The 136,851-nt window shown below is 62.0% G+C and overlaps 3 protein-coding genes across 4 annotated transcripts in view; 2 read left to right on the forward strand and 1 right to left on the reverse strand.

Moving 5' to 3' along the window:
- The first annotated feature begins 210 nt into the window (after positions 1 to 210).
- Positions 211 to 90,174, forward strand: ZC3H3 (zinc finger CCCH-type containing 3). Of its 2 annotated transcripts, none has more exons than XM_028093507.2 (12): positions 211 to 298; positions 1,707 to 3,006; positions 4,124 to 4,320; positions 37,157 to 37,310; positions 62,741 to 62,928; positions 68,350 to 68,392; positions 68,489 to 68,650; positions 68,758 to 68,827; positions 70,990 to 71,121; positions 87,002 to 87,180; positions 87,807 to 88,180; positions 89,774 to 90,174. In XM_028093507.2, the coding sequence occupies exons 1-12, from the start codon at positions 211 to 213 to the stop codon at positions 89,803 to 89,805; spliced, it is 2,919 nt and encodes a 972-aa protein (XP_027949308.2). In that variant the 3' UTR covers positions 89,806 to 90,174. The 2 variants fall into 2 exon arrangements, with proteins under 2 accessions (XP_027949308.2, XP_027949309.2); XM_028093508.2 differs by lacking the exon at positions 89,774 to 90,174 and adding an exon at positions 88,570 to 88,860.
- Positions 90,175 to 96,836: 6,662 nt separating this feature from the next.
- Positions 96,837 to 97,895, forward strand: MAFA (MAF bZIP transcription factor A). Its single transcript, XM_028093526.2, has one exon. It carries the CDS (start codon positions 96,837 to 96,839, stop codon positions 97,893 to 97,895), a length of 1,059 nt encoding a protein of 352 aa, XP_027949327.2.
- A 34,842-nt stretch (positions 97,896 to 132,737) lies between these two features.
- RHPN1 (rhophilin Rho GTPase binding protein 1) overlaps positions 132,738 to 136,851 on the reverse strand; it is a 9,499-nt gene continuing 5,385 nt past the window's right edge. The window contains exons 6-15 of the mRNA XM_088023071.1: positions 136,289 to 136,413; positions 136,012 to 136,178; positions 135,676 to 135,869; positions 135,147 to 135,303; positions 134,954 to 135,064; positions 134,470 to 134,664; positions 133,920 to 133,996; positions 133,608 to 133,754; positions 133,332 to 133,493; positions 132,738 to 133,006 (exon numbers count right to left, since the gene is read on the reverse strand). Of these exons, the coding sequence (XP_087879197.1) occupies positions 132,857 to 133,006; positions 133,332 to 133,493; positions 133,608 to 133,754; positions 133,920 to 133,996; positions 134,470 to 134,664; positions 134,954 to 135,064; positions 135,147 to 135,303; positions 135,676 to 135,869; positions 136,012 to 136,178; positions 136,289 to 136,413 (1,485 nt within the window). The 3' untranslated portion in view covers positions 132,738 to 132,856. The remainder of the gene's footprint in view (positions 133,007 to 133,331; positions 133,494 to 133,607; positions 133,755 to 133,919; positions 133,997 to 134,469; positions 134,665 to 134,953; positions 135,065 to 135,146; positions 135,304 to 135,675; positions 135,870 to 136,011; positions 136,179 to 136,288; positions 136,414 to 136,851) is intronic.

Raw genomic sequence — 136,851 nt, forward strand, 5'->3', positions numbered from 1 at the left:
GTTGCCAGGACGACGGCGCGTCCCTCGCGGCCCAGCCAACGCCCGGGCCTGGCTGCAGTGCGCAGTCTCGGCACTTCCGCGGGCCCCGCCCCGCCCCGCCCCCGGCCCAGCCCGGCCCGACTCCGCCCCGACTCCACCCGGCTCCCCCCCCCGCCCCGCTCCGCCCCGCCCCGCCCCGCCCCGCCCGAGGGAGGAAACAGTCGCGCGGGGATGACGTCGCGGGGGCCTGGCCGGGCGTCGCGGACTCCGGAGATGGAGGAAAAGGAGCAATTACGGCGACAGATACGTCTCCTGCAGGGTGGGTCGGGTCGGGCCCCGGGCGCGCGTCCCTCTCTTTACCCTCCCCTCACGGCGGGCCCTGCCCGCCTCCCCGAAGGGGGTCGCTCTGCGCCTGCGGTCTCGACGGCCAGGCCGGGTCGGGTGGGGCGGGGGTTGGGTCGGGGAGGCGGTGGGGGACCTGGAGGGGCGTCCGGGCCGGCCGGGGTCAGCCCCTTGCCCGAGTTTCGCCAGACGGGTAGTGCCGGTCCCTCGGGCGCTGCGGCGGGTGGCGGCGGGGCCGTCGCTTAGTAACCGACGGGGGGCGTCCCCCCGTGGGCGGGCACTTCCTCGGCGCCCTCTCGCCCCCGGTGCCAGACAGTGGGGCGGAGGGCTTGTCCGCGGCGCGGCGCGGCGGAACCCCGCGAGGTCTCGTTTGGCTGCCTCCCGCCCTTCGCCCACATTCCCCTTGGTACTCCAGGCCCCGACTCCCCAGGCCTAGTTTCCCAACTTTTCCATTTTTAGACCCGACTTGAGGTTTCCGTACTTAAAGATTTTCCCGTTTAAAGTTACTCCCTTAAAGAGAAGACTTAAGGCCTTGGAGAGCGTGTGTGGGGGCGAGTGCAGGCCGGCGGTCAGCCTGTGCGGAGGCTTCCTGGGCTCCCCGTGCACTGCGGTGTCAGGACGCGGCTCTCTTTGGGCCTGGGGACGGGACCTGTGATGGGGGAGTGTGTAACTGAGGGGCTGGCTGCTGGTTTGTGGGTTGGGTTCTGGCCCCTGGGTTGTCCCCGCTGAGGCCTGTACCCCTCCTGCAGCAGGACGACTCTGCAGGGGCTTCCTTGGAAAGCCTGTGGTGGTGGTGGGTGTGTCAGCCCACTGTTGGGGCGCCAGCCAGGCCTCTTCTCCCCCTGCAGGAGGACAGTGTGACATTCTTGTCAACCGTGGATGCTCACGGGTGTCCGTCGTCTTACGCTCATTGTCCTGTGTGCCAGGCTGGGAGATCATCAAGGTGTACGCCTGCCCCCGTTCCAGCTGTGGGCGAGCCAGAGGGCCTCTGCGGCTGACTGGCTGCCTTGCTGAGGCATTACAGCATGGGACCTTGCTGGGCTCTTCCTGCCGAGTGACACATTCCCTCAAAGGATTGTGGAAGCGGTATAATAATATTCCTGGTAGATTAGGGACATCCTGCCACGGGTGCATTTTTAGGACAAACAACCAGAAATAGGACTGAAGTATAACTGGTGGGAAGAGGCTCATGGAAAAGATGGGCTGAGGGAACATCCATGGTTCTCCGGCTCTAGGGGCTGCCTGTCCTGCACTGCGGGCTGGCAGGGGCTCAGGAGTGAGATGGGGTCTGTGGGGCATCTCGTCAGCTGATGCACTTCCAGGGGACCGTTGTTGATTTTACGCTCACCCTCTGGCTAACTGAGCCTGTGATTCTGCCTTCTCAGGTCTGATCGATGACTACAAAAACCTCCATGGCAATGGCTCTGCCCCCGGCACCTCAGCTGCTTCCCGGTGGCAACCACCTGCTTACAACAGCAGCAGGGCCTTCGGTGCCTGCTACCCTCGCCCAAGCCGGAGGGGCTTCTCCCCGAACCACGGGCCTGCATGGCGCAAGAAATACTCCCTTGTGAATCGGCCCCCGGGACCCTCAGACCCACCCGGTGACTGTGCTGTGCAGCCGCCCCTCAGGACTGGGGGCAGCCAGGGTCCTGACCCCCAGCAGTATGTCCTGGAGAGGCAGGTACAGCTTAGTTCAGATCAGAACATGGTCATCAAAATCAAACCACCATCAAAACCGGGTTCGGCTAGTGCTGCAGGGGTCCCTTGGGGCTCCTTGGAAGCATTTGAGGACCCCCCCTGGAGCGACCACAGGCCTCAGGAGGGTGAGGGCGAGCCCCCAGGTGGACAGCGGCAACCCCCAAAGCCAGGAAGAGTCAAGGGGAGCTGCGGTGCAGAGGACCCCCTTCTGGTCTGCCAGAAGGAGCCTGGCAAGCCTCGGGTAGTGAAGTCCGTGAGCAGCATGAGTGACAGCCCCTCAGAGCCCCGGCGGACTGTCAGTGAGAGTGCAGTTGCTGTCAAGGCACGCTTCCCAGCCTCCACCCTGCCCCAGCGCAGTGGCATGGCTGTGGGCCGGAAGGTGGGCTCACACTCTGTGGCCACCTGTGTCGCACATCTCCTTGGAGATGGGAGAGTGAGTGCTGCCCACACAGACCAGCCAGCTTCCGCTGCTGTGGTGGCCGGCCCAGCTAGACCAGCTTCTGGACCCAGGCAGGCCCGAGAGTCCTCACTGCTTGTGTCCTGTCGAACCAACAAGTTCCGGAAAAACAACTACAAGTGGGTGGCCGCTTCAGCGAAGAGCCCCCGGGCCACTCGGAGGGCCCTCAGTCCCAGAGCAGCCTCAGAGAATGTGGGCAAGGCCCCCTTCGGCATAGCAGAACAAGTGGAGAAGCCACAGCTCAGAGCGGATCCGGATGCCAAGCCCAGGAGGTCGGCTCTGTCCTCCACGGCTGGGGCCTCCCCCAGCAAGTACAAGTGGAAAGCATCCAGCCCCTCGGCCTCCTCGGCCTCCTCCTTCCCTTGGCAGTCAGAAGCTGGTAGCAAGGACCATGCCTCCCAGCTCTCTCCAGTCCCATCTCGGTCCCCCTCGGGGGACAGACTAGCAGTGGAACCCAGCAGTGGGACCCCATTCTCGGCTTACAAAGTGAAGAGCCGCACCAAGATCATCCGGAGGCGGGGAAGTGCTAGGTAGGTGCCCCTGCCAGCACCCCAGGGTTCTGTCTGGGCAGGCACAGGGGCAGGCCGAGGCCTCTAAGCTCCCTGCTTGGTATGCAGAGCCCGTGGGAGGGCCCACCTGCAGGAGTGTGGGAGGAGAAGCAGCATCACCTGCTGCCGGGTCAGGCCTGCGTGTGTGTGGTGGCATTCGTGTGCCCAGTACCAGTGAGGCTGGGCTTACTGCTCTCCTTTATAGCTGAGTAATGGGGGCTTGGCCGGTGAGGACAGGTGGAGGCAGGTGCCGACAAGCCACCCCTCTCTCCTGTTGGTGAGAGACCAGAGGCTGCCGGGGCAGCTTTGGTTCGGGGTCTGCGGGGTTTGTGGATGATTGCTTTATTCCCGGGCCAGACATTGGGTGAGCAAACCGAGGGGGCAGCAGGGAGGAAGTCTGCCCCCTTGGCGGCCAAGTGACCAGGTGAGTCACTATCTCACTGAGTAGATGTCACTTCCCTGGCCCTCCACCCTCAAGGACGGTGAGGGGGCTAAAAAATGGCATTGAGGCTCAGCACTTGGTCTGGGGTCAGGGACTTAGTCACAGCAGCTGTTAACTGCAAGGGCAGAGAGTCGTTCTCACGCTGAGTCTCGCTCTGGAGGTCCTTCCTGCTCCCTGACCTTGGTTTTTGGCCAGGTTATCTGGGCTCCCCCGCCTTTTCTGTACAGTGGTCCTCTGTGTCAGCTACTGTGGAAAGGGGAGCCGTGAGAAGTAGTCTCTCCTGCTGAGATGGCTGGGGAGGTGGGGGGCAGCCCCTCCTCTGCTGTGGCTCCTTAGGGCCCCCCCCCCCCCGCCAGCCCCACTGGAGAGTTCATTTGGCCTGGGGAGCCGGAGGAGACCTGGTGCAGATGCACCGGGTGGGGGTCAAGGGGTGGGGCCGCCCTCCCTCTGACCCGCCTCCAGGCTCTGCAGGGGAGGGGGAGGGTGGCAGCTCTCAGACAGCCGCCACTGATGAGGTGCAAAGGCTGGGACCCGCTGGAGCTGACTGCCTCCTGGGGTGGATTCCATGGCGCCAGGATCTGGGTGGGCAAGGGTGGAAGGGGACAGCCGCCCCACGGGGGGAGCCCATCAGGAGCTGCCTGCTTTTTGTCTCTGCAGCCTTCCTGGGGACAAGAAGAGCAGCCCCCCACCTGCTGCCACTGCTAAGAGCCAGTTCAGCCTGCGGCGGAGGCAGGCCGTCCGGGGAAAGAGCAGCCCCATTCTGAAGAAGATGCCCAACAAGGGCCTGATGCAGGTCACCAGGCACCGACTGTGCTGCCTGCCTCCAGGCCGGGCCCACCTCCCCACCAAGGAAGGTATGACCAGGAGGAGGGGTTCTGGAAAGCTTGCTGAGCCAGGTCTGTGAGCCTTACCTCTCCCTCAGTCTGCACTGGCTCTGCTCGCCTGTTAGGAACCACCTTCAGCATCCACCTTGCTCTGTCAGTGCTCCAGCCCGAAAACACTCTGGCTGGTGGGCAGTGGGTGGCTTGGGCTGGAGGGCAGAGGAGAAGGGCGGGGCCACTGTACCCGGCACCCGGGTGGGGGAGATGCTGCTGGGCAGGTGTGTGGTGGCCTTTTTAGTGCGTCTCTCCTGTAGACCTAGTCACATCCGTCTTGGTGGAAGGAGCCAGAAAGTGGACGAGAGGGTGGGAGCCACGCAGGCCTGCAGGGAGTGGAGGGGTGGTTTATGCTGCCCGGGGCTCCCCTCCCCTAGGCGTCTGCCGCCTGTCCTGGGCCGACAGGCCGGCAAGGCTGTGGGCCTGTTCCCCTCTCCCTGTGGGCTGCTGCCTCTTCCTCCGGAACCCTGAGCTGGCCTGGGAGGGGTCCGCGTGGCGCACTTCCTGGGTCGTGGGTGTTTAGTGAAGGGTGAAGGGTAGTGGGGGTGTTGTGCGCCGTGGTCCCCTTGAGGAGGACGCCCCTCCCCGTCCCAGTGCGGTGATGGCAGCACACTGAGGGAGCTGGCACACGCTGGTGGTCAGGGGTGGGGGGTCTCTGGCCGTGGGGGGTAGGGAAGGGGGAGGGCGTCACCTGTGACGCTGTGTCCTGGTGGGTCCGGGCTCCTCCGGGCGGACCAGGTCCCATGATAGCCCTGTTTTCTCCCCTTTGAGCATCTGGTGGATGCGTGGCAATGGCTCTCCAGGTTGATGCACACGGAGTCTGGAGGTGATGGGGTTTGGGCCCTGGGCAGTCGGACTTGGGACTTGTGCCCTAATGGCTATGTTGTGCCGGGCGTTTGGGGAGCCCACAGAGGGGCGGGCAGGGCTTTGTCCAGGAGGAGGTGGTGCGTGGCAGAGCCGAGCGCCTGCGTGGGAGCTGGTGGTGGGAGAGCGGGGCATAGGGGCCATGAGAAGGTGTGAGGAAGTGAGGCTGGAGGGTGCTGGCCGCCCACCTGACCTCTGGTGAGTGTGGACCGGGACACAGGTGGACAGGGCAAAGGGCGCCCCACAGTGTTCCCTGGTGGCCACGGCGAGGGGGCTGGATTGAGGCTTGGGCTACAGCTGCGGGACTGACCGGGAGCGGACCGAAGGCTGTGGATGGACCGATGGCCGGCCGTCCCAGGCCTGACGGGGGAGGACACGGGAGGACGGGTTGCGAACGCCCCTTGCTTTGGGAGGCTGGCAGGGGGTGGCTGAGTCCCCAGGGAGGTTGGGGCAGCCTGGAGAGAGGTCAGGAAGTGGTGCCCGGGGGCCTCCGGGCCTTTGCAGGGATTCATGGCTTGGTTCAGCTCATGTGTCACAGTGTTGTCTTGGCCGGTAGAGAGGTCCGGGTGAGTGGAGGAGAAGGTGCTGACGGAGATCTGTCCCCACAGAAGAGCCATCGCACGTGGACGGCCACTTGTGGGCAGTGACGGCGCTCAGGCCTGGCTGCGGCAGGGGTGTGTGTCCACGGGCCCCTTCGCATCCTGCTCCAGGTGCTGGGGATCCAGAAGGCACGAGGCTCTCCTGAGACCTGCAGCCTAGCCCACGGCAGTCTGAGGCTGCTTGCCCTGGGACCAGAGTGCTCTGGAGTGCCGGATTCCTGGGCCGCCGCTGGGCGCCGGGCCTCCTCGCTGGGCCTGGAAGCAAGTGCTTGTAGAGCAAGTGCCGAGCTAGGCATTGCGCGGGACAGGGTGACAGCAGATGGGGCCCTGCCAGGGGCTCCTTATCCTAATGCTGGGGTGGCACTGAGGGGTTGGTGGGGTGTCCCAGGTGGGCACACTTTGACCTCTTCGGTCCATGCTGTTGGTGTTCCGCCCTCCAGAATTTGAGCAGAGCTGGCCTGGACTGGGGCCTGGCCAGGCCTGTCCTGCCCCTGCTCTCGGGGAACCTGTTTTGGGGGCAGACAGGCCTGAGCCAGACCATGGCTGTCCCCTTTAGCAGACACCCCTAAGGAGAGGGCGCCACTGGGTTGAGGAGCTTCTCCTGTCTTATGTGCTGAGGGCCTGCAGCTGAGGACCCCTCTCCAGATGGGGCCAGAGGTGGACAACACCCAGGACCCTCCAGACACGGCTGAGCTTTCGCAGCTGCTCTTAGCAGAAGGGCCCTGGCGTGGCCGGGGCTGGAGCGGGGGCTGCCCAAGGCCCGGCTTCCTGCGGGGGCTGCTGGCTGGCTGAGGGGCCACTGCACAGAGCAGGGCCCTGGCCACATGGGGGCTGGCCTCCTCCCATAGTGACGCGGGCCAGGTGTTCTAGGACACTCGCCGCCAGTGGACAGCAGCCTGGAGGGCTGAGGGGCCAGCGGGGACGCTGGGTCTGCAGATTGAAGGGGGCGTGAAGGTGCTGTGCCTCTGCCCTGGAGCGGGGCCGGCAGGCTCTGGCCCACTTGCTTGTGCACTGGGCTCCTTGGGCCCGGGACGGCTGGCTCTCGCTAGGCCTAGAGCAGTACCGGGGACAGGCCGGGGTGTGGGGGCTGCCTCCTGCTGGTAGGGTGGGCGCAGTGCGGGCGCCGGTGCTGAGGGGCCTGACGCGGTCCCCACCTTCATACTTCTCTCTACCAGGAGGTGAGCGGGTCAGTTTGTGGTTATAAACGGATGTGATAACTTGGCACAGACTGCCCTGGGAGGGCTGTGAAAGGTGGGGAGTGTCTTGTTGGGGGAAGGGCTTACAGAAGGCTACCACTCCCTCATCCACTAGCCATCCCGCCATCCCTCCGTCCGTCCGTCCGTCCCTCCGTCCACCCTCCGTCCGCCGTTCATCCTACACCCGTCCGCCTGTTTATCCGCGTACCCATTCCCTCGTCTGTTCTCCCCTTGTCTGTCCGTCCGTCCCCCATCCATCCTCCATTCGTTTGTTCTCTGTCCACCATTTGTCCCCCATCCACCCCCCGCCCCATCCGTCCAACAAGCAGGCGTGGAGTAGCTCCGGCCCAGGGAAGTGTGCTGGTCCCCGTGGGTACTGTGCATGCTGGAGCCACATTGCAGTCGTCAAGACAGCTACCTGGGTACTTGTAAATAAGCTGAAAAGATACTCTCGGGTGGTAAACGTGCCCAGAGGAAAAGGAAGTGGGGTCACAGAGAGCTGTGGGGCCGGCGGGCAGCTGTCGTCTCTGAGGACGTGACCTCCAAACCGAGACCTGCATGAGGACAAGGAGGCGTGAACGCTGCGCCTCTCTGCAGTTGAAGGGCACAGGTGGGATGAGCTCTGCCGTGTTGCAGGAGCAGAGAGAGGTCCTGTGTGGCAGGCATGGGGGGTACTGAGGCCAGAGGGAAGGCAGGACCCACATGATGGGAGGGTCCAGTAGGCCCCAGTAAGGGGAAGGGGGTGGTTCTGGATGCAGGAGAGGAGGGACCTGGGAGCTGCATGAATGTGCTCAGGGACGTGCCGTGGCTGTGTCAGGGGCCCAGGAGTGTCCAGCAGGCCTGGAGGGGGCAGTGATCCAGGAAGAGCCTTCGGAAAGGTCTTGAATGCCGGGCCAAGGAGTGGGGTCCTCATTCTTAGAAGTGGGCAAGGAGCTCGTGGAAGATGCTTGTGTGCAGGCCTGAAACACTGGGCAGGCGGCTCCTGAGACTGGCAGAGGCGGCTTTGGTGGGGGCAGGAGTGAGGACAAGCATTTCCCTGGGCTGAGGACTACTAAGGAGTCCGAGGGTGGCTACCCCATGCACCTCCTTCTGCAAGGTCCACAGGCTTCCTTCTCCTTCCGTCTCCCTCCTTCTCCCTCCTTCCCTGCTCCACCTTCCCGTCCCCAGGCCCCAGGCTAGAGCTTCCCAGGCAGGCCCCAGCCAGCTGTCGGCTGCCTCCCACACAAGTTTTCATCTGATGCTCTGGACATTTGGGGTGCAGACCCTGGGCTCCGGGGCTCCGGGCCGGCTGGCAGTGCCTCCCTGCAGGTGGACAGGCTGCTTCGAAGCTTCTCTTCCCCGTTTCCCTCGACAGATCATTGGCCCAGGTCCAGACTTTCGTGGAAGCTGTGCAGGGCAGGGACCTGACCCGCTGTGGGCTCCTGCCCGGTGGAGGGAGGGAGGGCGAGGGGCAGGTCCCTTCCCCAGCCCCGCCGCGCCGCTAGTGGCCAGCAGAGGGCGCACTCGCCCCTCTTATCCCTCAGCCCACCTCTTTCTGGTAATTGATTGCCTAATTTCCTCTTTATGTGAAAGAAAGCAGATATCAAGTAATTTGCAGCAATAACCTGCTAATGCTAGGCCAGTATCGAAACTCCCCTGTTCATTTCAAGTGGCAGATAAAACACTAATACATAATTATCCTTGCAAATTGGATTGTTTTAAATAACCAAAAGGCTGTGGCCAGGAGAGAGCGGGCCCCATCTCCCTGGAGTTCCTGTTCCTGTGGAATTGCCGCGCTCAATCAATTTCCCTGGCATTAGAAATTCCATCACAATCAACATTAAGCTTTATTCATTGTGATGGCTAAGAGCCGGGCCATTTCTCCTCTTTTTCTTAACTGGCAAAATTAATCAGGGAAAAGATTTTAAACATTTACCCGCGTGAAAGAGGTCAGCTCTGCCGCTATATTGCTCAGCAGATAAGGGGGCTAATAAAAAGAAAATTGAATTACTAATGATCACCAGGAACAGAGTATATAAAACCTGGCAATCGCCGGTTCAGGAAAAGGGAGAATCAATTTTCTTGGGACAAGGTGCGCTCATTTTTTATTTTGGCGCATATTATCAGCAATTTAATTTGAGAGCGCATAAACAGGAGGAAACAGTTAGGGAATAATGAGCCCGGAGGTGTAAAGTGCCGCAGGATATATGCTGTACACAATTTATTTGGCACAACAGATAATCGCTTTAATTGAATTCAGAACTGCATTGTTCAGCAGCAGCGTGCGGTGGTGCCTTGCGCCTGGGGACTGCGTGTTATGAAGATCTGGCCTGACTCCTCCTCCTGCTTCCCCTCCTCTGCCTCTCCTCCCCAGCTCCCCTGCCCTCAGACCCTCCCGCCCCGTTCACCTAGAGTCCTGCTTTGGCTGGGGGGTGGTGGTGGGGCAGGCAGCCCCTTGGGGACACCGTGTGACCTCCCCCCACCCCTGTGCTCCCCGCCTCTGCCTCGGGCCTTCTTCCCTTCGTTTTTCTCCCGGTGGTGAGTCTGTTGGCAGCTGGGGGGAATCAAGAGATGATACCCGAGAAAGGGCCCCGGGGAGCTTCGTTTGCTGAGGACTGGTGGGGTCTACCACATTTTGGCTGCACAGAGACCCTGCTTGATCTGTCTCAGGGCAGACAGACACTGGAGAAAGCAGAGAGAAGCAGCCTTTTATAGACCTCAAAAATGGTTTCCGATTTACCAGCCATGTAATCGTGGTGATTAGTGATCCCAGCTTGTGGTGTTTACGGTGCACACGGCTCCCGTTGGCTCCACTGCAGGGCCTGGCTGTCCCGGGCCCACTCGGCTTGTCTCCGTCCACACTGGGCCCAGTGCCAGGACTCGGGCCACCCTGAGGTGGCAGGCTTCTTGTATGCAGCAGAGTGAGTACTTCCTGGTACATGGGCACCCGTACCCTAGGCTAGGGGGCTTCATAGCAGCCACAGGTCATGGGATTCCTACCTACCACTTGGAAATGGTGGCCTTGGTGTGCTGAGAAGCCATGGTTGGGTGGGCAGGTGTTACCTCCCAGAAGTCGCTTGGGTAGGCGGGCCCTTTTGGCTCACCTGCCTGGGACGGTGATAGCCTGCCCTCCTCCCCCTCCCCTGCCTCATCTTGAGCCTGGGGCCTGGCCCAGGGTGCCCGAGATGGCACAGATGAGCAGCTAGTGTGGTGGGTGAAGGTATGGGTCTGGGAGGTGGCTCAGGGCTGCAGGGGCAGGACCGTGGGAAGAGCCCAGTTTTCACAGTGGCCTAGGGAAGACCTGAGGGTTGCTAAGGCTTTCACTCGAGCCAGGCCTTGCACTGCCACTTCGCCTCTGGGTGAGAGCTTGGCACCCATCGCTCAGGCCGCCATATCGGCCATGTGGTCTGGAGAAGCTGCCATCCCCTCTGTGCAGATGAGAAGTGGAGTATCCACTCACCCTAGGTCACTGGCAGAAAAGGCAGCTGTGGTCTTGGTCCCTTGTCTGGGTCTCACCAGGTCTTCACCATGCAGCCCCCAGTGACAGTCCCCTGGTGGTGAAGCACCTCTGGCTGGGATCGCCCAGTGTTGGGGGGGGCCACCCTGCCACTCCAGCCAGAAGCGGGACACCTAAGGGGGACCCGGGTGCCTCCGTCGGTTAAGCGTCTGACTCTTGATTTCGGCTCAGGTCACGATCTCGGGGTCGTGGGATCCAGCCCCGCACTGGGCTCCACACTCGGCGTGGAGTCTGCTTCTCCCTCTCCTTCCGCTCCTCCCCTCAGTGCCCGTGTACACGCTCTTTCTCGTCTTTAAAATAAATAAATAAAATCTTCTTAAAAAATATTTATTTATTAGAGAGACAGAGAGCATGAGCAGGGGTGAGGGGCAGCGGGAGAGGGAGAAGCAGGCTTCCCGCCCAGCAGGGAGCCCGATGCGGGGCTCGATCCCAGGACCCCGGGATCATGACCTGAGCCGAAGGCAGACGCCTGACGACCGAGCCCCCCAGGCGCCCCTCAATAAAATCTTTACCACAAAGAAGTGGGAGACCCATTCCCTGTGTGCCAGGTTTCTCCAAGGAAGTACTCAGGGAGTTTCTCCTCACGTGAGCTCCCCTTGGACCCCCCCGCCCCTCCCCCAGTACCCGGGCCCCTCACCAGGCCCCTTGGGTAGCTGTTGTACCTCCCTCCTAGCCCCAAGGCAGGGCCACACAGTGCTTGTTCAACAGTGGATCTCTCTGTCTCCCCAGTCCCAGGGTGCAGAGTCTGTGGGCTCTCTTGCTCCTTGCCTACCCCGCTCCTGGCTCCTTAGGCAAGTGCTCCTGGCCCGCTGTTCTGGGGCTTGAAGGGCCCACGTTGGGTTGTCCCCTTGTTCCTGGAGAGGTCAGAGCAGGCTGTCTCAGACTCCTGGGCATCAAAGCCTGTCTGGATGTGCTCAGTTTGTGCAGGAACATTTGTGGGGTTCTTGCTGAGCACGCACCAGCGCGGGGGCTCAGGCTGCACCCACTGCTATCTTTCTCCTCTAGCTGCCTCTCGAGCAGCTGCCAGGGGGCCTTTAATGCACTTGTCACTTGGCTCCCTTCTCTGAGGGGTCCAGGTGCATGGAACAGCCCAGCTCTCCCCGCCTGCTGGGCCCCGCCCCCCCCCAACCAGGCCCGTCCCTCTGGCCAGGGTACCCAGTGACAGGCAGGGGGTGAGCCAGGCCGCAGCACTGCAGCGTCCTTGAGAGGGAGCCCGAGAGCCCACTGCTTGCTGCTCGGTAGGCCCGTGTGAGGCCTGTGCTGGCCTCAGGCTGTGGGCAGGTCAGTGGGCAGAGGGGGCAGAGTGGGGCCTAAGGCCGTGCCCTGGGCCTCCGCAGGAAGGATGCATGTTCTCACCCCTGGTGCTCATGGGGCGCTTTGTGATGGCCGGGAGCGGAGGGGTTGCCGGCTTTGAGTGGCTGCACCTCCAGCCTGCACTGTAGCCAGGCTGCTGGGTGGCCCCTCTGCACTGGTGGCCTCCCTGGGAGGCTGACCGTCGTGGAGTGCAGGCTGTTGGGTAATGCTCAGACTCTAGTGCGTGGTGCCCGGGGAGCCCAGCAGCCTGGGGGTGGGGACGTCACTGTCTGCCCAGGGCCACACCCGGGGCGCGACACGATGCTGGCCTCGGGACCTTCTTGTGGTGCTGGCTATCTGGTCTCCACCGGGTTCGCCCAAGGCCACCGATGGTAGCCTCGTTGGGGAGTGGGACACTTGCAGGGGACACCAGAGATGCCCCTCTCAGGCCCCATGTTGTGGGCAGGGGTGTGGGACAGTTCTGGCCGCAGCCCCAGGAGGGCCCTGACTCCCACCGCCAAGCTGAGGGCACGATGGAGGCGGGCTTCCTGTGCCGTCACGGCAGGGGAGGATGCCAGGGAGGGCCGGGGCTGGGTGACTTCCATGAGGCGCATCCCTCCAGTGCCCCGGGTGCTGGGAAGCCAGCGTGCGTGCTGGGATCTTGCTGAGGGGCCCTCACTCGCTTCCAGTTTCCACATCTGTGACGGGGCTGAGGGCCATTTCCGGGGCCATGGTGCTGACCGCAGGAGCCGGGTGGTCAGGGGCTTGGGGCGGGGCTTGGTGGAAGCCAGCCAGGTTGGCTGCCGGAGGTTCCCGCCGCGGAGGGCTCAGCCTTCCGTGGTCGCTCGCTGGTGTGCGCTTGGGTTGTTCGGTTTCACCAGGGCCCACGCGTCAAGAGCAGTTAAATCCGGAGTGCTGCTTTCATAAGGGGAAGAGAAAGTGTAAAAGGCAGCCACAGCGATCCTTGGGCCTTGCATAAATTATCAGGCACATTGGAGGCCTCGATTTTTGTTTGTCGGGGCTGTGGTAATGAATTACTCCACGAGAACCGGCGAGGGAGGGCACGTGTGTGCATGGCGTTCACGTGGCCCCTGGCCAGGTTTGGAGTCTCTAGGGAAGTTGTGACCACCACCGAGCTGGGGACTCCCCAGTGGTACCCTGAAGTGAGGCCTGCCTGGCTAGAATGGGGGGGTGATGGCCTCAGGATGACTTGTGTCCCTGGGGAACGGGAGCATCCCTCCGTGGGCCTGGGTCTCCCCAGACTGGGGACACTTGGGCTGCTCCTTGTGTCTGATGATCGGGATGCGCTGAGGAGGGTGCACCCCAAGTCCAGTTTGAGGACCCCTCTCGGCCTGGTGGGCTTGCGGGTGCCTGCCCGTCAGTGGGCACTGGGGTGCGGGATGAAGCCTCAGCCCTCCCTGTCGGCCCCGGCGCTCCCCTTCCGCCGCCCTTCGGGTGGTCTGTCCGACCAGCTTTCCTGGGTCTAACCCCTCCCGCACTGCGTGTCCGCTCGCACGCTGGGCCGGGGTCCTAGCGGCAAGGATGTGCTGGTGCCCTTCGGCGTCCCCTGCCTGGTGCTGGGCCCACGTGGCAAGGGCAGGGGAGGCTTGTGCGAGAACTAACGGCTCAGCCGGTGCCTCCTGCCCCTGCCCATGGGGCCCACTGTCTTCCTGCTACTCGCGCCTCTCTCTGTGCCATTTCTGCCACCAGTAAGCGAGTGTCACTGCACATCAGCGAGCCCTAAACACTGCTAGGCATGTGGCCCGGCAGGGCCCAACGGCCTGGGGGTGAAAAGGGGTGACAGCAGCCCAGATGTGACTCTTTGTGGCAGAGAGGAGACAGAGAGGGACCGGCCCGCCGGCAGGGAGCCAGAAAGGGGGCACCTGCCTGGCCAGGGGGTGGAGAGGAACCTGGGGGCGCCCTGAGGGGCACTCTGAGCAGAGAGCGCGGTGCACGCCCAGGGCGGGCGGCAGAGCATGGCTGCGGCTTTCCTTCGCCTGGACTGGCCTAGAATGAAGGGACGTGAGGATGCCCACAGGTGGCGGGAGGGGCGGCGGCTGGCTGCCACTGCTGCCTCTCCCAGCCCCCGGGACGGCTGGCCGCGAGGCCCTTAGTCCCTTTGGCTTTGTCAGCTGAGCGTTAGGAACGTCTTCCTGCTCCACTTCTGCCATCTGCTACCAGGCTCCTTCTGCCTGGATGGCCGTGCCCAGCGCAGACCAGAGCCGTCCTGGGCGCTGGGCTCACAGGGAGGCTGCCGCGGGAGGGGAAGGAGCCAAGTTCGGTTTGCTGAGTGACCGCTGTCCGAACTGAGCCCAGGGTGACCCAACTCCCAGAGGCAGAAAGTGAGGCTGGGGAGACACTGGGCTTTCCCCTCTGAGGGCAGCAGTCTGCACCTGACTGTGGGCCTCGGCCCCCTTCTGTGGCCTGCAGGCCCCACCTCCAGGATGTGCCAGCACTCTGGGCTCCATGCCAGCTGCAGAACAAGTGCTGGGTGTCCCCACAAAGCAGGGCCAGGGCTGGAGGAAGCTCACCGTCCGGTTGGGGATGGCGGGCACAGGGGCTGCTGTGTGACCGGTGAAGCCCAGCCAGGTGAGGAGGTGGGCCGGGACAGGGTGTGGAGGCACAGCCTGCCTCCTGTCCCCGCGCCCAGCCCTGCTCTTGTCCACAGGCCCTGCCCTGGGTCCTTGGTAAGAATCTGGTGCAGGCTGATGGCCAGGCTGTGCTGGGATCCCGTGCAGTGTCCAGGAGCAAAGTGGACACGCTCCTTGGGGGTGCAGACAGATGAGGGCACAGAGGTGGGTGGGTGGGTGTGTGGCCCTGAGGGGCCTGTGCGTCTGGTGCATCCGGTTCATTGCCAGTGGGCTCTCAGGCCCCTGTTGTCCGGGGCTCCCTGGGGCCGGAGGCGGACTCTTGCCTCAAGGAGCGAGGGGTTATACCCAGCCCTGGGAGGGCTGCGGGTTGTGGACCCTGCCTGCTGTCTGTTGCTCCCTGTGGCATTTAAGGGCAGGAACCCAGGCACTGGGCTGGGGGGCGTGTGACCCATCTGTCCCCCTGGCACTTCCCAGCCCAGACGTTTTAGGTAACAGAGGAGGAGCAAGAGTGTGACTTTGGAACTCCCCAGGGGCACTGCTGGAGGAGCACCGTCCCCTCGGGGCCGCTGAGATGCAAAGCAGCTTCAGGCTCTGGCTCAGGGACGGTGTCCCGGGGAGTGGCGCTGGGAGCTGCCTGGGAGGAAGTGCTCCTGAGGCCTGAGCGTCAGGTAGAATTCTTTCCCGCTGAGGACAGCTGGGTGCAGGAGGAGGGCACGTGGAGGGACGCGGTGTCCCCAGGCTGGGCCTTCTGGTCCAGGCCTCTGGAGAGGGACAGGAACTGAGTTTGGTGGGGGACAGCAGTCCTGGGGTCTGTCCCCTTCTGGGGGCTCTGCAACCGGAGGGTTGTGTCTTTGGAGCCTGGCCCCGTGGGAGGAGCAGGGCGAGGCAGCTGTGGCTCCCCAGGGACCTGCACGGAGAGCCCCGTCCGCTGCCTGCCTCAGCCTGGCCCTGTTGCCCACCTAGCAGTGACACGCTGGACTCCACTTGGGAGACTCCGAGAGCCAGCAGTGTGGCCCTGAGTCAGGACTGAGCCGCTCTTCGCGGTTCCTCTGCGGGGCATGGGGCTCTGAGGGGCCGAGGTGGGCATTTTGCAAAGGAGGCCTGGAACCGTGTCTCTCCTTTGGGGTTCTCTGTAGCCTGGGTCCTCACTCCTTGTGCTTTTAAAGGGGAAAGGTGCCATGTCGGGGGGTGGGAGTTCATTGTCTGGATCTGGCCCACGCCGTGCTGTCCCCTTGGCTTGTGAAGGATGGGGGAGTGGCCAGAGGCTGCAGAGTCCCCCCACCCCTCTGGCCTGGGCACTAGCGCTGGCTAGCGTGTATGTCCTTGGGGCCTTTGGGCAGGGTCCCGAGGGGCAGCAAGTGGGGAGCAGAGGCTGGGGGCGGGGGCTGCTGTGCTGGGTCAGAGCCGCCCCCACAGACTGCAGCAGGCCTGCGTGCAAACAGAGGGTCCACAGGTGCTTGGATGAGTGGCCCTAGGTCTCTTCTGAAAAGTAGGCAATTGGATGGTTATAAATTTGTCCTAAGCATAGCTGTATCCCGCAAGTTAATGATTCCTGTTTTCCTCCAAATTTTTTTCTAATTTTTCTTTGACCCATGGGTTTTTTAGAAGGGCATTTGGCCTCATTTCCAAACCTATGAGGGCTTTGAAGGTGTTTGTGGTTACTGCTTTCTAGCTTCCCCCGCCTTGCGTGCGGTGTGTGATTTCGGTCCTTCTCAGTGTGCTGAGACTTGTGTTCCAGCTTGTGGTCAGTTCTGATCAAGCTCTGGCATGCTCTTGGAGAGTTCAGAGTTCCCGCTGCTGGGGTTGGGGCTCTGGAAGGCACGTGGCACTCGCCCTGTGGCTCCCATCTGCTGCACACCCACTGACTGGGGCAGCAGGGGGAGGTCTTGCCCCCACCCGGGTCACCGGGACAGGCGTGTTAGGGTCTTGCACCGTGCTTGTGGGCTCCCTCCTTTCTCTAGCTGTCAGTTCTGCTTCCAGTATTTTGAGGCCACTTTACGGAGGGCAAACCAGTTTAGAATTGTTATATCTCCCTGGTGGATGGAATCTTTTAAGGTTATGAAATGTTCTTTTTTATTTCCGGTAATGCTTTTCACCTTAAAGACTGTTTCCTCTGATGCAGGTGTAGCCGCATTGGTCTTGTTTCAGCAGGTCCTGTAAGGGGTGCGTGCGCACACGCCCTCGCCGTGCGGACACGCGATTGTTGTTTGTAGCCTACGCAATCACGTGTGTACTTTCAGCTCTTCCATGATGTTTAGATATTTTTTGTATGCAGCAAATAGTTTTAATTGCAGTCTGAAATTGTCTTTCTAAAGAAAGATTTAGCCTGTTCACGCTTACTGTAATTACTAATGTATTTTGGTTTAAATCCACAGACTTCCTACGGGCTTTTTCTTTGTTCCACTCTTCTGTGCTTTTCTCTCTCTCTTCTTTTTAAGTAGGCTCCACCCCCACCCCCCCACCCCACCCCTGTGTGGAGCCCAACGTGGGGCTTGAACTCAGACCCTGAGATGGAGGCGGGAGCTGAGATCAAGAGCCACCCAGGGGCTCCTCTGTTCTTTCTTCTTTTAGATTCTTTTATTCCATTTTTTCCTCAATATACTTACTATACATTCTTTTATTCTTTTTTTCACTCTGGAGGTCACACTGTGCATTTTTTATTTACTGTTACAGATACCAAGAGATTGTGTGATCGCTTCCCGGGTGGCGTAGGCTGCTTGAGCGCGTGGACTCCGCCCCCCTCCCATGGTCTGTGCTGTAGACCTATCACGATCTTAACTCTCTCGGTACTTTACACTTCACGGGACGGTGTATACACAGTCAGCGTTTACCCAGAGTTAGCTGTGTATTTTTTCTGCCTTTTGTCTTCATTCCTTCTTCTGATCGAAGAACACCTCTTAACGTTTTCTTTAACGTTACGGGTCTGCTGAGGACCTTTTCTCTCCATAGATGTTTGTCTGAACAGTCTGGTTTTGCTTTCATCTCTGAAAGGTTTTCATCGTGTAAGGCCTTTGGTGTGGCAGGCCTTCCCTCGCAGGCTGGGCGGCCCGCTCTTCGGCTCGGGCTGGGACGGGCCCTCCTCCCTGGTTTTCGGCAGCGGGCTGTAGTGTGCTTAGCACGCTCATTGTTATTCTGCTTGGGGTTTGTGATATTTCTTGAATCTGTGGCCTGATGGTTTTCATCAATTTGGGAAAATTCTCAACCATCATACCTTCAGTACTGCTTTTGCTCCATTCTTTCTTGCTTTTTGGGGTCACAGCAACAATTCTATTAAACCTCTTCACCATATTCTGTGTGTTTCCTATGCTCTTGTGTGTGTGTGCTTTTAAAGGTTTCATTTATTTATTTGACAGAGAGACACAGCGAGAGAGGGAACACAAGCAGGGGGAGTGGGAGAGGGAGAAGCAGGCCTCCCGTGGAGCAGGGAGCCCGATGCGGGGGCTCGATCCCAGGACCCTGGGGTCATGACCTGAGCCAAAGGCAGACGCTTGATGACTGAGCCACTCAGGCGCCCCTCTTTTTTTTTTTTTTTTTTTTTTAAGATTTTATTTATTGGAGAGAGAGAGAGACAGTGAGAGAGCATGAGGAAGAGGGAGAAGCAGACTCTGAGGAGCTGGGATCGTGACCTGAGCTGAAGGCAGGTCCTTAACCGACTGAGCCACTGCTCTGCTCTTTTCCGTATCTGCCATAATGTTTTTCTCTCCATGCTTAAATCTGGACAGTTTTTTCTAAATCATTTTCTAGGCTGCTAATTGTCCATTCAACTTTGTGTAATCTGCTATTAAATCCATCTGTCGAGGATTGTTTAGTTTCAGTTATTTGTAAATTCTAAAATTTTCGTTTGTCTTTTTAAATAGTATCTAGGTCTCTGCCAAAATTTGCAGTCTTGTCTTTAAGCCTTTGAATACACTAATCGTATTTAAAGTCCTTTTTTTTTTTTTTAAAGTAAACTCTACACCCAATGTGGGGCTTAAATGCATGGCCCCAAGATCAAGAGCCACACACTTCACCAACTGAGGCAGCCAGGTGCCCCAGTCTGGTTATTTGTATTGAGTGGTAGAATTGTGTGTGGAGTTATGGAGATATTCAAGGATGGATGGTTTATTTTCCCCCAGACAGGATGTGGGGCCCTGCAGGGAGGTGGACCTACAGAGTTAAGGGCTGTGTGTGTCCCAGGAGGGAGAAAGCCTGGGCAGGCTGCGTGCTGGTGGGCTGTGTCCTGCCTGGGGCAGGCTTGTGGGTCCCTCAGGAGGGCTGCTGGCCCCAGCTCTCCCCAGTGCTTACTCTGCCACCAGGCAGAGCAGGGTCAGTGCAGGGGGTGGGGTGTGGGTAGGGCATCTGGTGGCCCACTTTCCCATCTGCAGGATGGGTGCACTGGGGTGCCCTTCCCATGCCCAGTGTGTGATTGCTTGGGAGGAAGGATGGTTCTCATCATCCTGGTGACCTGTGCATTGGGAACAGCAGTGGTTCACTCAGCTGTGGCCTCTGAGAAGTCTCTGGAGGTAGTGTTGACAGGGCAGCCTGTGGGTCTCCTGGACGGTGGCCTTGTTCCTGTAGGCTTCTCCTGGCCCCGGCTCCAGGCCCTGAGGGAGACCTCCAGGAGCCATGCCCAGTAAGGGGTTGCAGCTTGTGCGGCAGAGTGGGCAGGCCTGGCATAAGGTGGAGGCAGTGGAGGCTGGGTGAGTAGCCTGGGGCCGCACACTGCCCAGGGTGGGCATTGAGTGGCCAAGTGGGGTTGAATGACAGCTGGGGTGGGGGTGCTTATGCAGGCAGGCCCCTTGGGGACAATCTAGGAGCATCTTGGACCTCTTAAGAGCAGCCATGGGGCAGTGGGCCCTGGCACCCAGGACCTGCCTAAGGGACTAGGGCAGGGCCTCTGGCTCTCACCCAGGACCTGAGTGGAGCTGACTGCATCCGGGGACACTCCTCTTGGCCTGGGAGGGTGGGGCCCAACCAAGCATAGGGAGGGCTCTGTTGGAAAGAGAGGGCTTCTCCCCTGGGGGCATGGGGGCTAGGGTGGGTCTTAGGCTTTCTGAGCAGCTTGCCCAGCTTGCCCATGCTCTCCTAGCCGTGGTGGGCCTTAGCTGCTGGCACCGCGGTGGGGGGGGGGGGGGGGACACAGGGCCCTTCACCTCTGTGCACCTGAGGCCCCGCTCCTCCTTGTGGGGTTGCTCTGGGACACAAATGTGGGAAAGGCTGTTTGCCACAAGCTGGTGGGGTGGGCGGGCAGGTGGTGGTGCTCTCCCTGGAGACCCCAGGGCTCTGTCCCTGCGGTCAGCCCCGCTGCCCGTGTCCTCACAGGACCATGTTTGACACAGATGAAGCCCCCTCTAGATGGGCACCAAGGAGAGGTCCCCCTTACCCTCCAGGGCCTGAGCTGAAACCCTTTGCTTCTTCCTGCTCGGCTCCAGCGGGTGGCTCTGCCAAGGGAGGGGTACCGCGGTTGTCATGGAAAGGGCGGGGTCACGTGTCCCCTACAGAGGGCCGTGCCTCTCCGGCTGTCAGAGCTTCTAGACGGATGGTGTGACCTGGAAGCGGTGCCTGTGTCCGTGGGTCCCCTGCTCTTTGTGGCCCTCCTGCTTTCTCATCCCTATTCTTGGGTCCTTGGGAGGTGGTAGCAGCTTGCCACAGGACCCGTTGACAGTGACCTGTTTACCGGAAGGGCCCTTGCTCCTGGCTGCCTGCCAGCACCTTTTGCGGGGGGTGGTGGCTGGCAGAGCGTCTTGCAGGTGGAGCCCAGGCTGGAAGGAGTTGGGCTGTGAGGGGCCCAAGGTAGTGCCGCAGCTGGGCCTTCTCTGGAGCCTCCTGGGATCACGCGTGTGGCCTGGGGCTCTCCGTGCTCACACAGGTAGCTTTTCAATGACAAGATTTGGTGTGAGTGCATAGAACGGTTGGAATTTGCGAAGGAAATCTGTAGCCGCACACACCGACCATAAGTCCTGCAGTCTCTTGTCAGTAAGTGTCCAGTTATTTGTTGGTTTGCCTGAGTGTCTCCCAGGCCTGGCAGGAAGGAGTCCTGGCCTTGGATAAGCCCCAGGGCCCTGCGCCCTTCTAGCGTCTCGGGCCCAGGGGTCCACAGGGGTCTGCATGATGCCAAGGTTTTGTCCCTGGCACACTTGTCCCCTCCCAGCTCTTTCAAGTTTTGGGGTGTGGTAGGGACCTAAGAGCTGTGTGGCCCCTTCTGCCTGCCCTGCCCGTCTGTGGACCACCCAGTGTCCTGGGTGCCTCCTTCCAGAACTCCCCCCACACCCCCCAGTGCTGCTGGGCTCCCCTCTGGGCCTGGCCGCTGTGGGCCCACCCCCACGGTCCCAGCACTCACTGGCCTGTTTGTTGTCATTCTGCGGGGCTCTGCGCTTTCTAAATTAATTCTGGAGCTGTTGTGCTTCCTTTTCGCTGTGTCTTCTGAGCTGCATGGATCCGTGATGGGTTCTGGCAGCTCCTCTCCTAATTGCCCTTTCCGCATCAGCGGCGGAGCGGGGAAGTGGCGGGGTGCGTGCGGGGGCTCGGCAGGGCGCGGCAGCCTGGGGGAGCGCACTGTCAGTGATGCCGGGTGCGTCTGCGGCCCCCTCTCTGTGGCCGGGCCACAGCAGGGTGGCTGTGGGACGGGCTGTGGCCGTGGGACAGCAGAGGGCCCGCCTGAGCTGGGCAGGGGCGCCGGGCCCTCTCCCCGGCCCTGTGAGCTCTGAAAGCTGGACATAAACCAGCGTGCGGATGGGGCCCTGGGGGAGGTGTGAGCCTTTTGGGCCGAGACCTCTTGTAGAGTGAAGGGTGGCCCGCTTCAGAGGTGCCTCCAGAGCAGTGCGCAGGGAAGCTGCATCAAGGTTCCTGCGTGCCTGCCAGCGCTGGGCCTGGTGGGCAGCGGTGGGAGATGCCAGGGTGACCGGGTGACCAGATTCCTGGTCCCTTGGCGAGCTCTTCTCCCCAGTGCCTGCTGTGGCGTCCCGCCCCTGCCCCTGCCTGGCTCTGGGGAGCAGCGGCCTGGTCCTGGGTCACCTCTGGGCAGAGCATAAGCCCAAGGGAAGAGAGCCCCCTTCCCCACTGCCAGGCCTGCCCCCCATAGGGACTAGGGTTCCTGCCTTGGGTGCCATCTGCCTGCACCGCTGTGGCTCTTGTCCCTAGAGACGCAGGAGCGGTGAACGAGAAGGGCTGGGCTGGGCAGCCGCCAAGTGACAGGCTCTCGCCAAGTTCACAGGGCGGTGAGTTTGCAGTGAGTCAAAGGAAGTGGGACTTTAGTCAGAGAGAGGCACCTGTGGGCTCCCCTGAGGCGCCGTGTGCAGCGTATTTAAGGGGGATGGCGTGTGCGTGAGCGCTGGAGACAGCTGCAGAGATTGGGGCTCTGCTGAGACCAAGCTCATTCAGTTTTCTTTCAGGTTTCCACGTTTTACTGATGTCCCTCTGCCCTCCCCAGCCCCACGGGAAGGCTGGCTGGGGAGCAGTGGGCAGGGTACATGGCTGCGCCTGAAGGCATGTCCCCTTTGGGCTGACCCCTTCCACAGGTCCCCCCAACTGGGACCTGAGGCCACCGCTCAGAACTGCAGGGCTTGTGCACACGGTGAGTGTGGTGTGTGCCGCCCACCTGCCGCCCCCCCCCCTCGGGCCCAAGAGCTGGGCCGGCCCCTCCTCTCAGGTCAGCTGTTTTCCGCTGAAGCTGAGAGCCTGCTCCCACCTCGCGGGCCCTGTGTCTGCGTGGAGGCGGCCCCGCGCGTGCGTGGGGGGCAGCATGGTGATAAACCTGGTGGCTGGGCAGCTGCTTCTTGTCTCGGGGCCGGGGGCGGGGGCAGCGCTGGGTCCTCGGGTATCGGGGAAATTAGATTGCACGATAGGAGGGTGAGGGCAGGGTGTCTGAGTGAGGGGCCGTGTGAACTGCACCCCCAGGGGTCCCCACCCGCATGAGACAAAAGACACCCCAGATTCAACTGGGCAGGGGCCTGGCAGTGGTGTTTGCTCCGGACCTGTTGCCTCCCCATTTCCCCATCGCAGGGGGTGCCGTGTTGGCCAGCAGGGCCTGGCATGTCTGGGGAAACGGGGCTTACCTCACGGTATCTACTGAAGATGGAAAGACAGGCCTGGGGCTTTGGAAAACCCCAAGTCCCCAGCCCCAGGCCCCACTTCAGAATCTGGGCAAGAATGAGTCGGGAGCTTGCTGTGTGTCTGTGTGTCGCTCAGGTTGGGGGGGTCGGGGGGAGCTGGGACAGGCCCTGGGCCCTAGCACCTCACCGTGTGTCTGGGGATGGCCCTGCCGAAGCCCGGGGCAGGTCAGAAGGTTGCTCCTGTTGCCGCTGAGTCTGTGCCCTCGGAGCAGTCTGCCATGTTGCAGGGGGGCCGGCTGGACTGCTGGCTGCCGCCGTGCTGGGGCTTCCTCTGGCCCCCGGGACCTGCTCCGCCCTGGCTGGCGTGCTGGCACCGAGCGAGGCTGCCTGTGCCCTGTGCCCTCCTTTAGCGGTCTGTCCTGCTTCCTTCTCTCGCTTCTGTGGACGTATTGCTCACGGCTGCCTTGTCGGCAAACCCAGCCTGCGGGTGTGTGCGCCACATTGAGAGTGCAGGAGCCCGGTCCCCGTGGAGGCCGTATGGATGCTTAGGGGGAGTGGCAGCCGTCGGGGGGCCCGGCTTGGGGGCGGCACGCGGTGGGGCATCCATCAGCCTGTTCCTGCAGCTGCCTGTGAGGCTGCGGTCTGAGAGCAGCCCCTGTGCACCAACGGGCCTCGGCCACCGCCTGCCCTGCCCACCCAGGCTGCCCAGCAGGCCTTGTGCCCACGGCCCCTCCGCCCACCTCCACCCGCCCTCCCTCCTCGCCTTCCTCCCCTGCTCCCCACTCCTTCCCACCCACAGAGGGCTGAGGCCTGTGCCTTTAGGAGGAGCCTCCTGCAGCTGCCCCCCGCCCTTACATTGGCTCCCGCCAGGCCTCTGCTGGGGAGCCGCCACTGAGGTGGGCCCTGTGGCTGGCTGCGGGCCTTCCGCCCTGTGCTGTGGCTGGAGGGCCCCGGGGAGACAGGTGGGCCATCCTTGAGCATGACAGGGTGCCACCCACCAGGCTGGTACCACCAGTGCTAGTCCGGCTACGGCCAGCCTGGCAGCCTGGGTTTTGTGAGGGGGGCACGTGGTTTTCTGTGAGCGGCTGCTGTTTGTTCTAGAGGGGTTATTTCCAGGGTCCCTGGCAGGTGTCTCTCTTTAGCTGTGACTCAGAGGAAGTAGTGGGGAGGGACCCTGTGAGAAGGCCCGGCTGTGGTGAGCAGGACGCTGTGCCCTTGCAAGAGGCCTTGGGCTACCCTGGGAGCTGGGACCGCAGGCCACCTGGGAGCTTCCCAGCTCCCGTGGAATCTGGCCAGGCCTTGCCCAGGTGAAGTCAGGCTGGAAGAAGGGCCCCTGGGCCTAGGTGGGTGGCCCTCACAAAGCTGCAGTTCCCTGGGACGGCTGGAGCCCAGTGCCTGTCATATACCCGTGTACGGCTCCCCCTGCGGGCTGGGGGCTGCTGTGTCTGCTAGGGCGGCTTCCCCTCTGTGTGCTCCCACCCCCGTGGGAGAGGGCAGGGGCTCAGGGAGGAGGCAGGCTCCGTGTGTGACCTTCCTATCCCGTGGACAGTGTGGCTCCAGTGGCTTCGCAGTTAGAATCGCTGTCCGCAGTCACGGGTAGGACAGGGTGTGCTCTGCGCCTCACCTGCCCCCTGCACCCAGGACAGGGCACTGGCCCTTTCCCTATCAGTTGTGGCTCAGAACGTGGGGTCGTCTGTCTGTCTTCGTCGATCTATCACGGGAGTGGTGGGCACTTCCCAGCACTTTCCTGCCCACCCGGAAGTCCGCCAGCAGCCGCTACCAGGGTGGGCTAGGTGGGCCTCCCTTCCGTGGGCCAGGCTCTGTCCCCTTGGCTGGACTGGCCCGGCTCGAGTGGCCCCGGTGTTGCTGGTGAGAGTGGACATGGTCCCTCACCTCTCTCTGGGGGACTTGGGACCCCCCCCCCACACTGGTCTCCAGAGCCTCTGGTCTCCTGGGGTTTCAGCCTCGCTGAGAAGGAAGTGAATGACCTTGTACCTTCCAGGCTGTCTACCCTGACCTTCCTGGCCCTGGGTGGGCCAGGCCCCCAAGTAGAAGGGGGTGCGGAGCTGACAGAGGACTGGCCGTTTTGTGAGGGCAGAGAGCACACACTAGTTGGCCCAGTGTGGGGTTAGGTGTTTGCTGACACCTGGTCCCGCCTTGGCAGTTAGGGCTGAGGCTTCGGGCCACCGCACGGGGCACGTGAGCCCTCGCCATGGCATAGGCAGGAGGCCTTGGGGTAGCCTCGGCCTGCCTCAGGGCCTCTCCTGCTGGGCTGGCTTCAAGTCCCGTCCCCCGGCAGGTGTAGGGAGCCAGGCTGAGCATGGTCCTTGGGAAGGAGGTGCTGGGGTCAGCTCTGTGTTTACCTGCATGGGGGCCCGGTGGGCAGCCCCCAGCTCTGCGCTTGGTCCCACCTGGGTCACAGGGAGGACAGGCTGCCGGCACTGGGTCCTGCCAGGCAAGGAGACCTGCAGTGGGCAGGAGGGAGAGCAGTTGGCATCAGGCAGGAGGGACTGCGGGGTCGTTTGAGCCCTGTGTCAGGCACCGAGTGGGGCTGTCTCTAGAGGAGTTCCGGTACTTCCTGCGGTGCTGGCCCCAGAGCCCCTGTAACTCTTGGGTTGTTGGTGGGGACCTTGTGCAGGCTGGGCCCTGGAAGGGACCCCATGGGTGCTCAGGGCCGGGCTCATGGGTGCTGCCGCTGCCTCTTCTGATGTGTGCCCTGGGGGTCCCTTCCCTCCTGGCAGGGGCTGAGGGGAGGCTCACCGGCCATGGGAGGGGTGGGCCCGCTGTGCTCCCTGCCGTTTTCCCAGGGCATAGTGGGTCTTGCCAAAAATCTGTCGAATGAATGAATGAGCAAGTTCCTGCCAGAACTTCCTGAGGACAGGATGGTGTTGGCGCTTCCTGGGGATGGCCTTTCGTCAGAGGCTGGCCTGCGTGAGGCACGGGGAGCCGGGGTCCGCACCTCTGGAGAGCTCTCCCTGCGCTGAGTCTGCTCCTTCTCAGGCCTCTTCCCTGTCTTCAGTGGCTTTTAAACCTTTGTATTTTCACTGTTTTCTTCTGGAATCTTTTTCTGGTCCCGGCTCCATGATCCCAAGTGAGTGGTACATGGACCTCAGGCCACTGTAAAAGCAGGGGCCGTGGAGTGGGCCGGCCTGGCTCAGTCTCTGGCTGGGGACAGCTGACCCTGAGGACCATGGCCTGAAGCGAATCCGGAGTCAGCTGGGGGCTGGTCTTAGTGCTCCAGGGGCCCCGTGGCGCTGGACCCAGAGGGCTGCACATGGGCAATAGCAGCAGGCTGGCCTCGGAAGGGTTGAGGGGTCCCCAGGGTCGCCGAGGTCAGGGCTGGGCTCTGAGCGCAGGAGGGCACAGGCCTGTCCTGTGACCCGGGGCCACGGGGAGGAGGGGTGCGGGGTGGGTCCCCTGGTCATGAGCTCTGCCTCCGTGAGGCTGGAGCCGAGCCTCAGGACCCAGCATGCAGCATGGCCGGTTCCGGAGCTCTGTGCTTGCCCCCGCGTGTGCAGCCTGGAGGCGCAGGTGCTCCCACATACCCACGTACTCCCACATGCTGCCCTGGGGTGCTGCGGTCCCTCCAGGGCCTGCTGAGCCAGAGGAGGTTCTGCCCTTGGTGCAGGAGGTGGGTTCCATGTGCCGGAGCCTGGGTGCTGCAGACAGGTTAAGGGTTACCCAGTCCCAGGACGTCCTGGCCTAGCTGCTCTGACCAAGGTCAGCCGGGGCGCCTCGGGGAGCGAGCCGCCTGGGTCTGCTGGGGGAGGGCGTCACGGTGGACACCGCTCCCCAGCATGCTTCCCCAGCCGTGTTCCTTCTCTGGGAAGGGGGTTCCCGGGGTGGCTGAGGCGTCTTGGTGCTGCAGAGCCAGCGCCCTCACTTGGAGTGCCTGGCCTGGACGTTTTCTCCCTGCCTGGATTCCCCTAGCTGCCTGCCACGCGGCCACCTTGACCTTCCCGGTGTGGGGGAGGGGTGCTTCCTGGCCTCCCAGGGATGGGCAGGGCTTCCCTGCCCCCTGAGCCCCATGCTGGGGGGGTGGGTGGTGAGAAGTGCTCACTTTCCACCCTCCTCTGTAGCACCCTGGTTAAAAGGGGAGGGACGACCCACCCTATAATCTATAGCGACTGTCATGGAGCAAACTACTCCCATTTCATACAGACGGGTCAGGTGTCGGCACGATCGATGGCTCGCACACAGTAATTATAGGAACTAGCGGCTTGTGTTGCTTGAGTGAGTTTAAGAAGAGTAGGGTCTCAATCTTTCCTCTAATAGGGCCCTGACAGTCCGTGGTGGCGTTGGCGCCGCGTCTCGGGCTGACAGTGTCGTCATTAAACACCAGGTAGCGTGGGACAACAGCGAACACGGCCCGCTGGGGGACAGGCAGCTGACAGCGGTGGTTTGTCATCAGTGAGCTGCCCACGCTGCTCAGGCCGTGGTGCCGCCCGCTGCTTGGTGACGCACGGCCTGTCGGGCTGCCTCTGTGATTTGATAATCGGTAACTGTTTGTCAGCGGCCCACCCCCGGCTCGGAGGGGACAGTGCTGCAGGAAGGCTGGTGGCAAGCACCTGCGGGCTGCGGGGTGCACGTGGGCCGCTGCCCGTCAGACGCCCCTCTCCCAGGTTCTGGGGTCCTCCTGCCCGTACGTCCTCCTGATGCCGCCCCGTCTGTGCTGGTTCTGGCTGGGACTTATGCAGGCTGGTCTCCGAACAGAGGGGCAGCAGAGCCTCCCCAAGGGCTTCCCGACGAGCCCGTGGGGGCGCTGACATCCAGTGGGCTCGGGGTGCAGAGCGGGAGCATCCTGGGTGCCTGGGAGGGTCTCCTTGTTCGCGGCCACTGCTGGGGACAAGGGCCGGACCATCTCAGGGCAGCTGGGCTTTTCCAGCATTCGAAGGGCTGGGAACCATCAAACACAGGAAAAGTGGAGTGATTTATTAGGCTCATAAAAATTCATACTTTGTGATTCCAGTCATCCCACCACTGAAGCTTGTTAGAGCTCCGTCCCTGGCAGCTCCCACCGTGCAAGCGCGGGGCGGGGCATCCACTGCCTTCTGCCTGGGCTGCTGTCACACCTCGTTTGGAGAAATGGACGGGCCCCTGCAAGCACATGAATACCTCCTCATAGGGCGGGGGCTTTGCTATGTCCTGGCTCTGCGCTCACAGTGGGAGCACGAGGGCCGAGCTCTGTTCCCTGTATGCTCCCTGCACCTGCAGGGCCTGGGCTGGGACTATCCAGGGCTGGGTGGACCCCAGGCACCGCCAAGTGAACGGGGCACCTGTGTGAGAGGACAGGTGGAGGTCTGGAGGCACGTTTGGAGAGGTCTTCACCGGATGGAGGGACATGGGCCTCCCGGCAGCCGTTTGCCTGACTGGTGTTCCTGGGAGTTGAGCCCCTGTTCTGTCCTTCCTGAGGGACACTGGGCAGGGGCCCCTTGGCTCCCCAGCCTAGGCTCCTTCCTGCCTCTGTGCACTGAGGGTCCGACGTGTCCCGTCAGCTCTGCCGTGTGCTGGGCGTTGTGTGCCCTGTGTGGAGGGCATGAGGGCACAGAGGGCACTTCTGACCAGGATGTGCCACCAGAGCTGGCCACTGCCAACCCTGCCTGGGTACTGGGCACGGCCCTGCCAACAGCAAAGGGGGCTGGACGGCTGGGAGCATGGGGGGCGGTGGGTGGGGAGAGGCTGAGCCTCTTGTGGAAACTGCTTCTGTACAGGCAGTGGTGGGGCCCTTCGCCTGCCAGCGCCCGCCTCCTGGCTGTGTGGCCACCTGCAGGCAGCTGGCTTCACGCTTGCTGGGTGGGAAGTGGTGCTCATCAGTACTAATCTCCTACATCCCCTCGCTGGGCCCTGAGGGGCCGAGCGCAACCCTCGCTAACTCCGGTGAAGGCGGCTGGGAGGCCACGCGGCAGGAGTGCGCGTGTTCCTGCTCGGGCCTGTTAGAGAGCAGCTGGGAGCAGCCTTCTGCCATCCCGGCGGGGAGCCCAGGGCACTCTCTAAGCCGCTGTGTCTGAGGCAGCCGGGGGTGGGGGGGTGGGGGCAGGCAGCAGAGGTTCCCTGAGCACCCCAGCGTCCAGGTGAGGGGTGTGCGTTTGTGGGATGGGTGGCAGATACCACGGCTGAGCCTGGCTGCAGATGGGCCTAGACAGATGGGCAGGGGATGCTGGAAGAGGTCAGGGACACTGACCAGAAGGACAGATGAAGGGAACCTCCTTGCTTCTTGTCTCATTACAGAGTAGTGTGCAGACAGGGCTTGGGGAGGCCGGTGCGGGGGCCCCGCTGGTGCTCAAGTCGTGGGCCACTGGGTCTGCAGGTCCGGGGGGCTCAGACACCACCTGGTAGGCCCTGCGCAGCACTTGAGAGCGCTGCACGCGGGTGTAGTAAGGTGTAGGTGTGGACCCAGACGTCTTACTTCCTGCACCAAGTGCACTGAACTATGTACTCAATTAGAAGGTGAAGATCATCACATAGAGAGAGAAACGAAACCCAACCGTGCTGATTTTGTGCTGATTTTGAGTACTGGGCCGCAGCAAGGTGGAAAGTAGCAGCTGAAAGAACCGTCCACAGGGAAGCCGCCTCAGGCAGTGGCCACTCCAGAGACAAAGAAGAAACCCTTCGGCTGGGAGGTCCCGGCCACCAGGAAGAGGTTTCTGCACGGCTCTGCTCCTGGCCCTTCAGTGTGCGTGCCCTTGGCTGGGTTCCCTCGCCTTGAGCCCTGGGGGTGCGGTACAGCTCACCTCCAGGGCAGAGACGTATGGTGGGGTTAGCGTGGGTGCTGCTGTCACCTGCCCAGCACCTGCCTCCAGGGGACCCCTGGACAAGACTTGGACCCTCAGGGCTGGGAGGCCTTCTCTGTCTGCTGCCCACCCAGCTGAGTCCTCTGGGGAGCTTCCCTTGGGGGTTACTCTGTCGGCCTGGCCTCTTCAGCAAACAGATTCCTCAGGAGCTGGCCACAAATCTGGGGCAGGGTGAGCCCAGGCCGGGTGGAGAGCCATGTGGTGAGTGCGGGCCCTGTTTTCTTTCTGGAAGGTTGGCTGCCCAGCAGGCTGAAGGGGCAGAAGTCCCAGGGGCTGTTCCTCTGACGCGAGCTAAGCATAGCTCCCGCCTCCCCCTCTTGTCACCAGAGCCTACCCTGCTCTGTGGGCACCACGTCAACCTTGTCCCACAACAGTGGTATCTTTGTCTGAATGGGACCCAGCTTGGTGGATTCTGCCCATGGCTGAGTACCCTGGTCTGCAGGAAGAGCCCAGCGGGTTTCCTGGGGTTGAGCTGCCCATGCAGTTGCCTGGGGCCCTTGTGCTGAATCTTTCCCATGTGGTAGGGCTGGGGGACAGGGAGGGAGAGGGGCAGTCCAGCCCAGGGGGGCAGAGATGGCCAGGCTGTCCGTCAGGGTCCTGGCAGGACCCTGCTGCTTGCCCCAAGCCAGGGGCAGGTGGTGTTGGCTGTGCCCCCACCTCACCAGCATCAGTAGAAACTGGGCTGTTGGTGTCCTTCCCCAGGATCCCACTCTAGCTGCTAATCTCCCGGTAGCACGGAGATGGGGGGCCATCTGAGGCCCCCAGCCCTGCGTCTGGACACATCCATCCTGGCTAAGTGCAGAACTGAAGGATCTGGGGGTTGTGGTGTGAGGACCCTGGGGGGTCTGGGGGGGCTGGCAACCAGGCCACATGAGCAGGAAATGACCACACATGGTGCGCACGCACTGGTGCCAAGGGCAGAGTGGGCCGGGCTGGGTGACGTGCTGTAGTCAGAGAGTGGGGTGCAGAGTTGCTGAGGCCACCCCCAGGCCAGCTCTGCCTTGGCAGCTCCTGAGAGACCAGGGAGAAACTGGCCTGAGCCTCAGTGGGCTGGGGAGTGGGGGGGCGATCCTGGGAACCCCCTGCCTGGCACCCGAGTACCAGAGCCTGCACCCCACAGGGCCTTTCTCCTGGCTGCTTCCTGCACTGGCATGCATCCACGGAGCCTTTCCTGGTGGCCTCTGGGGCCTGCCTGCCCCTCCGAGGAGTCTCAGACCCTTTTCACCCCCAGATGCAGCTCTGGTGTCACCATCCCCAGGACCATGGGGGTAACCAAGGGGACAGCTCAGATGAGGTCCACTTCCAGAAATGCCCTGGTGGATGGGCAGTGTCTAGAGAGGGCAGGCACACCTCACTGTTTACTCTCGACAGCCCTTCACCTGGGCCGGGCCTTGCTGTGACTAGAGGTGCTGCCCGGGCTGCCGCGCCTCCCAGGAGGTGCTCCGGGTCCTAACCTGCGGCCGAGGGGTGCAGGCATCTGTGCTCCTGGCAGAGCCTCCCCGCCCCAGGGCAGACAGAACCTCCTGCTGACTTTTGCTCTGGTTCTCGTGGTGGGCAGGGCCGTCCTGCCAGGCTCAAGGTTCTGCAGACAGCTCAGATGCATGGGCGGGTTTCAGATGTGAGAACAGCATTCCCTGTTGAAGGCTTCTCAGAAATGTATGCTTCCTCTTCTGTTGATGTTTCTGCGGCTGTTTTCCCAAGAGTGCAACTCCGCCGTTGTCGGGAGGGGCTGCCCGACCGAGCCCCAGCCCCGCCGGGATCCTGCACGGTTGCTCTGGCGCATGGTTTCGTGTCCACTGTGCGGCCTGCCTGCGGCCCGGGCGGAAGTGGACACTGGGGCACCTCCTGCCGCCGAGAAGACCAGGGGCATCTGGGCTGAGCTGCACCTGCCCCTGCCCCTGCCCCTGCCCCATCCCCCGTCAAATAAGGGTGGGAAGGTCAGGGCCCCGGAGGGCGGGGTGATGCATCTTGAGCCAGGTGCCCGGAGCCTGCCTGGGCTCAGTCCCCCCACTGGCTCTCCGGAGACCCTTCCCCAGCTCAGGCTCTGTGGGCTCCTTGTTGCCCACCCACTGTCTGGACCCACCTGTCCTGCTCGGCCCTGCCTGGCCCCCCGTCCATCCCTGTCACTGTCCCTGGGGTGGCGCAGAGTCTGGGAGCAGGGTGAGGCCTTGGCCGCAGGTATGAGCCTTTTGCCAGCCTTGAGGCAGTGCAGGGTGGGCCCAGATGCCATGCTAGCCAGCTCCTCCCCGGGTTCCCGGTAGCCTCCCAGCGCACCTCCCCGCTTCTGCCAGAAGCCGGAGCACTGCCCAGAGCCTGTGGCCATGTTGTCCTCTCTCTCTGGACCCCGCTAAGGCCCCTCCTCCTCCTCCCAGGCTGGCGGTGTCACTGCTGGGGTGCTTCCTATGGGTCCCGCCTATGGTGTGCACCCCTTTGCACACTGATCATCATCCAGTGTGGTCACAGCTGTAAGCAGAACGCTGATCTGAGGGTCTTGCTCTTTCTGGAGAACAGGATTATGGCCAGGGCCCACCCCGAAGGCTGTGGGCACTAGGGACAGTGCCCAAGGAAGAGGCCTTGGCGGGGGGGTGTCTGTGGGTATGCCCCACCCCGTCAGCTTTCTGCTTCCCGGGCACTCACAAGGGCCTCCTGGCCTCTCTCCGGGGTGCACTAGCAGCCCCACTGCCAGGTGCTCTCCCGCATCTTTGCCAAGGAGGGGCCTGGGCTGGTTCCCATGGCTCGACACCCTGCTTGCTCTGTCCCCTCTAATCTGCCTGTTGCCAGAACTCCCTGTCCCTCTCCCAGGGTTGAGGACACCAGGGCCAGATCCTGGGCTGGGCCAAAGTTGCACCTCATCCAAAACTGCCATGGAAGAAAGACCTTTCAGACCATGGAAGAGCAAGTTTGGGCGTATGGAGGTTGGCTGTAATTGGCACCCTTTTAGAACAGTCTTCAGCCAGCGAAGGGCCTGGGCCGTGTGGAGGCGCTGACGTGTCAGCATTGCTGTTGTGGAGGGCAGACCAGGCGGTACGCACAGGGAGGGGGGTCGCAGTGGATTGTGCACCAGGGAGCTGGGGCCAGAGGAAGGCCCTTCTGGCTCAGCATCCCCAGCAGCCCGGCTCCCCACCCTCAGTCAGGGGTCTCTCTCCCCCACCACCCTGCCATGGCCCCGAGAGGCTGGGGGTCTGGGGCCTGGCCTGGTGCCCCTCCTTCAGGAGCATATCTTGGTTTGTAGGCAGACTGCATGCTCCGTATACGGGTCTATGCAGCTGTGCTCTGTTAGCACGGGTGTCTTGTATGGCTGATTCCAGTGAACTCCGTGCTCAAGTATCAGTCACTGGCTTTCCGCTTGGCGGTCCCGTCCCCCAGCTGGGATGAAGGGCCAGAGGCGGCTGTGCCTGTGGGCTGTGCCTCAGCCAGCAACACCCCAGCTGCCTCCTCATGCGGCCTGGTCCTCGGAGGCTCAGGGGAAGGGCTTCTGGAACGGGGTGGGAAGCCCAGCTGTGGACTGATCTGCCACCTTCTTATGGCATCCTCAGCCTGTGGCTCAGTTGGCCTGTTTCCAGGCTCTGGAGCTCCCATCTATGGCCCGTTGCTGGAGGCTGGGGGGCAGGAAGTTGTGGGGCCTGGGACATGTGGTCCCTGCCCCTCCCAACCAGGCCTTTCCCAAGGCAGCCAGACACGGACAGCCAGATACCACAGGGGACACTCACATGGCCCTGGGTTGGCCAGGCCCATTTTGGACGCTCCCTCCCCTGCTGGTCACATCTTCTGGCAGGTCTTTGCACAGAGCCTTTATTTTCTCCTCATTCATTAAACAATTGTGAAATTAGCAACTCATTTTCTACCCAGTTATTGCCCTTTGAAGTTCCATAAAAATCTGAACTCCATCTCAACTCCTGCTCTGCACTAACAGAGAGAGAGCCGTGACCTCTGTCTGATGGGCTCTGCCATCTGTGGTGGCTTGTCTGAGGAGGGGGGCTGGGCGAGCTGGGGCCGGGGGTTGCTGCAGACGACTGCTGCAGATCGCCGTGGCCCTCCCTTCTCTGCCGTCCGCCCAGTGCGTGGCGGCCCTGGGAAGGGCTGGCCAGGGGCTGGTGTGCTCCGTGCTTCCGCAGCCGGATCACAGAGGGTGATACACATGGGGCTCGGCCACCGGACGGGTCCCAGGCACTCCGGGCCTCAGCGGCCTCCCTCCCTGACAGCAGGCCTGCCCGTATGTGTTGCATCTGTGCTTGGTGCACAGGAAGGCCCCTGGCAGCACCGTTGTCCCCCCCTACCCCGCGCAGGGCCCCTGAGCATGGGAATGTGGGGAGGCCGGCCCCTGGGCCGACTGTAGGCACACAGGCTCTGCTGATAGATGGGCTCATATCCCACTCAAATATGATGCCAGCAGTTTTTTTGTAGTTTGTCTTCCATTGCGGTAGTAAAGTTTTTAATTAGGAAAGCTAATGAGATCGATTAGTCATTAGAAGTGACCTCTGCACGGCAGGGCGGAGAGGGCTGTGTGTGGGCCTGATAACGCGGCGCCCGGGCCTCATTGGCAATAAAGGCGCAAAGGGTTTGATTTGAGTGAAATGTGCCACAGGGAATACATCATGCGGAGAAAAAAAATTACAACCCTGGGAGTCTGTAATGAAGGGAATTAAACCCACATCCTATCTAAATAACATGATTATCTACACAAGCCGTCCACCAGCAGGGAGGAGTGGCGGGCTGTGCTGGGGCAGCCTTCCCCGCCTCAGGGTCGGGGCAAGGCCTGGGCGCCCGCACCATGGCGACGGCGCCCCTCAGCCTGCCCGTGCCGGCCACTCCACCTCCGCGCTGGAGCAGGGCCCTCGCTCCCTCCTGCCCCGTTCCTGGTCCCCCTGCACCTGTCGGCTGTGGGGGCACACCGCCCGTCTCTCTGCCCTCGGCAGGGACGCCCCAGACGGGTCTCCCCGGGGTCACTGTCATGGGCACTTCCACTGCCTGTGTCCACACTGCCTGTCGAGGAGAGACAGGGACTGGGAGTGGTGTGCAGGCCACTGTGGGGGCAGGGCGTGGGCTGCTGTGCCCTGCCCTCCCCCTTCCGTTTCTTGGGACCATGGGGGTGGCGGCCGAACAGAGGCCGATGTGAAGGAACTGACACTAGTCAGCCTTGTAAGAGGAGGCCTGCCTTATGACCGTGTTCTCCTAGGAACGGTAATGGGGCACTAATAAGTAAAATGCAGTAAGTTAAGCAAAAAATTGACTTTGCAGTAGGCCTGCACTGTGCGGGAATGTATTTTTTTTTTTAAGATTTTATTTATTTATTTGACAGAGAGATAGAGAGCACAAGTAGGCAGAGAAGCCGGCAGAGGGAGAGGGAGAAGCAGGCTCCCCGCTGAGCAGGGAGCCCCATGCGGGGCTCGATCCCAGGACCCCGGGATCACGACCTGAGCCGAAGGCAGCTGCTTAACGACTGAGCCACCCAGGCGTCCTGTGCAGGAATGTATTATAAGTACTGCAGCCTGTTAACTTGAATGCAGAGTCCAGGCCCTTGGGCATGGGGGCTGGGGGCTTCCTGGAGGAGGTGGTAGTGTTGTGCATTTGGAAGAGGGGAGCAGAGCTGGGCCAGGCTCAGGGTTCCCTGTGCTCAGGAGGAAGGGGATGAGGGTGGTGAGGCAGCAGGAATCCGGCTGCAGAGCCAGGGTTGTGCGGCTCTAGTTGGGGGGGGGGGGGCGCGGCGGCACCTCACATCCCGGAGCGGCAGGTGGTGGCTGCCCTGGGAAGCTCTTGAGCCGGGGTCAGGGGCTACAGGCAGGTGTGCTGTCCAGACGCAAGGGCTGCAGGAGCAGGGAGGCTGTGAGGTTAGCTAGGGGCTTGGATGACTTAAAGGAAGCCTCTTAGTTGGAACAAGCTGTTATTGATTTTCTTTGGTCTATCTTTGCTTGTAAGACCTTGAAAATTCAATTCAGCAAACATTTATCTACTGATGCCCCACTGTATGCTAGGCTCTCCCCTATGTCCCAGGTGTGTGTGGGGTGCCCAGAGCTAAAGATCTGCTCAATTTGATCGCTCAGCAAGACCAGGTGTCCCTGGTGATGCCATGTCGCCCTTTGCTTTTGCTGAGCTTCTTTTTTCTCCCTGACTCCCCAGAGCTGCTGCTTTTGGAGGGAGGGAGAATGAAGGAGAGAGAGGGGGAGGGGAGGGGGACCTCTCCTGTTGCTGGGGAGTCTGGCCCGGCCTTACCTGCATGTGTCATGGTTCCCTTTGGTGGGCAGCTGCTGTGGGTCCCTGCTTCCAGTCCAGGGACCAGAGTTCTGCCCTGCTCCTAGCACTCTGTGGGCCTTGAAGCCCCATGTCCACCCCCTTACAGGTGCAAGGGGCCTCCACATCCTCCTTGGTCTGGCAGCAGGGGTAGACCCTCTGGTCTGGGGGCACTTGGGAGGGCTCTGAACCACACTGTGTCCTGGCCTTGCCATGTGGGTGGATGGGAGCCCTGGCAGAGGGTGGGGGGACACCTGAAGGAGGGGCTCTTCTGACATCTGGACCAGGAGGCACGGTGCCAATTACCAGCCACTTACTTGCTGTGCAGGTGTGGTGGCACCTACAGGGTAGGCTCGTCCTGTTTGCTCCCGGCCAGGTGTCCCCCGGGGTACAGTGGGTTCTGGCGGGCTGGACAAGCCTGGAGAGGGGGTCTGTGGGCCAAGGTGCTGATTCAGGGGCCTGGCTGTGGGCGAGAGGTCTTTTGGGTCTAGGGCTCTGGAGGAAGATTTTTAGACGCTGTCTGTAGACCCGTAACAGCTCCTTGTGGGCAGGTAACGGGGAGGTTCCCAGTCCAGGTTGGGATGTGTGGGTGCTGGGAAGGTGCATCCTTGGGGCCCAGGGGAGCAGGCAGAGGTCATGGCCCGTGCTGTCAGGGGAGTGGAGTGGCCGGCACTGGGCAGAGTCAGCAGGGGATCTGTGGGTTTGGGGCCGCTGCATGCCTGCCCTGCTCCCTCTCCTGGGCCATCCTGGACCCCCGGCACACTTCATCCAAAGGGTCGTGGGCCCACCCTGGTGCTGGTACTCCAGCAGTGAGACTGCGTGCGTTTTCCTGGTGGCCTCATCTGGCACCCATGGCCCGGCTGCCTGGCTGTGGTGTCTGGGTCAGTTCCTCATGAGGGTGTCTCTGTGGTGGGGGCCCTGGGAAACCACCCACTGCTGGGGTCCTGCTGGCCGCCGCCCTTCCAAGCGGAGCTCCCGGGTGCTGTGCAGGCAGGTTGGACGGAGCCGGGAGGAGCCCGCAGGGAGCCTGGGTCCCAGCGCCTGTCCGAGAGGGGAGCTTCCGGAGAGGCTGCTGGCTGTAGGGTGGGTCATGAGAGGCTTTAGCGCCTGCGTCCCGCGCCGCACTCGCTTTAATTATCTGGGCAGTTAGAGCTGTATATTATGAGAGCCGGACAATTAGGTACATTCCTCGAAGCTGTGGAGAAATTGCCGGCTATCAAGTGGAAGGGAACTCGGGCAAAACAGATCCCTGTTAATTGCATGAAACATTCAGCGAGAAGAAAAGCTGTGGCATTCATCACCCTGCAAGATGTTATGAAAACAGTGGTGATTAAATACATAAATCTGCCTGAGCTTGTTGGGGGGGTTGCCCAGTGAGGGAGGTGAGCACTCTGTACCCCGGGCCTCCCGGACCCGCCCGAGGTCCCCTCCTCGCTGCCCACGGGAAGCCCTGGAGACTGGGGCCAGCCCCGAGTCTGGGGGCTTCGGTGCTGCCTGCTGAGGGGCTCCAACTGCCCTCGTCGGCTGGCCCAGGGAGGGTTGGCTGCTGCTTGCCATGTCACTGTCACTGCGCATCCCCGGTGCCTTGCACGTGCCTGCTGTCCTGCGTCTCAGGACTCCAGGCCTGGGCCCAGCTCTCCTGCAGCCATGGGGACGTGTGTGTGCCACGGGGAGGGCCTGGGGAAGGCGACCTCCACTGACCACGTCTGTGTGGGTTTTCTCCGCAGCGTCCAGTCTGCACACCCCGCGGACCCCTCCCACCAGCAAAGTGATCAAGACCCGCTACCGCATCGTCAAGAAGACCCCAGTATCTTCTCTCAACGCCCCCCAGTTTCCCCTGTCCCTGCCCTCCTGGCGGGCACGGCGGCTCTCCCTGTCCAGGTAGGAGGCCCTCCTCCAGGCTGCCACGGGCCCGGGGCCTGCTGGGGGCCGAGCTTGCCGCTCAGAAGTGCCGGGTCCACAGTTTGTTGGCGGAGAAACGGGCCCATTTTTTCCATTCAGCAGTCTCTGCACCAGACATACGGCCAGCCTGTGTGGGCCACGTGCACAGACTTGTGTGCCCCCCACCGTTGTCAGGAAGCTATTAGCTGGCAGGGGACGGCCGAGGGGGGGCACCACTGTCCAGACCGTTGAGGCTGTACCTCGGCGTCCTTCACGGAGAAACTTCTGGTTAGAGTCTGGGCCGTGAGCAGCCCTCTGGAAGCGGTGACATACTGATTGTCTGGGGCAGGAGAGGAGGCTGTGGCTCTCTCCATGCGACCTCCACCCTGGTCCCACCCGCGCCCCCAGTGCTGCGGCCTTACTCCAGGCTGCTTCCGGCCGACAGCGTGCAGGGTGGGGGCAGTTCCCTCTTCTTTCTCGGTGCCCTGGGCCCAGAGGGGGAGGGCTAGTTGGGGCAGCAGCATTAGGGGACTGAAGTTGGGGGCCCCCTCTTGTGAGCCTGCTCAGCCTTGGGGCCTCAGGAAACCCAGCATGGGGGTGTGGCCCCTTCCTTTGATGAGGTGGGGGGAGGGGTGGCAGCTCTGGCGGTAGGTGGAGGCCAGGCAGTGGCAGGCTCTCTCCCTCTGTCCCCTCGCCCCCCTCTGGGAGCCTACTTCCTGGGGGAGCAGTGTGGGAGTTCCTTTGAATGTGGGCCTTCGCTTGGCTGCAGTGGGCAGTCTAGGGCACATAACTTCTGACCGGAGGCTGTGGGGCAAGGGATCACTGTGCTCCAAGGGGCTGGACCACCTCTAGTCCTGGGCAGGGGCCATTCTGCTAGCCCAGCATGAGCCCCCCCTCCCCCCACCGACAGTGGCTGCCGGGCTCTGGGGCCATGAGAGGAGGTGCCACCCACTGGCCCACGGCACGTGCACTGGACGACTAGCCCACCCCGGCACTGCCCTCCTCCCTTACCACGAGGTTGCACGAAACTTGGCCCTGCTGCCGATTTTTCTGGAGGCAATAGCTGGAAGTATATTTTAAATTAATTTTACTGCACTTTTTGTAATATTTTTGTTTTAAATAGATTTATAAGTATCTTGGGGGCTATTTCTACAAATTTATGAAGATAATTTTCACTCTCTCGATAAGGTTAAATTTACACCTGCTATTTCCATATTAATTCACAGTGCTAAGTGGGTCTAATTTTCTTCCGTTCTCCTATCTAGTGAGCATGGCCTTTCCTAATGCAATTTCCCCCTCACTAAATCACTGTGATCGGGAGTCATGATCGAGCTAAATTAACTTAAATTAATTTACTTAATAAGAGCCCCAGATCATCGTGAATGAGGTTCAGATTTATTGATTCTTGCTTCTGCCTCCCCTCCTGCAGCCCGCATTCCGGCCCCACATCCAGCCCCGGCAAGGCCCCGCCTCTCCCCAGGGGTGTGACTGCGGCGGGGTGGGGGGTGTAGCTTTTTGCCAAGGAGGCCCTGGGTTTGGGTTCAGCTGGGCCAGTGCTGAGCTTGCTAGGCCCCGCGGGGGTCACCGAGCAGACGTGGGAGCCAGGCCCTGTGGGGCGAGGGCTCCTGGGGGGGGGATGGCTAGCTGCGCCCCTTAAGCAGTAGCCACCTTATAACCAGCCGGAACGTCAAGCCCATTAGGTGGAGAACCACCCAGTCAGCAATAGGACAGGGAATATGCCTTCACCTCAGTGTGGGAGTTGAGGAGCGGGTGGGACCTGAGAGAGCCGTGTGGGCAGGCATGCGAGGTCTGACCTCGGGTCAGGTAGATGGGGTGGGCTGTGAGGGGAGGCCAGCCTGGGGCTGTGGATGCTACAGGCCAGGCTGAGAACGGACTGAGAATGGACGGGCCCAGGTCCAGCTGCCAACCCTGTACGGCCACTGACAGCTGAACCCACCCTCAGGATGGCTGCACATTAGCCGAGGCCGTGTGTGGAGGCTTTGCTCCGTGGGGTCTCCGTGTGCCCTGACCATTTTACCCCAGGCATCTAGGACATAGCCTGAGCACAGAGCCCTGGATTCTTGGGGGACCAGGCCCCTGGGCTTGGTGGGCCTACAGGGTAGGGTGTGGTGGGTGCTGAGGGCTGAGTGACTCAGGTCCTGGGAAATGTGTCTGCGGGTGGGCTGGGCTTCCTTTGCCCAAGGTCAGCTGGACCCTGGGGGACTGCCTTCTCAGCAGAGTGGCCACCTGTGGCTGCCTGGCCTCGCTGTTGGCTGCGCACGCCTGGGCTTGGCTTGTCGAGGCCCCAGAAAGGGCCTGTCTCCGGGGCCAGCGGCCAGTCTGGTGCCCACCCACCTGCTGCCTTCAGCTGTGTCAGAGCTGGGGGCTGCCTGTGTGTGGTCAGCAGGCCCTGGGGAGGCTCTGGCTGACTGGCCCTGTTCATCTGCAGGTTCTTCAACTTTTCCCTGGGCAGAGGAGAGGTTGGGCTGGTGGCTGGGCCTAGGCCAGCATGGGATCCGAGCCGCAGTGGTGAGAAAGGGCTTCTTGCCAGGTAGCCGGCCTGAGCCCAGGGACCATGAGCCCTCCTTGGGCCTCCTGATCGGTACCCGCCTCAGAGGGGTACACCCTTGGGGGGTGCAGCAGACAGACCCCAACAGCCCTAGAAGCTTCAGTCGGCAGTGTTGGGGGCTGGTAAACACAGGTGGGAAGTAAGGCCAAGAGTGCCAGCATTGGCATGGGGTGGCCCCAGGTCCCACTCTCCTGCAGGCGCGCACTGTAGGGAGGAAGCTGTGTGTGCTTGGGAACGCTGCCTTCCTGGGGGAGCCTGCGGAGCGCCAGTGACCCTGGGCAAGCAGGAAGGCCAGGGGGCAGAACTCTCAGCCTCGCTGCAGCCTGGCCTCCGGAGCAGGGCTGGGTTGGAGCCTGGCTCAGCACCGCCCTGCGGCTAATGGCCAGCGGCCTTGGCAAGTCCCCGCTCTCCCTGTTCCCAGGGATGACAGCCCTCACTGCTGTTGGGGGATTGCCACGCTTGGTCCTGCGCCGCAAGGGGCCTGGCATTGGAATGACTGTGGAGGTAGCAGGGCCATGGCCACCCTTGTCCCCGGAGGGTGGGACCAGGGGAAAAGCAGGCCCCTCCTGGCAAGGATTCTTAACTGCATGCGGGGGCTGCGTCTGTGGTGCCAACTGCCACCCACTGGTGGGCAGGCTCCTGGCCTCGGGCTGTCTGGACGCAGGGGCAGCTGCTGATGGCCCCAGAGGCCGTGGGCCTCATCAGTTCAGGACCCACAGGAGGCCGGGCTGGGCCCCTAGGACCTCGTACCACTGGTGCCCAGGACCAGCCCTGGGGTTGTGGGGTGCCTTGGGGGGCGGCAGAGGGTCCTGCGAGCACCCCAGAGGGCTGAGGCTCACGCTGAGCAAAGATTTAATGTTTTTGTTCTCAGATCTGTGGATTTGCCTGTGCCCTCGGCGGCAGTTCCAGCAAGGTCATTAATCTGAACTGAAGCTGAAATGTGACTTATATCCCTAAACTGCCTGTCACTTTTTTTCTTTTTCCAAATTCATTTGACACGAAAGCGCGGAGTAAACAGGAGCCGCTGTGCTTAAGCAGATGAGTCTGGAGGCCGCTCCTTCCCGACTACAAATGGTGCTGTCATAGGGCCTGCCGTGCGCAGGGCTGCCTTACTTTATTTTATTTTATTTTATTTTTGTGTCTGTGCGGTAAATCTTAAGTAATCTCCGGGTGGTTTGACGAGGTTTGGGCTACGATTTTGCAGGCTCTGAAATGCTTTTCCGAAGTAACGTCTCATTAAAGAGGAACTCAGCCTGAGGATGGGCAGCATCCCCTTGGGGGTGGCCATGGGGTCCCCCGTGCCCCCCTCATGTGCCCACCCCCAGGGCATCGTGAGCCGGCCGCGGCCCCGCTCTGCCGTCCATCTGCCCCGACACCGGGGCATCGGGCACGGCTCTCGAAGCCTGGCACACTTGAGCAACAGACGTGTACCCTCTCCGTTCTGGAGGCTGGGCGTCTGAGGTCAGGGTCCGGACCACGGAGAGCTGCTTTCTCACCGCACCCTCACGCAGCAGAGACGGCGCTCCGGGGTCTCGCCTCTTTCCGTGGGGCACCAGCCCCGTCGTGGGGACCTCATCCTCATGACTGCCCCACTCTGGACCCTTGCCAAGGGCCCACCGCCAGACACCATCCCACTGGGGTTAGGGTTTCAACAGAGGAATTGGTGGGGCACAACATACGATCTGTTTGGGGAGTGCCTGCTCATCCCCAGACCTGCCCTAACCAGGCCAATGGAACTGGGGCTCCTGCAGCCTCCTGCCCTGCCCTGAAGGCTGTGGCAGTGAGAGGAGCTTTGGGTGAGCCCTCACGTGAGGGGGGTGCCCCCTCCATGTCACGGCCACACCCCAGGTCCTGCTCTGTGTCTGGCGAGGGCCCTGCTTGGTGGTGAGCACATGGGCGCCTCCTGCTCAGCCCAGGCCAGGACCTGTGAGGGGCTAGTAGAGAGCCTGGTGCTAGGCAGCGGGGCTCCCTCAAAGACAGGGGTGCCACCATCCTGTGCCAGGTGCCCGCTTTGCCCACAGCGCTCCCCTCCCAGTAGGAGGCAAGCAGATAAGTGAAGCAGGTACCTCCATGGGGTGGTCAGTGCTGGGAAGGGGAGACGGGGGCTCAGGACGCCCAAAGAAGGCCACTCTAGGGGTGGGGCAGCTATGGTCGGTGTGGGCCATGCTGCGAGTGCCTTTCGCAGGGGCCTGGGGAGGGGGCCCAGAATGTCTTGCTCAGGGGGAGGGTGGCATCAAAGTTGGGGCCTGGAGCCCTGCCACTGGGCTGGTGGGGGTGTGGCGCTCCATCGGGGGGCTGCAGCCCTTCCGCCTGGCAAACCCCCTTCCCAGGCTGTGACCGCTTTGTTCGGGCCCAGGGCATGTGTCGTGGCTGACCTTGATCTTGACCTGGCTGGCATGTTCCTTGGGGTGCCCACCTGCCCCCGGCCTTCCCTTTGACATGGAGCCTGGGAAGCCATTCACCGTGCCCGACTCCAGCTACCCCGTGCCCCCAGCTGCCCCGTGAGGGCAGCCTCTGTCCCAGCAGCCTGAGAAGGGTGCCAGGCCAGGCACAGCTCCCACTGTCCACGAACGTGCTGAGTGACCATGGCCAATGCAGCAAGAGTTTGAATTGGTTCTGTCACAGACGAGAGTGTCCACTTCAAGTGAAGAAAGCTGTCTGGCTGCTTTCACGTGAGGGCCAGCTGGGGTCTGGATGTGGGATGCCCCCTACAGGCCTGGCCTCCTCTGTGCGGCGGGCCGTCGGGGCTGTCCTGGTTTCCTGTCAGACGCAGGGAAGGCCTGGCCTGGATGCTTCTGGGGTTCTGCCCAGCTGGCTGCCCGTGGAAGGGAGAGCACTTTTTCCGAAGGAGCCCCCGACAGGTGCTGTGGGGACAGCTCTCTGCCCCACACGGGGCTTTCCTTGCTCGACTCAGGCGCAGGTGTGTGCCTGTGCGTGGCTGCCTGGGCTACATGTGCGTGACCCCAAGGAATGGCCCATCCCGTGGGCCCCTGCTCGATGGTGACTGGAGAACCCACAGGCCCCTGACCCTCTCCAGCCAGGGAGGATAGGGTGGGGGCTTCACCATCCACATCTGGGGTTCCTAGTACTGATTGGGATGGCCAGGCCTATGTGAGGTGGGGAGCTGCTGCCAGGGTCCGAGGGGGGCGCCTGGGGCTGGGCTTGGCAGGGTGACCTGCGCCACACCAGCCCCCGGGGCCCCTGGTCCTCACCTCCATGTCCGTGGTCCCCTCAGAGGGCAGTGAGGAGAGTGAGGTGAGAGCCACCCACCTGGTCAGGAGCTCTGATTACACAGTGACACTCTTGGTGCAAGGGGCTCCTAACCACACTGACAGGATTCTAGGCCCTGAGTGCTGTGGGAGATGGCCTGCAACCCAGGCTAGAATTAGGGGGTGGTTTGGGTCCTGGCTCTTAACTGGGTGGTACTTGAGCGGTCTCTCTCTCCCCGGTTCCTGGTGTTGAAGTACAGGTCAGTCCCTGGCAGAAGAGGGGGAGACCCCCAGGCCAGTGGCTCTAGCGGCCCCTTCTCTGGCCATAATCTGAGGTCTGTGGAGGCTGCCCCAGGTCAGGTCACTGCCTGTCTGGAAGTTGTGGCCCAGTAGGGGACAGACCCTGAGTAGGCAGTTGCAGAAGTGTCCCCAGGCCAGCGTGCTGACACGTCCAGCAGGCCTGGGAGGTGTGCATCTCGCCTAGGCCTGGCTCTGGTGAATGGGAGGTGGCCAGGCCCGGGGAGGGGGGTGGTCTTCCCTGGTGGAGGAAATGGCACTCATAGCATGAAGCCTGAGCGGGAGGCAAGGCAGGTTCAAGCGCAGAGGCTTGATTAGGCCTTAGGCTGCAGGGGCTAATGATACCCAGAGCCCATTGGGCAAGCAGCGAGTGACCCTGGCTCAGCTCCCGCTGCAGGGCATCCGGCCACCCAGAGCCTTGCTGACCACAGCATGCATCTTCTCTGGCCAGCCTGGCAGAGGGTCATGGTTGGGCTGTGGCTTGCCTGAGGCAGATGTGCTCTGTGGCTGGCGGCCGGCTTTGTTTCTTTCATTTAGTTTTTTTAGGTTACTTCATTTCGATACACTTTTGTATGTAGAGAAAGGTTGCAGAAATTGTGTTCTTCACCTAAATTCACGGACTACTTACACTTTGCCCCATCTGCTATATCATTTTCCCCCCCCTTCGTATACGACCGTTTGGGTGGGAATTGGAGACTTGGTGCCCCTTGACTGGCCGCTGCAGTGTGGTCCCCAGATTAGGGAGTGCTGCCCAGCAGCAGAGCTGGCTGTGCACCCCCATGGCATTTGGGGGTTGTGTCCTTTCAGAGTCATGGAGTCCGGCCCTCAGCCTTGCTCCCTTTCGTGACCCTGACGATTTGGAGAACGGGGGCCAGGTGCTTCGTGCAGCATCCCTGGGCTTAGAGGCCTCTGTGTATGTGAGGAGACTCAGCTTCACCATTTCAGTAGGAATGCCGTGGAAGCGCTAGGCGGCCCCCTCCCTGCAGCCTGGGGGACCTGGCATCTGGCGGCCTGGTGCCCGTGTGAGCCTGAGCCCCTGGCTGACGACCCAGGCTGGTCACTCCACGTGTTTGTGGAGAGGTCTGTCGACTCTGTGCAGAGGACCGCGTTCCTTACTGGGCTTCGCCCACACCTTCTAGACCCTTCGGGATTTCTGACCCTTTCTCCTTTTGTATCGGCTGGAGGGTGTCCTGCCAGGAACCACTGTCCCTTATCCCCCATTGCTTTGTACATTCATTTGGTTATTTCTGACAGTGGGGACTCCAGATTCTTACTTTATCTGATAGGCTATAATCTGTTCTCATTGTGATTCATTTTGACCCTCAGTTTGTCCCATGCGGCCTGTGGAAGCCCCTTTGAGTGGCCTGGGCCCTTTCTGCGTGGCTCCCTCATGGCTTCCAGGCTCACTTGGAACTTTCCCTCCCCCAGCTCGGAGCTAGCCACCTGTCTGCAGAACCTGGCTCGTGGTCATGCGGTGGCTCTCAGCTGCTCTCAGTCCCCCACCGTGAGGGTCTCATGGCCCTGGGGTGACGGGGGTGCGAGGAAGGGGAGTCCCGTGGGGGCTGTGCATCTCTGCTTCCAGGCCCTGTGGAGTCCGAATCTTTGCATCTGCGCACACAGCTTTTTCTAGGTTGGAGCCCTGGAACGCCTGCAGATGCCACTGTTACAGCTCCACGCACTGCTCCCTTCTGCTTTCCAGGGGGCGGGGGGGGGGGGGGTACTTGTGACTCTTCCCTGACAGGGACACCTGGTCCCTCATCCTCAGTATGTGCACTCACTAGAGCTCCACGTTTGTTTACAGGGCTTTTTAAGGTAAAATTTACATCCAGTGAGATGCGTGAATTTTGAGTTTTGACTAACGCATGCACCTGTGTGGCTCGGCCTCTGTCAAGGTCAGGACGCTCCGCCACCCGGAGTGCTCTCGCGCTCTCCCCGTCGCCAGCCCTCACCCAGGATGATTGTTCTGTCTGCCCCGCGGACTTGCTGGGCTCGATCTGGAGCATCCCACGTGTAGAGCAACATGCTCCCTCTCCCGTGGCGTCGGCCCCGTGCCTCCCGCGCCCCCCGCGCCCTCGTGCGCCAGCACTTCACTTTTTATTGCCAAGTGTCTTCTGTGGTTTTCCCCGCACTTGTTTATTAGCTCTCCGCTCAGTGGACGTGTGAGTTAGTCCCACTTTTAAAGAACCCTGGACGAAGGCTGCTGTTCCCGCCTGGCCCTCTGGGGACCAGTGTCCTCAGCCTGGTGTGCGCCCAGGAGGGGGGCTGCGGGGACACACGGGAAGGTGCGCGTCCAGCTCTTCCCAGAGCGGGGGTGCCCTTTCTGTCCCCATGACAGCACTTGGTGTTACGGTCTTTTTAATTTTCGTATTTTCCGTGTGGGAGCGTCTCGCCATGGTTTGATCTATGTTTCCCTGACTGGCCGTGATGCAGAGCACTCATTCATGGGCTTACTTAAGGCCCTGTGGGCTCCTTGGCCCATTTTTAAGTTGGTCTGTCCTTCGTTCTCAAGCCACAGGAGTGCGTGGAACTTGTGTGTGTCGCCTGCTTGGATGCGGCCTTGTTTCCTGCACAGGAGTCTGGGGGGCTCAGCCCCTGCGGCTGCCGGCTGCCAGTCTCAGACCCTTGTTCAGAGGGCAGCGTTTAGACACCCCCCTCCCCAGGGGACTCTCACTGGTCTCTGTCAACACCACTGTGCCCCTGTCCCAGAAGTGCCCCCATGTAGGCTGTGGTGTCCCTGGGGGACCTGGAGCTCCCGAGGGGAAGCCTGGCCCTCCTAGACCTCTGTGGTCCTGTGCAGGGCAGCACAGGCTCCTGCTTTGTGCTTTCAGACAGGGCACGTTTGCCGGACCCGCTCCTCCACCCTCACTCACATCTGTCCCTCACCGGCCCATGGCCCACGGCCCTGGCCTGGTCAGAGAACAGCCTTTCCTCCACCTGTGGGGGACACCCAGTGGCTACCACCCGCCCTGTCCCATTGCTAGGTCAAGAAATGAGAGCAGGAGATGGGCCTGGGGATGACAGAGAGGGCGGTTGCCGACTTGGAGCTGAGGCTCCGCTGGGTCTCCGTGCTGGTGGGCCCCGGGCAGGGTTCTGGGGGAGAGCCCGTGGGGGTGACCCTGGGCCCCGCCCACTTCCCCATGCAATGCTGAAGCAGGTCTCCTCCGGCAGGTTTTTTAGAATTTTATTTTATGAGAACAGGCGGTTACAGCTCCCCAAGTGCCGTAAAAGTTAATGTGATGGCCTCCCTGTGCCTCTGCTCATTTTTATAATTTTTTATTTTATGAAACAGGACAGGGAGCTTAGTGACTTATTACTATTCATTTCGTTTCAATGCAGTAAATATTGATTCAGTTGGGGGTTTTCAATTTAAACCACTCGGCGATTATATAAAATATTACTGGCCTCTGAAATTATGCTTACCGATCCCTTCGGCTGCTCATTAAGGAAGGAGTGCAATCGTAGGTCCCTTTGCCTTCATCATTCTAATAAATGGGCTGAGGTGCGTTTCTGCTCGGGAGGTGCTACAGAAACTGCTGGTGGGGGCCTGACAGCAAGGATGCAACTCTTCACTTGGAAGTCGGTTCAAAGCACGCCCGCCTTATTTATTTATTTCTGCATCTGTTTGAAGCAGGCGGGCCTTTCAGCTGTCAGCAGCCTCATGGCAGCAGGGCTGAGCACGTCCTCCTGAGGCTGGAACACCTGCCCGAGCTCCTCGGCAGAGTGTGGGGAGGGGCCGGAGCTTGGGTGGGCATGTGGGGCCTTGACCCCTCACCCCCTCGATGGAAGGTAAGGGAGGGAGACCAACCTTGCCACAGCCCCGTTGGCCCCGATGGACACCGTCAGAGACACCTGATCTCCCTCTGGAACCTCATCCGGAAGAGGCGGACCTTTTCCGGGTGACGCTAGTGCCCAGCCCCTCGCTGGCAGAGCTGGGCCTGGGATGCAGGGCCCTGAGGAGTGAGGAGAGGGCCCCTGGGTGCTGGGGTCTGGCTGGCACATAGGCCGAGATGGGCCCCATTGCCTTCCTGTCATCTGCGCTGTGGTCAGACACCTGCCCAGTGTCAGGCGGCACATGGAAGCCCCCTCTGGCATCAGGGCCTCAGGACCCCAGCAACAGGCCGCCTGGTCCCTCTGGGTCCAGGGTCCTGTCCCCACCTGTGTGGGTACCCCTAGGATGGCCCCACGAAATGATGTAGGACAGTGAGAGGGTCAGGAGTGAGGGTGTGGAGCCCCCAGGGGAGGCTGCCCTTGGCTGGGCCACCGCAGTGCCACATGGCAGGGGTGCACCTCAGCCACACTCCCAGCTGCTTCCTCCTTGGCGCTCCCAGGCACTGGCACGGGAGGGGGGGCATTGGCCTCAGTTGGAGGATGTTGGCATGGGGGGGTGCAGGTGTCTGGCATGGTGGGGGGCGAGGATGGGGCTGAACTGCCATCCCCCTGTCAGTCTGAGCCTCTGACCCGCCCTCCTTAGTGATCATACGGCCCTTGTGACGTGGCCCCCCGCCCCCGCCCGTATGGTGTTTGTGTCACTGCTTCCTCCCTGGCCGTGGGGACTGCTTGCGTCTGGCTTAGGGTCACAGGCATTGTGGCCGGAGTATTTGTGGTGAGACCACGTTTCAGAGGTGGCACCCGGGCTCCGTCTGTGAACGGCGTGGGAGGAGAGGGGCCCCAGGACAGACCTGATGCTGAGGCCCTCGTGGGAAGGGAGGGGGGCAGACATCAGAGCCCCCCTCCCACCTTCGCTCCGTCTCAGGCTGGGATTTGCCCATCATGTCGGGCTGGTCACCTCCCTCTCTGGGCCCATGGGGTGCTGGTCCCTGGTATCTGTGTCCCAGAGGCCATGCTGCTGCGTAGGAGGCTGCTGGGGCCAGAGCCACAAGTGGAAAGGCCTGGGAAGGTCTCTGGCCCTGCCGGCCTCATGTCTGTGGCTGTGTCTCTGGCCCGCCAGCCTCTGGCTGCTCGGTCTCTGGTCTGTGCCCTTCCTCCGTCACCGCCTCCGTGTGTCTGTGTCCTTCCCATTGCTGCTCTCTCCCTGTCCCCGTTTCTCCACAGACGTGTGTCCCCCTCTCTTGCTGCCGTTGCCGGGTGCTCTTTGTCTCTTGGCGTGGGGTGCTGCATCCTGGCCCCTTGGGCATGCCAGGGGTCCCAGGAACATGGTTCTCTCCTTTGCCGGGAAGCCAGGCTCTCCGGCCTCCATGCACACGGGTGTCGTGGTGGCCGTGAGGCGGGTTCCAGCCCCTCTGGCAGCCTTCCTGCCTCCCCATTGCTGTGCCAGCCTCATGGGCCCGCCTCTCCCCAGCCACCTCCCGTCCCTGACGTGCGCATGCGGGCCCTGGGCCATCTGCCCCCGGATGGCCATGCTGGCCAGCTTGCTCCCCTCTTGGGCCGGCCTGTCTCGCCCATTCTAATGCTCTGTGTCTTGATCCGTGTGACATACACATGGCTTCTTTGCCCTTTGGGAGTTGGCTTGAGTGGCTTGAGGCCTGCCAGGCAGCTTTCAGGCCAGCCCATTGGGGGAAGCAGTGGGGAAGGGGCCAGGCAGGCAGGCGCCTCGCCCAGGCCTCACCCGTGAGGGCAAACCCTGAGGGGGACAGGACCCTGTGAGAGCTGCCACTGCCCCAGCAAAACCATGAGCCATGCTGTGTCCTCCTGGGGGCCAGTGGTAACAGCACAGTGGTTCACAGAGGAAGAGACCCACCGGCCAGGGCTGGTGTTTCAGGACCGAACGACAGAGAGCGTCCCTTTGGTTTGCCGGAGGGGAGCTTCATTCTGGAAGTAGCAGGGCCGTCGGGAAGGAAGCCTCAGAAAGTCCAGTTAAGTTTCTCCCCGTGGAACCCTTGGAAGATTCCCCTCAGTCTGTGCCTGGGTCCCCTGGCCACACCGGGCCAGCACCGAGGGCCCTCCTGTGAGAGGACTGGTCACCCCTGATGTCCCTGGAGATGAGGAGCAGAGGAAGCTGAAAATACTGCCTCTGACAGGAAGAAATAAAATGTCCTTGTCACCCAGCGGTACTGGGTGCCTTACACAATCAAACAGCATTTTAAGTACCACTTCTGTCCTGGTTTTAGAGGTGGTAGTAAAGCATCACTCAGATAATCAATATCATATTTAACCCTTTGCATATATCAACCCTTCAGCCTGCTCTCACCCCAAAACACGATCCCCCTCTCAGGGCTGGGCCAAGGCCTCTGAAGGCCGGTGAGGGAGATGTTCCTCTGGGGGTTTGGGGAGCCTCACAGCTGCTGAGGACCATGGCTAAAGAGCCCTGGCAAGCAAGTGCTCACTCAGGCCCCTGGCCACCACCTTGGCCCTGGGCCCCACTTTGTGGCACCAGCATCCGCCCTGCCCTGTGTCATCTGCAGGGGCATCCAGAGAGATGCTGGGCTTTGGGACACGTGTCTTTGCCCTGCTATGGTCCTGGCAGTGAGCCTCACCCCTCCCTCCCTGCTGCCTACCTTTCTTCCGTACTCACCCCGCCTCGCACCCGTGTGGCCCTCCGTGAGCCCCTCCTTCCTGGGGCCTTCCCTTGCCCTTCTGGGCTCTGACCAGGGTCAAAGCTGCTGAGCCAGGCTGCAGTGCATCCAGTGCTGGGGCCATCCACCTCCTCCATCTCCCGTCTGGTACCCTTCCAAGGCTGCCTGAGGGCCCCTGCACCACTTCATGTGCAGACTGGGGATGGTTCAGGAATCACGGGGATGGCTGAGAGGTCTTTTGTTTTAAATGCTATGTCTTGGGTGGGTGGGAGCTGCAGTTGCAGAGACCCTCTTGTGTTGGGGACAGGCCCAGGGACCCCTGTCTGCTGGGTAGCTACCGTGGCCAGGAGGCACCCCAACCCCAGCTTCTGCTGAGCCTGACTCTTCGGGGCCCGCACTCCTCTGCCAGGATCTGAGCACCAGCAGGCAGGTGCAGAGTGGTTTGATTTTCCTGTGACTTTCCTTCAAGTCAGCAAGGTTTCCCCGGTTGCCTCGCCCACTCCCCAGAGTAAGGAGCCCCGGTTTAATTTGCGGTTAGATGTCTGTTAAGATTGCGTCCACTTCCCAAGTCAGCACTTAATTGGCAAGGCACTTGATTTAACAGCGTGGGAGCCTCCACCGGAAAAATGGCTTGAATAAATCACCGCCTGACGCCAGAAAATAGATATAATCTCAGCATTAACTACATTAATAGTAGCAGGAGCCGAATTAAGAAAGCCATAAAGCATAGGCGGGGGAGCATAAATTATGGCCCAAGCTCTGTCCCCTAGGCGTGCCTCTGCCTGGGGGCGGGGCGGGCGGAGAGGCGGTCCAATCTCGGCCCCGCCCCCGCCCCGCCGGCCCCGCCCCCGCCCCTGTGGGGGGCGGGGCGGGGCCTGGAGGCTTAGCTCCCCGCCAGTGCCCCCAGTTCCCCGTTGGGGGTCTGAAGCGTTGGGCGCCTGGCACGCGTACGCCCCTCCGCCCCCACTCACCCCACCCCGGGCGCCTACCCCGGGCATGGCTCTGACTAGGTGCGCGCCACCCGGTGCGGGCCAGGGCGCTCCCACCCAACCCCCGCTGCCTCCTCCCTGCTGCAGCAGACTGCGGACTGGAAGGCTTCTTGGAGGAGGCAGACGCAGCTCCATCACCAGTTCATGCCCCTCAGGCCTGGCAGTTGAAAGTGCGCCTCTTCATCGTTGTTTTGTCTACCCCAAATCTGGCTGCGGGGGCTGCTACCCTGGTTCTGCTGCCCTGGGTCTGGCCCCACTCTTCTCGGGCCGGGGGGGGGGGGGGGGGGGGGCACTGCCACAGACTTTTCCACACTTTAATGCAGGAGGATGCGATCCAGTTTTAATTTCAATTTTATTCATATTCTTTGTCGAGTTCAACATTTTTTATGTTTATTGTTCTTTGCCTCCGGCCTGTTTCTTACAAGTTTGCAAGACGCGTAAGTATTCAGGGGGTTACGCTTTGTTTTATCAGAGATGATCTGTTGTTTCTCAATTTGAATTTTGCCTTCCAGTTTTGTTTATGAGGATTTTTAGCAGATCCTTTTGCTTTTCTGTGTACTTAAATCTGTACGTCTCTTAAGACTTTTAGTCTATTGATTTGTTTGGAACAGCCTTCCCCACCCCAAGTTATAGGAGTTCAGGTGTATTTTCTTCTAGTGCTACGGTTTCAAGTTGTACATTTAAAACTTTAATCTACCAGGAATTTATTTGGGAATATGGTGTAAGACTAAAGTTCAGATTTCATCTTTTTTTTTTTTTTAAGATTTTATTTATTTGACAGAGACACAGTGAGAGAGGGAATACAAGCAGGGGGAGTGGGAGAGGGAAAAGCAGGCTTCCCGAGTGAGCCACCCAGGCACCCCTCATCTTGTTTATAATTATCTGGTTGTCTCAAGACCATTTATTAACTATCAGACTTTTTCCATTATTTAAAAATGTCGTCTTTATCATGTACAAATGCTTGTTCCCAAACTTAGCTTTCTGCACAGATCTTCCTCTTTGATTTTCCCTTTGTAAAACGTTCATGGCTTGTATCTTTGGTAGTCAGTTCTGTGGACTTTTTACCTTGCGTACCCGCCCCCCCGGGTCAGGCAGGGGTTGTGCACTTCCTGCCCTGCCTCCAGGTCTCCCTCGTGCCCCTCCCAGCACCCCACCTCATCCCACAGATGACCACTCCCCTGGCCTTTCTCGGTCTAGACGGGCTCTGCCTCAAGGTTCTCGAACTTCAGTGAATGGAATCATACAGGAGGTACTGTTTGGTGTCTAACTTCATTTGCTCACCATTTGTTACACCGAATCATCCAAACAGACTCATGGGCTGCAACCTTGACCCCCGTGTGGCTGTGCTGTACGTGGAGATGGGGCCTTTACAGCAGTAATCAAGGTTAAATGAAGTCAGTGAGGTGGGGCCCTAATCTGATAGGATTGGAGTCCTTAAAAGTAGAGGAGGAGACGCCAAAGCTCTCTCTACCAGCCTATGGGAGAAGGCCTGAGTGAGGACGCAGGGAGAAGGTGGGCACCTGCAAGGCAGGAAAGACAGGCCTTACCTGCAGCCAGCATGCTGGCACCTTGATCTTGGACTTCTGTAAGAAAATCAGCTTCAGGGTGCCTGGGTGGCTCAGTCATTGAGCGTCTGCCTTCGGCTCAGGTCATAATCCCTGGGTCGTGGGATCGAGCCCCACATCGGGCTCCCTGCTCAGCGGGAAGCCTGCTTCTCCCTCTCCCACTCCCCCTGCTTATGTTCTCTCTCTCGTTCTCTCTCTCTCTCTCTGTCAAATAAATAAATAAAATCTTAAAAAAAAAAATCGGCTTCTGTTGTGTAAGCCGCCCCGTCTGTGGCACTGTCCAGCAGCCCGAGCCGGCTGAGACCCTGTTTTTCCCCAGGTCCAAGTGTGCCACTGTGGGTAGTGGTAGGGTGTTCTTTTCCCTCGAGGTGTGTGGACATACCGCAGTTCAGTCACTGCTCAATGACCCGTTGATGGCGTATTTCTAGTCTTCGCTGCTCCCTTGTCTTGTTGGGCATGTCGCCCACTGACTCAGAACCCCGGTTTCTGTGAACTTGCTCCGTCAGAGGGTGGGGGGTGCCGCGCTGGCTGTCCTCGTCTGCACTCCCTGAGCAGGAGAGCGCTCCAGCCTCCCGGGGCCTCGGCAGCGCCTTGTCTTTCCCTCTGTAGCCGTGCCGCAGGAGTCGGCTGGCACCTCACCCAAGCCTTGTTTTTAGAGGGGGAGCCAGGGCAGGGAGGGGCCGAGGGAGAGGGAGAATCTCCAGCCGACTCCACGCCCACCACGGAGCTGACGCGGGGCTCGATCTCACGGCGCTGAGATCACAACCTGAGCTGAAACCAAGAGTTGGACACTCAACCGACTGAGCCACCAGGTGCCCCAGAGACTTGTTTATTGAAATGAGCACTCGGCCCGGCCGGCCAGCGTCCAGGGACCGGAGACATATTGCTGTTTCTGGACCCTGCGTCCTTACCGCTGATTGTCTTCGTCTCTCCTGAGGATTTGTTCTCCCAGATAAATGTTAGAAACACTGGCTCAGTTTTCCAGCCTTCCCCAGCTGATCAGCCTCCAAACCAGCCGAACTGAACCTTACTCTTCTACCCCGCCTGCCGCATGGGGACCTGGCCCAGCCGGCCGGTCGCACGTCCCTCCTGTTCTCTGTGCTGCATGGGCCGGCTGCCGGGTTCCCTCCGTATGGAAGCTCGTGCTGGCTTCCTTAGTACGTCCTGGCCGGGTCTTGCTGGGGTCTTGGAAGGCTGTTGACTCTGCCGTCTCTTCACCTCGCGGTTAGCTACCTGTTCATGTTCTGACTCTTGAGCTTTCACTGTTGAGCTCGTGGGCCTTTTCCTGATGTTTGTGTGCTGTCTGCATGGCTCACTGAGGACACCAGCCCCTTTCCAGGGGGTGCCTGGCTCTTCCCTCCCCTCACTTCATGAGTCTCCTTAGGTGGTACTGACACATGGGGTCCCTGACGGCCAGGGCTCGCGGCATTCTGTGTGGGTCTTATTATGTTTTCACTTTGTCACATGCCCGTGGTGTGAGCTGCCCTCCTGCGACCCTCCGCTTGGCTGTGTCCAGACGCTAGGGCCCCTTCCTGACACGTGCATGGGGGTCACCAGAGGGGCAGGGGTGACTCCTGTGGGATTCTGGGGGTGAGGAGGGCGTGCTCTTGCAGGCGGCAGGAGGCCGCGGTGCTGGAAGTGGGGGCGCTGCACAGATGGAGCTGGAGAGGAGGGGGTGCAGGCAGCTAGGGCCCTCCGCCCCAAAACAGAGAGGGAGGGCCGGTGGCATGGTGGGGCCGGGCCTGGGCCGGCACCTCAGCTTGGGGCACCGTGTGAGGGTGGAGGACCTGAGATGGGTCACCGCGCAGGCAGAAGGAGGCCTTGTGAGGGGGGCGAGGCACATGCTGCCAGAGGCCAGGATGCCCAGGGCCCTGATAAGACCTGTCCCTCAGGGGAGGGTGGCAGGTGTCAGCTGCCAGGGCTCAGCCGTGGCACTCTCTGGCCTAGGTCCCTGCATCCCTGCTGATGCAGGTCAGAGCCACGGACACCAGAGTCTCCTGCAGGGAGGGCACAGGAAAGGGCTCACTGTGTGGACAGTGTGCAGGCAGCAGGGGTGGTGAGGAGGCCCAGCCCAGCTCTTGCCAGGGACACAGGCTGGAGGTGGAGGAGGCCATCTTGGCAGGTCCAGCTTTGAGGAGGGAGCCTGGGGAAGTGTCCCCAGGGTTCAGATGTGCAGAGCTCCTGGGTCTCAGGGCTTGGGGGGATGTGGAGGGAGAGTGGAGGTTCAGCCTGGTTTGAATGTCCCTGTGGGTGTCCTCAGTCCTGGGCTGTTTTCAGGAGGGTGGTGGACAAGACGGGCCAGGTATGGCTTACACAGGCTTCCTTGGGGGCTGTTAACCAAGGGGCCATGAGCCAGGTGCGGTCTTGCCCTCCCACATCTTCCCAGAGAATTCTGGGCAGGAGCTACAATGATTGTCCTGCGGCCTGAGTTCTGCCCCAGCCTGAGTTCTGTTCCTCTGTTGGCTCATCCCTCACATGGAGTTCTGGGGACAAGGGCCATTTCAAGGCTGGAGGAACAGTCAGCCGGGACTCGACGTGTACAGTGAACAGGGTGAAGGGGGCAGGTTGGGCGGGGGGGAGGCAAGAGAAACAGGAAGGGAGAGCGGGGAGACAGAAGGAGCAGGTGGCGAGAGAGACATGGGGGGTGGGCAAGGGGACAGAGAAAGGGCCAGCCGTGCCCCTCACCAGCTGTCACGGGCTGACAACCCAGACCAGAGGGTGACAGCCGGGTGCGAGGGATGGAGGAGGGCCTGCCCGGGCCGCCCGGCCTAAGCACCTGCCCTCCGCCCCCTGCGAGCTGGACTTTGGGACTGCACAGTGGGGCCGCTGAGGCCCGGTAATACGTGGTTTTTGCAGGTAACACAGAGAACACAATAGCTGCAGCTGAAATGGATTTTTAAAAGTGTCATTTTATGGAGAATTTTACTTTCCATCTTGTTGTTTATTAGGCTCTTAAAGGGAAAGCTTGTAATGCATCCATTGATCGAAATACCAATTGAATAGATGTGAGCACATAAAACAGTCCCAGGCCCTCATAATGGAGCCGCGGCATTTGTAATGGGGACAGCAGAGTTAGTGTTGCCAGCATGCTGGCTGGTCGGGGCGCCCTGAGTCACTTCTGCTCATTCTTGGGGAGCCGCGGGATGGGGGGTCCCTCAGGATGCAGCAGCAGCCTCAGTGCTGAAGGCCCCCAGGAGACCCTCCAGGAGACCTCCAGGTCGGCCCAGGAGCCATGGGAGTTGGACTCTCCCCTGCCCCCCTCCCCCCAGGGCCACAGTCAGGTGCTCAGCCTCCGCTGTGGGCCAGCCCTTCTCCAGGCGCATCCTGTCCCTGCCGCAAGCCCACCCCCAGGTCACACAGCCCCCCAGGCCCAGGCTCCCACCCAGGCCAGTAGCCCTCCATCTGCTGCGAGATGGGCCCCGGAAGGCCGAGCCATGGGCCTGCCCCTGCACCGGGGTGGCCTGAGTACGTACGGGGAGGTCAGCACCCGGGGCCAGCTGCCAGGTGTACGGCCCCAGCTGGGCGTGAAGCCCCAGCCCTGACTCACTGGGGGCTTGGCGGCCCCTGGAGCTGGCTGTGGGCTGCATTCGGGAGGGTCTGAGGAGGGCGGGTAGCCACAATCATCGTGAGGCCTGTGCCGTCCGCTAGGTCCCTCGCCGCTGAGCCGTTTCTGAGACCCTTGCCTTAGGCCTGCGCTTTGGCCACATCCCATCCCCTCATCTCCCTCCCTGCTGGTCCTGCGTGGGGCCCTCCCCCCAGAGCTCTCCCCACAGGACCGCCCAGCATCGCCAGCTCCCCACCCCTGCACCGGCTCCAAGCTGGGTCCTTGCTCTGGGGGCAGAGCGGGCACAGGCTGCGGGGGCCGGGCCGGGCCCCTTGCGCTCATGTGGGGGCGCACTCACACCCTCCCGGCTGAGCTGCGCTGAGGTGGCGCCCGTCAGCGTTTCCGTGGAAAGCCCACTTAAGCACTTTGCAGCCTGTCACGGTGGCGGCTGAGCCTGACCTACTTGGGATTCGCTGTGCAGAGCCGGCCTCCCCGGGCACTCGGCTTCTGCTGACGGCGCACTCCCTGCTCGCCTCTCGGAGCTTCGGCAGAACCGTGCTCCATTCCTGAAAAATGCTTCCCCGCTTGTTTTCTCTGCTCCGCAGCCAGCCTGCCCACCTCCTGCACGGTCGTCATGGGCTGCACGGCCTGGCCGAGAGGCTGCTGGCTCCTTGGCCTCGCACCGACCCTGCCCCAGCCAGCGGGGGTCAGAGGTTGAGCTCTGGCCAGAGCCTGGCTGAGCCCCGCTGCTAGCAACCCGCGACCTCGGCCCTCCGCCTCCCCCACCTCCGCGTGCCCAGCCCTGGACAGTGGCCTCCCGGACCCAGTCCACCCACCCACCATGCTCATGCCTGAGGGTCTTCCCGAGGGTCCGGGCTTCTGGGTGCTTCCTCCAGCAGCGCCGGCTCTGCGTTCAGGCCCCTTTGTTCCCAGGGAGCCCCTGCTGCCTGCTCTCCCTGCCCGTCCTGTGTGTCCTCTCTGCATCTCTCACCTGACCTAAACCCCGAGAGGACCACAGCGTGTGGGCTCCCGGGCAGCATGCGGCCCCTCCCTCCTGCTGCCCATTCTCCCAGCGCAGATTGACGGAGCTCCCCACACCGACGGGGCTCCCGGGTCAGGGGCACCGCAGTGAGCCGCCCCAGGTGCTCCAGGGTGCATTACTACACGGTGCCAGGCCGGGGGCCCATGACAGCGAGCTGTCGGGGGGTCGGGAAAGGCTTCCTGAGGACCTGACGTCTGAGCTTGGTCTCCGAGGTGACCCCAATAACAGGCATAGGGTGTGCATGTGCAGAGGCCCACGCAAGGCCGAGCAGGGCACACACCACACTCACACACTCCACAGGGCTTTCCGGGAAGCAGAACTGTCCGGTGTGGCTGGAGTCCTGACTGGTGGGGGGCGTGTGGGGACAGTGGCCCATGAGGGCCTGACAGCCCAGCCTGCAGGGTCTCCTGACAGACTCCCCACGGTGGGGAGTGGGGACAGAACGTGATTAGACACACTGTTTTCAAACTAGCTGGTGGGCTGGGAGTGCAGGGAACCCCGAGGGAGCTGGGAATCAGGGTGGGGACCCCCCCCAGCCTGCATCTGGGAGTGAGGGGGGGGCAGCTTAGGTGAGGTAGGTTCCCTTAGTGACTGCAGTCACTGGCTGGCCGAGGGTCCCAGGGAGGGGAGGGGTCTGTGTGAAAGGTGGGGAGCAGACTGTGGGGACATCTGGGGTCAAGGAGCCCTCCCTGAGGGGATTGGGAAGGACCCACCAGCAAAAACGCCTCTGTGTGCCTGGCAAGCTCCTGCCAGTGACTTCTTGTCCGGGCTCAGGTCCTCTAGTCCTGCACACAGATCTGTGCCCAGCATATTCGTGTGGCCCCTTGGCCTGGCCCTGTCCCCGGGAGGCAGGCCTGTCCCATCCTTTCTGGGTCCACGTGGCCTGGGATGGGCCGCCTTAGGCCCATGTACACTGTGCTGTTTCCTCAGGAAACCTGAGGACCGAGTGAGTCTGAGTGGGGGCTGGGGTCCGCTCAGCTCCAGTGTGGCTGAGCAGGGTGGCCTGAGGTGGTGTTTAAAGGTGCCGTTGGACCTGGTGAGGAGGGGCCTGGGCATCTGAGCACAGCTCCCAGTTTGGGACTTGCCCTATCCAGGGCCTCTCAGAGGTTGGGGCCACCTCCCTTGCCCCTCGTCCACTCACGCCTGAGTCTGCTCTCGGTCAGGAGTGAGCCACTCCCTGGGCCTTCACCGGACATGGCCCAGGCAGGCTGCCTGTCCTCACCCCCGGGTCTGGGGTGCAGAGCGCAGCATCCACTGCGGGGCCTCAGGAGGGGCTGGTGTTTGTCAGCTCGTGTGACCAGGGTGGGCTGGGTGCTTGTGCTCACGTGTACACCTGTGTTTGGGAGCTGATCTGCCTGTCCGTGCCTCACATGCACACCCATGCCCCTGGCTGCCGGGCTGTGTAGCCGACGGCGCCTGGGGTGGGCCCGTCTCACCCTGAAGCCTAAGAAGCAGACGCAGTGGGCGGGGGCACCCTGTGTACAGTGTTGGGGGCTGTGTGGACCTGCCGTGGGCAGTGGCCATGGGACGCTCACGGGGGAAGGAGTGTGGGTCCCTCCAAGGCCTTGGCGGGCGGGGGAGCCCCGGCAGACTGAGCGAGCAGGCCCTGCAGGCCGGGCAGGGCACACGCCACACTCAGCCCTGGCTTCCCAGGGAAAGCCTCCCTCGGTCTTGCCCAGACCCTGATGTCCCCTCCTCCTGGGCATCTGGGCACAGCAGGGCACCTTGCTGGCCTCACCAGCCTCGGACTGGGACTTCCAGCTGCCCCCCCCAAGCCCAGGCTCCAGACACGTGGACAGCTTTTCTTTTTAAACCTACTTTTGTGGTGTGTGTGTCTGTCTCCCCATTACCACTGCTATTCATTGAAAATGTTATCTCCCCCCACCCGTTCTTTGTGCCCCCCGGGGGGGTGGGGGGCCCAGCCCTCACCCTGGTGTAGTCAAGGTTATGGTGATAAATCCTGGGGCATTGTCACTTCTATTCGGAGTAAATTGGCTGGCCGCTTTCGGGCTGAAGGAAAGATAATTTGCTGTAGTATTTCAAATGGATTAGAAATGGATTTGAAGGGAAAGTTCATGCCTCCCATTACAAAGGCGAGAAAGAGCACTATCTTAAGGCACGGCTCCCTCCCTGGCCTTCATTATCCACGCTTAATACCTTTCCTATTTTCCAGCGTTAATGAAATTTCCTGGCGGCGTGGGCCTGCCGGACGGATGGGAGAAGCCTTTAGATCTGAGGCTCCTGTTGTAGAAAAGGAATTACAGGGCCCTTGCCGCGAGGGCAGGAGCGTTCTCCGGGTCCTTGGCCTGGCTATTATCTCATTAATTTTATCCCCTCTTCTCAATACAGTTGGTTTCCAAAGCCTGTCCTCTCCATCAGGGTACAGTTCACCGGAGTGCTGTGACACCCACGGCAACGAAAAGCTACAAGGCAGCCCCTTGCCCACTGGCGCCCGCCTGGCCACAGGTCCCGAGTCAGCGAGCGGGCCCATCAGGGGTGAGGGAAAGGCAGAGGAGGTCTGTGCTGCTGCAGCCCTGGCCAGCCCTGCCTAAGTTCTGTGGGTGCATCCACTTCCTCCAGATAGCCCCGCGGCACCACCGGGGACCACAGCCCCACACCCTCGGGCACGTGGGGTCCCTCGGGCAGGTGCATGTGCATGGGCTGCAAACACTGGGCCAGGCATGGGAAGAGCTGCTAGGCCTCCGAACTGCCCCCATCCCCTCCCTGGTCGCCAACCATCGTCCTGTAATTGCCTTAAAACCCAGGGGTATGGTTTTTGGTTGGAGAAGAGGACAGATCTGTTAGTCCTGTTCATCCATAAAAATAACTGTGGGAATAATCAACAAGGTGTGGGGAAAGAGGTGTCACCTGAGATGCGCCTCTTAGCCAAAAAAATAAATCCTGAAAGGGCCGTCTCTGAAGGAGGGCGTTGGGTACGTCTGGCCCTAGTGCCTAGCCTGGGAGCCAGGAGGGCGTCCCTGGGGCTCGCTCTTCAGGGTGAGCTGGTAACAGCCCCAGACTGAGGCTCCTCAGTGCACGGAGCTATGGGATGGGCCCGGATGGGACCACCCTCAGGGCTGGAACATAATCTGTCCTGAAGCTCGTAGCTCCTTCTGAACCAAGACCCTGCTGTCCTCCACCTCCACGGGTGCCTGTCTGGGCCTGGCCACCTCCTTCTGCAGCTTCACCTGTGTGGCTGCCCCTGGGAGTGGTGGTCTGTCCCTGTCTGGCCTCAGCCAAGGCCACATGCCCACAAGGAAGCTTCCTCACCCCTCAAAGGACTGGGTTTCTGGGGATGTGGGATCCTGAGATGCCGGGCCCAGCTGGGTAGGCGGGGCACAGGTCTGGTTGCCCACCTGTCCTGTGCTTTGTGCTGTCCTGGGTGCGGATGGGGGCGGGTAGGGGTGGTGGCCCAGGAGGGGAGGGTCTGTGCCCCGAGGGAGGAGGCAGCTAAGAGTGGTGTCCTTGGTCCTGTAAGCAGCTGCTGCTGCATCTCACTGCAGGGCCTGTTGGGAGGTCTGGGGTCTGGTCCTGAGGGATGAGTGTCTTAGAGGCACGGGCCAGGCTTGCTGCCGGTCACTCAACCTCCCAGGACTACAGGAGTGGAGGCTGCCCAGGGCTGGCCCTGGCCCTGACCCACATGGGCATATGAAGGGACAGCTGCCTTATCGGTGGGGAGACCGCTGAGGGCTCTGGACACTGTGGGGCTGGGGCTGTAGGGGACCTGTTGCCCTCTGGCTGAGCAAGCTATGGTGGCTCCTAGCCCTAGGCTCAGCTCTCAGCTGTGGGGATTAGGACTCAGGCCAAGCTGTGCCCTGTGGACAGTGACCACAGCCCCCGCAGGGGGATCACGGGGTTCTGCAGCAGGGCTGGCACAGAAGATGACCCCGCCTGGCCCCACTGTCCTCATACTTTGGCCTGGCCTCTGAGTGAGCCAAGGGGACAAGGCAGGTGCTAACCGGACACATAGATGCCCTGGGACCAGGGTAGGCAGAGCTGGGGTCTCAGGGTCTGGGGAAAATCTGGAAGTCTGTCTGCCTCCCCAGGGGATCGCTGCCCACCCCACCCTCTCCCTGCCAAGATGCACCTCGTGTGGGGGCAGCTGGAGCCTGTAGGGCATAGAGAGCACGAGCCAGGCTAGCCGGGGTCCCTTGGCAGGGCTTTTCCCCAAGATTGGTGTTCGTGAACTTAAATTTTAATTAAGGGAAACTGGGTTAAGTGCTCTTGGGCTGTGGCGTCCTCCTTGGCACTTCCCGCCTGGCCTTTGTCCTTATACCGCAGCTTTGGGTCCCCTGAGCACCTGGCTCACTCACGCACAGTGTTTCTGTAGCATGCCCTCAGAGGCTTTGCGCTGGCAAGAATCACCCCCAACTTGCAGAGAGACGAAGGCCGAGGGGCCACGGGGCCAAGTGGTTGGGGTGGCAACTGCACCCCAGAGCGGGGCTGCTCAAGCCCTAGCACTCAGCTCCGGGCGAGTCCATTGTGGGTGGCCCCCCACCTCCAGCAGCCTATGTGCCAGGGTGCCCCGAGGCCTGCCCTGTCCCTGGGTGCCCGGACCAGAGTCTGCTGCTGCCCCACACGGAGATGGGGATCTGTGTGCTCCCTGGGGGAGGGGGCTTCAGGGCCGTGGGGAGAACCCTACTTCAGCCAGGTCCCCGCGGCTGGTGGTGGTGCCTGCAGTAAGGACTGCTCTCCTCACACCCCGCCCCTCCTGCTGCTTGGAGGCACCAGCACTCAGGCCCAGATTTGCCGGTGGGGTGCAATGTGCACACTCGGTGGTAACAACATTATGGGCAGAGTCTGAGCTAATAGGGGATTAAGGTCAATCTGCATAAACAAATTACTGCTGAAATGCGTCCTGAGGGGGAAAGGCCCCACGCCCTTCTGGAGTCATGAAGCTGGCTAGTCTCCATGCCAGGTGCCCTGAGTGGGAGGGCCTCGTCCCCTCGTTTCGGTGGCAGCCTGCCCACGTGACAGCTGGGGGGAGTGGGTCAGCCAGGACAGCTGCAGGCGCACAGTTGGTGCCGGTCTGGGGGCCCACAGCCACTGCCCATTGCAGCCGTGGTGTCTGCGGAGGGGTGTCTCTCGAAGTGGGGGCGTCTGGGGCCTCCTCCTGACCCACTCTGGTCTGGCCAGGGTAGGGCCCAGGAGCTGGTCGGAGGAGAGTTTGGAGGGAGGGAGTGGGCAGGTGGCCACTGGGGCCGTCCAGGCCCAGGTCTGCCTTCCGGCCTGGATCACCCACTCAGCTAACCCCAGAGGCTGTCCCAGGCCTCTTCCAGCCCAGGACTTTAAGGCACCTCCAGTCTTCCCCCCAGACAGCTTGCCCAGATGGGGGTCTGTGAGGCTGTCCCCTCCCACTCTCCATGCTGGGCTCCCGTGTGGTGAACAGGGGACAGGAGTAGAGCCTGCTGACCCAAAGGCCTGGGTGGCGTGTGCTGGGGCAGCATCTGGGGGACGATGTTCCCGGGCAGTGGTGACGACCACCAGCCACGGTGTGGACCCTCAGGGGACTTGCCTGTGCAGTGGAGCTCCCTCCAGACGCCCTGCCAGAAGGCCAGGGCCCGGACGGTCTCATCCCAGGGCTGTACATGCTGGAAGGGGGAGGCTTGTCCCCCACCCGTGCCCTTTCAGCCTGGCTAGTGGGGTTGAGGGTCCCCCCTGCCTGCAGGGGTGTGGAGGAGGGGAGGGGACAGACTGTGGGCCCATGGGGCTGTACACACCGGGGTTTCCCTGTCTCCACAGGTCTCTGGTGCTGAACCGCCTGCGCCCCGCTGCCGGGGCTGGGAAGACCCAGCCCGGCTCTCCTCGGTGGCAGAACAAAGGCTACCGCCGCATCGGAGGCGTCCTGTACAAGGTGTCGGCCAACAAGCTCTCTAAGACCTACGGCCGGCCCGGCGGCGACAGCGGCAGCAGGCCCCTCCTGCGCACAGGTGAGGGTGGGCCCCTAACTCCCCAGCCTGCGTTGTCCGTGGTGGGTGGGGGCAGAGGCTTGCCGGTGACCCGAGGCAGGCAGGCCTGGGGCTCCCATGGAGCAGATGCGAGTGAGTGCTTCCCAAAGGGGCCCATGCCAGGAGGGGAGTCCGTATTCCTGTTCGGAGCTTACGGAGCCTCTGTGGCTGTCCCTGTCGAAGCTGACGGGCAGCTGGAGCAGGCAGGGCATGGAGGGGGAGGGCTTGCGGCCTCTGTGTCCCCGGGGTAAAGCCCCCCCCCGCCCCCCCCGCCCCCCCCCCCCCCCCCGAGCACACTGCCTCTCGCTTGGCTGAGCAGGCCCTGATTTTCTGTGTTTTGCTCCTGGACAAAGGAGATGAGCCAGGTATGGTAAACACGGCCCTGGCAAGTGAACACCTGGGGCCGCGGCACCCCCTAATCTCATTGGCAATGCCTCCCAACTGTGTCTGGAGGCAGCCGCCGCCACCGCGCGCGCCCCCGCGGCCTGGAGAAACAGGCCGAGGAGAAGGAAATGCTTTGGATTCGCTTATTATACAAATTAACTAGAAAATATTTTGGCTTCGGTCCAATTTTACCCCCATCCTTTTCTGTTAGAAAAAAAGGGTGCGGTTGCAGGCAGTATGGGGACTGCAGAGGCCCAGCTGCTCCCAGACCCTGCCCCGCCCACCCAAAGGGGCAGGAGGGAGAAGAGGCGGGGTGCTGGGGCCATCTTGTAGGTTGGGGGGCCCCTTCCCGGAAGCCCTTGCCCAGCTGTGTCCCCAGGGCCTCTATCTGTGGGACTGTGGGGAGGGAGGCATGGGTGCCTGGCTGCCTTTTTCCAGACGGGGTACACTGGGCTCCCTAGGAGAGGCACTGGGGGCCCAAAGGCCATGGCTGTGCGCCGCCTCTGTGCCTCATTTTCCCCATCCCTTTCTCGAGGGATTAGGCTGTGTGATCCAAGGGCCTTTCTACCTTGGCCTCAGCTAGCTTGCCAGTGGAGGAGCGGGTCCAGAGCATTGGCTGGGCCTCCTCACGGGGCCTGCATGAGACTCAGCCCTACCCCCACTCTGAGCCTCTGACCCCCAGGGCTCAGCAGGCCCCTGGCATCGGTGGTCATGGTCCGTGAGGCCCCACACAGGGCTGTTGGTCCTCCGCAGAGCAGTCCCTAGGCAGGCTGGTTGTGGAGTGGTTGGAGCCATGGAGGGCTTCTGGGCAGCCTCTCTGCAAAGTGATGTTTTGCTCGGCCCTGACGGATGAGGCTTCTCTGTGGATCATACCCACTGGCCCCAGCCCCCCCTGGGCCTCCTTAGTGAAAGGCCCTGGCTGGCCTTTCCCATCTATCATCCTTTCTGCCCCCAACTGTCACCCTTGACCCCACAGCCGACCCGGCGGGCAGGACCCAGGCTCTGTTCCCTGCTGTCCTCCTTTGGGAGCTGGATGAAGCTTACTTGGGGGGGGGGCGCCCATTCTGCTGACGTTTCCTCAGCCAAGCACGTCCCTGGGCCACACCCCCTCGAGCACCCTGCCATTCTGTCAGCCCCAGCCTGCTGTGCGCTGCGTGTTCACGTCAGGTCTGGCCCGGCCAGATGTCGTTGGCGGTCCTGGCATTCACACTGTCCACATGCAGGGACCCAGAAGTGGATTATGGCTTGGGGCCACCCTGGCCCTTGCCGGGACCCTGCTGCTCATATGTCCTGGGCTGCACGGGGGCCCCTCCACATGGACCCTGATCTCCGGTGGGCAGGATGGACCTTTGGGGTATACCTACCACCTGGCCCTTTAAATCCATGGTGGGAGGAGCGGCACCGGAGACAGAGAGGGAGAGGCGGGTGCCAACTGCTTGGCAGCTGCTTGAGGGGAAGTTACGAGAGAGGAGAGCAGAGAGCCCGAACTGCTGGGAGAGCCAGGCTGCCGCTGCCACCTTGGGGCGGTAAAGCAGGTGGAGAAAGGGGCCCGCGGTAGGGGCTGTGGGGCACTCCCTCCCCGCTCCGCAGCACAGGCCTCACCGCACCTGAGCAGGCAGCTGTCCCGCGTCTCACTGGGGAGGACCCCTCGCCAAGCCCGCCCCCCTGCAGGTGCTGACCTCCACGCAGTGGCGCCTTCCCCCTTCTATCAGGTGCGCCGCTGGCGCCTCCGGCCCCACCTCCCCCAGACTCCTGGCCTCGGGCAGTACAGGGGGGACAGAGGCCTCCAGGGCCAGGCGGGTTCCCAGGAGGCCCCACTCCTCCTTGCTGCTAGGGGGCAGTCCTGGGGCTCAGCCCTCCCAACTTCAGGGCAGGCTGGGGCAGGTAGGTGGGATTGGGAACACGGACCGTTGGGTGGCCTCTCCCAGGTATGAGCCAGAGCCAGAGCCAGAGCCCACCAAGAGACCACCCCCCCACCTCCAGCTTCAGCTTCCCAGACCCGCATAGGGGTGGCCTACTTCTCGCTGTGAGGAAGGTGGGGTGTTCCCAGCTGCGGGAGTGCCCACTGACCAGCGGCTTCCTTAGACGAATAATAATTAAAGAAATAAATTTTCTCCTTTGCTGTCAGCAGAACTTTGACTTCCGCAGGAAAGTACAGCCAGACCCTCCTTGGGGGCGGGGGCTCGCCTCCTCTCCTCCTGGCTTTTCCTCCTGGCTGCTCCTGGCTGCTGGGCTTCTCTGGGACAGTGTCAGCCCCTGTGTTGGGGTATCCGAGCCATGGGGAGGTGGGTGGCAGGGAAAGAAGTGCAGAGCCTCGTTCCCACCCTCCTCCCAGCCCTGTGGTCGAGGACTTCCCTCTGGGTCCAAGGTCTGCCCAACCAAAGGGCCCGGCCCTGCAACCTCTCCCTGTGTGCACCCAGCTATGGGCTGTGACACATGTTCCACGGGACCAGGTGTCTGTCGCAGTCCCTACGGTGGAGCAGAAGCCCCAAGTCCATCTGCCAGAACCACCTCCCCCAGCCTGGGCTACAGGCCTGGCCCCCAGGCCCCAGAGTGGGGCGGATCTGTGGTCCCTGCTACTCATTGGCCGTGGCACACCCCTCGGCAGGTCATGGGTCCCTGTGCCTTGTCTCCTCGTCTGTGACTTGCTGACCCCACCCTGTGTGCTGGGAAGTCACCCGGAACAGCATGAGAGGGTGCGAGAGAGGGCCCCCGAACTGCACACTCAAGGCACCACCCTGCTGCCTTCCTCCCTTCCCGATGCCTCTTCCTGGGGCTCCCTCTGCCCAGGGCCATGATTTCCTGGGAGGGGTGAGTCCCACTGGGGCACCGTGGGGCCGCAGACCTGCCCAGCCGCTCCTTCTGACCCCAGAGCCCCTGACTTGGGCTCTCCGGCCTGGGGAGGGTGAGGCACTCCCTGGCAGGGACTGACGGGCACTGGCGGGACAGGGTGGGGCCGCCCGAGCCAAGCTCACGGTGTCTATTTTTGGAAGATCCCCGGGCAGCACAAGCTCTCTGAAGGCTTGGCGCCTCCCGCTCGGTGGCTGCCGAGGGTTTTCAGCTGAACCCTGTAGCACCCCTCAGCACCTTGCGGCCTCTTTTCCAGCCAGCTACTTTATGTGCATTTTTTAACACTGCACAGCAGCTGAACGCTGCCTCCCACTGCGAGCCCCACACTGGCATTTTTTAAGAGCAAACGGGGAGGGGGGGCGAGGGGAGTGAACCTGCCCCGCCCCCTCGGAGGCCAGGCCCGGGGCCCAAGTCTGACAGGCAGACACATGTTGACAGCGGGCCCTGGTGGGAGCAGATGGCGCCACAACGGCACCGGCAGCCCAGGTGACAGCCGGGAAGCCGTGCTCACGGGCTGCAATCCAGTGACACTCTGTCAGCCCCGGGCTGGCAGGTGTGTGGCACCACGTGCCACCTGGACCGGCCTCTGACATGGACCCCCGGTCAGTGTCCCCAGCTTGGGAGCCAGGACGCCGCTGCCCTGCCCCGCTCCTCCCTGGCCCACCCCCCACCCCCTGCACCAAATCGAGCCCCACTCGTGTCTCGGCCGCCTGGGCCATGGCCACCGGGCGGGGCATTTCCTTCCCACTGGGGGTCTCGCTGCTCAGGCCTGGAGCCACCCCTTCTCAGCTTGAGGACACTGAGGCTCAGAGGGGCAGACACTGGCCCGAGGGCGGCGGCCCGGAGAGGGACTCGGCAGCAGGCTAGATGTGAAGAGTGCCTGAAGGTCTGCCTGGGGGGCGTGGGGGAGCTTGGACGTGGACAGGCTGCATAAAGTGTCAGAATGCTTGTGTGACCAGATCTGGAACTCAGGAGAGGGGACCAAGCTGCCTGGGACCTGGCAAAGGTCGTTCTGGGGAGGTCGAGGGAGGGGCCTCCAGGTGGCAGGAGGGCCACCTGCCCGGGCCTCCCATGCAGCTCCGATGGGGGCAGCTCAGGGCCAGGCAGCTTGGGGACATCCCTTTTTAAGCCTGGGATGCTTTGTCATTGCCTCAGGTCCCTAGAATTTCTGAGTGATGTCACTTCTGCCTCTTACCAGCAGATCCATTTCAGCAGCTGCCTGTGGGAAATTGAATCTGGTCTGAGAAGGTTCGTGTGTGTGTGTGTGTGTGTGTGTGTGAGAGAGAGAGAGAGAGAGAGAGAGAGAGAGGAACTGTGGGCCTCCATGGCTGTCTGAGCAGCCTCTGGCCCCGACCTGCCCACCCTGGCCCTGGGGGACGGTGACCTTGTGCCTAAAAGGGAGGCAGGAGGGTGTACGTTCGTCTGGACTCCCTCCCCTTTCTCACACAGGACAAGCATTGCCCCCCTGCCCCTTGTCCCCTGCTGCCCTGGCTGTGGGCACCCTGTCGCCTGTTCCCTTCTTCTGACTACTGTCCATTTCATGAACAGATCCCCTTTGGGCCACAGTCAGTGACCTCAGAGAGGACTTGATTGGTCTTTGTGCTTAGGGTTTTGAGGAATGGGTACCTGCCATGGCCAATGAGCCAGACGTGCTCGTCCGGGGCCTGTGGAGGCTGAGGTCGGCACATAGGTCCCTGTAGAGCCTGGGGGCAAGGACTTCAGGCTTTGCAGCCATGTACTCACTATGATGTTTTTGTCGTATGACCCCGTCAATACAGAAAAGTCATTACTGGCTACGACGAAGCCAGGGGGCATTCCTGGATCCCACTCGGGTCCCATATCCCTGGGCCCTGCTCCTGGCAGAGGGAGGTGGCAGGGAGGCCCCCCTCCCACCTGCCGGTCCTGGGACCACCTGTGTTGAGGCAAGGCTGCCAGCCAACTGCCAGATCTGGGCCCTGGACAAGCCGCTGCCCTGCACCGGGTGGGGGTCCGGCAGGGTCCCAGCAGGGTATACAGCCCAGCCCGAAGGGAGGGCAGGGGGTTTCCCTTAGGGGGCAGCAGTGCCTGCGCCGAGAGTGGGAGCCCTGACAGGGCTGCGCAGAGCAGCTTGCTGGGCAGTGGGAGTGCCTGGGGCCTGGGGGCCTGGCGTGACGCGGCCTCTCCCCACAGGCCGCGTGGACCCTACCAGCAGCTGCAGCCGCTCCCTGGCCAGGTACGTCCCTCAGGGTTGGGCGTGGGGCTCACGGGTTGGCGGGGCGGGGTGGGGGGGGCGTCCCTCAGGCTCACGAACCTCTACCCCCGTCCACAGCCGGGCCGTCCAGCGCAGCCTGGCCATTGTCCGGCAGGCAAGGCAGCGGCGGCGGAAGCAGCAGCAGGAGTACTGCATGTACTACAACCGCTTCGGCAGGTGCAACCACGGCCAGCACTGTCCCTACATCCACGACCCCGACAAGGTGGCCGTGTGCACCAGGTGCCCTTTGCCCTGCCGGGCCTTGGGGGGCGGGGGGCGGGGGCTTCAGGGGGCCGTGTGGGCGCCCTGCCCCTGGCGCCTCCGACCCACTTCCCTCCTTTGCACAGGTTTCTCCGGGGCACCTGCAAGAAGACAGACGGAACGTGCCCCTTCTCCCACCACGTGTCTAAGGAGAAGGTGAGCTCCCCTAGGCACCCGGCCTCCCTGCAGGCCCCGCCCCCCAGTTCTCCCCTGGCCAGGGCGTGGGGGGTGGGGGGGGCGGGCTGGCTGTGTGACCACCCCTGCCCCGTGCCCAGGGACAGTGGGGTGAGGCAGGGCGTGCTGGAAGGGCAGCAGAGGACAGGTGGGCGCACCACCGGGCCCCTGTCTCGCAGGCCCCTCCCCTCAGCCACCATGAGCACAGGGGACCCCCTCCCATGGGCGCCCACCGCAGGGGCAGAGCCGGGGCAGCACTGGGGCCCGGGTACCAGCGTGCCGGGAGCCTGGAGGTGAGGGCTCGGGCGGGCTGGGCTGCCTGCCACCCGCCCCCCACTCTGGGGCCGCGGCAAGGTTAGGGGAGGCGGGATCGGGCCGAGGCTGCCGCTACAACAGCTTTTCCCCTTGAGGAACTTGAAGAGAATCAGCATTTTTCTCCCTAATAGAGCTTCGAAACTCTGTTGTGAGCAATTTGGAAATTCACGTCGAGTTTCAGGTTCATTAGCTCTAGCTCCGAAGCTGGTGCACATTCTGAGCTGTCTGGTGTGGACGCCCGCACTCGCGCCCTGAATTAATGTTATTGTTATTTGTGTGGACGTGGTGGGTGCAAACAAGGTTAATTGAAATGAGAATGCAGTTCCCTCTCGATAACGGCCGTGCTGACAGCTAGGAGGAGTTCCGTTTGGTGTAAGAGTTGGCTTTATTATCCCTTTTTATTAGAGGTAATTTGGGCTCTATATCAAAAGCCACATTAAGGGAATTGTTTGCAGCCATACCACTGCCAGCCCCGAACGGGCCAGCCCTTCTCCCCTGTGCGCTGCAGTTAAAAGACAATTAAAAATAAACTCTTGCACATTAAATCACCCTTTGTTTCTTTGCTTTCTCCCTCATTCCTGCCCTGGCCTCCCCTCTGCCCTGCCCTGGAAGCCCCTGCACGGGGCCCCTGGCAGGCCGGCCAGAGCTAAGTATGGAGGTGTGAGGAGCCGAGCCCTGGGGTGCCCGCCAGTGTAGACCCACCCAGGGACCAGGGGGCTGCAGTGGGGTGCGTGAGGGGCGGGTCTGACAGGAGAGAGTGGGAGAGGCCAGCTCTCAGAGAAGCTCCTGCAGGGGTAACAGGCCTGGGGAAGGTGGGAGGTCCCCAGGGGGCTGACCAGGGATGGGCCCCAGAGAGGAGTCGCCTGGCAAAATGGCAACTGCCGAGGTCAGGGTGGGCAAGATCAGAGACCCCTCCTTGCCGGCCCTCAGGCCTCAGCTTCCTCCAACAGGGAGAAAGTGGGCTGCATTTCTCTCTGTCTCCCAGGCTCAGGGCCAGGGACTGCTGTGCTGCATAGCCCTGCCCAGGCCGCCCACTCCATGTCCCCCTTCTTCGCCCCCAGGTCTTCCCTGGGTCCACCTGCTGGCGGCCAGGGCACTGGAGCCAGGCCTCCACAGTGCCAGCCTGGGGTCAGTGCAGCTCTGGGCTGCTCCAGGGCATCTCCCTGCCTACCCACGGTCCATCCCTAGGCTTCCCTGGGTAGAATCAGGTCACCAGCCCATGGACACTGCCAGGTGTCCAGGCAGCTGGGAAATCGGCTGAATTTCCGGGCCCTGTAGGCTGTGCCCTACCTAAAGCCCCCGTGCTCTGTCTCCCCCTGACCCCCCAGCCCCTGCTCCTCCAGACACCAACCCCTCCTGGCCTGTCCACTGTGGCCCCACTGTCTGGAAACCGGGCAATCTCCAGAGCAGGTGACAGAACATCTGGAGCTCAGCCATCCTGCAGGGATGTCTTCACTTGGGCTGTTTGAGGGCACGTGTGTCCTGCCCAGACAACCTTGCCTTCTGGAGAAACTGGGGGTCTCCCTTTGGGGTGGGCAGCCCTCACCTGGCATGGCCCCAGGTGCTCGTGGCTCCTGATGGCCCCCCTCCTGCTGTCCAGCACGGTGTGTCGTTTCTCCCTTGGGGGGTCTCTGTGTGGCTCACGCCTGGCCTTGGAGCCCCAGGCAGGTCCTTTGAGTCCAGGTGTTTTGCCTGTAAAGTGAGGTGCAGGCTCCTGACGGAGGGTTGGAGGAGGCGGGGCTGTACTAGCACCGGACGGACTGGGCCCATGCGCCGAAGGGAGCCATGGGGGTCTGCTGGCCCTCACCCCTGTCCCCTCGCCTCCACAGATGCCCGTGTGCTCCTACTTCCTGAAGGGGATTTGCAGCAACAGCAACTGTCCCTACAGCCATGTCTACGTGTCCCGGAAGGCGGAGGTCTGCACGGACTTTCTCAAAGGCTACTGCCCACTGGGCGCAAAGGTGAGGGGCGCAGTGGGCGGCGGGCAGCACCTAGCCCCCAGTAGGGGGCCAGCCGTGCTGCTCAGGGCCTTCCTTGGAGCACGCATCACCCCAGGGTGACGAGGGTGAGGGTGAAGCAGGCTGGTGTGAAGGGGATGGGGGAACTGGGTTGCGAGGGCCACCTGCAAGCTGGTAGCCCGGGCTTGTCACGGGCGCGTCATTGCCTCCTGTCGCCCTCGTCTGACAGCAAGAATGCTGCTGTGCTGGGGACTTCCCGGCAGCTGAGCGCACTGGCTCCTTCCCTTCCTCATTACCGTCCTGCTCATCCCCACGTGGGCCTGCGGTCGACTGGGGAGACTAGAGCTGGGGCTTCCTGGGGACCCCCAGTGGGCGGGGCAGCGGAGCTGGGCCTGAACAAGGGGAGCACGGTCAGTGCAGGGACAGCCCGAGGCCCCTGACACACACCCTCCTCCCCCATTTCACACCGTGGGGCCCTCCTTCCCCACGTCCTCTGCCTCCAGGGGCTGGGCCCAGCCAGGCTGGGCAGACCTGGGGACCTGACCTGCAGCCAGCGGGTCACCTTGAAGGATGCCCAGAGCCCTGGCGGTGGGGGTGGGAGGGGGGGCGGGGGCGGGACCCCCCACGGAGGCTGTGCGTGATTATTGTAAGATATTCCAATGTAAATGAAAATATCAAAGTGATATTTAAGTTCTGCTTCTATTAGTGGAAGTGCTTACTGCGTCCCTTTCAGCGTGTTGGCGCTGCGTGGCTGCCACATGATGGATAGCGGCTTGTAATTATATATGGGGAAAGCGCTGAGCAGGCCAGATCCAGCGGGGGTGGGGAGGCAGCAGCCTGGGCCGGTGAGGGTTAATTTTATTCTCTAAATAATATAAAAAGTGCTGAGTCGTCGCCTTGTGCCTGATGTACAAGTCCTCAAACGGGCCCCAGAGAGTTTATAATATTCCACTGAATCAAGTGAAATTGTTAACCTTGCTTCATAAAGCCCTGGCTTGTTAAAGAGGCGCACTCCCTTTTCTTGTGAATAATTTAGGCTGGGAGTAAATCTCGGCTCCTTTCCCTCTCCGGGGGCCACATGGCTCCTGTGGGACCTGCCGCTCCGAGGGCAGCCTCTGGCCCCCCGGCCCCCCGGCCCCCGGCCCGTCTCCTCTCCTTCCCTCAGGAGCATCCCCTCTGTCCCTCGGCCGCTCGGGACCTGCGGGCAAGGCTGGCTGTCCCGTGGGATGCCTGCCACCTCGGGGGGCCTGGCACCCGGACGCCACCGTCCCAGCAGGGGCCGTGTTCCTCGGGTGTCCGCCGAGGTGCCCATGCTGTTCCCTCTCTGGCTAATGCGTGTTTGAGGGAGACACTTGGAGACTCCGGAGGCCCCCATGCTCACCTGCTAGTTTTCATAGCCCCTGGTGATTCTCGTCTGCCCCCTTGTCTTTCCCGGCACCCATTTCTCCCGGTTGAGGCGTGTGTGTGGCTGTGGCCCGGGCTCCTAGCGTGCACTGTCACCATCCCGCTTGGGCACCCCTGTGGCCCTCGGTGTGTGCTGCGGGCACTCGGTGCACTCCGGCTCCACCAGATGCTGCCGGCCGCCGGCATCCACAGCTGGGAGGTGCCCGTGTGCGCATGGTATCAGTCCATGGCTGCCCCCTCGTTGAAAGCGGGAGTCTGCCCGCCACACCCGTGGCAACCCAGCGCTCTCTGTGCCGGGGCCCCTGCCAGCCTTCCTGCTGCCCGTCCCCTGCACATCAGTGCGCGGCCTGCACCAGCTGCTCTGCTTGCTGGCGGAGTTCCTGAAGGCCCCTCCACCGCCCTCCTGCCCCTACCTCGTCCTGCCTCTCACAGGCTCTCGTGGCCTCCGGGCATCACCCTTTGGCTTCAAGGTCACGGGCAGGGGCTCAGACCCTAGCCCAGCCCCGTCACCACCGCGTGCAGCCCACCACGCACTCGCTACCTCACCCCTCGGGGCCTCCGCTTTTTGGTTGGTAAAATGAGGCTGATGGGGGCCCCCGCCACAGGGGGATGGTGGCGAGTAAGACTTCCTTTGCCGTCTTTGGAGCAGGCCTTGGGCAAGTGTTAGCTGTTGTTGAGTTGGCTGTGGTGTGAAGTCGGACCCCAGTTAGGTTTCCTCCATAGAGTGGGCCCCATCCCCCAAACTGCATATGAAACTACCCCTTCTCTCCTCTCTGCTTTGGGGTGCCTGTTTTCAGAAGCCCAGCTTTACGGAGGTGCAGCCCCCGTGTCATCCGGTTCGCTGCACAGGCGGGGTTGTGCAGCGGTCCCCACCATCCAGCTCTAGAACACGTCCTTCACCCCAAACACTCCTCTGCTCCCTTTGTGGTCAAGCCCCGCCCGTGGCGCCCCCCAGCCAGACAGTAGCGACCTACCGCCATCCCCGTACACTCGTCTTTTCTGGACGTTTCACACATGGAAGTCCCGCAACACAGCCTTTGCTGTCTGCCTTCTTTCTTCTAACCTGGTTTTGAGGGTCATCGTGTTGCCATCAAGGTCAGGCCTGCGTTCCTTTTCCTGGCCGAATGGCGCTCCATTGTGTGCAGAAACCACATTGTGTTCATTCATTCGTCAGTGTCTGGACGTTTGATTTGTCCCCAGTTTGGGACTATGTGAACGTTTGTGTGCGAATTTTTGGGAGCACAGGCTCTTGTTTCCCTTGCGTGGACACACCTAGGAGTGGAGTCACTGGGCCACATGGTGGCTGCAGGCCTCATTGCCTGCTTTCCCTTGTGGCCGTGCCGCCAGGAGCGAATGAAGCTTTCCTGAGGTCACGCGCTTGATAGCACTTGTCGGTGTCTGTCCTGTGGACCGCAGCCTCTCTGGTGGTGCGGGGTCTCTCACTGTGGCTTCATTTTGCGTCTCCCTGACAGCTGATGGTGTTGAACACTGTGTTCGTTGGCCGTTCCTTTATCTTTGTGTAAACCATTTTATTGAGGGGGCGCCTGGGTGGCGCAGTCAGTTGAGCATCTGACTCTTGATTTTGGCTCTGGTCAGGATCTCAGGGTCGTGGGATGGAGCCCCCTGTGTCAGGCTCTCTGCTCAGCAGGGAGTCTGCTTGAGGTTTCTCTCTAACTGCGCCCCTCCGCTGCTCCTTCTCTCTCACTCTCTCTCTCAAATCTTTTTTTTTTTAATTTTTGAAAATAAATTTTAAAAAATAAAATCTTAAAAAAAAAACAAAAAAAAAGTTTTATTGAACTATAATTCCCATAACCTACAATTCACCCGTTTAACCGTACATTAGAATGATTTTTGGTATATTACATTATTAAATTTTTTAATTGTGATAAAATAAGTATAATGTAAAATTTGTCATTTCTTTTTCTTTTTTAAAGATTTATTTATTTGAGAGAGAGAGAGCACAAGGCAGGGAGCGGCAGAGGCAGAGGGAGAAGCAGGCTCCCTGCTGAGCAGGGCGCCCGACAAGGACCCTGGGATCATGACCTGAGCCAAAGGCAGACACTCAGCCGACTGAGCCCCCCAGGTGCCCGGCGTTTGCCATTTCTGTCTCTACCACACAGTGGTATTAATTGCACTCACGGTGTTGCATGGCTACCACCACTGTCTATTTCCAGAACTTTTTCATCACCCCAAACAGAAGCGTTAAGCATTCGGGGATAATGCCCCACGACCCCTTCTCAACCCTGGGCACCGCTAATCTACATTTTGTGTCCGTGGACTTGCCTCTTGGTAGATATTTAATAGCAGTAGAATCAGACAGTGTCTGCGCCTTTGTGTCTGGCTTCTCTCACCCAGCATGTGGTCGGCTCACCCCCCTGGTAGTTTGTCCCTCGCTCCTTTTAAGGCTGAGTAACATCCCATTTACATGCGGACCACACTCTGGTGGGCGCTTGGGTTGGCCCTCCTGGGTCTGTAGCTCATGCTGCTGTGTGGACGTGGTCGTGTCGGCCTCTCGTGGAGTGCCTGCTGTCGCTGCCTCTGGGTGGGTAACCAGGAGTGCCACTGCCGGACTACCTGGTAATTCTAGGCTGAGCTTTTTGAGGAACCGCCAAACTGTTTTCCGTAATGGTTGTGCTCTTTTACGTTGCTACCGATAGCTTATACGGGTTCTGGTCTCTTCACGTCCTTGCTGAGGCTTTGTGACCCTTCCCCCCAGTTCTTTCAACAGCCGTCCTAGTGAGCATCTAGTTGTTTCAGCTTGCATCTCCCTAAAGACCAGGGATGTGGAGCGCCTTTTCGTGTCCTTGTTGATCATCGGTACATCTTTTTTTTTAAAGATTTTTTTTTTAAGATTTTATTTATTTATTTATTTATTTATTTGACAGAGAGAGACACAGCGAGAGAGGGAACACAAGCAGGGGGAGTGGGAGAGGGAGCAGCAGGCTTCCCGCGGAGCAGGGACCCCGATGCGGGGCTCAATCCCAGGACCCTGGGGCCATGACCTAAGCCGAAGGCAGACGCCTAACGACTGAGCCACCCAGGCGCCCTGGTCATCGGTACATCTTCTTTGCACAAATGTCTGTTCACCTCCTTTGCCCATTTTTGAATGTGGTTGTTTGGGGGTGTTTTGTTGGTGGGTCATAAGACTTTTTTTTTTTTTTTAAGATTTTATTTATTCATTTGACAGAGAGAGAGAGAGAGAACAAGTAGGCAGAGCGGCAGGCAGAGGGAGAGGGAGGAGCAGACTCCCCACTGAGCAAGGAGCCCAATAGGGACCCTGAGATCATGACCTGAGCTGAAGTCAGACACTTAACCAGCTGAGCCACCCAGGTGCCCCTGAGTCATAAGACTTCTTTTATGTGTCCTGGAAATTAAACCCTTGTCAGGATACGATGTATGACTCTTTCCTCCCATTCTGTCTTTTCATTCTCTTGACAGTGTACTTTGATGCATGAGAGTTTCTCATTAAGTATAATTTTTCTCTTTTTTTCTATTGCATGTGCTTTGGGTGTTATATCCAAGAAATACTTGTCCAACCCAATGTCAGCGAAGCTTTTCCCTTTGTTTTCTTGTAAGAGTTTAATAGTTTCAGTTCTTAAGTTTAGGTCTTTGGTCCATTTTGAGTCAGTTTTCGTATGTGGTATGAGATGAGGGCCCAGCGCCAGTCTCCTGTATGTGGGCAGACAGTTTGCCCAACACCATTTGCTGAAGGGCTGCGCTTACCCCACTGAATGGTCATGGCTCCTTTCTTGAAAGCCCGTCCACCATACATATGGTGGTTCGTTTCTGGGTGCTGTGTTCTGTTCACTGGTCTCTATGTCTGTCCTTAAGCAAGTATTTTGATTATGATAGCTTTATAAATAAGTTTTTGAAACCAGGAAATGTAAATCCCTCAATTTTGTTCTTCTTTTCCAAGATTATTTTGACTATTCAGGGTCATTTGAGATTCCATATGAATTTTAGGATGGGCTTTTTCTTAAAAAAAAAACAAAAAACAAAAAACAAAACCAGGGGTAGGGGCCTTTGGGATTTTGGTAGGGATTGCACTGAATCTGTAGGTCACTCTGGGTGGTATTGTCATCTTGATAATAGGAAGTCTTCCAGTCCATGAACATGGGATGTCTTTCCCTTTATTTAGACCTTTATTGATTTCTTTCAGCAGTGTTTTGTAGTTTTTAGTATGTACGTCTTTTGCCTCCTTGGTTAAATTTATTCCTAAGTATCTTATATTTTCTTATGTTATTGTAAATGTAAATTTAAAAAAATTTTTTTTTAGATTGTTCTTTGCAAGTGTGTAGTAATAAGTTGATTTTGTGTGTGTGTGTTGATTTTATATTCTGGAATTTTGCTGACTGCATATATTAGCTCTAACAATTTTTTTGTGGGTTCTTTTAGGGTTTTCTATGTATAAGATTATGTCATCTAACAGAGATAATTTTTTCCTTTTAAACTTAGACTTTATATATTTTTTTTAATATTTATTTAGCCTAATTGCTCTGACTAGAATTTCTAGTACTATGTTGAATAAAAGTGGCAAAAAGGGGGCATCCTTGTCTTGTTCTTCATCTTAGAGGAAAAGCTTTCAGTTTTTCACCATTGAGTGTGATGTTAGCTGTGGGCTTTTCACATATGATTTTTATTTTGTTGAGGATGTTCCTTTCTATTCCTAGTTTATTTGGTGTTTTTATTATAAAAGGTGTTGAATCTTGTCAGATTTTTTTTTCATTAATTGAGATGATCATGTGGTTTTCTTCTTCCTTCATTCTGTTAAGGTGGCCAGTCATATTGATCACCTTGAATCAGTTATGTTGATGGATTTTTGTATGTTGAATATTCTTGCATTCTAAGAATAAATCCCATTGCTGAATTCAGTTTTCTAGTATTTTGATGATTTTTGCATCTATATCTATGACGAATTTTGATCTATAGTTTCTTTTCTTGTAGTATCTTTGTCTGGTTTTGGTATCAGGGTAAGGCTAGCCTCACAGGTTGTTTGGCTATTTGGAATTAGGAAGGATTCCTTATGCTTCAGTTTTTTGGAAGAATTTGAGAAGAATTGGTGTTCATTCTTCTTTACGTGTTTAGTAGAATTCAACAGTGAAGCCCTCTGGTCTTGGGCTTCTCTTTATTGGTAGGTTTCTGATTACTGATTCAGTCTCCTTACTATATAGAGAGCTAGTCAGAGTTTCTTTTTCTTCTTGAGTCAGTTTTGGCAGATTGTGTATTTCTAGGAATTGGCCCATCTCATCTACGTTGTTAAAATTATGTGTGTAGAATTGTTTGAAGTATGCCCTAATTATCCATCTGATGTCTCCAGGGTCTGTAGTGACCTCTGTTTCATTCCTGATACTGGAAATTTGTGACTTTTATCTTTGTTTGTTTTGCTAGAGGTTTGTCAATATTATTGATCTTTTTAAAGGGCCAGCTCTTTGTTTCATTGATTTTTCTCTTATTGTTTTTTTTTTTTTTTTTTTTAATTTCTGCTCATATCATTACTGTTTCTTTCTGTTGCTTTGGGTTTATTTTGCTCTCCCCCCCTCCCCCCCCCGCCCAGGGTCTTGAGGTGGGAGTTTAGACTATGGATTTGAAATTTTTCCTCTTATGTATGAATTTAGTTAGCTGGGTCCTACAAATTTTGAGATGTATTTTCATTTAGTTCTGGTTGTTTTTTTGTTTGTTGTCTCCCGCACCCTCCTTTGAGACTTTCTCTTTGATCCACAGATTATTGTTTGGTTTCCAAATGTTTGGAGATTTTCCTGTTATCTTTCTGTCACTGATTTCTAGTTTGAGTCTATGATGAAGAATATACTCTGTATGATTTTAATTATTTTAAGTTTCTTGGGCTTTGTTTTATGGCCCAGGATATGCTTGGTATATGTTCTATGGGCACTTGAAAAGAATATATACTCCACTCTTGAGTAAAGCGGAGTGTTTTATAAATGTTGATTAGATTTTGCTGTTTAAAGGCATTTTTGAGTTCTTCTGTATCCTTTCTGATTTTCTGTTTAGTTGGTCAGTCACTTGTTGAGAGAGGGGTGTTTAAGTCACCACCTATAATTTTGGATTTATTTCTTTCTCCATTCATATCTATCAGTTTTTACTTCATGTATTTCCTAGCTCTTATTTTGTGCATGTAAATTTAGGATTGCTAGGTCTTCTTGATGGATTGATCCTTTTTATCAGTATAAAACGTACCTCTCTGGCTGTATTTTTCTTTACTCTGATATCTGCTTTATGTGGTATTAATGTGGCCACTCCTGCTTTCTTTTGATCAGTGTTTGTATGATATAACTTTTTTTTTTAACATTTTATTTATTTATTTGACAGAGACACAGTGAGAGAGAGGGAACACAAGCAGGGGGAGTGGGAGAGGGAGAAGCAGGCTTCCTGCTGAGCAGGGAGCCCGATGTGGGGCTCGATCCCAGGACCCTGGGATCATGACCTGAGCCGAAGGCAGACGCTTAACGACTGAGCCACCCAGGCACCCTTGTATGATACAACTTCTTTCCATCCTTTGGCTTTCAGCTTACCTATTGCACTATATTCTAAGTACCTTTCTTGTAGACAGCAGATAGTTGGGTCATGTTTTAAAATTTACTTTGTCAATCTCTGTCTTTTAATTGGTATATTTAGACCATTTACACTTAATGTAATTATTGCTATGTTGGGGCTTAAGTCTGCAATTTGACTTCTCTTAGTTTCTGTGTTTTGTTCGTTCTTTCTGTTTTTCATTTCTGTCTTATGCATTATTTGAACGGTTTTAGAATTTTGTTTTGACTTATCTGTTCATGCTTTTGAGTGTGTATCTCTTTCTATAGCTTTCTTAGTGGTCATACTAAGCATTGTGTTGTACACCCATAACTTATCACTGTGTTGTCACTTACCTGTTCAGGTGAAGTGTGGGAACCTCACCTTCCTTTATGTCCCTTTACCCTTCCCTGTCTGTACCTGCTACATCTGCCCTCTACAGACATTTAAAACCACAACAGACACTGGCAGTTTTTGCTTCAATAATCAAACATAATTTAGGAGACTCAAGGAAAGTCTGGTATGTTTACCCATGTTGTGGTCATCTTGGTCTGCCTTCTGTTGTTCCAGGGCTTTGTCTCTTATCGTTTCCTTTCTGTTTAGAGAACTTACTGTAGCCATTTTTAGGGCAGGTCTGTTGGTGACAAATTCTCGTGGTTTTCCTTCTTCTGAGAATCTCTGGATTTCCCCACATTCTTGAAGGATATTTTTTGCTGAATACGGGCTTCTGAGCTGATAGTTCTTCCCAAAGTACTTGCACATGTTATACCGCCTCCTCTGGTCTCGATGGTGCTTAAGGAGAAATCCATGGTCATTTGAACTTTCCCCCCTGCAGGTAAAGTGTCCTTTCTCTCTGGCTGTTTGGAGGATTGGTCTGTAGCTTTTACAAGTTTGACTGTGATACAGTTTTTGGTGGATTTCTTTGCTTTTTACTGTTTTGGGTTCACTCAACTTCTTGAATCTGTAGGCTTAGGTTTTTTGGCAAGTTTGGGACATTTTCAGCCGTTTCTTGTGTTCTTTCTCCTCACCTTCGACAGCTCTGATTGCATGAATGTGGTATTCCCACAGGTCCTTGAGGCACTCGCCATGTTAGAAAATCTGTTTTCTCTCTCTGTCAAATCAGATTGGTTAATTTCTGTTATTCTGCCTTCCAGCTCATGGAGTCTTTCCTCAGTACCTCCCTTTTGCTGTTGAGCCCATACACTGAGTTTTTTTTATTTCAGTTCTACTTTTCAGTTCTAAAATTTCCATTTGGTTCTATCTTATATTTTCTTTTTCTTGGTTGAGACTTTCTATGTTTTCATTGTTTCCAGCATGTTTTTAGTTGCTTGTTGAAACACATTTGTGGGGGCACCTGGCAGGCTCAGTCGGTGGAGCGTAAAACTCCTGATCTTGAGGTTGTGAGTTCGAGCCCCATGTTGGGTGTAGAGACTACTTAAAAATAGAATCTTAAAAATAAAAAATAAAATAAAATAAACACATTTATGGTACTCCTTTAAAAATTTTTGTCAGAGAACTCCCACACCTCTGCTGTGTCATGCTGCCAAGCACTGATTGTCTGGAATTCCATTCAGTTTGAGGTCTATACCTTTTTCTGGTATGATGAGTCACTTTTTATTGAAACCTGGACATTTTGGCTGTTATGAGGATCTGGATCTTATTTAAACTTTCTGTTTTGGCTGGTGTCCTGTGACACCATGGGTGCAGGAGGAGTGGAGGTGGTGCCTCATCCCTGCCAAGTGGAAATCCAGGCCTCCACTTGGCCTCCACTGACGCCTGAAGAAGGGTTTCCCTTCTCCTCCCGGGTGGGTGGTACTTACTTCCCACCAAGCCTCCACTGGGGCTTCCCAGACTGGGAGGGGAAGGGGCCCCCCATTCCTGCATCTTCAGGGCCTCCTCTGGCACCAGTCCAGTGAGGCAGGAAGGGACGCCAGGGGCCAGGTCTCCCCACCCAGTCTTTGCTGTCCTGGGTGGGGTGGGGCCGCAGTGTTTCGGGGTGTCTGGCTGGACTGTCCCTTATCTGCACCTGCGGACACTTCCAGGTTGCTTCTTCAGCAGAAGGAAGTACGGGGACCCACTGCCACATTGGTCCATATGTCCCTGACAGAACCTTCCTGTGGTTGTCACCTGTGTGGTGCCCAGTGCCCCCTGCTGCCTGCTTTGCTGCCCCCTCTGGGGGCTTATTCGCTACGTAGAGCCCAGCACGGGCAGTGCTCGTCATTTATTGTGTTTAATAAACTTGTTGTTTGTAATAATTGTGGATTCACTGAAAAGTTGCAAAGCTAGTGCAGAATCCCCACACACGGCTCCCCCAGCCCCTGCTGTGAACGGCCCCCACCTGTAGCAGGCTAACCATCAAAACCAGAAGAGCAGCATGGGTGCATTCCTGCCAGCCTGACTCCAGGCCCTGTCTGCGCTCTGCCCGGTTTCCCACTAATTTCCGTTTTCTGTTCTGGGGCAGCCCATCGGATTTGGTTACCATTTTGGAGTGAGTGACTGAATGAGGCCTTGGCCCAAATGACCGCAGGAGTGGACAAGGGTAGATGCCTCGGGGGGGGGGGGGGGGGGAGGTTACGAGGGAGAGTGGTTGGGCACAGTCAGAGGAGGGATGGGGCGGGGCCGGGGGATCCGAGACTGTCTCCAAGGTCCGGAAAGGGTAGCTTTGGTGTGGGACGGTGGGAAGGAGACTGTTGAGTCACTGGGGACAGGGGATGCTGATGAACCACCGTGCTGGTGTTGCCGGCAATAGAAGTGGGACCCGGCCCCCAGGAGGGACAGGTGGCAATGGAGGCTGCTGTTTGGCCTGAGATGAGCCGGCGAGACCCAGGAGGAGTGGGAAGGCCAGGGGCCCCTACGTGGCGCCCACATCGGAGGCTGCCGTAGATGAGCTAGATGGAAGATTTGGGCCTGTTCCTGGCCGAGGAAGAGAAAGCACTGTGGACAGGCAGACAGCCCACCTGAGTCCTGGCGGACTGGCTGGCCTGGCGCCAGCAGCCAGTGGAGAAAGGGCCCTGGGAAGGGAGTGGGGACCGCGGGAGCCCCCGGGGCTGTAGGGAGTGGGGACCGCGGGAGCCCCAGGGGCTGTAGGGGGTGGGGACCGCGGGAGCCCCAGGGGCTGTAGGGGGTGGGGACCGCGGGAGCCCCAGGGGCTGTAGGGGGTGGGGACCGCGGGAGCCCCCGGGGCTGTAGGGGGTGGGGACCACGGGAGCCCCCGGGGCTGTAGGGGGTGGGGACCGCGGGAGCCCCAGGGGCTGTAGGGGGTGGGGACCGCGGGAGCCCCCGGGGCTGTAGGGGCAGGCGCAAGTGGGCGTTGCAGTTGGTCCCGGCCTCTCGGGGCCTCACCCCTCTGGTTGGTGCTTCATGGAGAGCAGGCTGGCATCTTGGGCTCCACGGACAGCCTGTGGGGACAGGGCATCAGCACGTGTCTTTAGCAAGGTGCAGGCCACCGGTCTGGGGGCTGACAGTCTGCTGTCGTAGACGCTGGAGGCGGTTTTCAGGCGGCGTACGCCCGTTCACACTTGTGGACCAGTTTTCTTGCCAGCACTTGGTGACATTCAGCCTCTTTTTCTCTTTGAACGATTGAAGGACAAAAAGTTAGTTCACTGTATTTTTTTAATTTGCCTTTACTGGACTTATTGAGGCCAAATGCCTTCCCTGTGTTTAAACCTTTTGGGCCTTTCCTTCTGAAAAATACCTAGGATTTTGTTGGTTTCTTTAGGTGAGAGTGGGGACAGTGTTCCACTAGGTTGGTTTTCTCTTGCTGATTCACAGGGAATTTATAAAGTATAAAATATGAACATAAAGATACATAAACTATTCTGGACATCAGCCTTTTGTCAGTCATATAAGTGGCAAATATCTTCTTTGTGGTTTATTTTTTCCCTTCTTTGTGGTGTTATTTTTGAAGAACAGAAGTTCTTAATTTTAATGGAAATGATTTTATCAATCTTTCTTTACAGCTTGCACCTTTGTGTCTTGTATGAAAAATCCTGCCACTTTCCAAGAGTTGGGAGGGCCTTCCAAAAGCCCCATAGGCTGGCCTTTCACTCGTGGGCCTGTCTCCTTTGATCTAAGTGTCTGATGTTAGATTGGGGTCCAGTTTCATTTTGCCCAAGCACCTCGCGTCGGCAGGGCCACTTCCCGTGGGGCTCACGGACATGGCTCTGTGTCGGGGCTCCCAGCTCTGCTCTGTACATGTCCTTGAGCCGGTTCCATGCTCGCCGGATTCCTTGAGCTTCATGATAATTCCTAATAATAAATTCGTTCACCTTGTTCTTCTTCACAGCGGTTTTTGCACTTTATCCTTCCAGAACTATATTTTAGATCCAATGTAACTTTTTTAAAAAGTTGGAAATTTGATTGAGATTGTCCTGAGTCGTGGTCTCTGTTTGGTGAGAACTGGTCCCTATCTTTCCAGGGAGGCTTTCTGCCTGTGAGTGGGCGTCTGGCTCTGCTTATCCAGGCCACCCCTCGATGCCTTTTACTGAAGTTCTTCTTTGTCTCCATGAGATTTGTTCCTGTCATTTTTATTATTATTATAAATAACGTGTTTGAAAATTTTATTTTCTCACTGTTCATTGGTGTATAGACATGCAATTCTTTATACTGATTTTGTCTCCAGGAACCTTGCTAAACTGTATTAGTGATTGCTACAGTTTATCCACAGACTCTCCAGTTTGCTACATAAACAGAAATGTATCTTTTACAGATAATGGCCGTTTCCCCTCCTTTGAGCTTAGATGTGTACTTTCTCTCTCTTTTCTTGCCGCTGCCCCAGCTGTGGCCCCAGCACGGTGCTAGGTAGTGATGGTAGCGGGCTTCCCACCTTTCCCCACTGCGAGTGATGCTTTCTGGAAGGTTAAGAAACCCATTATACTGGGGCACCTGGTGCCTCACTTGGTTGAGTGTCTGACTCTTGATTTCGGCTCAGGTCGTGATCTCAGGTCAGGGTCCTGGGATCGAGGCCCAAGTCTGCTTGTCTCCCTCTGCCTCTGCTTCCTCCCCCCTCCCCCCACTCATACTTTCTCTAAAATAAATAAATAAATCTTTTTTAAAAAAAGAAACCCTTTATATTAAACTAAGGACGTTCCATTCAATCAGTAATCTGCTAACCTTTGAATTAATGCTGAATTTATTAAACACTTTTTGTGTCTGTTGAGGTGATGGTATGATTCCACCCGTGTCGTCTGTCAGTGTGCTGATTTGTTTGTTGATCTTCTCCGTTCAACCGACCTTGCATTCCTGAGGGAAGGCCAGCCTCGTCCCTGGGCACTTATGTCCCCACGCTCTGTGGGACTCTCACACCTCGTGTGGGCGTGACTGAAAACGGCCCGAGTGCTCTTCGGTGGTCTCCTCTGTTCAGGTTTTGCTCTCAGGGTTGCTGCAGCCCTGGCACGGAGTTGGGGAGCATCCTCTCTGCCCCCGGCCGTGGACCACTTCCTGCAAGGCCAGCTTACTGGACGTGTACTGGAACCTCCGGAAGACCCTGGGCTGCAGCTTGCTTGCTTTCTGAACTACTGATTCACATGCGTTTACGGTCAGAGGAATATTCACTCGGGTTTTGTTTCTCTTGTTGACAGATGTTTCTAGAATTTGTCAGTTTCTTCTGTGTTTTCAGGTTCCTTGGCGTTAACTTTGTTGGTTATGTTGCCCTGGTGGCTGTTTCTCCCCAGCGCCCACGGTCAGGGCACATTCGTCCTTCCTAACGCTTATGTGTCCCGCTTTGTTTCCTGATTCGTCTTACCAGACACGGTGACTAATACCTTCAAAGAACCAGCTGTTTGCCCTCTCAGTTTTTGCTGTTCTTTTGTTATTTCATTTGTTTCTGTTCTTACCTTGTAGTTTCCTCTGCTGTTTCCCTCACACCTGCTGAGCCAGCCCGCTCCGCTCACAGAGCCTGAGGACTTCTCTCCATTGTTTCTTGTTCGACCTGGCGATTATTTAGTAGTGTCTTTGCTAATTTCCAGGTGTTTGGGGGTTTTCTGGGGCTTCCGTTTGGGGGTTTCACTTTGCTCTTTCCTCAGAGGGCCTGGTCTACGTGAAGATGTGAGGCCCTTGGAATTGGAGATTCAGTTTGTGTCCAGTATGCTTCTGAGAGTAGTTGTCTACCATTGTTGGACCTTCTTGAAAGCTCTTGGATGATTCGAGAGCATTCTTTACGTCCAACTCTGGCTGTGTGGTTGCCCTAGGGAGGAGGGTCACGGCTCAGACCGGCACTGCCCAGTAGGAAGGTCCACTGGAGGGGAGCCACCTGTGAGATTTTAAGTGTTCTAGTAGCCACCTTAAAAAAGCAAAAACAGAAGAGGTAAAATGAATTTTAGTTAATCTGCCACACGTTTCCACATGCAATCAGGGAGGAAACGTAACTGTGGCCTTTTACGTTCTTCCTTCTTGCTGAGCCCGGCCTCCTCTGATGTGGTGGGTGTGTGCTGCCGCCGAGGCTCAGGGTGGCCGCGTGGCTTGTGGCTACTGCCCAGGACAGCTCAGGTCCCGGTCCCTCTGGCCGCCTCTTTGTGTGCACTCGGCATCCAGGGAACTAGCTTCTCTTGTCCGGTGCCAGGCCCTCTCCACGGAGACCCTTCCTGTCCCCTCCACCCCCCCCCCAGTTGCCTTCCCTCCCCAGCAGACGCCACCCTCTGGGCTCTCCTGCTCTTAGAGCGGGGCCTCATGAGGCTTCAACTCGGTGTGGAGGGCGTGGGGAATGAGCAAGTGAGCAAGCATTAGCTTTCCTGTGGGGCAGGGGTGGATGCGGCCCCACCACAGGGACAGGCTGACAGAGGGGTGCCGTGGGTGTTCAGGGGTCCTGCAGCCTGCCCAGATGGCTCTGCCAGTTCCAGCCTGCTCCCATCTGCACGCCAGCCCCCAAGCACTGGTGTGAGGGGCTTCCCTCTGCTGGGGGGCAGGCGTGAGGCCAAGAATGGGGCTGGTGCCCAGATTCTGCTCCAGGAATGGGCACACACTCTGTGGGGTCCTCAGCCAGGCTCTTCATGCTGGGTGCTGGGAGCAGGGCCGAGACTGGGGCTCTGGGGACCGGCTCCCAGGAGGGAGGTTTCAGGCTTGGCAGGTAGTGGCTTCGAGGCTGTAGCCACATATTTCCAAGCAGTTCGGCCAGTGCAGGGCCCCCCGTGCCGGCTGTGAGCGCTGCAGCCCAGGCTGGTTTTCAACTCAGTTCTGGGTGGGATTGGCAGGGACTCTGCAGAGCTACTTGTCCAGGACTGTGTCTCTCCTGTTGCCTGGTCAACATGAGGGGCAGTTGCTACATTCCGACTCTCCCAGGTCATGCCCACTAAGCCAGCTGCAGGGGCGGGTGGAGATCAGAACACCCCTCCCCTGGAAGGGCCTCAGGCAGGAAGTAGGTGCGGAGCAGGCCTGGAGAGTTGGTCCCAATCACTCCCGATGGCTCCCGCCCCTGGAAGCGGGTGGGCCAAGGAAAGGCAGGCCGTGGTCAGAGCTTCATGGTTCCCTGTGGGCCTGGTGGGCAGAGCTGAGGCCTCGTGTTGCCCCGAGCACCTGCTGGACGGCGCGTCCCAATCTGGGTATAATTAGCCACCATGACAGGTGTGGTGGATCGGGTGTGCACTGGCCTCGGCCGACCTGGGCACCCCTGGGCTTGAAGCCTAAACCCCATGCAGTAAGGCCCCCCAGGCATTGAGCCTCCCCCCACATCCCCATCTTCTGCAGTCAGGAGGGGGGATTAGTGCCCCAGGAATCCCCAACCCAGCCGAGCAAGACCCCCAGGCCAGCCCCGGTCCCTGCCTTCTGTCCAGGCCCAGGGCCCAGCTGGGCAGTGCTGGCCCTCATGCTTCTGATTGCTCAGGGGCTTGGATGGGTGGCAGTGCAGGCCGCTCTGGCCTGGGGGCCTGAGCCCCGGGGGGGACAGAGCAGGCAGGGCCCGCCCACATGGGACAGGGGCCTTGACGGGCTTCCCCAGCTGCACCTCTTCTCCCCCCAGTGCAAGAAGAAGCACACACTGCTGTGCCCTGACTTCTCGCGTAGGGGCCTCTGCCCCCGCGGCGCCCAGTGTCAGCTGCTGCACCGAGGCCAGACGCGCCTCGGCCGGCGGGCAGCCCCCGCCCCGGAGCCCGGCAGTGCGCCCCCCAGGAGCAGGGCCTCCTCCAGCCACGGACCCAGGTGACGGGGACAGCGGGGGCTGCGAGTGTAAGCTCTGGGGGTGGGCCAGAAGCCGTCCCTCGGGACCCTGCGGGGGAGCCTCTAGGGCACTTCCCAGCTCTTAAGGCTTCAGACCCAAAAAGAAACCTCAGTTCAAAGTTGAGGATCAGGTGACTTCCAAAGGCACCCTACCCCACATCCCCAGGCTGGACAGAGCTGAGGACATCCCTGGCCCAGAGCGGCCTCTGTGGGACTGCCCAGTCCCTGCCCCACGGAGGAAGGTGGGGGCTTCTCAGCTGCCCCACTCCCACTCCCCGGGAAAGGGAGGACCCTGGGTGGTGCTCATGGCTGGGGCCCCCCTTTGTGCTCACCTGTCCTGTGAGTGGGCTCACTGGCAGGTGAGGACAGGGTCAGTGTGCAGCTGGGGCTCGCGGGCCCGGCTCACCCCCGCTGCCTCAGGCCAGAGGCCCCATGTCATCATCAGCCTGTCTGTCTTTGGGACCAAGGGCTGGCCTCAGACCTGGATGGCGATGCCCCGTGGCTGCTGGGACAGGTGCTGCACAGCTGGTCGGCTAGCGCCCTCTGGACCCCAGCCCTGCCGAGCAGCCGCCCACCCTCACGCTTCTGCTCCCCTTCCTTTCCCGCAGGAAGTCCTCGGCCGCCCAGCGCCCCACCAGACAGACGCCCAGCTCCCCTACCTCCGTGGCTGCTGGCTCGGCCTCCCTTCCCTCCTCCCCACAGGGGTTAGCTGCAGCCTCGGGCTCTCCCCTGTCATCCAAGCCGCCCTCCTCCCCCCGCTCCTCCTCCTCCCCCCTCCCCTCGCCCTCCTCCCCCTCGCTCTCCTCCCCCTCCCTGTCCTTGGACCAGGAGGAGCTGTCTCTCCAGGAGGAGGCTGCCTCGGCGGCGACGGGCTCCAGCAGCCTCTCCAAGCTGCCTGCCTTCATCTCCCTGCAGTCCTCGCCGAGCCCAGGAGGCCAGCCCCGGGCCCGGACCCCCAGGAGCCCCCCAACCAAGGACTCAGGTAGGCAGCTTGGCCCCAGTGCCCACTTCAGACCCACCGAGTCAGAATTCCCAGGTGGGGCCTGGACGGTTGACAAGCGCCCAGCATGGGCCGGGTGCTGCTGGGCCACGTCCCCCACTGGCAGGTGCGCACCCCCCGCCCACCGGGGCCGAGGCGTGAGCGCAGCCGCGCCGCTGCGCAGACCACCCCAGCCGAGGGCTGATTTAATTAGGAAGCACCCATTTCTGTTAATTTGTTCTGGAAGATCACCGCGCGCTCCTGGAGAGAACAGATGTTTCCTCTCCCCCGATGAACATTTGGGGCTTGGTAAATGGCTCCACTCAGCCTTGTTTAGGAGAGAAAAGAGGATTTTATGGCTGCAAACGACCCTTTCTGTAAACATTTTACAGCTCCCCGCGCGTTTGAGTGACGATAAACCCCACGCAGCTCGGCGGGCTGCAAATTTGCGACCATACGGCTATCATTTTATTGTCATATTTCACGGTCGTAACGTTAATGGAAGATGCTTGCCGCAGCCTTCTCTAACGGCTCCGCTGAGCACGCTCAGACGCCTGCCTCCGAGGGGCTGGGACGACGGTGCCTGTGTGTAGCCCCCACTTCAGGGCGCAAAGCTGCGGCCAGGCCCTCTACCTGCCCGCCCGGGACCAGGACACCAGCTACTTCCATCCAGGCGGGCCTCAGCGGGGTGGGGAGGGTGGGGAGGGTGGGGAGGGTAGGAGGGGGGCCCTGAGGCTGCCAACCCCAGGGTCACTGGAGGCTGGCAGGGTGGGCAAGGCCCAGGGGAGGCTGCAGAGACCTCTGCTGGCCTTGGGGCCCCCATCAGCCTTCATTTCCTGCTCGGCCCTCCCCCAACCTGGGCCAGGATGGGGAGCTGGAGGGGCAGGAGGAGGTGGGCCTGGGAGGGCTCCGGGGCCTACCCAAGCAGCCAGCCAGGAGGGGCCACGGCCCGCAGGCAGAGGCCCGTGAAGTCTGCGGGCCTGGAGCCTTGGCTGAGCAGGTGACTGGGGTCCTCGGTCCTGATGTGGGGGACCCAGGAGGAGAGGCAGGCTCGTGGGGACACGGAGATGGTGCCGTGCCTCAGGGCAGCCACGTGGAGGCACCTGTGGTCAGCGGGGGTGCCAGCCTGAGAGGCGGCCTGGAGCATTCACGAGAGGAGAGGCATTGAGGCAGGAACCCCCCGTTGGACGGGACTTTCTGTCCTCGGGCCCTCTGCTGTGGGAAGCCCTCCCTGCCACCAGACCCTCTTGCCCCTAGGCCCTGTCCCTCTGCACGGGGACCCAGGTCCCTCCACCCCTCCCCAGCCAGCTGCTCGCTCGGCTGCTGAGCCGGAAGGCGTGGTGAGCCTGCATGTGTGCGTCTGGCAGCCTGGCTCCAGGTGGGAGCGTGGGCTGCGTCGTCGGGCTTGCGTGCAGGCGGCATGCACCTGGTATTTATAGCCCCGCCAGCACATTGCTGTGACTCCCTGGACCCCAGTGCAGGCAGGGGGCTGGAAGGAGTCTCCCCCATCCTGACTCGGAAGCTTCGGCAGTAGGGGCGCTCCTCCCTGGCTGGGGGGGGGTTCCTGGCACCTGACCTTTGCCCCTCTTGGAACAGGGAAAACGCTGCACATCAAACCCCGTCTGTGAGGGCCCAGGGGGCCAGCCCGCGCCTACCTCAGCCCCTCGTTCCTGGAGAGGAAGAAGGCCCATGCCCCAGAGGAGAGGCCACCTGCCATCGAGTTCCCCCCGGGAGCCCCGGGGCTCTGGCTCTGCCCACCTGGCCCTCAGCCTTCCGTGACCAGTGTGTGCCCAGGGCTCTGCCCAGCCAGCCCCTCTGCACACCCACCTTCCTCCCATCCCCCCCAGCCCAGAGGGGTGCTGGGCAGGGCTCCCCGCCAGACCTGTGCCCACTGTGGGTGTGAGCAGCTATGCTATGCACCCCCCACCTCCCCCCAGGACTCTTGCCAGGCTCCCTGGTGGGTGTTTTATGTTCAGCAATAAAGGTTCTGTCCTGTGTCTGCTTGGCTCTTCTGCCTGCCGTCACACCGTGGCCCAGCCCTGCCTGCACCAGCTTGGAGGGACACGTGCTGCCCACAGACCCCGAGGCACCCCCTCCAAGGGATGCCCCGCGGAAGAAGAAGGGCTGGCCCCAGATCCTTGGCGGCTACAGGGTCTCTGGGCAAGAATGTCGGCCCCGAAATGGCTCAGACGGCTGGAGGCGACCTCTTCCCTGAGGCCAAGCCCGCGTGGTTGGTGGGGAGGGGCCCGGGAGGGGACCCTGGGGACGTGTTGGGTGCGACAGGCTGGAGCCCGGGGCCCCAAGCTGGGGTTCCATGCCCAGCCCCTCCTCTGGGTGTCTCGGGACAGTGGCTGGGCCAGGGAAGGGGACGGAGGACAGCCGGAGGCGTCTGCGCTGCTGGACGGACCTGGGGAGGCCTGGCAGAGGGCTGTAGCCTCTGCTCAGGGGCCCGGGACAGGGTCTGGGCTGACAGGGACCCTGGCAGGCCGGGGCCAAGGGTTGGAAGGGGCACAGGGCCATTCTGGGGATCTCCCCTCACCCCCCCCCACCCCGGCCCAGGTCACTCCACACGTGAGTGTGTCCCCGCACCTCCCTCCCCGGCTGGCCGCCAGCTCTACGTCTCAGCCTGGAGTCGGGTCTGCTGCCTCACTGTCCCTCTTCTCTGCCTGTCCCTTGTGGGCCCGGCTTGCAAGGGCCAGCGCTGGCCAGCGCATGAGGGCTGCCTGTGGGGACAGCGCAGGCCTCAGCCCACAGCACGCCCTTGAGGGGCCCACTGGCCGGAGCAGATCCCCCCTCGGCCCAGCCCACACTCAGAGGGCAGACACTCCAGCCCCACGAGGCCATGATGGGGAGTGGGCAGTGGGGAGGGGTCCCGCTCCCCGCCAGTCCATGACTGAGGGGTGGCGTTCCTGTCCAGCCGCAGACACGGTGAGGACGGGGCTGGTTCACGGCGAGGGGCCTGGCCCGCGTCCGTGTCAGCAGCTGGCCAGTGAAGCAGAACGGGAGTTCGCAGTCGTTGTGATGATCGCGGCTGCCCCCCCATCCGGGACCCCACGCTGGTGTCTCCGGGGCCTGAGACGCGTGCTCGCGGCCCCTGCTGCCGCTGACTTGGCAGCGTGGTGGGTTCTGGAGTCAGGCCTGGCTGGAAAGAAAGGGACTCCCCATCAGTAAACAGTGGGGTCCCCACTGTGGGCCAGCCCTCCTCCCCCTCAGAGGAGCAGGGCCGATGGCGCGGGGCGGGAGGGCTGAGCCTGGGCGCAGCGCTAGCGGGGTGGGGCTGCACAGCTGGGGGCTGCGAGCCCATGGCAGGCGGTCCCTGGGGCTGGAGCTCAGGCCGCCAGCCGCTGCCCTGTCTCCTCCCCCCTCCTCCCTGGGGGCTCCCTCTCGGCCCCCACCGCGACCCCCCCCCCACAAAGGTTGAACCTTTGATGAGGGAAGGGGCCAGGGGATAAATTCCCTCCTCTGCCTGGACAGCCGGCTGGAGACACAGTTGTTGGTCCGGCCTGATCTCAGGCCCTCACCTCCGGCCTCCCTGCTCCTCCCTTCCCAGTAGACAAGGGGACAGACACCCCGCGCTGCGGACGGGGCAGCGGTAGGCACTGTGGCTGGGCCCCCCGCAGTCCGCTGGGCAGCTGGGCCACTGCGTGCGGGACGGCCACCGGGGGGCGGCCCCTCCCGGCGCGGCCCTCGCTCTAGCTCAGCCAGGGTCTCCTGACTGCTCTGGAGCCACGCGGCCCACGCAGCCCCACGCAGCCCCACATGAAGCCCACCGCCCAGAAGCAGCTGGTCTGACCGCGTGGGCCAGTGGGGAAGGCTCGGGAAGGGCTGGCACTCCAGGAAGCACAAGATGCTGGGCCAGTGGCTGCCCTGTTCTGGGCCCGGGCCCAGCTCCCCCACACTCCTGTTGACCCCTCTGGGGACCTTGTCGGCCCGGGGTCCTGCCTGGTCAGAGCCTGGGCTCCTGGGCAGGCCGGGGGTGGGGGGCAGCTCCTCTGAGCGGAGTGTGCCCACTGGTCACTCTGGGCTTCTCGTGCCAGGAGCAGGCCAGCAGAGACCCTCGGGGATGAAGGTGCTGGTCACTTCCGCACCAACCCAGACTAATCAAGGTGCTGGCTGAGGACATGCATTCCAGGCAGAGAGTCTCTGGCCTTTGCGGAGAGCACAGCATGGGCTCCTCCAGACCGGGAAAGGGCTGCCCCATCTCCTGGAGCCTACCGTCTCTGGCCCCAGGCCCATGTCCTTCCATGGACTGCCCTGGCATGGCAGGCTATGGGGACTCCCAGAGATTGGCCGCACAGGATGGGGAGCCCCCTATGAGGGCAGCAGGCCGGCCCTGCGCCCCTCGCGCTGGTTCTCCTGCCGCCTGCTGTGGCCAGGGTGCGGATGTCTGTCCAGGTGAGGCCTGGGTTCACGTGGCCAGCAGAGTGGCAGGGCTGGTGGCCCGGCTCAGACCCTGCAGCAGGGAGGAGACACTTCACTGACCCTCTGAGCTGGAGGTGAGGGGCTGGGCCCCGGACGGGTGGGCTTTGGAGACTCGGAGCCGTGGTCCCCGTCTAAGCTCTAAGCTGGGGTTCCTTAGTCTCAGGGTGAAGTGAGGTGCCAGATGTCGGAGCAGGAGGGGGAGGCGAGGACTGGGGCGGGTTGGGCCTGGCCTCACCCGGGCGCTGGGGGAGCAGACTGGGAGAGAGCCGCTGGTGGGATGGGCTTCCCAGCCTGAAGCCCTTCCCCAAGGAGGTGCCTGCCCCACCCCCCAGCTGTGTGCACCCCCCCAGAGTGTGCCTGGTACACAGCAGCCTCCTCATTTTAAGTGCAGATAAGCCCCCTAAGTGGGCAGGGCACCGGGCCCTGCGGTCACTGAGCCCAGGAAGGGGGTGGGGGGACCCTGTCGGGGGGCTGAGCAGTGGGGACTGGACAAAAATACCCGTCCAGACCCTGTGCAGCACCACACTTTCTGCTGAAGCGTCCGTTAACATCGAGTGCCCGGAGCTCCGGGCAGTGCGCGCGGCCTAGGACAAGTGCGGGCGGGCTGGCGTCTTCCTGCCGGCTGGTGCTTGTCCGGCGGCAGGCCGGCGTGGCGGGCGCCCCTCACAGCCAGCAGCAAGCTCCGGCAGCCCCTCCCGACACCTCCCACAGGCCTCTCACCTGCTCCCGGGGCTCCCTCTGAAAGGGCGGGACCTGGGACCTGCTTCCAGGCACAGAACCCAGCTGACTTTGTCCCCTGCTGATGTAAGCCTCCAAAGGCTCTCCTGCGGCCCGGTGGGGGCAGCCATAGGGTCGGGGGAGCCCAGGGCGTCCACCAGCCCCCAGGCAGCCGGGGCCTGGGCTCCTCAGACTCTGGGAAACGGCCCTGCCAAGCAACCAGCTGAGCTTGCAGGCATCCGTTCCCCGAGGAACCTGCCCAGGAGACCCTGAGCAGGACGGGGGTGGGGGCTGGCGGTCAAGGCCTGCAGGACTTCAGACCTCGGGCACCGGGCGGGACGTAGTAAACGTGGGTTAAGTCGCTAGACTCAGGGTAGTCTGTTCTGACCGGGGACGCTGACACACTGCGTGGTTTACTGGTGGGTCATTGCATGGCTTATTTCTGCCTCAAGCCACCTGCACCCTGGCAGGCCCGCAGAGATGCCGTAACTGCGTGGTGTTCTTCCTCTACCTGGTCTACAGCGGGTGGGCAGACCGCTGCCACACCTCGGTAACGGGGCACTCACAAAAATGCCAGGCGCCCACCCCTCGCCCTGCTCTCTTGGACCCTCCCCCTGGGAACCAGCCTCCATGCTGCGAGGAAGCCCGACCAGCCCACGGGGGCGACTGCGTGCCCGCACTGCCTGGATCCAGCCAGGCCTGGGCCCGAAGACACTAACTACCAGTGGCTCCAGCCATCAGCCGTCCCGTCGCCCCTGCCTCCACGCCCTCCCAGCTGTGGGGCTCAGAGACGAGCCAGCCCAAGCCCGGGACAAACCCACCCAACACGGAGCCCAGGCGCCTAATGAAAAGCTGCATTATGTCCTCAAGCTCCCGCTGGCTCATTTCCCACCAGAGATCTCTGGGCCACCTTCCCGATGGAAGACGCCCCAGGGCAATGCTATAGCTACTCAGTAAAGATTTGTGGGGTGCATCTAAGAGGAGCCACGGGGTGGGCCCTGTGGAACCCCGTTGGTTCAAGCACTGACTGGCATGCAGGCGTTGCACGGGAAGAGCATGCGCCTTCTCTGGGGCAGCGCGGAATCGGGGTGCTCCTCCTCTGGCTGCACACGGGCGGCCCAGAGGACGGCGTTTCTCTGGCTGAGGGCACACGGCAAGCCTGTCTGCTTTCTCTGGGTCCTCACGGATGCCACTCCCCAGCCCCGGCTGAGGAGGAAGGAGCGGGCTTGGAGCCTGCCACCTGAGCCCAGAAAGGCCAGTACCTTCCCTGGGCTCAAGAAGCCCACCACACCCACTCTGCACAGCGCCGCAGGGGTGACCCCTCCCGAGCCTGCGGACAGTGCCATTGGCCTGGTGGCCCCTGACTGGCGAGAGCTCTGCGGAGGCCCCTCGGGCTTCAGGGAGCAGACAGAGAAGGCAGCAAGAGGGGCAAACCTCTTGGGTTCCCTGTCTCTTTGGGAGCTTTGTACCCTCACTCAGTAAACCTTGCTTTGCTGCCCCCCCATACAAGCAGCAAGAGGCTGAGGGTCACGGGCCTCCCCGGGGTCTCCTGCGCCTGAGGCTCCCGAGCAGCCAAGAGCTGAGGGCAGGCCTGCTGGCTAGTCTGACCCCAAGGCCAGTGCCTGAGCCTGTCAGGGACATAGGGGCCCTGCTTGGCCCCAGGCCACCTCCTCCCCAGGGCAGTGAATGAATGAGTGGGTGCGGAAATGAAGAGCTGTGTGCCAGATGAATCAATCTGTGTGTGATCGAAGGCAGGGCCCAGCATCCTTGAATATCACACTTGGGGGCTGGATGTAGGGGGACCTGTCCGCACTTAGCTAGACTTGGTGGCTGAGTTGTGGCCTCCCTCTGAGCGCGGGGTGGGGGGCCTTAAAGGGCCCCAAACCCTGCAATGCGACTGGCAACCCATGTAGCCTGGAGCCCAAGCGCCAGCTGGGAGCCTTGCTTCTGCCACCGGCTGAGCCATCCCTGCAGGGGCAGGAGGGTTCTCGTGGTGGACCTGACCCTGCCTGCCCAGCAGAGCCCAGCCGGGAGGGTTGTGGGGGCAGGAGGAAGGGGTGAGTGGTGCCCTCCTGGCAGAGCGGGGCTGGGACACCCCGCGACATCTTAGGAAATGGGGTTTCCCTCCCACCTTGTATGAATTTTTGTGATTATAAGATAATAGGCATTTATGCCTGGAATAAGATAAAAACAAGCTGCCCCAGTGACTTCCTGCCCAGATCCTTCCAGAATTTTCTTTCGATGCACAGCCGGTTATATTTAAGATTGAATTTGTTAATTGTAAAAGTCCTATAACAGCAGTATAGAAATTGGAGGGGCACCAAGCACTCAGGGTGACGCTGAAGCAAGCGGCCCCTCCCAGCTCCGTCCACCCTGGAGGGGTCGTGTCAGGGCCCCCTGCTCCGGGAGCGCGCCCCTGCACAGTCGTGCGCGCCTGACGCCCCTTGGCCGGGGCCGGTCTCTCCTACCCGCGCGCCCCTCGCCCCCCCCCCGCCCCGCCTCGGCTCCCCGGCGCCCCGCCTCCGCCGGCCCGCGCGCTTCGCCCTCCCCACCTGCGCCCCGCGGTGGAGCCGCTGAACGGAGGTGCCAACAACTTTGTTGACTAAATTCCTGAACCCGCCCGAACCGCGGGGCTAAAAATAACCGGCACTCCCCTCGCCGCGCCCGACCGCGCCGCGCCGTGGCCCCGGTGTCGGCAGGCCGGAAGCTCCCGGCGCCGCCGCGCTAGCGAGGCTGCGGGGTCAGGGCCCGCCGGGCGGCGGGGAGACCGAGGCACCGAGGGGCCCCGTCAGCTCCCCGAGACTCTGCGGCCTCCCCGTCGCGGACGCGGGGCCCTGGAGGCCGCAGGCCGGGCTCCGTGACCCCCGCGCTGCGCGTTCTCCGCACCCCTCTGCCCCGCGCCCTCCGCGCGTGCAGTCCCCCGCGGCGGCCACCAGAGGGCCCTGCCCCCTCCTCTCGCAGGCTGCCGGTCATCTCCCCTTCCCACAGCTGTTCCCCGCAGGAGATTGACAGCTGGGCTCCGGGTTGCCATGGGGATAGGCAAATGAGGGCGGCGGGTCTGGGGCTCCGATTGGCCTGGGGGCCCGCGCCCCTCCCAGGGAGGCGGGCCCGAGCGCCCTGCTCTATAAAGGGGAGCGTGCGGCGCGGCGCTCGGCCGTGGAGGCGGGGCCGGTTGGACGCGGGTGGAGCGCGGGGAGCCCGAGCAGCCCGAGGCGGCGGCCTCACTGCCACCCGCCCGGTCACCCGCCCGGCCGCCGACGAGGGGACAGGGAGCGCGGCCGGCCTGCGCCCCCTGGGGTGCGGCCGGGGCCACCCGAGAGCCCTGACCCGCGGCCTCCCCCGCGGCCGCCCCTAAGTTGGCCGCGCGAAACTTTTCCCGGCGCGTCTGGGCGCCGCCCCCTCGCCGAGACCCGCAGCCGGTGGGGAGTGAAGGGGGGGAGAGGCCCGCGGCTCCCCCCCCCCCCCGCCGCCTCCCGTCGGGGCGCAGCCGGGCGCGGCGGCGGGGCCGGGGCCCCGGGCGATGGCCGCGGAGCTGGCGATGGGCGCCGAGCTGCCCAGCAGCCCGCTAGCCATCGAATACGTCAACGACTTCGACCTGATGAAGTTCGAGGTGAAGAAGGAACCGCCCGAGGCCGAGCGCTTCTGCCACCGCCTGCCGCCCGGCTCGCTGTCCTCGACGCCGCTCAGCACGCCCTGCTCTTCTGTTCCCTCCTCGCCCAGCTTCTGCGCGCCCAGCCCGGGCACCGGCGGCGGCGGCGCGGGGGGCGGCGGCGGCGCGGCGCAGGCCGGGGCCACCCCGGGGCCGACGAGCGGGGGCCCGGGCGCCGTCGGGGGCGCCTCGGGGAAGCCGGCGCTGGAGGATCTGTACTGGATGAGCGGCTACCAGCACCACCTCAACCCCGAGGCGCTCAACCTGACGCCCGAGGACGCGGTGGAGGCGCTCATCGGCAGCGGCCACCACGCCGGGCACCACGGCGCGCACCACCCGGCGGCCGCGGCGGCGTACGAAGCTTTCCGGAGCCAGGGCTTCGGGGGCGGCGGCGGCGCGGACGACATGGGCGCCGGCCACCATCACGGCGCGCACCACGCCGCCCACCACCACCACCACCACCACCACCACGCCGGCGCGGCCCACCACGCCGGCGCGGGCCACGGCGGCGGCGGCGCTGGCCACCACGTGCGCCTGGAGGAGCGCTTCTCCGACGACCAGCTGGTGTCCATGTCGGTGCGCGAGCTGAACCGGCAGCTCCGCGGCTTCAGTAAGGAGGAGGTCATCCGGCTGAAGCAGAAGCGGCGCACGCTCAAAAACCGCGGCTACGCGCAGTCGTGCCGCTTCAAGCGGGTGCAGCAGCGGCACATTCTGGAAAGCGAGAAGTGCCAGCTCCAGAGCCAGGTGGAGCAGCTGAAGCTGGAGGTGGGGCGCCTGGCCAAGGAGCGGGACCTGTACAAGGAGAAATACGAGAAGCTGGCGGGCCGGGGTGGCCCCGGGGGCGCGGGCGGGGCCGGCTTCCCGCGGGAGTCCTCGCCGCCGCAGGCCGGGCCCGGCGGGGCCAAGGGCGCACCCGACTTCTTCCTGTGAGCGCCCGCCCCGAGCGTGCGCTGCCGCCGGGCAGACGCTTGGACTCCGCGGGCGGGCGGGCCCCGCGCGCCCCGCCGCAAGGTCCGCAGGCGCCGGACTGGAGGCCCCTGCCCACCGCGCGGCCGGCCGCGGCGCCCCGCGCCTTCCTGGCTCGCCGTCCGGACGCGGCCGCGACTCCTCTGCGCACGGAGCGCGGGGGTTCCCGGGAAAGTTGAGCCGGAGCGAACTTCCTCCCCGGAGTCTGCCTGTACATATGCCCAGCGGGGTCCTCCGCTCCGACGCCGCCCGCCCGCCTCTCCCCGGTCCGTCGTCCTTCTCGCGGCCTCCCCTTCCTTGCCCGTTTTTACTACTCCTTTTTAAAGCGACCTTATTTTCGAAGTATTTCTATTTATTTTGCTCGGTGATTAGGAAAGAAAACCCCGGAGGAAGCTCCCTCGTTCCCGGCCGGGGTCCACCCTCGGACGTCCGCGTGTCCCAGCATGTGTCGCTCGCTCGGAGGGGTCCGGTCCCTGCCTGCCCTCCTGCCCGCCTGCCCCCCACCCTGCCACCGGCGTCCCCTAGAGATTGAAGCCAAGGAATATTATCTATGCTGTGTTCGGTCCTGCTGCCCTACTATACTCACGGGGGGAGGGGGGTTGGGGGGGGTCGCCGCGCTCTGCGGGTGGGGGCTGACCCGGACTCCCCTGCTGCTATTTCTCTATGCACCAGATCGTATTTATGACTCCCGGGGAAATATATCTTATTTTAATCTTCAAGAGAAGTGGAAGAAAAAAAAAAAGTAATGCACAGTATTTCTAGCAAAAAAAATTTTTTTTTTTTTTTTTTTTTAAGAGGAGGTTTCAATCTGAACCTCCTGGCATGGGGGCGAGTGAAGAAAGTGTTTTTATTTTCATTTAAATTGTTTCGTTTTGTTTGTGGAATTTTTTTTTTTTTTTTTTAAAGCCCAGTGGCTTTTTGGACTAGCCAGTGGGGAGAAGGTAGCGCAGCCCCTGGCCAGCCGATCCCTGCAGGACGGCCAGGCCCCTGGCCTCCAGTGGGTCCTGTGCTCTTTCCAGGCCTGCTCCTGCCCGGCCCTCTGAGCAGGAGATGCTCTAAGTCGTTGAAAGTTTTCTTGTGTTGTTGGGTTTTGTTGGATAATTTTTTCATTTGCTATGAAGCCGGAAAAAAGGGGGAAAAAAAACACAAAATAAATCCGTTTAGATCCAAAGTCACTGGAGCTTGGTTGGTTTTTCTGTGGCTTTCATTTTTGCCGTTTCTCCCCAAATAGGAAGAAAAGGAGGTGCGTGCCCAGGGCCCTGCCTTAGCTGTGGGTGACCCACCTGGGCCACCGGAGAGGCCCTGATCAGAGTTGTAAACAAGGCTGCGGTCAGCTGGTGGGACCTGCAGGCACCTTCCCTGGCCGCCTGGTGGGGAGGAAGGCCTCAAGGTGGTGGCCCCAGGCTCCCTCTAAGGCGGGATGGTGGTGATGCCACGTGCAAGGCCCATGTGTGCTGGTGGCCGGTACTTGTCCCCAGTTCTTCTGAGCCCGCGGTCTGCCCCCCCAAAGGGGTGGCCCGGCCTCTGTCTTCTAAAGGGTCCAAGACCAGGTTGCGGGGGCACCAGGGAGGAGCAGGACCTCTGGAAATCTCACACCCTAAAGGGTCCCAGGGCAGTTGCAGGACTTAGGGGACCATGGGACCAAGGCTGATGAAGGTCCACGGTGTGCATATTTAGAGGGATGAGCTTTGCGGGCCGGCCAGCTCTGCGCTGCTTTTCAGTCTGGAGACAGCAAAGGCTCGTCCTCGGGGTTGGGACGGCTGCCGTTCTCTGAGTGCGTGGCCTGAACTTGTCTTACCGTCTCAGTCTGACCCAGAGAAAAGGTGGGGGCCGCCACCTCCCCTTTTGCTTTAGAACAAAACTGGTAACAAGATGGTTGGGTCTCTGGGGGGGTTTGAGCAAAATCCCCAAACCCAGGGGCTGAGATCTCGAGCCCTCAGGAGGGGAGCAAGAGGCTGTACATCTGGGGGGCAAAAACGCTGGTGCAGAGAGAAGTAGAAATGGGGGGGTGCAGGGATGAGCTCAAGGACCAGGTGGGGGGGCTGCAGCACGGCTACGGGCAGCCAGCCCAGCAGGTCCCAGCCAGCCTCCCCCCCACCCGCCCTGAGGACTCAAGAGGGTCACCAGACGCGGCGGGTGTCCTTTGGGGTATGGGCGGGGTCTGCTGGCTGGTTTTGGACAAGGACACCTTAGTTTTCACTGTTGCCACCGGAAGAGACACCTAGGAGTCTTGTCCCGGCAGAGAAGGCCGGCTGGAGGACCGGGCAGCCGGGCCCATCGAGGACAGCACGGGGCCGCGGGGCCCGGAGGCTGTCTCTTTGAGGAGGCAGTGGTAGGCTGCGGGCTGCGCTCACCCCCGCCCTCCAGCCCGCCAGGCCTCCTGGAGCCCAGCCCGCAAGAACCTGGATTGGGCCCCACCACGGCCATGCCCCGGCTGCCGCCCTCGGGGGGTTTCTCCGCAGAGCTGGGCTTGGCGCTGCTGTCCCCTTCTACCTTGTCTCCCTCCTTCTCTCTCTTTCCTTCCTTCCTCCCCCACCCTGCCCCTTTCCTTCTTTTGCCCTGGAGAGAATGAGCCCGGACACCGAGAATTCATTGTGGGGGCGAGGAAGGGAGGAAGGAGGGGCGCTACTTTTTGTGTTTAGAGGCAGATCTTTTCCTGGGGGAAAAGCCCATTTGGGGAAAGCCCGTCTGGCTCCCGAGCTCTCCTGTGCGCACCGCCCCCGACTCGCTGTCAGCGGGCTCTGCTCGGGCCTCCCCTGGCGGGCGCAGGGGACCCAGACCTCCCCCAGAGGGGCTGAGCAGTCAGGCTGGGGCTGGGGAGAGAGGGTCGTCTGGGTGTCTGCGGGACTGTGAGCGCGGAGGACGTGCAGGTGCGTGGGCGCTGCGGTAGCTTGGAGCCGCCTGGGCAGGAGGGCTGAGAGGAAGCTGGCAGGGCAGCCCCGGGCACGGGCCAGGGGTGGGGGTAACCACAGTGCCCAGGCTTCAGCCCCTGAGCCCCGCACCCCCTGAGAGGGGTGACCCACACCCTCGGCCTGGATGTTCAAGGGGGGCCGTGGTGGCGCCCTCACCTCAGCCACTCGGCTCCCACGGCCCATGCTCTGCCCTCCCTGCAGAGGTCCCAAGAGACATCTTTCTGATGGAATTGTACATCCTTGGAGCCTCCACCCACCCCGCCCCCCTTCGCACCCCAACCCCCACCCCACAGGCATTCATTCCTTGGTTACTTCATTCAGCCTGAGAGTCCCTTCTCTGTGCCCGGCCGACAGGGACCCCAGCAGGGACCACAGTGACCGCCCTGGCCCAGAGCCCAGAGGGAGCTACAGCAAGCTCAGCAGTACGGGAGCTGGTCCACTGCTGAGTGCCAGAGGAAGGGAGGAGGTGGGGGTTGGGTTTGCGTACTGCAGGGGTGGGCTGGGACATCGAGGCAGGTGCAGGCAGCCTAGAGGGTGTCAGGAGGGCCAGAGGGAGACTCGTGAAGGGGCTGCACTGGGAGGGACAGGGCCTCACCCACATGCTTCACGTGCACACCCTCATCACGAACACAGACATGCACACGCTCCATGCACGCGGAACCCGTGTGCACTGGACATTCCCCCCCGCACTGGTCCCTTGCGTGGCCGCCCCACCACAGCAGCTGTCCCTGGCCGGAGGCCACTCTCCCACGCCCTCACCGGCAGCAGCAGTACTCCGCGCTCGTGGCGACTCCCAGGGCTGGGCAGAAGCCGCCCCAGCTCCTGGCCGAGGCCTGGGAGATCCCTCCCAGCACCGTACCCCATCCCACCCTTGCTGTACCTCTGCCCCAGCAGCCTCTGGGGGCAGCGCCATTCCAGGCCCCCAGCCCCCACACAGAGCACCCAGTTGAGTTTTGTCCTCTGTGCCTGCAAGGGTCCCTATACCCCGAACATGCACACACACCACACAGCTGCCCCCTTGCCCTGCAGCTGGCTAAGGGTCTCAGGAATCCACCTCCCAGCCGCTGGCCCTAGGTGGGCCCCAGGGCTACTCTGTATTGGGGGCACCCCACTTCCGTCTGCAGTCTGCAGCCCCCAGCCTCTCCTAGCCCTGTCTTCTGCAGCCCGTGACTGTCTGAAAGCCCCCCCCCCAGTTTCCTATTTATAGCTGGCTCCTAGGGTGGCCTAGTGCATCCCGTGAGGATGCACACACGCAGGCAGGCAAGCAAAGGTCTGGGTGACAGGAACAGACACGTGTGTGCGTGTAGACATGGCCACATGCGTAGGCTGAGACATGCAAATGCACAGACCTCGACCCCCCCCACACATGCACACACGTCTGGGAGCACACAGACGCACACACAAAGGACAGCGCACACACGTGGCCTGTACCCCGGGACCCTGTGGGTTTTGTGTCCCGGTCCCTGCACCTCCTGTCCTGGCCATGTGGTCTCGTGGGCTCTGACACTGGCCGCCCCAGGGAAGTGTCACCCTCAGCCACCATCTGCTTGTTTTTGCCTGACCCCAAGACCCCACAGCCCACACCACCTGCCCTGGACTCTGCCACCTCTGTCGCAGCCTGGTTCCTCGGTGCCGCCAGTGAGCGCCCAGAGGCCTTGCTCCTTGCCACGTGGCGCTGAGAGCGGAGGCCTTCCCTAGCCCTACCCAACCCCTGGGGACGGATGTGACACAAAGCCCAGCCTCTGCCTCAGTTGGGCCCTTTACCAATGGTGCTGGGTTGCAGGCTCCGTGCCCAGGGCTCATTCACTCAGTGGGTCCTGGGTGCAGCCTGGGGGGGCCTATGTGGTGGCCTGGAAGGGCTCAGCGGGCCTGCCTGCAGACAGGGGCACGGGGCTCTGTGACCCGACTACTAGGCAGGGCCTGGAGCCTGGGACTGATGGCCCCTTCTGGGTCCCAAGGTATGTCAAACCACCCCTTGTCTGTGGCCACACATGGGACTGTCTGGCCCAGGGTCTGGGGACTTGGGGCAGTGTGAGCCGCGGGAAGAAACCAGCCTGTACCCAGACCCCAGTGGAGCCTGGGACTCCTCCTCTCTAGCTGCTCTGGGAAGCAAGCAAGTGGGAGCTTTGAGCCAGCCCCAGAGGTGACAAGCTGGGTTGTCCCTCGCATTTGAGGGGAGGGTCGGGGGACAGGGAAGGACCCCCAGCCCTCTGGCTGCAAGACCAGCTCTGTCACTTCCTGGGCCCAGCTGCCTACTCAGCAGTTCCTGAGCCCTGGAGTCCAGCCACGGACCAGGGACGCCCTATGGGGGTGTAGGGAGGGAGGCCTGGGGGCCCCTCCTCTCTCAGATTTAAGCCCAGCCCCCAATGGCCCCCACAGGGACCCCCACCCCCACCCCCACCCTGCTGCCCCCTCCCCCCGTTCCAGGACAGTTGGCCATGACAGTGGGAGGGGGCTCTTTCATTCACTCAAAACTATTGATTAAGTACCTACTGTGTGCCCATTCCAGGAGGCAGGGACAGAACAGGAGTTTGACAAACAGGGCCATTCTGGTGGGCTGCAGCCCGCACAGCCCAGGGGTGGAGGCCTGCAGAGTGGGGGCTGAGGGGGGCGCAGAGACCCAGGCCTGGTGCCTGGAGGAGGTGAGACCGGGGAAGAACAGGTGGAGGGACCCGGCAAGGGCGGTGGGAAGCAGGGGAGGAGTGGGCTGGAGCGGACTACGCCCGGGAGCGCTTCTGAGCAGGGAAGGGGCAGGTGGGAGTGCGGGCTGTAGGGAGCAGGCTTGGCTGGGCCCACACTGCAGGGTCGTCAGGTGGGGGAGCAGGGCAGCGACCCTCCCACCAGCTAGAGAGGGTGCTTCGAGCCCTGGCTGCAAGACCCGCTGGACGCACAGGGGAAGAGGGGTGGTGCACGGACGCCCACCCTCCGCGCACACGCGCGCGCGGCCCGGCACCAGCGGAGCAGTGACGAGTAATTTGTTGTTGGCGGGCTCAGCGCCGGCCCGATGCGCGGTGACACCGCTCAGCTGCCGTCACAGCCAATGAGCCCGCGGCGGTGGAGGGCGGCCTGGGGCCGGGGGCGGGGCGACCTGTCGGCGGGGGGGCGGGGGGGGCGGCCGGCCTGGTGTCCCCGCAGCTCCGCCGGTGCCCACTCCCCCAGGACCGCTGCTCGCTTGTCCTCCTCCCCTCCTCCCCTCCCCCTCCCTGCTCTCTCCCCTCCTCCCCTCCTCCCTTCCCTCTATCCTCCACGCCCTCAGCCTCCACCTGCCGCTCCCCCTCCGAACCCCTCCCCTTCCCTCCTCTCCGCGTTGGTCCTTTCCCTTCTGCACCCCCTCCTCCAGGAAGCCTCCAGGCTCAGTGGCCCGGCACCGTCACCCCGAGAGTTGGCTCAGGGTGGAGGGATGTTCTCAGGGCGTGTGCCCTGCTGCCGAATCCTGCTAAAATGCAGATTCCCTGGGCCTCAGGGTGGGCCGAGAACCTGAATTTCTCGGGCACTCAGATCCAGGCCACGGGGCAGGGGGTAGAGGCCACAGCTAGACAGTTTTCTTTTGGGGGGATGGGAGGGCAGGAGGAGACAGGTTTCTTGGCGGCGGGGGAGCGGGGGTGTCGGCTTTCACACTCGGAGCCCCGGCCTCTCTGCTGGCCCAGCGGCGGGACGCCCCCCGCCCCTGGCGAGCCCCGGGAGGCCGGAGGGCTGGGCGGGAGGGGCGGGCCGTGGGCGCGGCGGCGCGGCGGGGGGCGGGGGGCGGGCGGGGGGTAGGGGAGGGGGCGGGACGTTCCGGCCACGCGCCGCAGGCCTACTGCTGTCCCCGGGGGTCCTGGCGCTCCCCGAGCCTTGTCACGTCCTCCACACTGGCCTCCCTGACTCTGGAGCCCTTTCCTGCCGACGCCCCGGTTAGGTGTCCTGAGGCCAGCTAGGTCAGCCATTCTAGTCTGGAAGGCAACTGCCCGCGGTCCCTGGGCCGGTGCCTTCCCAGACACACCTCCGCTGCCCTGGGACTTGCCTCCGCAGCCGGGCCCATCCTCCCGCTGCTCCCTTGGCCGTCCCCACCGGGGCAGGCTCCTCCAGCTCTCCCCCGGGGCGCCCCACCTCCCTCGCCCTTCCCTCGCCCTCGGGTCACTTCAGCCTGGTCCTAGCTCCCAGGGGCCTGGCCTCTCCTTCCCTCCAGCTGGTCGTCCCCTTACTGCCCTCCCGCCCACCCTGTCCTCAGAGAAGCACCAGGAAGCACGCGCCACATGCCAGGTCTACGGACCTGGTGGCCTCCTGGGAGTAGCCCTGGGGGCGGCGATGACCCCTTATACAGATGGGGGCTGGGGTGCAGAGAAGCCCAGGATTTGCCTGAGGTCACTCACTGGGGGCCCCGCTGGACTCCAGACACCACGATTGGCCCCCTCTGCAGGGCACTTCCCGCCCAGGGAGCAGAGGACGCCTGGGGGCCAGGTGGGGGGGTAGCCTAAACACGCTGCCCCCGGCCCACCCGGACTCCCTCCCTAGTGTCTCCTCCGGACAGACGGCCAGAAGCCTCAGGGCTCTCCTTCTCACCTCCAGGCAGGGGCCCCTGTGGCTCCTGAGGGCCCTCAAGCCCCAAATCTGGAGGCGTCAGACCCCGGCCCTGTGGCCTTAACACTCTCTACTCCCTGTCCCAGCCAGGTCCTTCCTTCCTTCCTGACTCCACCTCCCACCCTGAACTCCCAAGGTCAGCCCTTCCCGCCCCCGCGTGTCCCGCTCCTCTAGGGAGCGCGGGCTCCAGCAGCGAGCCCCGCAGACCCCTCCCGTTCCGCCCCGGCTCCAGCCCCACCGCCCGGGGCCACACCAGCACGGAAACCTCCCTATCCTCGGGGGACCCCACAGTCTGGGGACCAGGGGTGGTGGGCTGCGCCGCCGCGGGGAGCCGGGAGCCGCCCTCCGCCGACTGAGGGTTTCTGGGTTTGCGGCAGTCGGGGTGGGGGCTCGGCCTTGCGCGGCGGGACACGTGACTGCTGTTGGCGGAGGCGCTGCCAGACGTGCGTGGCGGTGTGTGAGCCGTTCTGGGGCCTGTTACCGGGGGGCGGGGCGCGCGGGAGCTCAGCGCCCCTGCGGGGAGAGCCGGTCAGCACGTTGAAGAAGGAAATGATAGAGTAAATCAGAGAGGGTCCCACGCACTGGAGAGAGAGTGAGGCCGGGCGAGGAGGAGGAAGCGGGGAGGCAGGAGGGACGGGGAGAGGGCGCCGGGAGCGCAGGGGCGGGGGCCAGGGGGAGGCAGAGGATCCGGGGAGGCCACGGGGTCGAGTGGAGGGTGTGAACAGTGTAGGGGCCCCTACTTCTGTACGGACAGGCTGTTGGGGAGAGAGCCAGGGCCATGGCCACCGTGCAGGGAGGGGGCTGGCCGGGCCGTGAGGCTCCCTCACCTGCCCAGGGGCTGAGACAAGGCAAGGCCAAGCCCTGGGTCTGCAGGGCTGTAGCAGGGACTGAGGGTCACAGGACCTGCTCCCCAGGCTCGCTCAGGGATAGAGTAGCTGGTGGCAGGCCGGGGGTGGGGACTGGCCCTTCACGCTCTTGTTCCTGCTGAGGGCAGGTGCTCACTAGGGTTCTGGGGGTGCCCCTCCTGGGCTGCCTGGGGTACGAGCTGGGCCAAAGGTTGCCCCATTCTGGCCTCAGCCTCCTCATTTGTGGCCTGGGGGTGACAAAAAACCTGCCCCTGTGGGGTGTCATGACGTTCAACTTTGCCCCAGAGCCTCCCTCCTCACCCCTGCCTAGATGCCTAGCACCCATGCCTCCGTCCTACCAGCCTCCGAGGCTGGAGGAGAGCAGAGGCGGACCCTCAGGCCCTTCTGTGGAGGCGTGGGGGACACCCCACCAGCCCCATGATACCCGAGAGCGCAGGAATGGTGTGGAGGGTTCCACACGGGCAGTCAGCCAGGAAAGGACTCAGTGTCCCTGCTCTGGAGCCCAGTCGGGGCCGCCTGTGCCTTGGAGGTAGGTCATGGCAGTGTGGAGTGGGCAGAGGCCAGGGCCTGGGGGCCTGGTCAGGTTGGAGGACACCTCCCCCAGCTCCCTGCGCTCCTCCACTCAGTCGCCACCCCGTCCACACCAAGGCAGGGGGCAGACAGGGCAGCTCACGCGGCAGGAGTCAGGCAGGACTCCACTCCCACTTTGCCCCTCACCAGCTGGAGGTGGGGAGTACATTTCTCTGGGCTGAGTCCTGTCTCCTGTGAAAAAGACAATGCGCTCCCCCTGCCCAATCCCACGTCCACACGGGGTCCTTGTGGGGGACAAATGAAAAAAGGCAAGTCCTTTGTCAGTTTGGGAAGACTTCTTGGAAGAGGAGGCTCTGCATGGAGGGGAGGACATGGAGCAGCCCGCGGCTCTGCAGGTGCACTGGGGCAGAGTTTGTGGAGGGCGGTTGCCCCCTCATCCACAGCCAGAGACAACTTGGCCACATTTGTGGAGGCCACCACCTTGCAGGAGCTTAACCTTGGGCTCCTGGTCCTGGCGGGAGGGGGCAAGGAAGGAGGAGGCACAGAAGGGGGCACTCAGAGCTGTCCAGGCCTCTGCTCCTCCAGGCACCTCCAGTCTGGGTCTGTCCCCGCACTGCCCCTGCACAGACCTGAGCACCAGGGGTCACTCTCAGGGAACAGGGCTGCTCCCACCCCTCAACACTTCCTGCTGAGTTTGGGGAGCTGAATTCAGCTGAGTTCAGAAACCCTGTGGGGTGGACAAGGCGCCGCTTAAGCCATATCCAAATTATGCCCCAGGAAAGCACGACTTTTAGCCCCGGTCCACAGTTCATGCCCAGGGGCCTCCCCATTACAGCTGAGACCACTGTTCGGGGCAGCAGCTGAAACCCAGGGTCTGGGCCGGCCACCTGGGGTGAGCAGAGGACAATAAATATGAGCTGGCTGACTGGCTGGGCAGACAGAAACCAGGCTGGCTGAACGGGCAGGGTGGTGGGTGATGACGCGCGGTGGGTGGCTTGTGAAGGCTGGGCGATGGGCAGTGAACATGTGGGTGGGAGCTGTAGGAAGCCAAGGGGCAACCCCCGCAGGTGGGGTCTGCACACCCCCTTCTTACTCCTCTCCCCTTCCCGCCTCCCTTCAGAGCTCTCTTCAAGTCCTGCACCCCTGGTTTTAAGAAACCTGTATCACCACAGGGGACACCTACTGCTCTGCTCTCTTCTCCCCTGCTCGCAGAATGCCGGCCCCAGGAGGGCAGGGTCTGTGCGTCTTTCCCCGCTGCTGCCTCGAGCCTCCGACAGTGCCTGGCACAGCCTGACGGGCACCCCGGAAATAGCCCTTGGGAGGGGGGTGCGGAGGCGGACTGGCCTCCGCCCTTGGCCCTCCTGCCTGCGGCGACCTTTCCCACCCAGTGGCCACTGGCTCTGGCCCCGCTCCCTCTGGGTCGCCGGGCGGCTCTCGGGGTGGGGGAGGGTGGGGGGGTGGGGGGGTGGTCCTGACACCCTCGCGCTCCCCCCCTGCCGCTCGCCTGCCCCCTGGAGGGCCACCCGAGCCACTGTCCCTCCGAGGCCCACGCCTCTGCCCGCCTCTTCCCCAGGATGACGATGAGGTCTGTGTCCCACCTGCCGCCACCAGAGGCCGCCGGGCCTGGGCCTGGCCTGGGGGGCGGGCCAGCGGCAGGGGTGAGAGGGGTGAGCCCCTCTCCACTCCAGGCCCGCGCAGGGGCCCTCCCTCCAGCAGGCCCCGCAGGTCCCTCAGCCACCGTGGTCTCTCCGTTCCCAAGACGGCCACGCTGACCGCTGCGTGTCCTTTCCTCGCTGTCTGTCCCGCACACTGCACCTCTCTCTGTCCCTTCTCTGTCACTTTGGTGGCGGTGCCCCCACTGCCATGTCCAGCAGAAGTCCGTGCTCCTAGGATTTGAAGGGGCTTGGGGGTCTCTCCAGGAGCCAGCACAGGCAAAGCCCAGATGCCGTCCTGGTCCAGCACTTTCCCAGGGCAGCCCCGGGGGCCAGGGGTGAGGGTGGGAGGGCGGGAGCAAGGCCACCAGAGCCTCCCCCAGCTGGGCAGGGGTGAGGCCCAATCCCATTCCCAGGCTGTGGCCACAGGGCCTGCAGGCAGGGGGGAGGGGGGAGGCCAATGCGCAGGAGTGCCCCTGCCTCCCCATCGCCTGTCCCCATTAAGGGAACAATGGGAGAATAAGCACTTTCCCTTCTTCATTTCCCCTGCTGTCTGCTGATATCATATTGATGATAATTTCTCTTTAATGGGCTATTTGCGGTAATTATGATACACTGAGTGAGTAATTGCATCTGACTCCCAGCGCCCACCACCGGGGCGGGTGGGGGTTCACAGCCTTCAGCCCTCTCAGCCCAGGTAGCTCTGCCCTCGCCCGTGACCAGCCCCCAGCCCATGACCCTCTGGCGCAGGCGTCCTCCGTGGCTCCCACGTGGGCAGTGCAGGCCTCTGAGCCCAAGACTCCAGTCTCTTAGCTTCCCAGAGCTTGTGGGGCCTCCTTCCCCCTGTGACCCCTCAAAGGGCCTGTTGGGGCGTGAGGGCCTCTCTGTCTTCTGGGACATGAACTCCACCAGCAGGAACTCCCCGGCCCTGCTCTGGCTGCCTCTGGGCATAGGGACAGAGCGGGTGGTGTCGGGCAGACATCTGGGCGCTGCTGCCCCAGGCTCCTGTGTCTCAGACCCCCCTGGGAGGCCCTCTGGTCCTCACCAGAGCTCCCACCTCTTTCCGACTCCCACTCCCCAGGAGAGCCTCTCTCTCTGTCCTCTCCCCACACTGTCCCCCCAGGTCCCTGTCATCTACCAGGCCCAGGCCCAGCCCCAGCAGGACAGAGGACAGTGGGGTCCCCAACAGTGGCAGGACCCTCCTGTGTGCCTGGGACATGCAGGTCAGAGGTCAGACTGAGCTCTGCCCTAAGTTTCCCTAAGCAGACGGTGAGGCCAGGCCCAGGTCTCAGGAGACACAAGAGCCCCAGAACCTCACTGAGTCTCCGACAAGGACCCCCAGTCCCCACCAAGCATCCTCCCTGGCCCAGGAGCCTGCACCCTGCACTGCCCTCCCCAGACAAGGAGGTCTTCCTTCAGGCTTGCTGAGCGGTGTTCCCGACATATGCCACTCAAGCCTGTGAGGAGCGTCCCCACGCAGGGCCCTTTGCCCCCCATCACCACCACCTCCACCATCACCATCAGCACCACCATCACCTCCACCACCATCACCTCCATCACCTCCACATCACCTCCATCATCACCATCACCTCCATTACCACCATCACCTCCATCATCACCATCACCTCCACCACCTCCATCATCACCATCACCTCCACCACCACCATCACCACTGTCACCATCATCACCTCCACCATCACCTCCATCATCACCATCACCTCCACCATCTCACCTCCATCCCCATCGCCACCACCATCCCCATCACCACCATCATCACCACCATCACCATCATCACCTCCATCATCACCATCAGCTCCACCATCATCACCTCCACCATCACCTCCATCATCACCTCCACCATCACCATCACCTCCATCACCACCATCACCTCCATCACCTCCAACACTATCACCTCCATCACCTCCACATCACCATCACCTCCATCACCACCATCACCTCCACCACCTCCATCATCACCATCACCTCCACCACCACCATCATCACCACCGTCACCATCATCACCTCCACCATCACCTCCATCACCTCCATCACCTCCATCACCTCCATCCCCATCACCACCATCATCACCACCATCATCACCACCATCACCATCATCACCATCATCACTTCCATCATCACCATCAGCTCCACCATCATCACCTCCACCATCACCTCCATCATCACCTCCATCATCACCTCCATCACTACCATCACCTCCATTACCACCATCACCTCCACCACCATCATCACCACCGCCCTGATCACCACAGCATAATTCATCAGTGTACTGTGGATGCAGGGTCTTGTTAGATTCATGATCATCTAGTTGGGAGATAAGACATGACCTCCTGAATTTCTGAAGAAAATTAAGTACCAAACTGACTATTTTTGCCCACAGCACAGTGAACAGGGAGGTATCTACAGGGCTGGGATTGTCCAGGAGAGCCTTGTGCCCGGCCGCCATGGTTGGCGGTCAGGAAGAGCACTTGAGTTGTCAGGCGCGGCCAGACAGGTCAGAGGGCGCGCAGGAGGAGAGCAGCCCGGCACACCTGTTGGCCCAGGACGGAGGCTAGAGGGGGGAGCAGACTCACACACACTTGCTCCAGAACCCAAGAGAAAAGGGGTAAAGGTGCGGCCTCCACTTGGGGGGAATCCAGGCCATGTGCCCAACCTGCCTGGGACAACTTCAGGTAACTCAGTCTGTGGACAAGGCAGGTGCAGGTAGGGACTCAAAGCCTGGAGTGTGGGGTGAAGAGGACTCAACCGTGGAGACCTGGGGGGGCTGGGCCGAGAATGTGGGAGCACCCCCCCCCACGCACACACAGGGCTGAGGGTCTCTAGCCTGTCTCCCTCACCCCTCTACTCACCCCACCCTACCCCACTGCCGACGGCCGGGGTCTTTTCATATGTCTTTTCTGGTCAATAAACCTCGGCTCCTGGGGGGCCTAGGGGTGGGGGCTGAGGGCACCGCCCCGCCCCCACCAATGCACTCTGTCATAATTAGGCATGTGCAGTCTAATTAATTGAGTGGTCAGGATGCTAATTAGCAGCTTGATTGAGACTGGAGGAGGGTGAAGGGCAACCTTGGCAGTGAGCACACTCCCCTGGTAGGGTCTGTTCTCTGGGCCCCCAGCCCTCAGACCATCTCCCGCTTCCCCTTCCTCCTCCCCAGCGCACTCTGATCCTTCCTGATCCTTCCGTGTCTGTTGTCCTCCCTGAGTCACCTTGCTGGCTTCCTCTTCCTCCCCCAGCCTGGCCCCCACCTCGAGGCCCTCGCCCTCAAGCCAGCCCTGCCCCTTGCCCCCTGTATTCATGGCTCTGCTCCCTGCCGTGGACCGATGCCTCTCTTGTCCCTCTCTGCCCCCTCAGACAGGTCTTTGGCCACTCTAACTCCCGCTCAGCATCCCTCCCTAAAGGATAGCCAGTGTGCCTTGGGCTGGTCCGGGAACAGAGAGCCCACTTCTCACGCAGCCTTCTCAGGGAAGACCGTGTCCTGGAGCCTCTGGCCACCAGCCCTGACTGGCCACGACTCCCAGCCGTAAGGGCAGAGTGCTCGCCCCTATCCAGGGTCCTGGCCTGTGGCCACCCTCTGGACTCTGGCTCTCCCTCCCCAACTCCATGTAGTGGAGCTGTCCACGGGGGACCTGGACACAGCGGCCTGACAGGAAGGTGACTGTGGTCAGGCCCCCACTCCATCTGAGCCCATCTCCTTTGCGTGGCCCTTCCCCCACAGGCTCATGGGGTAAGTAGAACCACTGGAGAGGGGGAAGGCTGAGGCTAGGTGGGAGGCGCGGGGTTGGAGTCTGTCCCAGAGACCTCAGCCATCCTTGTCCAGCCCACAATCCCGGCCCCCGGCCCAGCCAGGTGGGAGGGTCTACTCTTCCTGTCTCTGAAGGGGCCAACGGGCAGGAGAGGAGGGGGAGCCCTGCCGTAGGACAGCACTTTCCTCACCTGGGAAGCGGGTGGTGGTGACAAGCTTTCCAGGGGTTGAGAGTAGAACTGGCATGGGGTCATGCCCCTTAGGGTTCTGCCGAAGGCCTGGTTTTATGGCGAGGACGGCGCGGGGTGGGGATGGGGGCACGGGGAGCCCTCCCCGCGGCCGGGGCAGGGCTCTCCCAGAGTGAACACTGGAAGGTAAGCCCCTCAGGGCTCAGCTGCTTTGCCTGAGGTGGGGCCGTGGGCGTGGGGAGGGGCAGTGGGGGGTCTCCAGAGGCCAGGAGTTGCGAACTGGAGGTGAAAGAAAGGTCCTTAGGGACCAAACTGAGGAGTCTGGTAGCACGGAGGAGGGTGGGGGACGGGGCCAGCCCAGACGCAGGGGCACCGGTGGGGGACAGACTGGTGCTTGAACCGGGCTCAGAAGGCCCAGAGCAGACACTTCTGGGGAGCAGGAACCAGGTGGCTCTTCTTCTCGGGCTCCACGCGGAGGTCAGGGTCCCGCCCCTCTCCGCACCCTCCCCTGCCCCGGCTTCTCCCCCGGCCCGGATCCTGGCCCGGGGCCGTCACGCAGCACCAAGAGGGGCTTCGCCGGCTCGCCCAGTGCTGGGCACGGCGGACTTGGGGAGCGGCTGGGGACGCTCCCGGGTCCTGGCCCTCTGGCCTGGCGCGGCTCCACGGCCGACAGATGGCGCGGGCGGGGTGGCGCTGCAGAGCTGGGAGGGGGCGTCAGATGGCGCCGCCCCGGGCGGATCCCCGCCCGCCGCCGAGGAAGCGCGCTCGGGCCCTAGGCTCTGCGCATCTGGAGGGGCCGCGTGCCCGCTGCGCCGCGCGGGTGGCACGGGAGGTGACACGCCGAGCTGCCACCGCCGGTGCCCGGGGCTGTCCCGACGTGCGCGGGCGGGGCGAGGTGGGAACGGCGCGGGCGGGCGCAGCTGTCTCCCGGCATCGGCGCGGCGGCGGCCCGGAGGTCAGTGCGCATGCGCGGCGCGGCGCCCCAGGAGGGGCGGGGCGGCCGGGCCGCGAGGCCGAGCGCTGCCGTTGGCCTCACGGGCCCGCTGTGCCCCTTCGCCCCCAGCCACGGGCCTGGTCGCCCGCTGGGCGCCCCCCGACACACACCCGCCGGCCTTCCTGGCCCTGGCATTCCCCGCCCCACCGGCTGCACCGGCTGCTCGCTGCGCCACCTGCCTGGCCACCCCCCAGCCGGGCCTGCAGCAAGGACCGGGTGGGGCTGGTATAAGGGTTTGAGACAAAGTACAGGAAACCCAAAGGATAAGATGATGGAGATCCCTAGAGATAAAAACATAAAACGTAGGCACAAAAGGGGCCGGAGGTCAAGGTGTTCGTGAGAGAGATGGGGAGCGTGCTTGCCCTGCTCCACGAGGACCCCTCTCTCTGGCTCCGAGCTTCCTGTGGCCCAGCTGAACTCTCACCCTATCACCCTTGTCTCCTTGGCAGAAAGTGGAAAACGCACCTGTCTTGCTGGGGGCTTGTTCCCACCCAGACTCCCACCATAGGGTCTGTTCTCTGGGCCCCCAGCCCGCAGACAGACCATCTCCCCCTTCCTCTTGGAAGGGTGTGAGGGCTGGTGTGAGGGCTGAGAGCTGCAGAAGGGGGCACCTGGGAAGGGCTCTGGAGTGAGGCCTTTTTAAAAAACCACTTGCACCAATACATTTTTACTAAAACAAATAGAATTTAATTCCAACCCGCATTCAGCTCTGTAGGTTTTCCCAACCAAATCCATTTGACCACAGTGGAATATATTTATCACAGATAACACATTTTGGTGAGGAGGGGCAAACGGGGGCTCCAAAGCTGAGAGAGGCTGAGGGAGGGAGGGAGGGGGGCCAAGGCTGCAGCCAGGTCTTCTGGCTATAGGTTCCGGCCCTCCCGGACAGTCTCGCTCCACAGGGCCTCTGGATCCACGGGGTGGCTGGGGCGTCCTGTGCCAGGCTTCCTCAGGGGCTCCCCACTGTATGTCCAGCCCACCCCAGGAGCAGTCCAATGTGCCCTCAGCGGCAGGCCCAGAGATCCTACCACCTATCTGCTGGGGACACCTGGCATTGGGCCAGGCATGCCGGAGGCCTCGGGGTGGAGGTGGGAAGGGGCGGTCCAGATTGGGAAAGGGGTGATGATCTTGCTGGGGGTGGGCATCCATGGATGAGGGGGCATTCCCAAGTCCAGCGGCTGGGGATCTGCCCAGAATTTGCCCTTGGGGTTGTGGAGAGGGATGCACAGACACCAGGCTGGCCACATGGCTCAATCACAAGGGCCTGGGAAGGTGGAGGGACAGCGGCCAAAAAAGAAGCCTTCCAGGGGAGGCGGCATCCGAAATGACCTCACAGGTGACCCACAGCCAGGGCAGAGAAGCCAGAGGCCAGAAACCTCCCCTGGATGGAGAAGGCAGAGCCCTGGCTGGGTGACCGCAGGGCAGCACCCCTCCCCCACCCCATGGTTTCTGACCTCGCCTTTGCCTGCCTCGCCTTCCCTCCCTGCAGAGGGAACTGGAGCTTCAGGGTTGGGTTTCAGGCCACTCTGCTGGCCCTGAGTAATGCAGCTGGCTGGGATTGGAAGGTGACTTCAGCCCAGGGTCGGGGGCACCCCTGGAGCCTCCTTCCTGCCTTAGCCTTCCTGCTGCTAACCCAGACACTCGGGTTCCCAGCCCCAGCCCTGCCTGGGGATCCAGCTGATTGCCCATGTATGCCCTGGCCTCCCTCAGCCACCAAGCCAGGTGCCCCCCGGCTGTATGTGGCCAGGACCACTGCAGCTGAGGCTGCAGGGTGAGCACAGGGAGGGCAGCTTGGGGGTGGGGGCATCCTGCTTTGCATGGAAAGGTGGAAGCCTCCCCGGTGGGCCCACAGCTGGGGCTGTGGCCCGCCAGGCTCTGCTGAGGCCACACGTCAGCAGGAAACTTGCCAACCTGAGGACTAAGAGAAGATCCTAAAACCTTGGAGTGGGGGCAGGCCACATACCAGGAAGGAATGAGAAAGGGAGGCACCAGAGGACAGCAGAGTGGCCCTTCACGGCCGATTTGCAACCAGAAAGCAGGCAAATTCCCCAAAGGTCTGCCTTCCTTGTGTCTTCTGAGGAAGTGGGTGGACAGGAAAGGTGACCGAAAGCCAGGAAGGAGAAAGACATGGCTTCCAGGAAAAGGGACTCTTGTGCAGGACAGAGGCCCGGGGAAGCAGCCACAGGACAGTGATGGGGTCATCCCAGGACAGGGGACAGATTGCAGATAGTAAGGCTGGGGAAAGCCCACGGGCGCTGCAGGCACCAAGTGTGGGGTGAGCCACTTCCAGCAAGGACCGAGAAGAGTAGGTGCACATCAGGGGTCGGGAGGGGGGCCAGGGTGAGGGGTGGACTTGAGGCCTGGGACCGCGAAGCTGCAGGTGCCGTCGTCCCCGTGATGGCCCACCGGAGATGGTGCTCTGACCACGGATGGAGGGTTAGGGGCTGAGACCCCTATTCTGTGGGAAGAAGGCAACTGGGAATGACCACACCTGGAAAATCAAGAAAGAGCCACAATCACAGACTATTCAGAAATACGGAGAAGACGCCCATGACGCCAGAGGCTGCCGAGGGCGCCGAGCGGCAGGGGCAACAGGGGCGCTCACCCGTGGCTGGTGGGTGTGCAGAACGGCACAGGCACTTTGGAGGACAGTTTGGCAGTTTCTCACAAAACTAAACGTGCTCTTCCCTTAAGATCTAGGAATCATGCCCCCTGGTATTTACCCAAATTGCGCCCACACAAAACCCTGCCCACAGGTGTTTATAGCAGCTCTATGCACAATCGCCTGAACCTGGAAGCAACCGAGATGTCCCTCAGTAGGTGGACAGATACACGACCTGTGGTGCATCCGGACCGCGCGCGGACCAAATGAGCTCTCGTGAGGGGAAAAGACGTGGAGGAGACCTAGCGCGTGTCACTAAGTGAACGAAGCCAATCTGTGTGAAGGGGGTCTCTGAGGGGCTGGGATCCGCTTTCCCCAGAGGGACCCAACACGCCTTCTAGTCCACAAGCCACAGGTGGGGAAACGGGCAGGGGTAAGCCGGGCGGGGCTGGCACCCCCCCCCTCTTCTCGCCCCCCCTCCTGGTCTGTTCTGTCTCTCCACCTCTCCCCACTGGGGTCCCCTGACCAGCAGGGCGGCTGCTTATTCCTGACTGCAGGAGGTACTAACTCAGGTGCAGGGTCTCATTCAGCAAGGCCGCCAGGCCCACAAATGAGCCCACTGACTGGCCCCCTCTCCCCCAGGTCCAAGGCCTGGCCTGCCGTCTGGTAGCCTCTGAGCAGCTGAGAGAAGGGCCTGGGAAGGACCCAGAAAGGGCTCGAGGGGGTACAGCCCAGGGGAACCCCTCCAGCAGGAGCAGCCCCCCATCCACCCCTTCAGTGCATGTGGGGCCAGCTCCTTGTCTTTGAGGCGCTCAGACCACCACCGCCCCTCCAGCCACCGGACCCGCCTCTCGTACACCCACTTGATCTTCCTTCAAAAGTCGTTGGAATTTGCCTTCCCACCCTCGCCATGCCCCATAAGGGTGCACCCCTCCAGAGCCCAGGCCACGTGCAGGGGGGCAGCCTCCTCCCAGGCCCTGCTTGCATCTGCCCCTGGCCCTTGTTCACCCCTAGCAGTAGCAGGGGCACAGAGCTGGGCCCCGAACACGCTCACGCTGCCCGAGCCTGGCCTGCCTTAGGACTTGCAGCTTCCCTGCCTGGAACACACTTCGCACCCTGTCGGCAACCCTGGAGGAATTTCCACAGATGCAAGGAGGACAGCTGATCACCCTGACGCCCTGGGCTCGGACAAGCCCGGGCTGTGGGGCTGGCCCGGAGGCTCAGGGGTCCCGGAGGCCCGCACGCTCCCCAGCCGGGCTCCACAAGACCTCGGCACACCTCCTCACTGGGGCTGACCACAGGCCTTTCCACCCGCTGTCTCCACAGCCCAGTGTTGGAGGTGGGCAGCCTGGTCCTGGGCTTTCTTTGCCCCCTCCCTGCCCCAGGTGGTGGGGGTGCGGCAGTGTCTCTGCAGGGCCTGAGGCCCCCCTCAACCCTCCTTCCCCTGCACACTAACTGCACTGGGTCCCGGGGAGGTATGCTGCCTCCTCCCCCCAACCCTGAGTGGCTCCCAGTGAGCTCATGGTCCGACATCTCCCAGGGCCCCCATCTTCTTGAACCTCTGACCTCCTCTGCCTGAGTCAGACCCCCGGCCTGTGGGCAATGCCACCCCCCAGCTGTGAGCGAGGGTACGGCTGCTTGGCGGGGGCACCGTGATGGTGGGGTGCAGGGGTGAAACCCAGCTGCTCCCTCTCCTCTCCTGTTCCCACAGCCTCTCCTGGGAGACCCCAGCCCCCAACGGACTGGCAGGCCCAAGGTCAGCGGTCTCCACATTGACAGCATCCCTCTACCCCAGGGCTGGTGTAACGGGAGGGACGGATTCGGCTCAATAAGGCCCATCTTGTGAGACAATAAATTTGGCCATTGACTCAGCAAGCAGACATCGATAAATGAATGGTTAATATAAACATTGTCCTTCTCAGATTAATCTGGGGCCGCAGGGGCGGGGCACAGGGCACGTGGAAGGTGGAAACATGAGGAGGAAGCCGGACAGGTGTGTCCACAGAGTTGGGGCTGCTCCTCCATCGCTCCCCAGCAGGGTCCCGGCAGGTGCTGGCCCGGTGCTCTGAGGGCCTCCAGATCTTGCAGATAAAAACCCAAGAGGCCCAGTTACCTTTAGATTTCAGACCAAAAAAAAACTTTATTGTAAATATTTCCCGTGCTCCCTGTGGAGAATACGTATACTAATAATTACTCATTGCCCCGGGTGACGTGTGCTTTAGCTGGAGACCCCGACATGAAGGGAGTCTGGCAACTGCAGAGGCTGACAGGGTCCGGGCCGCCCCCGCACCACCCCCTGCCCTACTCGTCCCCAGCACCCTCCCAAAGCGATGGCCAGCAGTCCACCGAGCGCTGGGAGCCAGACCAGGGCATGGGTTCCCAAGAAACGAGGGCCTGGAGGGTCACGTCATCATGCTGGAGCCGCACGGCTGTGACCCGACTCCCCTCCACGGGCCTCATCTGTGTGCCCCTGCTTCCCTGCCCAGACAGAGGAGGGGACGCACTGGGGACCTCTTCCCGGGCTGGTGCTGGACGCTGGCCACCTCTGTGGGGCCCTGAGTATCTCAGGGGCTCGGCACCCACCCCCCTCGCCTCCCTGGCCTGGAGTTCCTAGTCCGAGTCTGGGCACCACCCAGCAAGAGCCCTATAAATAAGTAAACTGTGTCGTATAAATAAACTGCAGCCTGCTGGGCCGCCTGAGCTGGGGGCAGCTGCTGTGCCTGGCCAGACCATCTTTTGTGCCCGCGGCTTGCCCGCAGCCTCCGGCAAGAGGGAACGAGCTGCCAGACACTCTCCCTGGCCCCTTCTCTCTGGCCAGCGCCCCACAGCCAGCGGTGCTGGAGCCCAGGGAGGCCGGGGGCTGGACCCTGTCCCAGGCCTCCCGTGCACCCTCTAGCCCAGCTAATGGGCAAACTGAGGCCCAGAGCCCCAGCAGGGTCAGCCTCAGGCCCCCTCCACTGGGTGGGCCCCGAGGGCTGAGGTTGCCAAGCGGCCTGACCCTGGCTCCCCATGGCCCAGGCACCTGCTCCGGCCGCCAGCCAGGCCGGACTAGCTGTGCTGCTGGGGGATGGCCCTGCTGCCGCCCCTCCTGGCATGTTCCCTGAGTCCTAAATGACGTCCTGCCCAAACAAACAGCCCTCTTGGGGGCCCTTGGGGGGGCTGCCCTCAGAGGCCCCCAGTCCAGACCAAGGTGGAGGAGCCTGCAGACCTCAGGGTCCGTGATTGATGGAGACCTGGGGCGGGGGGCGCAGCCTGCCCTAAGCTGGGCAGATGGAGAAGCAGCTGTCAGCACCTAATGGGCCCTTGACAAATAGGATGGGGGGTGCTGAGGGAGCTTCCGATCTGTCCCTGCCCCCCCGCCCTGGCAGGGCCCCAAGGGCAGGGTAGTTCCAGCCTGGCAAGAAGGGGTCATCACGGGGTCTGCACGGGACGGGACACAGGATAGGGCCCTGCACCCCTCTTCCCAGTTCTTTGACGGGCTCTAGTGGCCCCGGGGGGAGGCGGGGGCTGGAAGAAGAGGGCAGAGGTGGGCCCCCCCCCCAGCCTCACAGGGGGATGCTGAGCTCAGCGCTGGCTGACCTAGGGCTTTAGGGACCATTAAAAACGCTCTGGGCTGCTGGCCTCCCGGAGACATCAATTTGCTGCTGCTGCCGCTGCATGTAGTTACGGCTGCCAGCCCCTCCCCCGCACCTCCTCCCGCAAAGCCCCCCTCCTGGGCTCTCCCTCCCCACCTGGCCTGCGCCAGACACCTGCCCCTTCTCAAAGCCTCATGGGTGCGGCCTGGAGGACAGGCCGCTGGGCGGAAGGTGCCAGCCACAGGTCAGATGCTCTTGGGGGCCCCAGGAGCCGAGCCCTGAGAGATGGGGTGGGGGACGGGGGGGTGCCAGGGGCTCCAAAACAAATGTGCTTAGTGCCACGGAGCTGTGCACTTAAAAAAGGTTAAGATGGAGAATTTTCTGTCACATCTATTTTACACAAGAAAAATTTGTTAAAAATCGAGCTGTCCTGCATCCCACAGCCTGGAGGCCCTCTGCCCGAGGGAGAGGCCCCATGCCCTGTGCCTCCCACATCTGCTCTGCCCTCCCAGCCTGGCCTCCTCCCACGGCTCTCCTGGGCGGGGGGTGGCGGTGCCAGAGGCGTCCTGGGGGCCACGGGGAGGGGGGACGCTCTGGGCCAGGCTGGGACTGGGACTTCCGAAGGCAGCCTTCCTCAGCCCGAGCTCAGGAGGGCGCTCGGGCCTGTCCCAGGACCCGTCAGGCTGGGGGACCCGCGCAGGAGCCCAGGGAAGCAGGGCACTGGGGGTCCAGCAGGAGGGTCTTGCAGACACTGCTCAGAACTGGGGGGGGGCACAGTGACTTTAGCTGGTTTATTGGAGCTTTCAGCTCTGCACTCAACGCACCCTCTTGCTGCCTCCGTGGGGGCGGATGGCTCCCCCGACCCAGCCCTCGGTGGGTCCCCAGACAGGCCAGGGATGACCCCATGGGGGGCTCCTCACCTGCCCCGCATGCGCCCACCAGCTTGGGGCTGCAGGGAAGTCGGGGGTCCTCAGGCCTGGGGAGGGGACCTCGGGCGGGGACTTGAGACTGAGCAGGAGGACACACTCCATCCGGGGCTGGCCACTCTGAAGGGTCACAGCTCTCCGTCCTGACAGCTGACCGAGGGCCCACAGACGCTGTAGACGCGCCCTCGGCCACCGCCCCACGCTCTTCTAGCCTGTATGAAACTGCTTGTTCTGTTCTCCCAGTTCCAACAACGGCCACTTCCGGGGGAATTCATTGATTTTCCTCTTTAGGAATGTTCACAAACACCAGTTCCAAGAACAGGTAAATCCCAGTCCCCACACCGCGTCAGTCATGTGGGAACAGGTGGACGCAGCCCCCACTCAGCCTCCTCCCCGCACAGGGGCGCCATCCGGCCTCTCCTCTCAAGCCCACTGTGCATGTGGGAGTCACCCACGCAAGGGACGTGGAGGCAGAGGCTGAGCCTGCCCTGGGGGGCGGGGGGGTTCCAGCTAAACCCCAACAAATTACCCTAAAATGGCCCAGAGGGGAGTGTCTAAGTCTACCAAGCCCTGCGCAAATGCTGTGGGACCCTGGACAAGTCTCTGAACCTCTCTGGGCCCTCAAGCAGAAACCAAAGTCCAGCACCACAGACCCAGGAGGCCATGTCAAGGCCCCGGGACACCTCCCAGCTGCCCCTCCAACCCACGACCCACACAGTGGCCAAGTGACCTGACGGCAGCTCTGGCCTTACCAGGCCCTCCTCCGTGGCCCCTGTGAACTGGCCCCTCTTTACTGACAGCCGCCCCTGCCCGCTCCCCACACCAGGCTGATTCCAGCCTCTTCATTCAGCCTGGAGAATTTTTTTTTTTTTTTTTTTTTTTACTAGGCTCCACGCCCAACACAGAGCCTAACATGGGACTTGAACCCATGACTCTGAGATCGAGTCCTGGGCTGAGAACAAGACTCGGAGACTCAACCGACTGAGCCACCCTGGCGCCCGGCCTAGAGAAGTCCCGTTCATTCTTCTGAACTCTTCGTCGTCGCCAGTCCGAGTGGGGCCTCCCGTCTGGGTGAGTCCATCCTCCCGCCCCAGCCCAGTCCGGCCCTGCCCCTGCGAGCAGGGAGCTTGCTGAGCCGACGGCCGGAAGCCTGGGCTCTCCCGCGGCGGCCCGTAAACCCACCCGCAAGGGTTTAGTTGTTGGCTCGTTTACTGCGTATTAAGTTGGACAGAAGCCTAGCTCCCGTGCGTGAAAAGCAGGCCCAGACACTGCACGAGGCGAGCGGGCACGTGTGAGCCCAGCTCTCCTGCCTCGTCCCCATGCTTCCACTTTGGGGTGGCCAGCATGGTCCCCGGGGAGAACTGAAAGGTCAGCTGTGCTCCAGTCTTGGGGCAGACGTGTGGGCTTCCCCATCTGGAATGCCTTGCTCCAGATCCTGGGAAGTACCTGAGATGCCCCCTGGGAAGTGAGGTCAGGCAGGGGGAGGGGGAGGGAGGGGGCTCCTGGATTCTGTTCCCCCACCCCCCAGAGCCTGGACTTTTGACCCCGTGCATGAGAAACCATGGCGGGGCAATGGGGGCTGTTGAGGGCAGAAAGGGCTGAGGGCCAGAGAGGGGGAACGGGAAGCAGGGGTGGGGATCTTGGTGGGGGGGCCTGCCTACCCCCTACACACCCCTGATTGCCCCACTGCCCTGGCCGTGACTCCATTCCTTACTGACTGTCGGCCCTCCAGTGGGCCTGTGGGAAGGCCTGAGGCTGCAGAGTTCTGGCCACAGCACCCCCACCTCACCAGGGCAGCGCCTGGCCCAGCTGCCTGGACCCCGGTGGCGGTCGGGCTGGCCAGTCTCTTCTCAGGGTGCCCCCTGTGATGTGGGCAGGAAGCCCCACCTGCCCGGCCAGGACTGTCACAGGAAGTTGGGGAGGTCGTGGGCATGCTGTGTGCGGAGGTCTGTCCCCGTTTCTTGGGGCCTGTGGGCACCAGCCCCTCGGACCAGGCAGGGCCCTGGCCGTCTGCTATCAGGGCCATTTGGCCTCTTTGTGGACAGCCCCGTCCACAGGGGCCCTCACCCCTCCATGCACCCACATTACCTGGGGCGGCCCTGCCGGTTAGAAAGGTCTCAAACTGCGAGTGATCTGGCCTCGGAACCCCCCCCCCCCGGGGCCTAGTCGGATGCTGAGGTCTTGCCCGTCCCTCCCACCCCACAGGTGATGCCTCCGAGGTTGGCGGTCAGCTGTCCCAAAGGGAAGGCCGGAGTCCTGGGAGCGAGGCCTGTCAGAGGCTCCCAGGCAGCCTTGGGGGTGCCCACCCTGCCGGGCCCTGAAGGCCGCATGCGAGACCGGTGGGGTTGGGAGGCTGGGGAGCCTCCAGCTGACCGCCAGCTTTGCTCTCAGGGTCCTGCCCCCCTGGTGGCTGCAGGGCCCAGCCATTGTCCCGCTGCGGCTCCCCAGGGGGCTGAGAACAGCACGCCGGATGATCCGCTATTGATGAGGCAGGGACAGGATGGGGCAGGCCGGCCCGCCTGGGTCAGCAGATCCGCCCCGGGCTCAGGATGTGCCTGGTCATTGATCGGATGGACGCTGGCCTGGCTGGGACCTGAGGGAGGTGGGGGGCCGCCATGCAGCATTATCGGGGGTGGGGGGGTTACAGGTGTGGAGATGAATGCCCCTCCCTGCCCCCACTGTGTTCCGCTGGGTCCACCCTCGGGGTCCCTGATGCTTCCCTGGCAGGGTCCCAGTGGGGAGAGCCGAGGCCTGCCCAGCACTGGGAGGCTGGCATTCCTCTGGCTCTAGCGGCCCAGCTCCCAGGCCTGGTGGGCGCCCCAGGATGCCCCTGGAGCACTGTCTCTGCTGGGCAGAGGGACCCTCACCCCAGCAAGGAATGGACCTGTGACCCCCCATGCCCAGTGGGCACGCAGCTGGCCTCTCCTCTGGGGCTCCCTGACCTGGAAGGCCTGACTCCCTCCTGCACTGACAGCCTTGGGCCCCTGAGACCTTCTTAGGTATGAGGAAGTGCAGACGCCCCCCCACCCTCCGCGGAAGCTGCGAGGGAAGGGGACCCAGCTGCGGGGGTGGCGAACATGTGCACCATGAGACAAAGCTACAGGCCAGGACAGGCAGAATCAGGGAGCAGAGAACCCGTGGAGAGACCCAGAAACAGAGTGGGGAGCAGCAGAGGTGCCAGGACAGAGAAAGTGGGGCTTGTGACCTGGGCCCCCACAGCTCCTGGGTGCCCCTCAGAGGCAGGACCAGGCTCAGGTCACCTTGCGCCAGCCTCCACGCCAGCCACCTCTTGGCCTGCCCTCCGCCAGCCCAAGTGACTCATGGTTGGCGCGAGTTGTCCTCCAGATTGATTATTGGAGGCAGGTTCATTTGGGGGGGTCTGGGAGCCTCTGGAGCCAGGCGGCCAGGCCACCCGGAAAACCGCAGACAGGGCCTCGGCCCCCTGGCCCACACCACCCTCCTGCCCCAACCTATGCCACTAATGAATTGGGATTTGGTCCACAGAACCACAGCCCGCCGCGACCAGACCGTCTGGCTCCAGCAGGACTGGGCGAGCGGTGGGTGCGCAGCGGGGGGCCGTGCCGCAGAGCCCCCTGAGTGGGCGGCCCCACCGGCCAGGCCCTGCGGGGCTGGGGAGCAGGGCTACCCCTGTCCTGCGTGCTCATGGCTCAGGGCCCAGTCACAGCCATCCACTGGGAGGACCCCTGGTGGGCCCCCCTCCTAGCAGCAGGGTTCGGTGCACGTGGCTCTCCTACAGCAAGACCCAGGCTGGCAGGTGGAGTGGGGGGCCTGTGGGGTTCTTCCCGCTGTCTCAGTGTCTCTGGGCTCTACTCTGCCCCAGGACCTGGGGCCTCAAAACTCCCTTCCACCCACATCCCCAGGCCCTACGCCCAGCCTACCACCCCACCTGCTCCAAACCCACCCCCTAGCTGTGGCCCCACTCTGCCTCTCCCGGGCCCCGGACTCCTGCCCTGCCCACAAGGGCCCTGCCTCTTCCTTGCCAGGCCCCAGCAGCCCACCCACTCCTAGGGGGCAGGGGCCGGGACTGAGCCCCATCTGGGCAGCTGACAGCCAGCAGGGCAGGCCCAGGACGGGAGACGGGACGAACGGGTGAATGAATGAGGTGAGAACAGACCCACACGGCAGTGGAGGGCAGCACCCCAGGAGTCTCAGGGAAGAGGACCTCCTTGTAGATTGCAGGGCAGGCTGGGAGCCCGGCAGGTAGACCAGAGGCCACGTGGCTGGGACTGGAGCAAGCTTGGCCAGGGGCCCCGATGAGAGGGACCCAGCTGGGGGGGGCCAGCCGCCCCTCCCTGCCCTGCTGGGCCCTGGGCTTCCCCGGGGGTCACTGCCTGCCTGAGACCCGGCCCAAGGGAGTGGGTGATGGGGGACAGGAGGGGAGCTAGCCTCGCCTCACTGGGGGGGCTCCGGGGCGCGGGCCACTGACCGATGCCTCTGCGGGCTCCAGGCAGGATTCCAGGAGAAAAAGAGAGGGAGATGCCAGGGGAAAGTCCATCCAGCCTCGGGCCGGTACAGACCCCACACAGGCACAGAGTGTCTCAGCAGCTCAGTCCTGGGCCTGGCCCCTTCCTCTTAGTGGGGAAGGGCCCGCTCCAAGTGCTGAGTTCCAGGGTCAGCCAGAATCTGCGTGCTGCCCCAGCCCCCGGTCCCTGTGGCCTCCAGGCCGCCCCGCACGAGGCTGTGTGTGAGGTCAGAACCCAGGGCCTCCAGCCCAGTTGCCCACCTGGGTGGTGGGAGGAACATGCCCGCCTCCTGCTCTTGTAGGGAGCCTGCCCCTCCTCGCAGACCACCCGCAGCTCAGCGCTGCCCACCACAACCGCGGGCCCTGTGACCACAGCCTGTATCCATGGCCAGCAGCACCGTCACCAGCAACACTGACTCTTGGGGCCACAGACTCCAGGCCACGCACCATCACCGCGGACCCCCTCCATCACCCAGCCAGGCCAGCCCCTGCGCCCATGCGGCCAGGTCGGACGCCACCCTCACCAGCGCATCACCACTCAGCATCCCCCATGCCGTCCACACCACCTTCACCACCCAATCTTTGGGGGCCCTGGGTCTGGGTGTTGGGGGAACCCACGCCCGACTCAGCTGGACCGTGTCCAGGGCTGGGGTCTCCGAGGGGCTCTGGGGTCAGGAGCCCCAGACCAGCCAAGATGCAGTGCCTGGGGCGGGGGCGGCAGGTGTCACTCTCAGAAGTAAGCACCGTGGGGTAATGAATGGCCGGTGGGAGGGGGCGCCGCGGTATTTAACAGCGGCCATCGGATTGTGCGGCTCAGCCTGTAACCGGCACATTATGAAGGCTAATGGATTTTTGAGGCCAGATTGATTTTTCATTAATTTGGTAAAAATCTTTTTCCTCTCCCCTATAATTCTGTCTTAAAACGCTCCTCCTGACAGCTCGATAAGTCACTCTTGCCTTAATGCACGTCTGGCTCGTCGTCGGGCGGGGAGGGTAGGGGGTGGGGGAGGCGGGGGAGCTGAGGAGGCTGGGGGGGCTGCCAATCATCTCCAGGTAAATACTGCATTATGTATGGCCCCTGGAGCTGTGGCCACCCCGGAGGGCTCTCTCCCAGGGTGGGCCCGGGCATCAGAGCCGCCGCCGCGGGCTGCTGACAACGAAGCCCACCTGGGGCAGAGCATGTGGGGGACCCCGCTCCCAGAAGGGGTGTCCTGCTGAGGCTCGCCTCCCTGACCCCAGAGGGGCTGATGGCGAGTGGGACCTGCCCAGGACTTCGGTCCGGCCTCCTTCCACCAGCCTGGCCGGGGCACCTCCGTCCTCCAGAGAGGGCCTGCTGGCTGGCCCAGGGGGCAGAGCTGACCCCGTCCTACCCCCCCGTCCGCCTGCTCTCTCTCCCCACCGTCTCCTCCTCCTCCTCCCCTCAGCCGCACCTGTCTCTGCTCTGGTACGTCGCCCCCTGCTCCCCTCCTCCCCCCAGGTCTCCAGACCGTCCCTGACCCTCCAGCCCATCCACTGTCCACCGTCTCCCAGAGCTTCAGGTAACCCTCCCGCCCCAGGCCATGCCCCACAGCCCGTGTCCAGGACTAGTGGGTCCTGGCTTGAGCTGACCCCATGTCAAATCTGTGTGACCTCCTGGAATCACGGGAGCCCCACGGCCTCAGCCATGCTCCTGGGGCTGACTCTCGAGGTGTGGGAGGGGAGGGGAAGGCAGTGGGGCAGGTGCTCCTCTAAAGGATCCAGTCTGCCGGCCCCACCACGGCCCACACGGCTGGGGGAGGACCCGGTGAGTGGCAGTGGTCCCTCCTGCCTCCCTGCAGCGGACCTGGTCCTCCGCGGCTGCACGTGTCCTGCCCGTGTGCACACACGTGCGTGGGCCGGAGCCTGACACAGGGTCTGTGGGGCCGTGATGGGTGGGCTGAGCTCCTGAGACACGGGGAGGAACTCGGTCGTGAGCTTGTCTCCTCAGGAGGGATTCAGGACTCTCGGGTGGCACGGTCCTCCTCCGGTAGAGCTCCTGACAGCCTCTTGTCACAGTCTGAGGTCAGGCAGGGAAACTGAGGTCCAGAGACATGTTCCCAGCTGCTTTCTCTGCAGTCTGGGAAAGGGTGCCCTCTGTGTGCCTGGGGTCAGCCCCTCCCAAGCAGAACCCTAGGCTCCAGATGGGTGGCTCTGCCCCATCCCTCCCTGCCCCACTCCACTCAGGGCAGGTGAGGAGGATGCCCCCGCCCTCAAGCTCACACTCCTCAGGCAGGGAGGGTCCAGGCTCCCTGGAGGAGAGGCAGGGAAGGAGGAGGGGACGAGATGGGGGAGGAAGCGGGGTTCCCAGCAGTAGGAGTAGCCCATGGAGGGGAGAGGGCTTGGGCCCCTGAACTGGCCCAGCTCGTGGTGGGAGTAGGGAACAGCCTCAGGAGGGGCAGGGCTGGGGCTGGGGGCCCCATCATCACTAGAGGGCATGCTCTGGGTCAGAAGCACAGAACTGATGGCCCCCGGCACCTGCCTGGAAGGCATGTGCTCCCTGGGGGGCAGGTAGGAGCACCCCAGAGGTAAAAGATCTTCCCCAACTGGTCAGAGTGCTGGGTGTGCTTTGGTCAGTGAGAACTCGGGCACATCACTGTCCTCTCTGCCCTGCCCCCTCCAAGGCACCCTGTGTCCCCAGGTGACTCTCGGCGCCCAGGGCTGGCCGGGTCTGCCCTGCTCCCTCCAAGCAGAGGTGCTTCTATGGAGGCAGATGCAGGTAGGGGCGGGAGGCCTTCTGGGCTGTCCCCAGGGGACTGTGGCTTGCTGGTGGCCCTGATGGTGTGTCTAAAGGCAGTGCCCTGGAGCTCCCTCTCCTCTCCCTCACACCAGGAGGCAGCTGGCCACAGAGAGCCCAGTCTGGGCTGGAGGTCACTCAGGGAAGCTGGAGTCAGCCCTTCACCCTGTCCCCTCCTCGGCCTGGGAAACGGAGGCGCCCAGTGGACAGTAGGGGCAAAACCCAACGCTCTCTGGCCCACGCACGTTCTGCCCTGGCCAGGCCCACCCTCACCCTGCTGGGACGACGGCACTGAGCCGGCGCCTCCCCGGGGGGCCCAAGCCCCTCCTGACGCATCCCCATCCTTCACCCTCCAGCTAGTGGCCACATGGACCAGAGAAAATTCCTATCTGCCCCGGGAAGCCTCTGTACCACCTCCCCCCTGTATCGGAGCACTCTGACCTCGACCTGGGCCACGTGCCCCATTAGCACCGTTAGCACCTCTGCTCCCCTTCCTCAGACGGTCCCAAATGGGTCTGTCTGCCCACATGGGAGTTTGCTGAGGTCGACTCACCTGCATGCCAGGTGAATGCACAGACCCCTGGCCATGGAGCAAGAAAGTGAAGCTTGAGAGGATGTGGCCACGGGGCTCTGTGCGTGGCAGGGGCACTGGGCTGAACCTGGGCGGCCCCCCAGGCCCCATACCCCTAACACACACAGCCAGGGGGGTGGCTGGGCTGTCCTGAGGCGCTGACGTGGCTTCACACAGGCCCCAAGTGACCGCACAGTCCTGGGCCATGGCCTCAGCAGCCACGGGAGCACCACGCTAAAGACCCGGCTTCTCCCTTGCTCCCCCGCACCATGCCTGTTCCTCGTACTCGCAGCCACCCAGCCCAGGCCCCTCTGTGCCAGCCTCGATCCCCTGACAGGCAGGGTTGGCCCGGGAGCCTCCAGCGGGGCCTGGATCAATGCCTCACCCCAGCCAGACGGAAGCCCGAGAAGCAGTGACCGCTCCCACCCTCTGCCCTCTGAGGACACAGGAAGCGGCACTGCAGGGACCAGGCGGTCTGCAAGGTGGTGAGACAGGCTGAAGCCCCACCGCCTCCCGGGGGCCAGCCACGGAAGGCTGTGGGCCGCGTGCTCTGAGGATGAGGGAGGTGGGCAGTGGGGCAGGGCGGGTCCATGGCTGCCTCCTTCCCTCCGTTTCCACCTGGACAGCCCCAAATGCAGATGTTCAGGCCATTGTGCCTCAGCACCCCGGGGTGGGTGGGCATTCCAGGTGTGGGGTGTGTTTCTCCTGGGCAGAGCCCAGCACCCAACGTGGGTCATGTCCTATCCTACAGAAGGACACACTGAGGCCCGGAAGTGCGAGGCCGTGTGTGAGGTTGCTGTCCCAGCTTCCTGTGGCCGGTCTAATAAACGACCATAACCTGGAGGCTTTACAACAGCAGAAACATGTTCCCCCGCAGTTCTGGAGCCAGAAGCCTGAAGTCAGGGTCTGCGGGCCCCACGGTCCGGTCCCTTCCGGCTTCTGGTGGCCACAGCCTCTGCCCCCAACTCCACAAGGTTCCCCCTTCTGCCTCCTATGGACACAGGCCCCGGGGCTTAGGGCCTGTCTGCGTCATCGGGATGAACTCATCCGCAAATCCTTTACTCAATGACACCGCAAAGACTTTTTCCAAACAAGTTCGCAGGTTCCAGGTGGACGTTTCTCTTGGGGGTCACTCTTGAGTCACTGCGGTCAGGGAGCAAGTTCGGCTGAGGGCAGCTTCTCCAGCAAAGGCCCTGCCTGGGGCAGCACAGCGGCCGTGCGCTCGCTGGGCTCAGGCCTCTAAGGAAGGATGAGCTGACTGTGGCCCGGCCTCCTGGCCTTGGGGCCACCTGCACCACAGACCTCTAACCCAGCCTCCGGGGCAGGGCTGCGTGAGCCTGGCTCTCCTGCTGCTTCTCGCACTTGCTGGTCCCCAGGTAGCTTTCGGGGCATCTCACCACCTTATGAACCGATGGTGGGCTCCCCAAGTGCCGCCTCCTGTGACCTCAGCCCAGGGGCCAGGGTCCAATGGGGCGAGGGTGGGGTGTGGCATTGATCCAGGCCCAGCTTTGGAGGCTCCCGGGCCAACCCCACCTCTGAGGGGATGGGGGGCCCACTGAGGCTGCCACGGAGGCGCCTAAGCTGAGGCGGTGGGGGTGGGGCGAGCTGGGTCATGGAGGAGAGTGAGTGGGGAAGGGACAGGGGAGAGGAGGGAAGGGGTCCCCCACCCTGCGGCCCTCGCCCTCCGCCCCCAGCTCGCTGGTGTGGACGGCGGGGCCCCGCCCCCACCCCGTGCCATCCCGCCTGCACCTCCCACGCAGCCAGGGCTCCCTGCCGCCGTCCCTTTCCTCACATTAATCTCTGTGAGGCTCACTGCTGACCCAAGCGAAACGGAGTTTGCCTTTCCCCCTCTCGGCAGTTTTCTGTTGGCAAAGCAAAAAGGATCACAGCGCACACTCACCCCCGACCTCCCTGCCCAGGGGGGACCACTCTGGGAAATGAGATGTCCCTGCGTGGGCACACGGGGCCATCCGCGCCCACATGCCCTGCTCTGGGTGCCCGGGAGAGAGGCAGGGTGCTGATACCCGCCCCCCCCAGGGCACACATGTGGGACACTCCCACCAGGTCCCTGAATCTTCCCAGGTATTCATGGAACTTGTAGAAGAGGTGGCGTGGTCCCTGCCTGTGGCCCGTCTGTGACACAGACATGGATGACGTGGTTGAACCAGAAAGCGGGGCTAGAGCCCACACCATGAGGTGTGGCCATGGCTGAGGAAGGCCAAGAAGGTTCCAGCAGGACCAAGAAGGCCAGAGAGCACAGGCAGGGGCCTGCGTGGGGCAGGTGGGCTCCCCACACACCTCGGAGCAGAGCAGATGGGCAGGGCAGGCACACCCATGGGCATGTGGACAGCCGCTCCGTCTGAGAAAGGCCCTGGTTAAGGAGGGCTCTCCTGCGCGTGACCCCGCCACCAGCAGGCGCCAGACAGCCCCAGGGCCTCGTGTGTTGCTGCTGAGCTGCCACGTGCTCAGGCTTGTGCAGCACTCACTCTCCATGTCCCTGCCAAGGCCACCCGGGTGGGGTGTGGGCCAGGACTGACCACCGCGGCAGAGCTGTGGGTTCTGCTGGGTCCTTGACCTCATTCCCAAGGGTTCCACTTGCTTCCAGCTCAGCTGCCTGGGTGGCCTGGGGAAACGCTGGAGCGGGGTGGGGGGACAGGGTGGTTGGTTCCTGCCTGCCGAGGTGTGGGTTGGCGCAGGGTGACACCCCCTCTCAGAGCCCAGAAAGACAGTGGCAGGCCTCTCAAGTGGCCGGGACATGCGGGCTGGGCCTCCCAGCTGGCCCTGCGTAGCTCACTGCATACCTCCCTCTCTGGAAAAGGGGTTTGTCGCAGCCGGGCCGGGGCTGGGGCTGGGGCCGGGAGAGGTGAGACTCCACTGGATGTCTGTCCCTGCCCGGCCTGGGGTGAAGAGTGGGCCCAGCACTGCCTCCTGCAGCCCAGAACTTGACCCTAGGAGCACCCAACCCAGGGGGTAGCGCCTTGGAGCGGGGCCTCGGAGACCCCACTGGGGAGCTCTAAGCGCCGGCCGCCCTGACCCCTCTTCAGGAGAGGGAGCCTGGTGCCAGCCGCAGCGGCCCCAGCTGTGAGGAGCCCCAGGCACAGGGGCTGGAGACCGAGGGCGGGCACCATGCACTGTGGCCCCGGGGGGGGGCGTGGTCTCAGCCAAGGGCCCCTCCCCACCAGCCAGGTGCAAGAGAGGGGCGGCAGCTTCTGACCCCAGCCCACGTGCCCCTCTTGGGTCCAGACTGGCCGCCAGAGGTACGGGAGTCGAGGCTCCCTCCTGGACGAGACCTGCCAGCCCCGTCATCCCTGATTAGCGGGTAATGGCCTCCGTGACGCACAGTTTAATTAATCGAGTTAGTAAGTGCTGAGGTGACCTTGGCTGGTTCTGCTGCGAGGGGCGTTCTCCCAGGAGGGGCAGGCGGGTCGGAAGGGACGCACCTGGCCGCCCTCGGCCCAGGCTCGGGCAGGCGGGGAGCCCTGCCCTCCTCCAGAAGGCTGCCCTCCCCGGCGTCCGGGGCCCCGCGCCACCCCCCTCAGCCCACCCTGCCGTGAACACCGCGGCGGGACGGCGGGGACCAGCACAGCACTGCTCCCGCAGGGGGGGCGGGACGAGTGTGCAAGGAGAGGTGTCCCCCCCCCCCCCCCCCCGGCTCGCAGGTGGGCTTCGGCGCTCTCCCGCGCCGGCGGCCGTCCCTCCCCCGCCCCCCATGCTGCCTCCAGCCGCCGCTGGCGCGGGCAGCGGCCGCCCCCTGGTGGCCACGCGGACTCCCGGCAAACCCGGCCCCCAGACCCTCCCGCCGCTCCCCGGGGCTTCTCCCCTGCCCAGCCCCGCGCCCCCACCCCTCTGCAGACCCAGGGCCCCGCCAGGGCGGACTGAGGGGGGCGCGGGGGGCCAGGCCTGGCGGGAAGCACAGAGGAGGCCTGGACAGCAGCCGCGGGGCTGGGAGTCAGGCAGGATGGGGGGGCCGCAAGAACTGAAGCAGAGGTGACAGCAAAAGGCGTGGCGGGGTGGGCCTAGCTGGGACACTGCCCAGAGGGCAGGCGATGAGGGTGGGGTAGGCACCCCAGAGCCCCGTCTGGCCCCTGGGTGCCGGGTGGGCTGGGCCAGTGGAGGGGTAGTGGAGGGCCCAGAGGCTTGCTTGGGGCCAACCCAGCCCTGAGGGAGGGTGTGGCCAGGGTGTGGTCTGTTCAGGGGCAGAGGGAGGGGGGTGTGAGGAGGATGTGGGCTCCAGGGGCCCACTGCCAACGTACTACCCGACCCTGCCCCTTCAGCTGGGGGGCTGCCCTCCCCAGGTGGGCACATGTGAGGAACAGGCAGCCCCGAGGCAGCATCTGGCATCTGGGACTCCGTGCCCAGAGCAGCTGTGACTGTGGGTACAGCGCCCGGCCACAGCACTGGGCTCACACACACCTCGTGTGACATGGTCTTTAATGGGCAGCTCTAGGCACTGGGTGGGGCAGCCAACTGGCCTGAAAGCGCCTCAGGACGGAGGAGGACATATGGGGGGTGTGGGGGCGCTGGGCTCCCAGAGGGGGAGGGTGGCACACAGCTCAGGGCTGTGGGGACAGCCTCCCTGTGGGCTTGGCCTTGCGGCTCCAGCCAAGGAAGCACCTGGGGCTGGCTCGTGCAGGAGCTGGTGTCCCCCACCCACACTCCTTCTGGATCCTCAGAAGCCCTCCCAGGGCTGGCCGGTGGTGCCCCTGCAGCCGGGATAGAAAGGGGTCAGTCAGCACCTCTTGCCCAGCCCGGGGAGTGACCAGGGAGGTGGTGGCTGGCCTGTCAGGGGCGAGCTGGGGGTCCCGTAAGGACTGGGTGCCACGCCGGGGTGGGTGAAGGCCACGAAACAGCTCTTACAGCAGCGCCTCGAGCCCAAGCGTCCAGGGGCGTGGGCACACAGAGGCCCGCAGAGGGCAGGGGCCGCTGCCGCCCAGGAAGCCACCCCTGCAGGGGTCGCCCACGTACATGCAGCCTCCTCTTCCCCACACCCTCTGGGCATCTGGGGATGTTGGGGCCCCGCGGGCTCACCGTGCCAGGGGGCTCCGCCCTGGGCAGCAGCGTGACCACCTGCAGGCTCACACCCTCGTCACCCACGCCCTTCAGCCTCGCCACCACCTCGGCGTGCCTCCACCACTTGCAGGGCTGCCCATTCAGGGACACAATGTAGTCGCCCTCCTGCAGGCCGGCTGCCTGCAGGGAGACAGGGGAGGTCTGGGAGTCCCGCGCAGGCACCTGCCACCTCTGCCCAGGGGCCCCCGCTGCCCCCTTTATACCAGCTGCCTGGGGGTGGGGCAGGGGCCTTACCGCAGCCGGGCCCCCGGGCATGACAGCGGCAACGAGGACAGGCGCGTCTCCGCGCAGCGTGAGCCCAAAGCCGGCCTCTCCGCGGGTCACGCGCACAGGCCCGGCCAGCCGCCAGTGGTTCTTGGCCGAAAACACTGACAGGGGCCCCTGGGGGGGGGGGGGCAAAGGGGGGTCAGCTGCTGCTGGGCGGCCACAGCACCTCCCCCCTGGGTCAGAAACCAGGTGCCGCAAAGGGACTGAGCAGGGCTGGGCCGCCTGCCTCAGCCCGCCTGTGCTGAGGTGGGGAGGGTGACCTGGGCAGGGGCTGCTCACCAGCCGCTGGAAGATATCGGTCACCTTCACCCTGGAGAAGCTGGGCGCCCTGACCTCTGGCTTCTGCTGTGTTTTAGCTGACAGGAGAAAGGTAAAGGGGGGACAGAGCTAAGTCTGAGGCTCACAGATGCTCAGGCCCCCAGATGCGGGCAGGACCTGGGTCAGCCAGAGCAGAGGGCGTAGCCCAGGGAACAGCCTGCTCGATGCATACCGGCCCCCCTGCAGCCCTCTGGGGCCTGGGTGCGCCCCCACCCCGGGGGGGGCCCCCCTCTCCAGCCGCTCCTGCCGGCTCCTGCAAAGCAGGGGATGCCGGGTGGCTGGCCTGTGGAAATCTGCCTCCCAGGCCACGGCTGGCAGCCTCCCGGGGCGGGAACCGGCCTCAGGGATGGCGAGACGAGGAACAGCAAGGGAGCAGGCCCACTGGGCTCCTCCCAGGGGCTCGGCTCCTTCAAGGCCCATGGCTCCGTGGGCTTTAAGGGCAGCGACAGGGCCTCAGCCCACGGATGCCTGCAGGCTGGACACACCCGTCCCGAGGGGCCGGGCAGCTCACGCTGGATGTCAGGAGCCTCGGCGGTCTCCAAGAAGTCGTCCTCGCGGTCAAGCTCCGAGTACTTGGCCAGCGAGCGCTGCAGCGCCTGGGCCAGCACAGCCTGTAGCAGGTCCACCCTGCGCAGGGCCCGGCACACGGCGTGCAGCCGCAGCGCCTCCTCCTGGCCCAGGATGCTGCGCTTCAGGTGGGCCTTGCCTGCGTGGGACGGAGCGGGGACATGGCGCCCTGTGCTTCGTGGGGCGCAGGGCCCTAAGCCCACCCGGCCCGGACCAAACCCCAGTTTCCCCCACCCCTGGACAGGTGAGGGCTTCTGGGTCCACCCCGAGGGCCTGCTGGCCGCGCTACGAGGAGCGGCCACGTGTGGAAGCCTGGGCCAGGGAAGGGCTGTGTCCCGTGAGCGTCCGCACACGCCCAGGCTACCGCCTTGCGAAGGATGGGGCGCTCCGTCCCCTCAGCAGGCACCCTCCCCACGAGGCCGCCTCACCCAGATTCCTGCGCTCCTCCTGCTCCTGAGGAAACACAGCGCCCCACGGCTCCGACGTGGCCGGGGGCCCAAGGAAGGCCTGCGGCAGCGCTGGGAAGTCCTCCTCGGCTGCTGCTGGGGATCAGAGAGGACTGTGAGCCCCTCCACGCCGGGGCCTGTGCCAGCACGCAGACGGGTGGGCCAGGGCACTCACGGGGGCTGTCGCAGAGGGCCACGGCTGCATGGTAGTGGGCCAGGGCGCAGAAGTACTCTGCCTTGACGTGCACCAGGGTGGTCCAGGGGAAGGGCACATAGTCTCGGACAGGTGGCTGGGTCATGGTCTGGTGCACCTGCCTGTACTCAGCTGCCACCTGCCGGTGCACGTGGTGGGACACTGAGGTCTCCAGGATGAGCCCGGGAGCCTCAGCCCCTGCCCTTCCCCATCCTGGGGCCTGGTCTCTACCTGCCCTGACCCAAGGCCCAGGCATCCCGCCCCACACCCTGCGCTGAGCCAAGCTCAGGGCTCTGGGCCCCAGTTTCTGCTCTGATTGGTGCTGCCCCAGTGGCAAGGACTCAGGACCAGCCCCAGAGACCAGGACAACAGCTGGCTTTGGGAACTACCAGGAGACCCAGCCACTGCACCCCACCCCTCCCTGCATGGACCTCTGACCCAGGCCCTCCTGCTCATCCAGCCACCACGGCTTGGCCAGGTCTCCCGTGGGACAAGGGCTCCCTTTCCTCACCTGGGCTGCCTCCTGAGCCAGGCGTAGCTGGGCCAGGCAATCCTGGGGGGCTTCAGGAGACGGCAGCAAGAGACCCTCAAAGATGCACTCTTGGGCCTGGGCAGTCATGAGTCCCTCCAGCATGGAGAGCGAGGCTGGGCTCATGTCAGGGCTGGGTGCTCCAGAAAAGTTCTCCCTCAGGAGGCTGAAGGCCCCTGCGGAGGGGCGCTCACAGCAGGTGGGCAGGCCGGCCCGGCAGCACCCCCACAGCCCCGCACCACCCCCGCCCCAGCTCTGGCCCCAGACATGCAGACACATGCACCCTAACTGCGGCTGTGGGGTCTGGGCGGCCCTCACCAGCAGCCTTCTGAAAGGCCTCGACAGCGCGCCTGGTGCCCTCGGGGCAGGAGCGGTCCTGGCGAGCCCCGATCTGGGTGTGGAGGGCCCCAATGTTGAAAAGCACACTGCCCTTCTCGAAGGCCAGGGCCCGCTGCTGGGCCGGGACGCCCGTGAGCGAGTCGTACCTGTGGGTTGGGTTAGGCTGGGTGGCGCTCCCACAGCAAGCAGCCGGGAGTCTCAGGGCTCTGGGGAGCTGTCGGTGCGAACCACGGACACCCACCCACCACAGCCCTACCAGTGGAAGAGTAGCCCGAGGTTCCCGGGAGGGGCGACGAAGCGCGCGTCCAGGAAGCAGAGCTGGTTGTAGTAGGCCATGAGCAGCTCCAGGCCCACCTCACTCCGGTTGGGGGTCCGAATGGCCTGCAGGGTAGGCACCAGCTGGGCCCCAGCACCCCAGGCCCAGCCCATGGCATGCACAAACCCCCCTCGGGGAACCCCCTCGGAGTCAGAGCCCCATGGGAGCGCGCCAGGGTCTGGGGGGGTGGGGAAAAGGTCACGCTGACGCACATCAGCCCTCTCTGGGGCTGTTGTGGGCCCCATCCTGGGCATGGAGCCTGTGAAGAGCACAGGGAGAGGCCCAGGCAGGGCCCCTGGGAAGGGATCGGCACACAGCAGCCATTCCCAAAGGGCCGGCAGAAGGTGGTGAGGACAGAGCTTCCCTAGTGTGCACAGAACCATCGCGTGCCCTGCGTGTGTGCCCGTCTCTCCACTGTCCCCAGAGCTGCCCCAGGTGGGGCCTCCAGCCCTGTGAAGGCCTGCGCTCGGCTCCTTTTTTCTGAGCCTCGGTTGCCCTTATTT

Source organism: Eumetopias jubatus, unplaced genomic scaffold (assembly GCF_037043125.1).
Source record: "Eumetopias jubatus isolate StellerSeaLion01/CBP00866 unplaced genomic scaffold, mEumJub1_p1.0 scaffold_4, whole genome shotgun sequence".
In the NCBI taxonomy this organism is placed as follows: Eukaryota; Metazoa; Chordata; class Mammalia; order Carnivora; family Otariidae; genus Eumetopias; species Eumetopias jubatus.

Bases quoted from the DNA above. Each gene is read 5' to 3' on its own strand.
- ZC3H3 (XM_028093507.2), top strand. From the start codon at position 211: ATGACGTCGCGGGGGCCTGGCCGGGCGTCGCGGACTCCGGAGATGGAG. The intron at 62,929-68,349 runs GTGAGGGTGGGC...CTCTCCCCACAG, and splicing joins CAGGCCCCTCCTGCGCACAG to GCCGCGTGGACCCTACCAGC. The intron at 88,181-89,773 runs GTAGGCAGCTTG...CTCTTGGAACAG, and splicing joins CCCCCCAACCAAGGACTCAG to GGAAAACGCTGCACATCAAA.
- MAFA (XM_028093526.2), top strand. From the start codon at position 96,837: ATGGCCGCGGAGCTGGCGATGGGCGCCGAGCTGCCCAGCAGCCCGCTA.